This window comes from Lepidochelys kempii, chromosome 2 (assembly GCF_965140265.1).
Source record: "Lepidochelys kempii isolate rLepKem1 chromosome 2, rLepKem1.hap2, whole genome shotgun sequence".
NCBI classification, from domain to species: domain Eukaryota; kingdom Metazoa; phylum Chordata; order Testudines; family Cheloniidae; genus Lepidochelys; species Lepidochelys kempii.
Window position 1 is genome coordinate 234,164,762 of NC_133257.1, and position 133,419 is coordinate 234,298,180.

At 42.7% G+C, this 133,419-nt stretch overlaps 1 protein-coding gene across 7 annotated transcripts; it reads left to right on the top strand.

Annotated features, from left to right (window-relative positions):
• The first annotated feature begins 1,451 nt into the window (after window positions 1-1,451).
• On the top strand, window positions 1,452-114,604 carry ARMC3 (armadillo repeat containing 3). 7 transcript variants are annotated; one of them, XM_073334231.1, is made up of 22 exons: window positions 1,458-1,542; window positions 4,464-4,565; window positions 4,646-4,695; window positions 5,512-5,556; window positions 9,438-9,486; window positions 14,828-14,945; window positions 18,371-18,496; window positions 30,370-30,438; window positions 30,765-30,940; window positions 32,403-32,597; window positions 36,925-37,108; window positions 45,185-45,337; window positions 45,462-45,567; window positions 76,679-76,928; window positions 79,318-79,454; window positions 88,570-88,738; window positions 90,073-90,173; window positions 91,527-91,622; window positions 94,060-94,155; window positions 103,104-103,307; window positions 109,870-110,032; window positions 114,186-114,604. In XM_073334231.1, exons 5-22 carry the CDS (start codon window positions 9,439-9,441, stop codon window positions 114,393-114,395), a joined length of 2,601 nt encoding a protein of 866 aa, XP_073190332.1. In that variant the 5' UTR covers window positions 1,458-1,542; window positions 4,464-4,565; window positions 4,646-4,695; window positions 5,512-5,556; window position 9,438; the 3' UTR covers window positions 114,396-114,604. The 7 variants fall into 7 exon arrangements, with proteins under 7 accessions (XP_073190330.1, XP_073190332.1, XP_073190331.1 ...); XM_073334229.1 differs by lacking the exon at window positions 4,464-4,565 and having other exon boundaries at window positions 1,452-1,542; XM_073334230.1 differs by lacking the exons at window positions 4,464-4,565; window positions 4,646-4,695 and having other exon boundaries at window positions 5,362-5,556.
• Window positions 114,605-133,419: the final 18,815 nt, after the last annotated feature.

The following is a 133,419-nucleotide window of genomic DNA, read 5'->3' on the forward strand; positions in this document are numbered from 1 at the left end:
CATAAACCAGTCGGAGAACACTTCAATCTCTCTGGTCACGCAATCACAGACATGAAGGTCGCTATCTTAAAACAAAAAAACTTCAAATCCAGACTCCAGCGAGAAACTGCTGAATTGGAATTCATTTGCAAATTGGATACTATTAATTTAGGCTTAAATAGAGACTGGGAGTGGCTAAGTCATTATGCAAGGTAGCCTATTTCCTCTTGTTTTTTCCTACCCCCCCCCCCCACATGTTCTGGTTTAACTTGGATTTAAACTTGGAGAGTGGTCAGTTTGGATGAGCTATTACCAGCAGGAGAGTGAGTTTGTGTGCGTATGGGGGTGGGGGGGATGTGAGAAAACCTGGATTTGTGCTGGAAATGGCCCACCTTAATTATGCACATTGTAGGGAGAATGGTCACTTTGGATGAGCTATTACCAGCAGGATAGTGAGTTTGTGTGTGTGGTTTTTGGGAGGGGGGTGAGGGGGTGAGAGAACCTGGATTTGTGCAGGAAATGGCCCAACTTTATTATCATGCACATTGTGTAAAGAGTTGTCACTTTGGATGGGCTATCACCAGCAGGAGAGTGAATTTGTGTGGGGGGGGGGGGGTGGAGGGTGAGAAAACCTGGATTTGTGCTGGAAATGGCCCATCTATACTTTAGATAAGCTATTACCAGCTGCACAATGGGGTGGGAGGAGGTATTTTTTCATATTCTCTGTGTATATATAAAGTCTGCTGCAGTTTCCACGGGCATGCATCTGATGAAGTGAGCTGTAGCTCACGAAAGCTTATGCTCTAATAAATTGGTTAGTCTCTAAGGTGCCACAAGTACTCCTTTTCTTTCTGCGAAGCTTCCCTTAGCAGCTCAATACATCCTATCAGAGAGGGAGGGACGAGCTGCCGGGCAGGCGGCGCGCCTTGCAGCACAGCCCTGGGCCGTGGGCGCGCAGCTGCGCCGTCCTGTGGAGGGGGAAGCGGCTGGCTCACCGCATCTGGGTCACTTTCACCCGCTCGCCCCCCACCTCCCTGGCAGGGGATTTCCCCTCTGCCCTCGTCTCAGCCCCGGCTCCTACCCCCAGCCCTGGTTTTACCGCTCAGCCCCGCTCCCTCCCCTTCCCTGCGCAGCCCCAGCTTCGGGAGCAGCGTCGCTGGGCGGCCCCAGGGCCCGCGCTTTGAAACCTCCCAGCGGCTGGGGCAGGGAGCCGGGCCTCCTCCCAAAGGGGCTGCATATGGGGGGAGCGATCGCTCCCCCCCGCCACTTAATGCACCGGACTCAGACCCGTCCTCGTGCGCCGCTAACCGCAGCATCAGCTGCCAGCCCCAGGCAACCCGACCCGCGACGCGAGATACGACCCCGCGACACGGTCGCGTGCGCATGCGCCACAAGCCTCGGCGCTGCCTCCTCCCTCCCTCTGTCGCCAGAGGGAGCCCCGGGAGCGTGCGCCGCGGGCACGTTCGGCGTTCCCTAGCAACCGGCAAACAACAGCGAGGCGGGGGAGAGCGCTGGCGATAGGCCCCGGCGGCACCCCTGGGCAGTGGGCACCCCTCGCCGCGGGTGAGTGGCACGTTCCCCGCGGGGCTGGGCGAGCCGGCGTGGTGGGGAGAGGGGGGTGTCTGTCTGTCTGTCTGTCTGTCTGTCGGGGTGGGGGAGAGTGGCCGACACCGCTCGTGTGTGTCATGTGTGGGGGAGGTGTAATGTCTGTCTGTCTGCCCGCCTCAGTCCTGCCCTTGCCGTGTCTCTGCCTGCATTGCTGTCCCTTAAGCGAATAATTTTCCAGTCTTCATTAGTAGTTCTCAACAAGTGGTCTATCATGTTAGCAGCTGGCACTTCAGGCTTCTGGGACTGGTACTCTAAATTGCCTCTTTCTGGATCCAGTCCAAATCCTGCTGAAGTCAATAGGAGTTCTTTCTGTTCTCTTGTCTTTAAGGGGAGCTAGATCAGACCCTTAATGGTGAACTCTAGTAACCTGTTTCAGAGTCGCAGCTGTTAGTCTGTATCCGCAAAAAGAAAAGGAGGACTTGTGGCACCTTAGAGACTAACCAATTTATTAGAGCATAAGCTTTCGTGAGCTACAGCATTCGATGAAGTGAGCTGTAGCTAATGAAAGCTTATGCTCAAATAAATTGGGAGTCTCTAAGGTGCCACAAGTACTCCTTTTCTTTTTTTTTAGTAACCTGGAGTCTCTGCCTGCTTCCCATTCATTTGTGGCTACTCTGTTCTCTTGGGTGGCTTGTGGTCATGTGTGAACTCCAGGCATTCAAAAATCAAGGGTCAAAGTCGCCTAAAAATGAGTCTTTAAAATATTAATTTTACATTATTTTTATTTTCCTTCTGGCTTTTGAACTTTTAGAGTTCCCATTTTCAAGCTTTTCTCCACAACCACGAGGGATAGAAATTACTTTAAAAATAAAATAAAAGCTGAGATTCTCAGATACTCACATGACTCCAGTAGAAAGGGCTTTAAGAAAAACACCAAATGTTGCAATACTTGTGATAAAATCTTAAGAGTTGGCAACTTTGTGAAAAACTGTGAGAACGTACACAACTGAAATGGGAACCAAGAGGCACTGTTTGTTACCATCAGGATCATAGTTTAGTAAACTGGCACAGCTGCCTGAAAAGTTAGGAACCTCTGATTTATATGACCCTTTAAAATGGCTTGCTTGTGAGGTAGTGGCAGACACTCCTTGACTTGAGTATTAAAAATATCCTGCTGCTAATGTACAGAAAGTGATTGCATAACTGCCACGTCTCATTTATTTTAGATTCATATTAAAGCAGGTCTTCTTCAAGTCTCTCTCTCTTGGGATGAGGGATTTTGCTGTGTGTCTCAACGTGACATTTAAAATCTCACACGTAATTTTTAAAAATCTCCCTCATTCAAATTGTCACAGCTTGGATTCTCCAAGGATATATACTAGGTCTGGTGTTATGTAATATGTTAGTTAATTATTTGGAAAAGGGAGAGAACAGTGAGATGGCAAAATTTGGAGATGAGACAAAATTATTTAGTTTTATCAAGATTTAAGAAGATTGTGAGGAACTCCTGAGTGACATAACAAAGCTAGGTGAAGGGCTGCTCTATGGCAGGTGGAAGTCATTGTTGATAAATGCAAGGTAATGCACACTGGAAGAAATAGTTTGAACTTTGCAGTCACATTAATGTGTTCTAAATTATCTGTAACCACTCGGGGAAACGACTTATTAACGTTGTGGACAGCTCGATGAAAACTTCCGCTCAAGGAACTTGGTAGAACCTAAAATTTTATGATGCCATGTTAGAAGCCATTAGTACAAAGGAAACTGGAATGCTGTATTCATTTCTGGTCATCATATCTGAAAAAGATATAACAGACATTGAAGGAGGTGAAAGACAGCCAACAAATATGATTAGAGGCTTGGAAAGACTGCTAAATGAAGAGATTTGGGGTGGGGTGGGGAAGGCCTGTTTTGAGAGGTGACAGTTCAGAGAGAACAATAAAGAAGGATATAAATAAAATGAATAGTGTATAGAAAAGATAAATCAAGTACATATATTTACTCAGCCTTAAAATACAAGAAAAAGGGAATGGTCTATGAAATTGAAAAGCAACAAATTTAAAACTAATGAAATCATGTTTACATAATACATACTTGACTTGTGGAACTCGTTGCCACAACATATCATGGAGGCTCAGAATAGAATAGAATGAAAAAAGGGAATAAACATTTCTATAGCTAATAAGAACATCCACAATTGTGTTAGATTAAAAAAACTGTTAGAGATAGAAACCCTCATGCTTCAAGGAATTAGCAAACCACTAACAGTTGCAAGTTCGGAAGACTGATCTGAGGGCAGGTTTCATGCAACTTCATCTGAAGTATTTGGTACATGCCACTGTGAGAGGCAGGATACTAGACTCCATGGACCTGTTGTGATCCAGTATGGAAATTTTTCTGTGCCTAACAAACCCTGTTGCTGTTTTCTTTTTCTCTCATTTCTACCCATTAATTCAATTTCTTCATTTATTAATCACATATTATGCTTTATACTATACAAAACAGAGAAAGACACCATTTTTGCCTCAAATAGCCTACAGTCTTAATAGGACATGACTTGAATGTTTTCAGCTGCACATGGACAGGGTTTGAGTGACTCACCTACTAGTCTCTGTGTCCTCGTGATAAACATTTTATTTTGAGTTTTTCTGAAAATAAAATGTAATAGTTCAGTACTTTTTTAATATACTATTTTTGTCACAGGATGAGTGGCATAGAAGGTTGCTAAAGGGCATACAGATCCTTGTGCATCTAGGATGCCTGCTCAGATTTGAGCCCAATGTGTGGTTTCTGAGGCCAAGGCCCAGATTGGTGTCATTGGCTGTTTTGTTGATTTATCTGAAACGAATTGGTAGACAAGATTCATTCTTAGTGAAAAAATGTCACAATAGAAAATCCTTGCAATTGGTACCCAATTGATGGTTTCAAAATCCAAGGGTTCAGTGAGGATGAAGACTGAAATACCCTCTCACCAAGTGCTTTGAGGGGCTCTCTTCAGAAGAGGTCTAAAGTATGTTTGGGGAGCAACATGGAAAAAGGTAACCCTACCAATCACTGTTAGTATTGCCAACTCCTGTGATTTTTATCACAAGTCTTATGATATTTGTGTATTTTTAAGACCCCAGATCCTGGAGTCATGTGAGAATCTCAGCTTCCATGAAAAAATAAGTAAGTTTCTAGCCCTTATGGTTGTGATGAAAAGCTTGAAAATATTATTCAAGTGGACACTAAAGGTTCAAAAATCAGAAGGCAAATAAAAAGAACTGTGTGGTAGGATTTACAGATGATCCCACACAGAGATTAAGGAAGGGAAGGAGCAGTACTGTCTCAAGAGGGCCCCCATCCCCAGAACCTACAGCAACATGCTTTCAATTGGAGCAGAGTGAAGGAGTTGCTGTCTGAAGGGAGGAAGCCAGTTTGAATGAAGAGAGAGTGAGGGCCTGGTGTACTGGGTTTGGGAGGTTTGTTCATACATAGGGGACAGGATGTAAGAAAGTTCAATGATGGGAGTTGGAGAAGGAAAGAAAGGGAGTTGCAGGGTGGGCATTACTGTTGGAGCAGTATGAAATGAGACCTGAGATGTAGGCTGGGCACAGTTATACAGTGCCTTGGTGGTAAAGATGAGAAGTTTAAACTTGTTTTGGTAGGCTAGGCTGTAGTAATCAAGGCAGGAGATGACAAGCATTTTAGCTGTTGGGACAGAAAGAAAGGGTTGGATTTCTATAATGGAGAAGAAATACCTAGACTTTATCTAGTCTAATTAGTTTTCATTTTAATTAAGTCAAACTAATTAACATTTTGAAGAAAAATAATACATTTCTGGGTCCTTCTTAGGAAAAACTTGAAGCTGGTGGCAAAGGTTGCAGTAACACAGCCACAAGCTCTCCTAGAGAAGGGCACTGTCAGCTCCAGAAGTGGATCAAGTGATAAATAACTGCTCAGAAGTTATCCTTACATTCTTCTCTCTCTACCCCATCTCCACAGGAAGTAATTGCCCCCAGAACTGACCTCTGATTTCTTGACAAAGAGGTAAGTTCCACATCTGGCAGTGCTTTTTTCTTATTCCTTTGCTTTGTCTCACAGCTCACTGCTGCTCAGGGCTTGCAGGGTCTTAGGCTGTTCCTTCTGTCATTTGAGTTTTAGATAATGGGTGAAGGGAAGCACTGGAGCCAGTTAGTAGCTTTGTAAGTGCAAATATCTGATCCCACCATGGTGTAAGTTTTTGTTTGTGGATACAAACTGACGTGTTTGGGTTTGGGAGTAGAAGTAGACATCTGGTACTGTATAGGAACAGTTAGGATTTGAGAGTGTGTTTGAACACTGCAAATTTCAATGGATCTTTTCACATTTTTCAGAGCAAGTTTTACAGACTATTTTCCTTACAGTTCACTTGTCATCCATCACTCTGCTATGAATTAGTGGAAAGGAAAACTATTTCTTCACACTCATTTAATCCTCAAATTTATTGGGGAATGATGCATTGAAAATTCACTTGTACTATGTGTTACTCCTCAGTATAAAAAAGCCAGTTGTCATAGAATATTAATTTTATACTTGACTAAGTTATTAAAAGCCCTTTTTATGCCCTTAATTCTTTGATCTCAAGTAATTTAGGAAAAGTGTAGGACTTGTGATGGTAACAGCTTTTAGAATGAGAGAGCAATTTTCTGCATCACTGTGGTTAAAAGATCCTTTACTAGGTTCTCAAATTCAAATTGGTGATACTGCTTTTTTATTAATATAGAGTTCCATCTTTAAAAGGGACATATTGACAAGTAGTTTAGACCCAAAATTTGGCCACAATTAAAGTTATAATCTCACGGGAAGGGTGTCTGTATTCTAAATATTTAATTGAATAATTAAATTAATTAATAAAATAATTAAAATACATTCATTTTCAAGCTTTTAAAATAACATTAGAAACAATGGAGAATAAAAAATAGTAAGACTGTTAAAGAACAGGAGTGTATTCTCTTTCAGTTAGATGTGTTGCATTTTCCTTTCATTCTAACCTTAAAAGGACCTTACTACATAAACCAGTTAGGCAAACTACTTTACAGACTATAAAAAGCTACTGAGTAAGCACATGAGAACAAGGCACTGTATTTTCAGCTGGGGAAAGTTTGTTGAATTTTGCATATACTTAAAACTGGAATACAGTTTTTTTAGTCCAGGGGCTGAGCAGTGGAAATTGGCAGAAACTGCACTTCTCACTATTACTTGTTTTTTGGTGTAGCTACTTCCCTTAGCTAACAGTTGACTAAAATGTAAAATCCCTCATTTGTCTTTATGAAGCCGTGATATCACAGGTATGGTGATGAGAGAATGAAACAAAGGTTGGTTGAGTGGGTGCAAGGGTTAGTCAGAATGCAAAGAAAAGCAAAGGGGAAAATAGCTGACAGTTATAGCAACAGGAATGGAAAACAACCTCTGAAATAAATTCACACTACAGCATTTTGTGTGGAAAATCCTGTGCCTTAAGACTGCTCTACTTTATGCCAGCTGCCTGCAGTCCCCAGGACTTGTTCTGGAAGGCAGGGGATCACCAGGACATAAGATATCCCAGCCTTGCGACCTTTCCTCCATCCATGCTTCCTTCATTCCAACAACGCTACACCACCGGAGGACTCTCCACAGTATGGGGAGTCCTTCTGAAACCAAATCTGCCTGGTTTAGGTTGATATACCCTACCAGAGAATCTGTCTGCAAATATCATCAGAAACAATTTAAAAAACATTCAAAATAAGGTAAAGTGTTAGACTGTAATCTCATATGATAGGAATCTATCTATGTGTGTGGAATTCTTAGCCTTTATCAGGAGCAAGAAGGTACAGGAGGGAAAGTTGAAAGGGGTCAGGAAGAATGAGGATCAGAAGCAGACAGTTGTGTTGTGGACATATATGGCTGAGGGCATTAGGAAGTCAGAGCCCAAGAATATGCATGCTATGTTATTATTGAGAAATAGCCATATGGTCAATATGCAGATTGACCATCCAGTCAGCAAGCAACAGGGATCTGCATTACTGAGGAATAGCCATTAGAACTGGCTGGGAAATTGAAAATTGTCATGGGGCAGGAAAACATGCTGTTGAAAAACTTCCTTTGTTCTGCAGCAGGATGAGCCTGAGACCTCTTGAAATTTATTGTGGAGAGTAACATTCCCGCCCCCAGAATAGCCTGGTGGTTATGGTACCCAAAGGGCATGCAAGAGACATGGGGGATTTAGGCTCAGCTCCCTGCTTTGCCTGATTGAATGCTCTACCCAACAAGCTATTATAGCGTGGGTCTCTCAGGTGCTGGAGCTGCTCCCCTTTTTATAAATTATTAAATATTCATTGGGCCAGAATAAAAGCAATAGACTCTGTGGCCCTATAGTTAGGGAATACACCTGTGGCTTGGGAGGCTTGGGTTCAAGTCTCTGCTCTAAATCAGGCAGAGTAAGGACTTAAACTTAGTTCTCCCAATTTTTTGTATCCCAGGTGAGTGCCATAACCGCCAGGCTCTTGGTGATGGGCTCACTGTTAGCAGGAATTCCATCCTGGATCTGAGAAACCTTCCTGAAAAAGGATTTTGTCATTACTCCCCCTTTAACTGGAAGAGTTTGAAGTTTTGACAAATTGGCACTTTTAGATGAAAAGCTGTCTTGTCTGAAAATTCCTGACCAGCTCTAAAAATTGTGGGTCGATATCTTTTCCACCTCTATTCACCCCAATTGACTGAGACAATTCAATATAAAATTCACATTTTTTTAATTAGCAGAAAGTGGCCACTAAACAAAGGGAGCTTTTTGGTAACTAAACTGATGATACTATTTGATGACAGAATGTACTGAAACCCAGGATAGTCACTGTAGTGGTGAAGTAACTGTCTGTGTAGGGTAATTAAGCTCCTGAAGTGAGGCCAAAGGCTGTTAGCCCACTGAATATACGATTCCTTCATACTAAAGCTCATTCATATGGATCATACTGCTTTTTAACATTATCAAGGACCCAAAAACTCTCTGAATAGTGTAGGGAAGTGCAGCATTACTTGCATATTCATCTGCATTCTGAGTAAAATCCCATGATAAAATTATAAGTACTTGATTCTTCACTGCCTTGAACCTTGTGTAATTATCGATCTCTGTATAAAGTGAATGAAAACACTGTCAAGTCAGAATTGAAGTATGTTACACTCACTTTTCACAGATGCATATGACTACACAAGGTAGAAGGCAGCGGAGAAACAGGCTCTGGAGTTTTATTAAATAATTTGTTCTGTCGTCTTTTCCCTTTCTGCTTCCAGGGGCTAATCTGCCCTTATCAACAGTCAAAGAGTGTTGTTATTCCACTGCTTGTAAATGCCAGAGTGTCTTCATAGAGTTGTCTGTCTATATTTGTATGGGTAATTACTGCAACCATCCATGGAAAAATACATTTATGCAACTAAACGCCCATTTTCATGTACAGTTGTAATAAATGGGTGCACAGTTTTGTGCATGCTTGTGAACCTAAACCTACAGAAAAGTTAATCCTTAATATATTTCCTATATGGAAACAACAACTACCACTACAACCTGACCTTGTAGTATCACATTGCCTTCCAATCTCGTATCTCTTTCTTCATCACTTTTCAGAGGTATATTGAGTTGGCATTTAAGCTTCTCCAGGTGTGATCAAGTGTTAAGAAGTTTGTTCTGTGGCACAAATATAATATTGCTGCCTTTGAGGGATGACTTTCAGCCAAAGAAATTACTATTGCTCCGTGCAAAAGAGTCCTCTAAGATTTGTCTAGACTGGCTAGGTAGGTCAAACAGGTGGGAGAGCCTGTCTTAAAAGCTTCTGTACAACATCCCTGGTGAACTAGGTCCTAAGACACACAACATCACTTGTTTGTTTATTAACTGCTTTTGTTTTTTTGTTTGTTTTTAGAATGGGTAAAAAAGTAAAGAAGGAAGTGGAGCCTCCTCCCAAGGATGTGGTAAGTTTATAAAATGCTATGTGCTGTGAAATGAACATATTACACAATTATAGGCTCCAATCATACCCTTCTTGCATAGTCCCTTACTCCCACTAACTTCCGCATGCATTCTAAAAATGTCTCATAAAGATGATCCCATTTATGCTTTCTTTGGACAGTATGCAAAACAGTGAACAGGCATGTGTTGTTTTTATGAAGAATGTTATCTTTGGCGGGGTTTATAAACAGTAATGTATGAAACAATCCAAGCTTCATTTTTCTCTAAAGTCTATATGCTCTCCTCCCACTGTAAACATCAGAGGAAGGGGGAAAGAACCAAAAACTCCATGGCGTTCAAACTGTCGAGCTGGCACATTCTCATCTCAATGGGGTTAGTTGTGTAGCAGCGTGGATGGCTCTGTTACTGGACACACCTCAATGATTTACAGATGTTTCAAGCTCTAGCACTGTGGATTCTGTGTTATCAACTCCCCCCATGAGAAACAGCTCAGTTTTCTTCATTCAAGATTCATCCAAAATTCAAGAAAAATATTGATAAGTTGGAGAGGGTTTTGAGAAGAACCATGAGAATGATTAAAGGATTAGAAAACATGCCTTATACTGATAGATTCAAGGAGCTGAGTTTATTTAGCATAACAAAGAGAAGGTTATGAGGCGACTTGATCACAGGTTATAAGACTCTAAATGGGAAACAAATATTTGATAATGGTTTCTTCAGTCTAGCAGACAAAGGTATAACATGATCCAATGGCTAGAAGTTCAAGCTAGAGACATTCAGACTGGAAATAAAGTGTACATTTTTGAAATAGTGAGGGTAATTAACTGGTGGAACAATTTGCCAAGGGTTTTGGTAAATTCTCCATCACTGGCCATTTTAAAATCAGGACTGAATTTTTTAAAATAAATATTTATTTATGGGTCAGACTTGATGAGCACAATTCTCCCTTCTGGCCTCAGAATCTATAATTCTATATCTACCACTTCATCACCACAGCTAAATATTTGGACCAGATTCATCCCTTTTATAGACAGGCCCAACTCTGGAAGTCAGTGGAGTTTCTCTAGCTTTCACCAGGGCTGAAAGTGACCCTCCCTCTTCAATAGGTGGCTCATTAGAATGTTAACTGTAAATCACCCTTCCGTTCAAAGCCTAATATCATTGCAAGGTCTGCAATTGCCTATGACAATTTCAAGAAGCCTAAGTTTCTGAAGTTCTGAAGTTTCAGAAAAAAGTGAGGTTATGATTTATTCCAGTATTGTTTATATCTTTACCTTCTAGCCAAATGTTTATAGAAGCACACAACCTAAAGCTATAGAGAAATCGCTCAAGGCTATGTCTAATGCAGTTGCACAGGGGTGAGGGAAGGGAGCAAAAATTCCTCCTTTATGTAGCCTGGATCAGGGAAGCCCAAATCACAGCCACAGCTCCTGAGGGAGCGCAGAGGCTGTGCCACAGATGCATCCTCCAGGCACAGCTGGGTGGAAAGGGACAAGGAGTATTCTTTTAGGTTTTTATTTATTTCCTTTCAAGTTAAAATAAAAAGTGCTCAGACAGACTTTTAGCACCTGCCCACTTATTTAAAATTACAAAACTAAAATCCAAGAAAAATCGGTTCAGAGCTATGGTTTTGCCTCCCACCCTCTCATGTGTTGGCCAGCAGAGCTAGCTGTGCACCTGAGGAATTATGATGGCTGTGTCCCATGAAGAAGTGTCACAGATGATTTCCTACCTCCCTCCAAGCTCCGCACTGCTCCTTCCTACGGGCTGTTTGCTAAAAGTCCCAGCTAGACTTCAGATAGCAGAATATTTTGGAGGGTGGTGTATATATATCTGTTATTGGTTATCAGCTCAATTTGTCATATCTGCTTAGTATAGATGTAGTATAATAATAGTAATGCATACATTTTTAACAGTTGGGAACAAGTTACCAAGAGTTGGGGTGGATTCTCCATTACTTACAATGTTTAAATCAAGATTGGATGTTTTCCTAAAAGATATGCTGTAGGAATTATTTTGTGGTATTCTATGGCCAGGAGATCAGACTAGATCATCACAATGGTCCCTTCTGGCCTTAGAATCTATCAATAGTTTACATTTACAATATATAGAGCCCTTCACCCTAAAGGCTCCCAAACCTTTACAAGCTGAAATATAAATGTAGAAGTTCGGGTGACCAGATGTCCCGATTTTATAGGGACAGATGCAATATTTAGGGCTCTTTCTTATATAGGCACCTATTACCCCCCACCCCATCCCGATTTTTCACACTTGCTATGTAGTCACCTTAGTAGAAGTAGAAATGAGGGATATGACATTAATCTCTTAAATCTCCACTGCATCAAAGGGCCCTGATCCAGCAATTGGAAAGGGGTGGGACGGGACAGGATTGTCTGACTCTCAGAATGGTTATATCCTGTGTTTACCACATAGCTCTTCTCTATAGGGGTTTCCTATGTCCCAGCACACAGAGAGATTTTTTGGTTGGGACAGGAGAAGAGTGAAGGTGTGGCAAGAGATCCTCAACTGCCCTGTGGCCATTTGCCATGCAGGGAGAGTGAACCAACCACATAGGCTGTTGCAGCTGTGAGGCTGTTGTAGAGGCCATGGAATGGCTGTATTGCCTCTCTACAGCCTAGGGAAAAGATTCCCGTATAGATCCCCAGCATATAGAGCTGTCCTTTGGGCTGCACATTGGGATCAGAATTTGGCTCACTATGCTCATACCTCATAGAGCTGCTGTGAGGATTAACTAATTGCACTACTTCCCATGCCCGATGCCGATCACAGCATGAACTATGTGGGGGTTGCTGGGCCATATTGTCAAGCCAGCTGACAACATCGCTTGATGGGCATAAGCACAGACAGGTGCCTTAGCCAAGCAATCCCCTCATAGCATTCAAGGGAGTTCTAGGGGGCCAGTCCTGCAGACTTTTACTCATGTGAGTTGCCCCATTGAAGTCAATGGAATTAATGACATGGTAAGGACTAGTTTTGCGAGGAGGAGTTTGTAGGATTGGGTCCTAGGAGCATATTTTGTCTTACTTCTGCACATGTACACTGAGGATAGGGGACAAAAAGCTTCCTGTACCCTCATCTGCCCTCTTCTAGCACATCCTGCAGTTCAGGGCAAGATCTGAGTGATCTACCTGGTCCTAAGTGATATCCTTGACTGATGAGCTATGTATATACATTTCGGTGACCTCAATGTTCAGGATTATTTAGCAACATGGACCTCTGATGTATTAGTAATATGAAAAGGCACTAAAGAGTAGTATAGCAACACAAATAATAAATGGTTTAAAGTGTGTAATTATATGGTATAGATATATTTAATAGAATGCTAGTACTAATACAATATATAACTTGTATATTAGATATGCCATGATTTGTATTTTAAATGCTTTAATTTACTAAATTTTAAATAAAAATACATTTGTGGATTAGGAAATCTTCCTGACTTTAGCAGTCTGCTATATATTAGCCCCTTTAACACAGATACTCTGACACAGTCATTGAATGTGATATGGCCGGGACAGAAGACTGTTTTCCCAAAGTCACAAAAATTGTATGTTAAAGCCAAAAAAAAAAGCTTATTTTTTGTTCGTGGTTGAATTTTAAAGTCTTCAAAAATGCTTCAGTCTAAATAAAGAACAAAAGGCTTTTTAAAAAATTGCCCTTTCTCAAACTATGTCAGTTTCAAAGAGTCTGTTAAGAGAGTCAGAGCAGCTGGATTTGATAGAAGGTTTCTTTCTATATAAGAGAGGTCAGAAATGGAAATGAACACTTGTACCACTTCCAGCTATCTGAATAGAGACCGCGTCAGGGTAATGCTCCAACTAGCATAAGATCATGAAGAGCAGGTGTTTAACAAGGGATCTTGGGAAAAGATAGCACAGGAAGGATCATTTTATTTTTAAAAAACTACCACAATGTAGGAGTGCAGGAGCATGTGCACCAGGGCAAAACCTATTCCCCATGCAACATGTGAGTACATGGGTTCCTTACACGGGTGTGCTCTTCAGAGAATTCTCCCCACATGCTGCTTAGTGGCTGCTATTGCAGCATCAGAGTTGCAGAAATCGCTGTCAAAATTTTCACCTCTTCTGCATGATGAAATCACATAGTTACTGCTGTCTTCAGGACTTTCTGATTATACAAGGAAGTGTGAAGATTTTCCCAGAGTTTTCACATATGATGTAGTCTTGGTCTCATTTAAGTCAATGACTTCAGTGGAGCCAGGATTTCACACATTTTATCAGATGGGTATTTGCCAAACACACTGTGACTGTTATTGCAACCACCTATAATCTCTTTGGGGAACATATTGTACTAAGGTTATGTATCACTGTGGGTCAGGGATTGTGTACAATTCCAGAGGGGAGAGTTATCACAGCTCCTCTAGGAGTCAAAAACAGTGGGGCATGACTAAGATGAATCACTCAGGTTGTAAACCTCTCCAGGGAGGTACCCTCTCCCCAAGGAGGCTTGCACGGACTGGTTCAAACACGGTTTTCCAGAGACCAACAGACAAAGGGCTTTTGATATAAAAAGGCTGGGTTTGAACTGACTTAGGGCCTTCTTTCTGATCCAGCAAATGGACAGAACCTTTTGTCCAATGGGGGCCCCAGTCCTTAGGGGAGGATTGGAAAGACTGTGGCCTACTCGAGCCCGATAAATCTGATGGGTGACTCCTGGTATGTTTAGTGTGTTTAAATCTGATTATTGTTTTTATTATGTTTTTGCTATAATCCTTTTACTTTTAGAATACGTGTGCTTGCTTAGAAGGAGCTTTGTGGTAACTTGAAACTGCTGGCAATATACTGTTCATAGTCTTTGGAGAGAAAGCAAAGCACAGGTGCTGCTGGCTTTTGGGCAGAATGGCTTGCTGCCCAGAGATCTGAGATCTGGCTGGGTGGGATATAGGTGCAGGTGGTGTGGGAATATAGGTGTCAAATCAAAAACCACTGACCTCCTTCAGAGATCAGCAGAGTGAGTGAGTAAGTACTCTTGTTGGTAAGTAATTTAATAAAACTTTGTGTGTGTCATCTGTATAATTAGTTTCACTGAATTTATAATTTTGTGTTAAATTAGCAATTTTAAAGGTGAGTTTTTGCCCTCTTATCTTTCAGCAGAAGCTCAAGCTGTTATTAGGAAAGATGAAAAAATATCCCTGAATCCTATTGAGTATATGGAAAACCCATTTAAACATATTTAGCTGGCCTATAAATCTCAGACTGGATCAAGTCTGATTTAAATATATATATATATATAGTGGGCTGCTGCATTGAACAGTAAGGCTTAGTATGACTGAGAAAATTCTCTTCTCTTTTGTATTTGTAGTTTGACCCTTTATCGATTGAAAGCAAAAAAGCAGCAACAGTGGTGCTGATGCTTAATTCTCCAGAAGAGGAAGTTTTGGCTAAAGCGTGTGATGCTATATATAAATTTGCATCAAAAGGTTTGTCTTTTCATGATCAGTCTCTCTCCACATTTCCTACGTTTCCTAGACTAGTTGTCCGGCATTTTTTTAGTTTCCATACTTTAACTATCCTGCTTGGCAGTAAATGCTCCTATTGGAATTTTGTAAAATATTTCTCATGTATTATTTACAGTTATAAGGAAGTCCTGTGTTCTGCATGAAGTCAATTTTTTTGTATCTTTTAATAATAAAACTTACCCTGAATGTAGGATAGTCTAAATCTGTTTTATCTTGAGCATGAGATTGTGGCATCTTGGAAAACAAGAAATTCTTTCTTTGCATATGACAATTTGCTATAGCGGTACATAATTTAAATTGGAGAAATAGTTATTTCAAGCTTTTTGTGTGTGTGTCTCTGGGAATTTGTTTGTTTCCTTGTTTTTTTATTTTGCATTTAATCTTTTTTTTTCTTTACTTTTCTTTTTTTCAAGAACAGTACTTCCATAGTAGAAGATCCTCATGAGAACAACCAGCCTCAATCATTGCTACATGTTTGGGAATCAAACAAGTGTCTAATATTTCAAATCCCCTAAATGTTTTTGTTTAAATTATATATGTAATAAAGGCACTATGTGTGTGGCACATCAAACATAAATCGGGGCAGGGCCATGTTTTTGTTCTGGGTTTTTACAGAACCGAAAAAATGGCCTAACAAAATGAGGTCCTGGTTTTTGACTGGGGCTCCTAGGTCTTATGGTAATAATAATAATAATAATAATAATGAATAAAGGAACCCACAATTATGTGACCCTGCCTTTCCCAAATTCTCTCCCACTCACTCCACTCCACCCAGTCTAGTCTAATTAGTGTACTGTAGTGGCATCTTTAGTTTAATTTATTTTTATATGATATTCCATCTATTTTATGTTGCCCTAAATTGTAAGGTTTCTGTGGGCTGCAGATTTTTGTATTGACAGACATTGATGACATTGTTAAAGTTGTTAGAGAAAAGCTGAAGCTTTTGACTGCTGGCTAGGGAGCATTTGGGGTTTCTGGAATGCTGGAAGGTATGCAGGCTGGGCTTGGTAAACAATATGCAGTTGAGGCTTTAGGTTCTGAGGAGGAGATGCAGCAATATTTTGTGCAGGGCAGAGATTACTGTAAATTTGAGGAGAGGGGGTTGAATTCCTTGTTCCCCACCCCAACAGCTCTTGACAGCTATCCCTTTGCTCACTGCAACAATACTGTATCTGCCATCATGTCCAAAAATAACAAATATATTAGTTTGTTGTTTCTGCTAAATTAACTATTTAACAGATTATTGATGTGAATGTTCTTCTGACCCCACAGTGGTGTTAGGATATAGATATTCAGGTCTGTCTGCAAAGGCCTATACTTTAAGAATTTAGGTGTATTCTTATCACTTAGCTAGTTATAGAGATTTAAAGAAAGAATCAAAATTACTGCCTTAAGGCCCTTACACTGGCAGACAGTGATTTTGATTCTTTCTTTTATACCTCTATAACTAGCTAAGTGATAAGAATACACCTAAATTCTTAAAGTATAAGCCTTTGCAGACAGACCTGAATATCTATATCCTAACAAGCAGGCTAGAGTGTACTTTTGCAATCAGCCCTGAATAGGGGTGTGTCTGCACTGCAGTTGGAGATGTCATTGCAGTTCAGGTAGGCATATTTGTGCGAGCTTTAATCTAGCCAGCACAGCTAAAAATAGCAGTGAAGATTCAGCACAGGTTATACAAGCCCACCCAGAAACCTAGGTACATGCTCACTTTTCTAGCCCACATCATGGTCCATGCCATTGCATCTGCACTATTTTTAGCTGCACTAGCTAGATTAAAGCTAGTGCATGTATGCTTACCTGAGCTGCAGTCATGCCCCCGATTGCAGTGGCGACATATTCTAGGTAGTTGGGCTTGTCTTCACTGCAAAGTTAACTCAGGTAATAACCTGAGTCCCATCCACATACAAAAAAAGGTTCACTGGTGCAGTTAATTTGAATTGGCTAGCCCAAGAGGGAGTATAGGCTAAAACCTGAGTGAGCGCAACTCATCAGCTGCTAACATGACAACTCTGCAGTGTGGACACAGGCTAGCTCCACTGAAGTGCTGCTAGTCCTCCAGTGCCTTCCCATAGTCGTCCCCCCACCCCCACCCCATGTGCCCTGAAGGGACAGACAAGTTCTTCCACAATTCACTGGGAAATAATTGATGGAGCAACTCCGCTTACTGCAGTGCTAAGAACCACAGGCTGTGCCCCCAGTAGTCTTAGCACCACACATGAGAGAGTACAGCACCAGTGCAAATACAGCAGCTTGAGTGTTACTTTACAGTGTAGCTGCTCTCACTTAAGCTAGGCTAACTTGAGATGGGTAACTTGAGTGCTGATAACATGAGTTACTTCTTGAGTGAATACACCCCTGGTGTGTAGCTGCGCTGCCACAAGAACAATTTCTTCTCTGCTCCCACTTGCATGCAGTAGAGTAAGTTATTTCACCCCTTTTAATGGAGCAGCTGTCTCCTCATTGTGTGCCTGGTCAGCTACTTTGGCCAGCACATAGTAGGGACAGAGCACTCTCCACTCCATTCCCTCCACTCCCTCCCTACCCATTTCTATGTACGGTGCGTGCAAGGTCATGATGCATGGAGGACACCATTTTGCTGTACAAAATGGTGTCCTCTGCACAGTGTGACTTCGTATGTATGGAGTGTGTGAGGTCAGACCGTGCAGAGAACGTCAGTTTGCTCTTCAAAATGGTGTCCTTCATGCTGTCTGGGGTTCCCGTAGGGGTCATACCAGCAAAACTTTGGGAACCCTTGGGTTAATGGCATGGATCTTGCTTTTTCCTTGCTCCTTTGTTAGGTTGGTGTTGGTGGTATCCCTCCAGCCTAGTGGGCCTTCGATCAACACCCAATTGAGATGCATAGGGCAGTGCACAACTTTCAGAGCTGTTGTTTCAGCCTCTCTGAAGACAAGCAGTTACACTTGGTTCACATTTTCAAACCTTTCTTCACGATCATATGGGCTAGAAACTTACTTTATATTTTCATGAGGAGTCTGAGGTGATCATATGACTCCAAGAGCTGGGGTCTTAGACCTGGGCCTTTAGTGCCTATGCTTTAATCCAGCTTTGGATGTGACATCGCATCCTTGTGAACCACACATTTTTTTATTTACATGTGGTGTATTGTGTTTAATACTGCAGTGTTTAAGGCTATAATTCCATCAAAGAATTTTAATGACTGTGTTATGTTAGACTGCTTTATTTTAGATCATTTTGGTACTATTTGAAATATATTCTGTAATCCAATAAAGAGATTGATATCAATAATACCTTATATTAATATGTATGTATATTGCATTAGTATTAGTGTTTTTTGTTGCATTCTGGTGTAAGGTATTTTCAATAATTCATATCAGAATTTAAACCTAATTACTGTTTAGGTGATGAAAACAAAGTGACACTCCTTGGTCTTGGAGCTGTGGAACCTTTATTTAAACTAGTCTCACATGAAGACCCACTTGTGCGCAGAAATGCCACCATGGTATTTGGGATCATGGCTTCTAATAGTAAGTCTTCCGTTTTTAATTTTTTTCATTAAATTGTATTTTGTAGGAATACAGTTAATGCAGATATAGGTGGCATGTGAAATGAAACTTTGATACAAATTAAAACATCCTACTAATGTTTGTTTCTTTGCTAATATGAAAAATATCTAATTTAAAAAACAACAATAAAGGGCCAACTTTATCTCTGGTGTAACTCAATTTTCTGTGATATACCACCCCAGAAATACACTTCACCACAAACAATTTAATATTGATGTGATAATTAGGTCTAAATTCCAATGGCTAGCTACTGGAATTCTAGTATGTCTAGAAAGGCTTGATCACTCCCCTTTTATAGAAAATAGAGGAAAAAGAATTTGCTACTGCTTACCATCCCCACCAAAAGCTATGGTTAAATAAGTTATCTAAGAAAATAAGAAGATATAAGTAAATAGTATTTTTACAGTCACTTATAAGTTTCCACCCTGCTAGTATCACAGACGATGTCACTTTTTTGTAAGTAACCTGACCAATTTTTTTTCCTGTCATGCCCTATTTAAATCTTTTCACTGTGCCCTCTGCCTTCCATACCAAGTTCTAGCTTCTGGTTCTGACCTTCAAGGCACTGCACAGTTCCCCACCTGTTTTCTTCCTACTCTTCCTCTTGCCCCTTTTGCTCCGCACCAAGCCTCTTTCTCACTGACTCCATTGTAAGTTTTCCCATTTTCATCATCATGCCTTCTTCCATACTGCCCCTTATTTTTGGAACACACTCCCAACTAACAGTGGCCTCAAGGTCAGGTCTGAAGGATCTTCCCCATAAACATCTAGGTCCTTTCCTTTTATGTATGTTCACCTCTAACTGTTTCTCCTCCAGTACAAACATGAACATTGTGTGACATGTTGATAGGCTGCAACACAGCATCATAATATTATGATATCAACTGTTTCAAAAGTAGGTGTCTCAAGTCAGCTCCTGAACCTGTGTCTCCTGTTGTCTGTGTTTATGCTAAGCAAATGGTCAACAATAATACTATCTTTTAAAAGTCTCTCTCAAAATGTCTTTGTCATAGTTTTTACAAAATCCATAAAAATTACATTTTTTGATAATCAGATATGAAATTTGCTATGTGTGCTGTGTCATCAGGAAATTAGAAAATGATTACTTTGAAAAACAAATTCTTCAAAGATTATTTTAGGGCAATAAAAAAAACCCTTCATCCTTGCCAAACAACAAATTGTTGTTTATTCCCAAGGTTAGGTTTGGGTGTTTGCTGCCTAAATTTTTATAATAACTAGTAAGTTAAATAACTTGTCAGAAGCAAGTATTCTTTGATTAGTGTGCCTGTGGATGCTCCACATTAAGTATGCATGTATCCCTGCACCTTTGATTGGAGATTTTTGATAGCAGTGCCTGATTGGCCCGCTCATGCACCCTACATATCCTCTTGCCCTGTACTGAGGCTGTATAATACTCCTAAGGGAATTCTGCTTAAAAAAAAAAATCTGCCCACAATATTTTAAAATTCTGAATATTTTATTTGTCACTAATAAATGTGGAGGCTCCAGCATGGCAGTGGGGAACACAGGCCACTGGCTGCCTGGAGATGGAAGATCACCCTGCAGCGCTCCTCGGGATATGGAATTGGTGGTGAGGCTGCACCCGACCCTGACATAGCACAAGGGCCAGGCCTGCCCCAGAAATGCCCCAGTGTCATGCCCCTCCAACCAGGTGCACCAAGATAGCAAGTGAGAGGGACAGAATCTCTCATGCACACCCAGCCTTAGCCCTGATCCAGGTGTGGGGCAAGCAGGCTCAGCTCAGCAGGATCCAAGAATGGAGGGGCTTAGTGTGGGGGGATCCAGGTGTGGGGTAAGAGGATTCTGTATGGGACACTCTGGGTGCAGGCAGCTTAATGGGGGGAGGGGTCTTGCTGCACAGGGGAGGGGTTCAGCGGGGGTCTGGATGCAGGGGGAGGCTCAGCAGGGTGGGGAATATAGGTGTGGAGGGGTGAGGCTCAGCACTGGGGCTTGGGTATGGGAGGTCCAGATGCATGGGGGTTGGGTGGATGGGGAGCAGCTCCTCATACAGTTACCTCGCCCCCTGTGACGGACGAGTGATGGGGACAGTAAGCAGGGGGCTATGCAGAGCTTCCTGCAGCTGGGGAAGGTTTCTGGAGGTGGGTCCGACCTGGCCCTGGACATTTCTTAAAGGGGAAGAGGAACTGAGTCTGGTGCAGGGTAGGAGCCACCGGCTGGAGCATCCCCAGCCCACTCTCCTTCCTCCCCCGCAGTGATTTCTCTCTCTACTGGCTGCTCTGGGTGCCCAAAATGACATGCCCACACTGCCGGGGAGGAGTGTGTGACCGCTGTTGCGGCTTCCCTTTGCTTCCCCATCAGAAAGTCATTTTTCTGCAAGGAAGCCTGCGGGAGGCATGAATTCTGCATGTGCGCATAGTATAGGGCTGCACGGATTAACTGCCCTTAGTTCCTTCTCAACTACCTTTGGCCAGAGATGGAGTCTAGCATGTGTCAATTTACTGTGCACCTCTTCCATCTTGTATTAGTGTTTTGGCTTCTATAATTAGTCATTGTAGTAGCAGGTTTAGTACCTTATAGTTGTAGGAACACTTGTTCTCCCTTGTTCTTTTCTTAAAAAAAATGTGTTTTTTCTTTTTACCTTATGGAGGGGCTTGAACAAATTTTCTCCTTTCAGGGATATCAGGCTCCTCAGACTTTTGAAAGGTGCCTCTCTTGTCAAGAAGCAATTCCTTTTAGCGACAGGCACTCCCAATTCATTCGTTGTTTGGAAGACTCTGATATTCCCAACAAGTGTAAGGTCTGCTCTTCTTTTAAAGGAAGATCTCAGAAGAACAGGGAAATAAAGTATAGGGAAACTGTTAATGATGGAGCAAGCCTGGAGACCGGCTGCTGACCAAGGGGCAGAGAACCCTCCAGTATAGGGATCCTCCACTTCTGTCAGTTCCCGTCATCAAGATCGTGGTCATCGAGAGCTTCCAAGGGGAAGAAGGCATCCAACACTCTTTATGAGAGAGGTGTCTATAACTGTGACACTGAGAGCTTCCCACTCAAAGTATAAGGAAGAGAGAAGAGGAGGAGAACAGAGTTCTGCATCAAAGAAGATCCAGTCACTGGAAACCTCAGACCCCCAGAGGAGTGCTAGTGAGGCTCCAAGTACTTCAGGTACTGTGAAGGATTCTAAGAATTCAACTAAGTTCCATTCCTCAGGTCTAAAGGGCTCAGTACCAAAGATTGTTACTACCAAGAGACTGGCTTCAATGGAATCCTCAACCGCCTTGGTACAGATGTCAGTGCCTCGCACAACAGCTTCTGCAGCATCATTGGTGTTGGTATTGAGTTCTGTTGTGCTGCCAGTAGTGCAGGAATTCCAGTACCTGAAAGATCTTTTGGTACCGAATGAACCCGAATCTCCACTCCTTGCAACCTCTGGACATCTCTCAGTAGCAAGGTTGATTGGGTCACGGCCTGCTCGTGTTTCCATGAGATCTACCTCTTTTTCATCTTCCACTACCCATGAGGAGAGGATGTCACCACAGATACGATATGTGGAGGGGCATTCTGACTCACATTTTGAACTTTCTGTTCAAGGCTCTCCAATTTATTCCAGGAGACATTATTCTCTGTTACAGATGTAACAGAGGCAGGACACCAGACCCCTGCCTTACAACATTTGGGATGACCAATGTTGGATGCCTCCCCCCATGCCTTATGGTCTCCCTTATTGGCCTTACTGGGATCCCCTTGCAATTTTGAGGGATCTAAACTCAGTTTCACAGGGAACACAGAAGACTTTTTCGCTGGTACCATCCATTCCTCCTCCCTTCTCTGAGCCCAGGAATAACTTTGAGGAGCAAGAGGCAAGGGCAGACAAGGAGGTTACCCCCTATCATCACCATATGAGGCAGTAATGCCACCACCACCACCATTATTAGCTGATGAGACAATTCCAGGATCTGATGAAGTGGGTTGCTGACACCTTGCAAATTCCCCTGGAAGAAGTCCTGGATTCCCATCACAAGCTTCTGAACATATCACACACTTCTATCTATGTATGGACTGGATGAATGGACTCTAAGGTGGATAGAAAGCTGGCTAGATTGTCGGGCTCAACGGGTAGTGATCAACCGTTCGATGTCTAGTTGGCAGTCGGTATCAAGCGGAGTGCCCCAGGGGTCAGTCCTGGGGCCAGTTTTGTTCAACATCTTTATTAATTATCTGAATGATGGGATTAATTGCACCCTCAGCAAGTTCGCAGATGACACTAAGCTGCGGGGAGAGGTAGATACGATGCAGGGTAGGGATAGGGTCCAGAGTGACCTAGACAAATTGGAGGATTGGGCCAAAAGAAATCTGATGAGGTTCAACAAGGACAAGTGCAGAGTTCTGCACTTAGGAAGGAAGAATCCCATGCACCGCTACAGGCTGGGGACTGACTGGCTAAGCAGCAGCTTTGCAGAAAAGGACCTGGGGATTACAATGGACGAGAAGCTGGATATGAGTCAGCAGTGTGCCCTTGTTGCCAAGAAAGCCAATGGCATATTGGGATGTATTAGCAGGAGCATTGTCGGCAGATCGAGGGAAGTGATCATTCCCCTCTATTGGGCACTGGTGAGGCCACACCTGGAGTATTGCATCCAGTTTTAGTCCCCTCACTACAGAAGTGATGTGGACAAATTGGAGAGAGTCCAGCGGAGAGCAATGACAATGATTAGGGGGCTGGAGCACATAGATTCATAGATACTAAGGTCAGAAGGGACCATTATGATCATCTAGTCCGACCTCCTGCACAACGCAGGCCACAGAATCTCACCCACCCACTCCCGCGAAAAACCTCTCACCTATGTCTGAGCTATTGAAGTCCTCAAATCGTGGTTTAAAGAGTTCAAGGAGCAGAGAATCCTCCAGCAAGCGACCCGTGCCCCATGCTACAGAGGAAGGCGAAAAACTTCCAGGGCCTCTTCCAATCTGCCGTGGAGGAAGATTCCTTCCCGACCCCAAATATGGCAATCAGCTAAACCCTGAGCATATGGGCAAGATTCACCAGCCAGATACCCAGGAAAGAATTTTCTGTAGTAACTCAGATCTCGCCCCATCTAACATTCCATCACAGGCCATTGGGCCTATTTACCATGAATATTTAAAGATCAATTAATTACCCAAATCATGTTATCCCATCATACTATCTCCTCCATAAACTTATCGAGCTTAATCTTGAAGCCAGATAGGTCTTTTGCCCCCACTGCTTCCCTTGGAAGGCTATTCCAAAACTTCACTCCTCTGACAATTAGAAACCTTCATCTAATTTGAAGTCTAAACTTCCCAATGACCAGTTTATATCCATTTGTTCTTGTGTCCACATTGGTACTGAGCTTAAATAATTCCTCTCCCTCTCTGGTATTTATCCCTCTGATATATTTATAGAGAGCAATCATATCTCCCCTCAACCTTCTTTTAGTTAGGCTAAACAAGCCAAGCTCCTTGAGTCTCCTTTCATAAGACAGGTTTTCCATTCCTCGGCTCATCCTAGTAGCCCTTCTGTGTATCTGTTCCAGTTTGAATTCATCCTTCTTAAACATGGGAGACCAGAACTGCACACAGTATTCCAGGTGAGGTCTCACCAGTGCCTTGTATAAAGGTACTAACACCTCCTTATCTCTACTGGAAATACCTCGCCTGATGCATCCCAAGACCGCATTAGCTTTTTTCACAGCCATATCACATTGTCGGCTCATAGTTATCCTATGATCAACCAATACTCCAAGGTCCTTTTCCTCCTCCATTACTTCTAATTAATGCATCCCCAGCTTATAACTAAAATTCTTGTTATTAATCCCTAAATGCATGACCTTACACTTCTCACTATTAAATTTCATCGTATTACTGTTACTCCAGTTTACAAGGTCATCCAAATCTTCCTGTATGATTTCCTGGTCCTTCTCTAAATTGGCAATACCTCCCAGCTTTGTATCATCCGCAAACTTTATTAGCACACTCCCACTTTTTGTGCCGAGGTCAGTAATAAAAAGATTGGTCCCAAAACTGAAGGGCAACAAAGGTGTGACAAGATTATGACTATCAACAGATGGCTTAGGCAGTGGTGCTATAAGGAGGGCTTTGGGATGTATGGCCACTGGGAGGCATTCATGGACAGAGGACAGTTCTCTCAGAATGGACTTCATCTAAGTAGGGAAGGAAATAGACTGGACTACAGGTATTGAAGGGTATGTGCTGTTTAGGAAAGACAGAAATAAAGGGAAAGATGGTGGAGTAGAATTGTATATCAATGATGAGGTAGAATGTAAAGAAATAAGAAGTGATGGAATGGATAAGACAGAGTCCGTCTGGGCAAAAATTACATTGGGGAAGAAAACTATTAGAGCCTCCCCTGGGATAGTGCTTGGGGTGTGCTATAGACCGCCAGGATCTAATTTGGATATGGATAGGGCCCTCTTTAATGTTTTTAATGACGTAAATACTAATGGAAACTGCGTGATCATGGGAGACTTTAACTTCCCAGATATAGACTGGAGGACGAGTGCTAGTAATAATAATAGGGCTCAGATTTTCCTAGATGCAATAGCTGATGGATTCCTTCAGCAAGTAGTTGCTGAACCAACTAGAGGGGTTGCCATTTTAGATTTGGTTTTGCTGAGTAGTGAGGACCTCATAGAAGAAATGTTTGTAGGGGACAATCTTGGTTCAAGTGATCATGAGCTAATTCAGTTCAAACTGAACGGAAGGATTAACAAAAATAAATTTGCAACTAGGGTTTTTGATTTCAAAAGGGCTGACTTTCAAAAATTAAGGAAATTAGTTAGGGAAGTGGATTGGACTGAAGCACTTATGGATCTAAAGGCAGAGGAGGCCTGGGATTACTTTAAATCAAAGCTGCAGAAGCTATCGGAAGCCTGCATCCCAAGAAAGGGGAAAAAATTCATAGGCAGTAGTTGTAGACCATGACTTATGAGGAGAAGCTGTGGGAACTGGGATTGTGTAGTCTGCAGAAGAGAAGAATGAAGAGGGATTTGATAGCAGCCTTCAATTACCTGAAGGGGGGGTTCCAAAGAGGATGGACCTAGGCTGTTCTCAGTGGTGGCAGATGACAGAACAAGCAGCAAGGGTCTCAAGTTGCAGTGGGGGAGGTCTAGATTGGATATTAGGAAACACTATTTCACTAGGAGGGTGGTGAAGCACTGGAATGGGTTACCTAGGGAGGTGGTGGAATCTCCATCCTTAGAGGTTTTTAAGGCCCGGCTTGACAAAGCCCTGGCTGGGATGATTTAGTTGGTGTTGGTCCTGCTTTGAGCAGGGACTTGGACTAGATGCCCTCCTGAGGTTTCTTCCAACCCTAATATTCTGTGATTCTATGATCTCAGCATGGATGGTATGCCAATTAATGAAGCACTCCTTGAGCTAGCCAGGTTCATCTGGCAAATTACAACAACACCTCCCACCCATGCAAGAGGGGTGATAAAAAAATATTATGTCTTGGCCAGAGATTGTGAGTTTTTATTTTCTTATCCAGCACCAAATTCTTTAGTCATGAATCCAGTCAATGAAAGGGGAAGGCAACATACCCAAAACGCTACCTCTTATGATAAGGACCAGAAATGTTCAGTATGGGATAGCTAACCACCAGGCACTGATGTCAAAATATGTCTACCTGAACTACAGAAGCTTAATGCTTCTATTCACCATTTACCCCAGGAACATCAAGAACAATTCAGAGCCATAATAAAGGAGGATCAGCTTAGCAAAAACTTCACTGAAGTCTTCACTCAATGTAGTGTATACTGCAGCCAGGTCTATTTCCACCTCAGCAGCAATGGTGTGAGTTTCTGGCTTCAGTTGTCTGAGTTGTCAGAAAAGCAGACTTTGACTCCCTCAGGGAACTGATGGGCAGGATCCCCTGGGAGAATAACATGAGGGGGAAGGAGTCCAGGAGAACTGGCTGTATTTTAAAGAATCCTTATTGAGGTTGCAGGAAGAAACCATCCCAATGTGTAGAAAGAATAGTAAATATGTCAGCTTGCTTAACAGTGAAATCCTTGCTGATCTTAAACACAGAAAAGAAGCTTACAAGAACTAGAAGACTGGACAAATGACCAGGGAGGAGTATAAAAATATTGCTCAGGCATGCAGGAGTGAAATCAGGAAGGCCAAATCACACTTGGAATTGCAGCTAGCAAGAGATGTTAAGAGTAACAAGAAGGATTTCTTCAGGTATGTTAGCAACAAGAAGAAAGTCAAGGAAAGTGTGGGCCCCTTACTGAATGAGGGAGGCAACGTAGTGACAGAGGATGTGCAGTGCATCCAAGGGTGCTAAAGGAGTTGGTGTATGTGATTGCAGAACCATTGTCCATTATCTTTGAAAACTCATGGCGATCAGGGGAGGCCCCGGAAGACTGGAAAAAGGCTAATGTAGTGCCCATCTTTAGAAAAGGGAAGGAGGAGGATCCAGGGAACTACAGGCCAGTCAGCCTCACCTCAGTCCCTAGAAAAATTATGGAGCAGGTCCTCAAGAAATCAATTCTGAAGCACTTAGAGGAGAGGAAAGTGATCAGGAACAGTCAGCATGGATTCACCAAGGGCAAGTCATGCCTGACTAACCTAATTGCCTTCTATGATGACTTAACTGGCTCTGTGGATGAGGGGAAAGCAGTGGATGTGCTATTTCTTGACTTTAGCAAAGCTTTTGGTACGGTCTCCCACAGTATTCTTACAAGCAAGTTAAAGAAGTATGGGCTGGATGAATGGACTATAAGGTGGATAGAAAGCTGGCTAGATTGTTGGGCTCAACGGGTAATGATCAATGTCTCCATATCTAGTTGACAGCCGGTATCAAGCGGAGTGCCTCAAGGGTCGGTCCTGGGGCTGGTTTTGTTCAATATCTTCATTAATGATCTGGAGGATGGCGTGGACTGCACCCTCAGCAAGTTTGAGGTTGACACTAAACTGGGAGGAGGGGTAGATACTCTGGAAGGTAGGGATAGGATACAAAGGGACCTAGACAAATTGGAGGATTGGGCCAAAAGAAATATGATGCGGTTCAACAAGGAGAAGTGCAGAGTCCTGCATTAGGACGGAAGAATCCCATGCACTGCTACAGACTAGGGACCAAGCAGCTAGGCAGCAGTTCTGCAGAAAAGGACCTAGGGGTTACAGTGGACGAGAAGCTGTATATGAGTCAACAGTGTGCCCTTGTTGCCAAGAAGACTAACGGCATTTTGGGCTGTATAGGTAGGGGCATGGCCAGCAGATTGAGGGACATGATCATTCCCCTCTATTTGACATTGGTGAGGCCTCATCTGGAGTACTGTGTCCAGTTTTGGGCCCTACACTACAAGAAGGATGTGGAAAAATTTGATAGGGATTTGATAGTTCCTTTCAACTACCTGAAAGGGGGTTCCAAAGAGGCTGGATCTAGACTGTTCTCAGTGGTACCAGCTGACAGAACAAGGAGTAATGGTCTCAAGTTGCAGTGGGGGAGGTTTAGGTTGCATGTTAGGAAAAACTTTTTCATTAGGAGGCTGGTGAAGCACTGGAATGGGTTACCTAGGGAGGTGGTGGAATCTCCTTCCTTAGAGGTTTTCAAGGTCAGGCTTGACAAAGTCCTGGCTGGGATGATTTAGTTGGGGATTGGTCCTGCTTTGAGCAGGGGGTTGGACTAGATGACCTCCTGAGGTCCCTTCCAACCCTGATAGTCTATGATTCTGTTAGTTTCCACAAGAGGTTCAATTGAGCATGGAAGATTTATCTTTCGATGGCCATAAGCTTTTTGCAGACTTCGCGAATGACTCGCTTCATATCCTAAAGAACTCTAGAGCAGCTTGCAAATGAGAGGACATTTAGCAGGTCTCAGTTAGCACAAACATCCCACCCTGCTCAACTTTTTGCTTTCTGTAGGCCACCAGTACCACTGGTAAGAGGTTGAGGTTTTGAAAGAAAAAGCCTAGAACTATCTTGACTGCTTCATGCCAATCTTCAACATTGTCCAAACACCAGTTTAGATGGTTTGGTTGAGAGTCCAAACCACCAAATGACCAGGTTTTTCCCAGCTGCGTGACACAACCCCAGTCCTCAATTTGGACACCTCCTCTGTCTTTTTCAGGAAGCATGAGGGACTATAACATCAGACAAATGGGTGTTAGAGGCCATAACTTTGGGCTATACTATCCAAATTACCTCCATCATGCCCTTCCAACCCCCATCCCTCTTCAGGGACTGCCTCTCACTGTCAATTGCTGACACAGAAGATCTCATTGCTTCTAGGAGCCATAGAACCAGTCCCACCTCAATACAGAGGAAAAGGGTTCTATTCAAGATATTTTCTGATACCCAAGAAATAATGGGGGTTGGAGGCCGCTATTAGATGACAGACAATTGAACAAGCATGTTGACATCTGAAATTCAGGATGGCATCCCTAGCAGTTATAATTTCCTTCCTGGAATTAGGGAACTGGTTTGCAAGCCTTGATCTCAAAGATGCCTATTTTCTAATAGGATTTCATCCCACAAAAGATTTCTTCATTTCACATTCAATCACAATCATTACCAGTACAATGTCCTACCCTTTGGCTTGTCATCTGCCCAGGGAGCTTTCTTAAAAATCATAGTGGTCATACCATGTTGTTTAGGAATAACTGTTTTTTCCTACCTCGACAACTGGCTCCTCAAGGGTCAATCATATCAGGAGGTTTGGTCAGCAGCTCAAACAACAACTTCACTATTCCAAAGTCTAGGTCTGCAGATAAATCTTAAGAAATCAATATTGACCCCCTACACAACAATTGTTTTTGGAATGTTTCCGGATTCAGTAACAGGCAGGGCTTATCTCCCTCTTGACAGGCTCTTTGCTTTGAAGGACCTTATCCAAAAAGTGCAGCTCAGCCCTCAAGTTCCAGCAAAGATATGTCTGCAACTACTGGGATGCAGGGCAACTTGAGTTTTTGTGACAAAAAACACCATGTTGCATCTTTCATGTCTCCGGGGGTGGCTCAGGATAGTTTATGTACCCAACAAATACCGCTTGAACAAGAAGGTGTCTGTATCCAGCCAGGTCCTACAGTCACTCACCTGGTGCTCATCTTAATTAATTAGTCTCTTAGAGTTGGTACGGCAGCTTCCACCTTTTCATGTTCTCTGTATGTATATATATCTTCTTCTTATATGTTCCATTCTATGCACCTGATAAAGTGGGCAGTAGCCCATGAAAGCTTATGCTCAAATAAATTTGTTAGTCTCTAAGGTGCCACAAGTACTCCTGTTCTTTTCGCAGATACAGATTAACACGGCTGCTACTCTGAAACCTATCATTAGCAAGTATCATTAGTATCAAAGTATCAAGGTATCATTAGTGCGTCCACACTACCCCAAATTCGACCCACCGAGGTCTATTTAAGCACTAAACCCCCGGGAGGAGTACAGAAATCTATTTTAGGAGCCCTTTAAGTCAACAAAACAGGCTTGGTCGTGTGGACGGGTGCAGGGTTAAATCGACCGAATGCTGCTAAATTCGACCTAAACTCGTAGTGTAGACCAGGGCTAAGAGATGGTAGTTAAGTCAGCAGAAGAAGTCTTCTGTTGACCTAGCTCCATCTATACCAGGGGTTAGCATGACCTGACTATGGTGCTCAGGGCACAAAAATTTTCACAGTCCTAAGCAACATAGCTAGGTCAATCTAATTTTTTAGTGTAGATCAGGCATAAGTCAGTTTCTCAGGATCAGGGAGTAGTATTAAGCAACCTCATTGAGTTTTCACTTTGCTTTTCATTCTGTGCATCAGCTGTATCTCTGCATTATTTCCATCTAACCACACAAAATCTTCATATTTATTTTTCTGTCATTGTAGATGACGTCAGAAAATTATTAAGAGAGCTAGATGTCACAAATTCAGTCATAGCTCGGCTGGCACCAGAAGGTAACCTGCAATGCTCCTTTGTGTAAAAATACTGTCAAAAGTAATTTACTTTCACTATCTGATCAGGCAATTTAATAAAAAGCTTTCTTGTAAGTTATGATTTGTCATAACACATTAGATAAGTGATTGACCTAGTGCTTTTATAGCCACAATTCAGTAATTTACTGAGTATTATGATATGTTATATAGATTGAACAGTATGTTTATAGCAAAGTAAGGTAAGATTAACAGCTAATGTTTATTGACTTTCAAATAATATTTTAACTCAATGGATGAATGAGCATATATTCTATTGAACAAAACCTAATTTTATTTTCACCCTGTAGAAGATATAGTTGTCCATGAGTTTGCCAGTCTTTGCCTAGCACATATGGCAGTCGAATATACCAGTAAAGTGCAAATATTTGAGCAAGGTGGACTAGAACCACTTATCAGATTGCTAAGTAGCCCTGACCCTGACGTTAAGAAGAACTCTGTTGAATGCATCTATCACCTCGTACAGGTAATTACAGAAACAGATCAGCATTGTATTTTTATTTCTTTTCTAGAGATTAATCACTTTAAAATATCTATTTCTATTCCTGTAATATCTAGAATTTATCAATTTATTGAAAAATCTCTTAATCTCAAAGGGCATGAGTCTCATCTCAGTTTCAGCTATAGTTTTACCTTACTATAGCTCTTTTAACTTCAACTCAGGTACTCTTGATTTACCCCAGTGTGAGCAAGATCAAAATCAGACCCAAAAACGTTTGTTTAAATAAAAATCTTGTTTTTTCATTTGACAAGTCTTTATCCCCATAGTAAGGGTTACAGAAATGTCTGTTTATCCAAAACTGCACAAATAGAGTGATTAAAATTGCATCTTGCCTTATTCTTGCAAACAAGTCCACAACAATAATTTTGAACTTATTCCTAAATATAGGTGAAAACTGTTGGCAGTTTTTTTTCCATATGGGAGGAAGGTATTGTAATTGACTACTTTCACAATCAGCACTAATGTCACCCATAAGCTGCTTAGCAAAAGAATGGTACAGTTGTATAGCAGTTCTTTTCACAGGCTGGGCAAATCAGTTCAGTAATGAATTCAATTCGTGGTTCTCTTTTTTGGGTGCATCAGAACAAGTCTTTATTCTGAATCACATTTTGCTGTATCTCCTCTCTTGCTATCTTGCTGACTTTGTTGCAGGGTGTATCTGGATAATTGCACCAGGTGCTTGCTTAAATTGATAAGGAAAATTACACACTGTACAGGTGCAATATGCTATTATAAACAGATTATATCTACTTTATTCCTTTACTATTTTAATATGGTATAGTATACATTCTTCATTGAGTGATATAGCTAGAGATTAGATATATATGCAAAGGTTGAAATATTAAACAAAACCAGGTTTCAGAGTAACAGCCGTGTTAGTCTGTATTCGCAAAAAAAAAAGGAGGACTTGTGGCACCTTAGAGACTAACCAATTTATTTGAGCATAAGCTTCCGTGAGCTACAGCTCACTTCATTGGATGCAACCAAAACCAGTTTTTTAGTTATGGAAGCCTAAGAGAGGAAACCAGGCAAGTGCCTCAAAGTGTGAAAAAGTCTCTTTTTTGTCACTGAGATAACTTGAAATGAGCAAACTAAATTTCACCAAACTTTTCCAAAAAAATCCACATATGGACTGAGATAAGCATCAACATTTTCGGCCTCCTCAACCATAACTAGGCATTATAATTAATACTTTAGTAATGCAAAATTCTTTGAACTGTTTTGAATATTGTTTTGTGGAATACTTATTTCAATTTCCATTTTCAGTCCAAATGTAAAGAAACCTTCAGAATTAAAAGTTGCAAAATATTAGCTTATTAATATGTTTGAAATCAGAATTTCTTTGTTCTTTATGTAAAGCCAGGAGTCAACATGCTATTATATTGTGCTATCAGTTACACTTACTCAGTTTGGTATTTCACTGCAGGATTTTCAAAGCCGTGCTGCAGTTCGTGAACTAAATGCTATTCCTGCCTTACTGGAACTGCTGAAATCTGAATATCCAGTTGTTCAATTGTTAGCTCTCAAAACCTTTGGTGTAATTAGCAATGACAGAGAAACCAGGATAATACTGAGAGAAAACCAAGGATTAGATCATCTTTTTAAGATACTGGAAACTAAGGTACAGTTTATTTGAAATATGAACTATAAATGTAAACTTGAAAAAGTGTGTTTCAGATATTCTGTATCCAGTCTTCATCCATGCATCCTACTAAAGAAATGAACTTCATTATTTTAAATTTGTTGTTGTGGGGAGTAAGATTCTTTTTGTCAGATTCTGTTAGTATGTGTGTGTTGTTTTATTGCTGTTTGATTATACCAATGAGCTGACAAGTTGACAGAGTAAACCAAATCCAGAGAAATGTTCATTTGTGCTGTTTCTTTGAAAAGTATAAACAAAATAAATTTTTTGCCCCTTTTTTGTGTAACCAAAGTAATAATAATTCATTCCAAGGAACTTTGCTTTTTACTTGAAAAGACTGAATGTAGTATGTGTAATCAATGGGTCACTCATGAATGAGGTACTCAACATAAGGATTCATAGATTCATAGATATTTAGGTCAGAAGGGACCATTATGATCATCTAGTCTGACTTCCTGTACAATGCAGGCCACAGAATTTCACCCACCACTTCTACAAAAAAAACCTCACACCTATATCTGTGCTATTGAAGTCCTCAAATAGTAGTTTAAAGACTTCAAGGAGCAGAGAATCCTCCAGCAAGTGACCTGTGCCCCATGCTACAGAGGAAGGCGAAAAGCCTCCAGGGCCTCTTCCAATCTGCCCTAGAGGAAAATTTCTTCCCGACCCCAAATATGGCGATCAGCTAAACCCTGAGCATATGGGCAAGATTCATCAGCCAGATACTACAGAAAATTCTTTCCTGGGTAACTCAGATCTCACCCCATCTAATAGCCCATCACAGGCCATTGGGCCTATTTATGAATATTTAATTATCAAAACCATGTTATCCCATCATACCATCTCCTCCATAAACTTATCGAGTTTAATCTTAAAGCCAGATAGATCTTTTGCCCCCACTGCTTCCCTTGGAAGGTTATTCCAAAACTTCACTCCTCTGATGGTTAAAAACCTTCATCTAATTTCTAGTCTAAATTTCTTAGTGGCCAGTTTATATCCATTTGTTCTTGTGTCCACATTGGTACTGAGCTTAAATAATTCCTCTCCCTCTCTGGTATTTATCCCTCTGATATATTTATAGAGAGCAATCATATCTCCCCTCAACCTTCTTTTAGTTAGGCTAAACAAGCCGAGCTCCCTGAGTCTCCTTTCATAAGACAAGTTTTCCATTCCTCGGATCATCCTAGTAGCCCTTCTGTGTACCTGTTCCAGTTTGAATTCATCCTTCTTAAACATGGGAGACCAGAACTGCACACAGTATTCCAGGTGAGGTCTCACCAGTGCCTTGTAGAACGGTACTAAAACCTCCTTTCCCTACTGGAAATACCTCACCTGATGCATCCCAAGACCGCATTAGCTTTTTTCACAGCCATATCACATTGGCAGCTCATAGTCATCCTATGATCAACCAATACTCCAAGGTCCTTTTCCTCCTCTGTTACTTCTAATTGATGCATCCCTCGCTTATAACGAAAATTCTTGTTATTAATCCCTAAATGCATGACCTTACACTTCTCACTATTAAATTTCATCGTATTACTATTACTCCAGTTTACAAGGTCATCCAGATCCTCCTGTAGGGTATCCCTGTCCTTCTCTAAATTGGCAATACCTCCCAGCTTTGTATCATCCGCAAACTTTATTAGCACATTCCCACTTTTTGTGCCAAGGTCAGTAATAAAAAGATTAAATAAGATTGGTCCCAAAAACGATCCTTGAGGAACTCCACTGGTAACCTCCCTCCAGCCTGATAGTTCACCTTTCAGTAGGACCCATTGTAGTCTCCCCTTTAACCAATTCCTTATCCACCTTTCAATTTTCCTATTGATCCCTGTCTTATCCAATTTAACTAATAATTCCCCATGTGGCACGGTATCAAATGCCTTACTAAAATCTAGGTAAATTAGATCCACTTCGTTTCCTTTGTCTAAAAATCTCAAAGAAGGAGATCAGGTTGGTTTGGCACGATCTACCTTTTGTAAAACCATGTTGTATTTTGTCCCATTTACCATTGACTTCAATGTCCTTAACTACCTTCTCCTTCAAAATTTTTTCCAAAACCTTGCATACTACAGATGTCAAACTAACAGGCCTATAATTACCCGGATCACTTTTTTTCCCTTTCTTAAAAATAGGAACTATGTTAGCAATTCTCCAATCATACGGTACAACCCCTGAGTTTACAGATTCATTAAAAATTCTTGCTAATGGGCTTGCAATTTCTTGTGCCAATTCCTTTAATATTCTTAGATGAAGATTATCTGGGCCCCCCGATTTAGTCCCATTAAGCTGTTTGAGTTTCGCTTCTACCTCAAATATGGTGATATCTACATCCATATCCTCATTCCCATTTGTCATGCTACCATTATCCCTAAGATCCTCTTTAGTCTCATTAAAGACTGAGGCAAAGTATTTGTTTAGATATTGGGCCATGCCTAGATTATCCTTGACCTCCACTCCATCCTCAGTGTTTAGCGGTCCCACTTCTTCTTTCTTTGTTTTCTTCTTATTTATATGACTATAGAACCTTTTACTATTGGTTTTAATTCCCTTTGCAAGTCCAACTCTACTTTACTTTTAGCCTGTCTCACTTTATCCCTACATGTTCTGACCTCAATAAGGTAGCTTTCCTTGCTGATCCCTCCCTTCTTCCACTCCCTATACGCTTTCTGCTTTTTCTTAATCACCTCTCTGAGATGCTTGCTCATCCAGCTTGGTCTACAACTCCTGCCTATGATTTTTTTCCCCTTACTTGGGATGCAGTCTTCCGATAGCATCTGCAGCTTTGATTTAAAATAATCCCAGGCCTCCTCTACCTTTAGATCCTTAAATTCTTCAGTCCAATCCACTTCCCTAACTAATTTCCTTAATTTTTGAAAGTCAGCCCTTTTGAAATCAAAAACCCTAGCTTCAGATTTATTTTTATTAATCCTTCCGTTCAGTTTGATCTCATGATCACTTGAGCCAAGATTGTCCCCTACAACCATTTCTTCTATGAGGTCCTCATTACTCAGCAAAACCAAATCTAAAATGGCATCCCCTCTAGTTGGTTCAGCAACTACTTGCTGAAGGAATCCATCAGCTATCGCATCTAGGAAAATCTGAGCCCTATTATTATTACCAGCACTCGTCCTCCAGTCTATATCTGGGAAGTTAAAGTCTCCCATGATCACACAGTTTCCATTAGTATTTACTTTATTAAAAACATTAAAAAGGGCTCTATCCATATCCAATGGCAGAATGGGGCCGAAGAGCAGCAGCCTAGGTAGTTTTTGTCATTGCTGTGGTACTGATCAGTAATATGCGAAGAGATGATAAAGTAAAGGAAGGGTTTCTCTCATATTAACCATCATCTGGGAAGCACATTTGGTTTTGTTTTTCAGCCTGTCAGCTTATTCAGATAAAAATAAGATCTCACCACATCTAAATGGTAGTTGGAAAATCTTTTTTCTTTTTTTCTTTTTTTTTACAGCTATACCTGGTGAGTGAGTGGGAGAATCACTAGTTTTCATGCTGTGTTTATTGTTTTATCATTTTGGTTCTGTTAACACTCTTTTTATAATGACATTACTGTAACATTTTTCAAAGGATTTTAAATAGTGGAAGAATTCACATGGCTTAATTTTATGTGACTTTTCCATTTTCTATATTTTGTCCAGTGCTAGTGCAGTTTCAGAGCCAATCTTGTTCCCTTAATTTAGTCTAAACACCAGTGATTCCAGGTTCCATTCCTGACTTGGATACTCCACTGCTCCAGGCAGAGGTGATGCTGTCCCACTGGGGGCACTAAGCAGGAATGATTGTCCCCCCACCCCCATCACATAATAAAAAAGCGAATGCGGGCCCCCTTGAGCTGCTTGGGATCCTAAGTAATTGCTTAGTCTGCTTATGCCTAGAAGCGGCTCTGGCTCTGAGATCTGGAACAAGTCACGTGAGCACCTCCTGCCTCAGTTTTAACCATCTGTAAAATGAGTATAATGATACTTATTTCCCTTGTGGGAGTATCATGAGGCTTAATATATAGTAAAGCTCTTTGAAGTCTTAAGATATCAGGTTCTCTCTAAGGACCTGATCCAAAGCCCATTGAACTCAATGGGAGTCTTTCCATTTTTTTCATAATTATAACCAAGCTTGACTCCATGTTAACACAGGTTGTGGAGTCTGTCAGCATAGTTTTAAAAGATGCATAATGGATTTCATTGTGTACCAGAATGTGCAATAATTAATTATGGTAATTATCTTAGAAGCTAGAAAAGTTAAAGATATTTTAATCTTCATTAGAAGACTTTTTATTTTTTCTTACTAGGAATTTAATGATCTTCATGTGGAAGCTCTTGCAGTAGTGGCAAATTGTCTTGAGGATGTGGATACTATGCAACTAATTCAGCAGACAGGGGGCCTTAAAAAGCTACTTTCATTTGCAGAAATGTCTACCATTCCTGATATTCAGAAGAATGCAGCAAAGGCAATTACTAAAGCAGCTTATGATCGTATGTTACTTTTTAAAGTTCTATGTTAATTTCTTATGGAAATCCTGTGGGGGTGAATTTTCAGCCAGCCTGAGGGTCACTTCCCAGCATAAGACTACTAATCATGCCGGGAAGAAATAATTCCATAAATGAATTGCAGTTGCAAATCTTAGTGGTCAAAATAGCAAACAGGTACTAAATTAGATATAGAAACTGCTAATATGTGGGTATAAAATGCTTCCAAAAAGGGAATCTTGGCCACTGAAAATTTGGGCCTTTATCTTTTATTTAATGATTTTAGATACCTGATATCTCAAGCGTTGTTTGCCAGAAAATATTCCTCATTGGCAGTGGATAAACCTGAATAGCAATAATTGGGCTAGTCCCCTCTCTTAAACCTACAACTGCTCATCTAAATGTCAGGCAAGTTAGGGTATAAATTCCTGTTGCAGGGACATAATAGACTTTAAATGGCCTGCAGATTAATAAATCCCTGTGGAATTAGATAGCTTTTTTTCTGCTCTTTTAATAATTATTCATAGCATGGTTCCTATTTTTGCAGCCAGGTTTTTTTAATTCACCATTGAGTTGAGAATTATGCAGAACAAACTCATCACTTTTGCCCATGAGGATGCTGTTTAAATAAGTCTATACATGAAAATACCTCTGGTGAGAAGAGTGGAGAGTTACTGCAGCTCCTCTAGGAATGAAAAATAGTGTGGGGTGAGTAAGGTCAATCCCTCATGTTGTAATCACCTCCAGAGTGGTACCACCCCCACTAGGGAGGCTGGCATATGCTAATTCAAACTGAGTCTCCAGAGACCAAGAGACAAAGAAAAGATTTTCAGTATAAAAGGCTGAGTTTAAAATAACAGGGCTTTCTTTCTGACCCAGTAAACAGACAGGACCTTCTGTCCAGCAGCGGTTTCAACCTATGAAGAAGGGTCCTATCTGTCTGCTGAAACAAAATGAAGGCCTTGAGTCAGTTCAAGTTCATACTTTTATACCAAAAGCCCTTTCTTTGTCTCGTAGTTTCTGGAAAACCCAGCTTGAACTAGTATACACAAACCACCTCGGGGTGGAACTTCTCTGGAGTTGTTCACAATCTCAGAAGTAATCGCCCCCTACAGTTTCAGTTCCTATAGGATAACACAATCCTATGTAAACCATTCATAAATGTAATACAAAGGTCCCCAAAGATACTGCATGGGCTTGCAATATCTGTCAAATCTCCTCCATAAAGAAGTGGGTATAATTAGGGTGCTTGTCTAGCATCCTAGGGGAACCCACAAGTTTGTTCCCTGGCTGGCATGTCTGCCAATACCTTTTATAACTTGAGACTTCAATAATGCACATAATAAACATTCTCTCCCCCTAGCCAAATTTCTTTGTCTATCCCACCTCTTTGGAGGTCAGGCCTCGGAACCCAGATGGCCTAAACTCAGCTTTGTTGAGGGGAGGAGGAAGATTATTGCTTTTGTTCCCCGCAGTTGAGTTGAGATGAGCAGCAGTTCCTCTCCCCTTTGCTCAGGGTCCTTTATATTTTCATAGACCACCAGGCAGTCACAGACTGGAGGGGGCAGGGAAGCTCCCCCTTCTTTGTTGCTATCTCAAGTATCAGTTTCTTTGTTACCTGCAAGGGATACCCAACCCTACTTATCTCTGTCACCTGCTCCATTTTGCATTTTGGCTGACATGGTCCCTTGCAGCTGGGAGCTAACTGAGGGGTCCAGTTAACCCATTCTGCCTTAAAAGCCATAATATCCTTCCCCAACAGCAAAGAAAATGGAATGTCTGCTAGCACATCTACAACCAATACTCCTGACCTTCCTGGGTCTATATGGAAGTCTGTGCTGTAGATAGAGTGAAGGCTTTTACACTGGGAACTTTAACCCAGGTTTCACACCCTGGGAGCATTTGATGGGGTTTCACTACATGGAGTTTAACTATGTGGAGTTCTAGCAATCCCAGTATCTCTCCATACAATTATTGTTTCCCCGTTAACTATCGCCTGCTCCCACTGGTGATCAGATGAATGTGCACCCCAGAGAGTGTAGCATGACATGTGGGCAGTAGCTTTGTGTGTGAATGGTTCAGCATGAAAATTACATGCCATTGATGAACTGGCTCCACCTCCAAAGGTTTGGTCGCACAGTGTATTCTGAAGTTGCGGTGAAGCTGGCCTTCCCAGCACTGCACTGGGCCTCAATGGTTGGATTGGGAAATCCCAGGCAAAATGACCCAGCTGGCCACAGATGGGACATCATATTTCCACATCCATCCCAGGGCTTCTCAGAGGAGGCTTCCCACCCCTCCTCCCCCAATTTCCCAGCTACGGTTACATCTCTAGGATCTTTTCTCATTGCCGCATCCTCTGCTCTACCCTTTGTGGCACCATCTCCATGATCCCGTGCATGTCCTGTTGGAGAAAAAGGAAGCTCTTCTGGCTCCTTGTCTGTAGGGGATACCCCAACCTGCCTCAGATTGTCTGAATGCAGCATTGTTTACCCTCTCCAATTTCTTCAGATCACAGGGCAGCATTATACATTTAATTTATGTACATTTTGTAAACATATTATCTAATTTAATATACAGTTAGAAAAAACTCTCCTTCCCCTCCCCTGCCTCTCAGGTCTCCTTTCTTGTGTCCTCATCTAATTCTTCTCATAACCTCCCTAGATTGACCAGTTGAATATTTACAATTATTTTTATTGCAAATGCTATATGAAAAGAGCAACTCTGCCCCTCCAGTCCACACTATGGATCTCTATTCATTTTCTCCACTTGTCAATGGAAGTTCCACAGGTGTAATGTCAGTGAGAGTTCTGTACATTGATGATTGACACCGTAGATTGGAGAGGAGGAGATTGTGTCAAGACTTTCATGATGTATTTTTCCAGTGTTGCTATTTTATTTTGACATTCTGGGAAAAAATGAACAATAAGAATGTAAACACCATTTTTCATAGTCCTATGACAGATTTCCATGTACTGCATTCCAGGTAGATTACTTATGTTCCTACTACTACAATATATTTTTATTTCTTCTTTCAGATTTACTTCTTGCATATAAACACATACCTCTCTTCCCCCTTTGCTCACCTTTTTTTGCATTTTGGTGTCCTACTGTTTTAACATCTACAGTACGACATTCCTAAAGCACATGCTGACAAGCACTACTCATAATTATTACTGTATCATACAATCTTATGTCCTTGGATATAACTGCCAGTGATGATGCATCTTCTTGTTACCTTTCTTTACAAACGCAATCAATGGTCTCAGTATAAAGGCTTGGTCTCTTCTTCAGACTACGATATATGGCGTAGATCAGTGGTCTCCAACCTTTTTATGCCCAAAATCATTTTTTGAATTTAAGGGCAACCCAGGATCTGCCCCTCCCCTTCCCCAAAGCTCCTCCCTACTCACTCCATCCCCACCTCTCTCCGTCATTTGCTCTCCCCCACCCTCACTCATTTTCACCAGACTGGCGTAGGGGGCTGGGGTTCGGGAGCGGCTGCAGGCTCTGGGCTGGGGCCGAGGAGTTTGCAGTGTAGGAGGGGGCTCTGGGCTGAGCCTGGGACAGGGGGTTGAGGTGCAGGAGGGGGTAAGGGGTGCAAGCCTTGGGAGGGAGTTTGGGTGCAGGAGGGGGCTCTGGACTGGGGCAGACTGTAAGAGTGCAGGAGGGGATATGAGGTGCTGGCTCTAGGAGAGGGCTCGGGGCTGGCTCTGCGAGGGGGCTTGGGGCTTGAGCTTGGGATGCAGGAGGGAGTTTGGGGGGCAGGAGGCGGTATGGGGTGCTGGCTCTGGGAGAGGACTCAGGGCTGGTTTAGGGTGCTGGCTCTGGGAGGGGGGTTTAGGGCTGGGGCTTGGGGTGCGGCCTTCCGCCGGGCAGCACTTACCTCCGGTGGCTCCCGGTCAGTGGTGTACATGGCTGCCGCTAAGGCAGGCTCCCTGCATACCCTGGCCCCACACTGCTCATGGAAAGGGCCAACACGCCCCTGCAGCCCTGGGGGTGGGGAGGTGGCATGTAGCTCCACGCACTGGCCCTCTCTGCAAGCACCACCCCCACAGCTCCCATTGGCCACAGCTCCCCGTTCCCAGCCAATGGGAGCTGCAGGGATGGTGCTTACAGGCAGGAGCAGTGTGTGGAGGGAGACCCCTGCCCCTCTGCCCCGGGGCTCCGGGGCCGGACTGGCCGCTTCCGGGAGTGGCATGGGGCCCAGGCAGGCAGGGAGCCTGTCTTAGCGGCAACTCCGCTGCACTGCTGGAGATCGCAATCGACTGGGAGATCCTCTACGTACACACTGTAACGAGTGTGATCAGGTAAGGTGAGCTATTATCAGGTAAGGTGAGCTATTACCAGCTATTACCCTGCTGTCCTGCTGGTAATAGCTCACCTTACCTGATCACTCTCCTTACAGTGTGTATGGTAACTCCCATTGTTTCATGTTCTCTGTGTATATAAATCTCCCCATTGTATTTTCCACTGCATGCACCCAATGAAGTGAGCTGTAGCTCACGAAAGCTTATGCTCAAATAAATTGGTTAGTCTCTAAGGTGCCACAAGTCCTCCTTTTCTTTTTGTCCAATATATTAGCTCCTAGACATGGCACCAGGGAGAGAGGGAGATGTTAAATACGTTGCTGCTAGCCAGGTTCATGATCTAAAGTTAACTTCTCAGCTGAAGAAAAGGTGGAACAGTAGCAATGACCAGGAACAGTGTAGGGGCAAATCAGAATCAACAGTATGCAATTGTGTTTTGGGAATTTTTTGTACTGTAAATGTACTAAACATGCAACATTTGTAAATTCATTGCATTAGTAGTATGCCTAGTGTGTGGTATAGTACTCGATTATTACTCTGATTAAAATGTAAGTGCATGACTTCTTGGGCAGAAATCCAATATAGTGCATTATAGTTCTGAGTCAGCATGTGATTTCATCATTAAAATCTGTTATAACTATACAGTAATCTGCCCTTTGCAGGTTTGGTGAACACAGCTGGATTTTGAGAACATTTCCAGCAGGGTAGAGAAAAAGAATTATGGTCTTGCATTAAAATGGAAAATTGTACCTCTGTTATGATGGTACATGTATCTATTTTCTGACGGCAACAGTTAGCTATAAACCAGTGCCAGTTTCTGAAATAAATAGTGTTGGCAGCTGTAGCTGAAGTTGCTTTTTTCCTGATGGATGTGATGCTAGTAAACACATTTTTTTGCATGTCATCCTTCAAAAAAGTATTTGCCTTAGCTTTTCTTTGTTGGGAAAGATGTCACAAAAGGGTTACACTGTATGAACAAAGCAACTTAGGTGGGATAAATATTTTATTAAATTTTGGACACCATCTTTAGTTCAGTGTTCTGTTTATATAAGGCCAAACTGGCAGTTTAATCACTGTGCTTTGTTGTGCCACAAAATTATGTATTTAATACAGTTCCTTTGCAGGGCTTTTATTTTGTACATCCAGAGTTATGGATTGCAAGCTTTGACCCTGATTCACTGTTGTCTCACAAATAATGCAGTCATTTACATGAGTGCAAAGTGAGAACAAAATGTATTTAAAATTCTGTAATTGTAATTTAGTAGTATTTTTCATCCACTTTGTCCTAACTTTGCTTTGGTATAAATTATTACAGAAGGTGCAGGGCAATAGTGTATTGGGCTCTTTGTTCCTAGTTTTGGGGTAAAAATGAGTAGTAGTAAAAAAAAAACAACCTAAACAAGAGTTAGTTCATGATGGGCTCAGTGCTCAAAAACAGGATGAGGTGTTGGTCCTCCAGACTCTGCTGGCTGCCTGTGTCTGATTGCTCTGTGTACTATTAGATCAATATATTCAAATAATTCCAGGGTCAAGAGATTTATCACTACAAATATGGTGTTATCATCTGAACATGAGAAGTGCTTTGGTGCAAAATGATGCTGCTTTATTGTACATAAAAGGCCCATAATAAAACCCAAATGGACAAGCTCATGCAAATAGAGATGGGGTCAGCCAGAAATATTTGTCCTTAGAATACAATTGGAAAATGAAACTTAAAATGTTAATAATTTTCTTTATATGTACACTGTAATAGTATACAATAAAGTCGAATCAAAATCTGCTGTTCTAGATTATTTCTAATACATTTGAAATGGCTATATTTACTAGTTTAAAGGAACTACTGCAGAGTATTAATGTTCTTAATTTGCCTTCATGTAGGCAGTAAATATATTTTTTACCTATATTTGAAAAAAATGTTCATCCTTAATCACACATGGCATTTGGAAAAATAAGAATAGCATTTTAAAAAAATACAAAAATTTCATATAGCAATGATGAATTTGCCATATCAAAACAAATTACTGAAGCAAGAAGACTCCCCTAGAGAGCGTTATTAGGGATTACAGACTAGTTTGGCAAGCAACAGGTCGGAAGCAAAGTCTATTACTTGTCAAATCAGTCTGTAATCCCATTTAATGCCCTCTTGAGAGAGTTGGCTGTTACACATCAATGCTGTGCCAAGTTTCTTTCTGCTGTTGCTTAAAATTCTCCCAACACTTGAGTTTTTGTGTATTATACTTTGTGATGTAGATTATGTAGCTTTGATGAGTATAAAATATGTAGAAACTGTCTGGAAAAGAGAAAACGATAGCCTTGTGATATGTATGCATTGAGCCATTTCTGCAGTAATAGGGCTTGATTGAAAATCTAGTTTTCATTAGCTTTATGGTCAAACTGAGAATTTTTTTAAGCCAAACCAAAACTATCACAGAAGTTCCGTTTTCATTTGAGAAGAACGATTTTAAATAACATAAAATAATAAATTTATAAAATGAATGTAAATGTTTTAGATAATATTAAAATTATCTTCTTTTTTTCAGTTAGACCACAGATTGCGGGCTGCATCTTGCCCTAGGCTCTGATTCAGCAAAGGATTTAAATAGTTGTGGCAAAAATGTCAAAAGTGGCTAAGTGATTTATATATCTGTCTCATTGAAAGTCAATGGAATTTGAGCTCTTGAATCACTGATGAACTTTTGAAAATTTTACCCCATATGCATAACTTTAAGCACATAAGTAGCCCTATTGCTGTCAATGGGACTACTCACAAGCATGGGTTATGCACATGCTTGAGTGTTTTGTTGGCTCTCGGCCCTAGTGATTACAGTGATGAAGAGCAGCAGATATGCTATCCAGTGCTTCCTTTGCTACAGACTCCTGCCAGTCAGGGAGGATGCACTCTGGTGTGCACTTTATTGTTACCCTGAACAGGATTGCTGACAGCAACATGTAGCCTTGCTGGGTGAAGGGAGGGAGCTGGACATGCCCTCTAAACTTCAGACCACACCTATTTTGAGGTAGGTGAGTTCTCCAAGCTTATTGGCCAGCCCTCCTTTGAGTGCTGTGGAAAGATCTTGTGCTCCTGCTTGTATAGTAGGAGGAGACTTCCTGTGCACTCTTCCTTGCCCTGGCACATCAGTGCAGCATAGGGCAAGATTGAGCCCCAAGTCTTTTAACATTTTCTTTAAACTGCATTTTAATGAAGAACTATGAGTTGCACGTTTTTTATCTGCCCTTGCCTTTTGTTTGGTCCATATAATACTGTGACTGATATGGGAACCATCAAGTACACAGCTTAATTGTTCTTTTACTTGTATATTTGCCTTTAAATTTCATGTACATGACTCCTATTAGCATGAACTGAGGGAAGAATATATCCCTTAAAGAGTATGACTGTAGTAAACAGAAAATGTGAAAGCTGAATCACTGAGTCTGCACAACCAGGAAACAAACTCTCGACTGAATTTGGTTATTTGTGTTTAAAGCTGGTTATTAAAATGCATCCTTTTTATCTCCCTTGCCTTTTAATGCGGGTCTCTGCCCAGGAGAGGTGACAGCTGAGGAACCGGGAGCTAGAGTGAGTGCCCTTGGTGGACCAGGAGGGAGGAATATAGGTGCAATTGCCTTGAACTGTGATGCCACACACTGGGCTTTAGTCTCTCCTTTGTATCAAAAGCAAGGAACAAATGTGTGAGATCAAATAGATGTCGTTCTCATTTGCAATCCTATTTCTATGAAGATTAATGCTATTTTTTGTTTGTTTTGTGTAAAGCTGAAAATAGAAGAATTTTGCACGAAGAAGAGATTGAAAAGTGCCTTGTAACCCTTTTGGGAACTGACAATGATGGTGCTAAAGCTGCTGCTTCTCAAGCTATTTCTGCTATGTGTGAGAGTTTAGCAAGCAAAGATGCTTTTGGAATCCAAGGTGAGTAAATTGGGGAGGAGATGGAATTAGCTCCATTAAGCTCCATTTTGTAAGGACCATATTATCATTTTACAGTTTCCCATGGGTTATTTAAAGCAGCATATGTACAATTATTTTTTTAAAGGGATTCCCCAGCTAGTTCAGTTGCTAAGCAGTGAGAATGAAGAAGTAAAAGAAGGTGCTGCCATAGCTCTGGCTAATCTGACAACAGCCAGTCCTAGCAATGCAAGGTAAGTGTGCAATTTGTAAATAACTATGTAAAATACTAATCTGGACATACTTTGATTTTTAAAAAATTCTCCAGTCAATGTCCTAGATCTCTAGTCAATGTCAGTGGGAGTTACACATACATAAAAGAGAGCACAGCATAGTAGCCAAGAGGCCAGACTTTAACCTGCTGCAGCTGCCAGGGGAAATCTCTTGATGATGATGAGCTGGTGTGGCAGTTCTATGCCACCCCCGTTAGTCCTCAATGTAAGGGATGTGGTCAGGACATCCCTACACTATGGTAGTGTCCAGCTGCAAACTGTTCATTGAGGCTCTGGGCAGCCGATGTAAATTACAGCAGCCTTTGGCTGAGCTGATCTATGCACAGATCAAGGATCAGGGGAATGTAAAGCTGGCTTAAATTTACTTTTCTGTTATCACACAGTCCTGCACCAACCTTAGATGGACTGGTGAATCTGATCTTAGGTCTGCTATGTAGATCAGAAAGCAATAACTTACATTAAATGGGTATGCAGGATGAATGCTGTGTGACTATAATTACTTGCTAACTTCACTTGTAAATGAAACTCTTTTCTGAGTCATAGATGAGCCAAAGAGTAACTTTGGACTCATGAATGATAAGGCCAAACCCTTTGCTGATACAAATCAGCATAGCTCCAGCTCACCAGCTGAGAATCTGGCCCCTATTTGTTTTATATTCATATAACTAAAAAAAATACTAACCCTTTTTTTAATTTGGGAAAAAAAATCCAGCCTGAGATACTATAATCCATATTCATCCTAGAACTGGGTTTGTTTATTGTTTGTTTTTGTTTTTGGTTTTGTTTTTTGTCTCACTTGTAAACCACTGAAAGTAAATACATTTAATGGGAATGCAGATATATCTTTAAATTATGTGAATTTGCTGTGTAATGATGTTGAGGATATTCTAGTCACAAATGGGACTAATGAGAATAGAATCATTTTATTAGTTATGTATTAGTTCCTTCTTATAAGCCCCCAGAATGTTAAATCATAAAGCCAACAGCAACATATACATTTTGATGTGATAAGAACAGCATAGTGGCTAACTTAAAGAGGGGTAGCCACTGGGGAAGAAGCACTGCGTCCCTGACTGAGGGAGACTGCTGAGGAGACCAAGGAGCAGTGAGCGAATGGTGTGACTGAACTATAGAGACATTTTGAAGTTAGGCCCCTCCAATTTTATGTCTGCCTTGCCCAGAGGCATAGGCGCCGACTCCATGGGTGCTCCGGGGCTGGAGCACTCACGGGGAAAAATTGGTGGATGCTCTGCACTCACTGGCAGCTCCCAGCCCTCCCCGGCCCCAGCTCATCTCCACTCCGCCTCCTCCCCTGAGTGCACTGCCGCTCCACTTCTCCCCCTAGCTCCCACCGCTTGCTGCACGAAAGAGCTGTTTCGCGTCGCGAAGCGCTGGGGGGAGGAGGGGGAACGAGGTGCACTCTGGGAAGAGGCAGAGCTGGGGCGGGGATTTGGGGAAGGGGTCCAATAGGGGCAGGGAGTGGGCAGAGTTGGGGTGGGGACTTTGGGGAAGGGGTTGTGATGGGGGTGGGGCAGGGGCGGGGGAGAGCACCCACTGGCACCTGGAAAAGTTGGCGCCTAGGCCCAGAGGGACCTAAGGTTGTGGCAAGATGCTGCAAAAGGTCCACAATGGGATGCTACTTGAGCTGTTATGCTTATAGAAAGCACACACAATTTTTTTATAGGGGAAAAGGCAACACGCTGCATTTATTGAGAATACAGCAGTTAGCATATGCTTTTTAGTTACACACATACACCATGCACACAGTTTTGCCAGTCGATGTTTATAGTTGTTAGTTTAGAGTTTGGATTGATTTAGTGGCCAGCCAGATTGGTTCCAGAGGGGAGCTGGGCTTTGTTGGTTGCGATTTGATGCTTTTGGAGCTGTTGGCTAGACGAACCCAAAGCTCTGTGGCAATGCATTTTGTTTTTATAGTTTTTTGTTGTTGTTGAAGTTTATAGATTTTGCTGTGTTACTTTATAATTGATTATTTTTTTAGTGGGTGTTATTTTTTGATGGCTTAAAACACCTTTGGGAGGGTTATTTTGTTTGGTTTTGATTTAATTAATTAGTTTGTGTTTTAAGACTGCTAGCCTTTACTTTAGGGTTGTTAATTTGCCCCTTTTTAACCATGGGTGCGCATTGATTTTTTTTGGCGTTTTGGTGGGGTTGTTTGGCCATTTGGCTTTAAAAATGGCCTTTATATATATATATATATATGATAGATGCATACATTTTTTTATTTATGCAAATAGTTTTTTGCAGAGACCTTTAAAAGGTAACAAATAGCAGTGTTTTATGTTGAATAAGAAAGGCATTGTAAATTAGACCTTACCAAATTTTGTAATTATTTTTTTTCATACTGGGGCTTGGGCTTTTGAAATTTTTAAAATTTAATTAACATAGACACAGACACAACTTTGTTTGTTGCTTACAAGGCATAAAAAGAAAATGGTTAATATTAGTATTTACTATTTTATTTATTTATTTTAATATTTTAATTTTTATTATAAAACATACAATGTATACAGCCAAAACATAATTAATTATATAGCACGGTACCCATGGTACAACATAATTTCCCTTTTGACCCTTTGAGAACAATTTTTGAGTGGGTCATATTTTATATAATTGTTTTATAGCAATGTATTGGGAGGTAATTTGAGCTTGTGGTTGCAAGTTGATAAACATTTTTTTTATTTAGCAACACATACAGAACATTTTAATTGGGCAGACACAGGATAGTACCAATACAATTAACAATGGATGAAGCATGATTGACAATATACCTTTGGAAGTGGGAGACCAGCTTGTAAAAACATTATACCAATGATATGCAGTGAGGTTTTTTTAGAATTAGCGATTTTAATTATGTTTTTATTTGCATGTGTTATTTGGAGAATTTGTTTTTTTTATATTTTTGGGGGTTTTTTTATTTGTTTTTTTTCCCCAAAAACTGAGTTATTTTTGCTTTTAGAAGCAGATGATTAGCTAATTTTTGCCAATTTAAACCAAGGGAGACGGAGAAGTTAATCAAGGGGGTGATTACGGTACTTTGGGCTTTTTTTAGCTTGCAGAGGTAATAAGTGTGGTTATTGGTGTATAAAGAGCTAGCATTGCATTTACACTTATTTACTGGTGGCTGGCTAATACTTTTAGTTTTTTAAAATATTGTTTTTTAGGATATAACACATATACATTGTTCCTTATATAAAACACGTGTTACATTTTTAAGTTTATTTTAAATGTATGTTCTTAACAATGTAGTTTTATTGCATGGTTTTATGGTGGCAGGCAGAGAGAGGCATACCCATTTATGAGGGTCCCACTTTGTACACTGTTATGTATTTAGTAGGTTTTTGGGTGGGGGGTTGGCCCATTGATCCATAATGCGAGGTAACTAGAAAGATCCCATGGTCAATTTTGATAGTGGCCTGGCTTTTCATAGCTTTGCCTTTACAGATTGTTGATGGGCAATTTTGATAATAATTTTTTTTAGTAGCAGTTTAGACTTAATTATGCTGAAGGCATATTCTATTTATTTATGCTTATAGGCATTAAATAAAGATTTTTGTTGTGGTTGTTTTAAAAGGTGTTTTAGTACTTTAATGTTTTTTGATATTACCCAGAACATTTTATGTTCAAGTGATGCTAAATGGAGAATTTGCATTTTAGTGCATTTTATGGCTAAGGCAGTTTTATTTTTTAATTTTAGCTGTTTTTTCTATGTTTATAAGGTGAACTTTAAGTTCCACTTCCCCGTTCCAGGCATAAATATTGGTATTTTTTAGTGGCCTTAGGATTTGATTTGTATTTTTATTGTATTATTTTAAGAGGATTTTTGGTTTTTTGATGGGGATTTATGTTTGATTAGTTAGGAGGGAATTATTTTTGACCAGGGAAGAGATTGTGGTGGGCTTTCCCAAGATATTTTTAAATATCTGGGACATACAGGCCCCCAAGAACATACAGGGACTGCTAAACCTTATACTGGGGTTTTATGGATTTGGAGGGTAGTAGTGGTTGAGCCAGCGCTTTATGTTTTGAATTTTAGGAGGGTTTTTTTGTAAAAAGTTTGACATTATTATTTATGCAAAAAATTTAATTTGTGAGACATGTACCCATTTTAATTTTTTTTTATACAGTAAACTAGTGGGCTGAGGCGGTCCACTATGGAATAGGGTTTTGTTTGTTTTGATTTTAGTGCGTGGCCCCCCTTTTTTAATTTGAGATATATGGTTTGATTTTTTTGTTTTTTATAGGGCTGTTTTAGTATGCTTTTGTGCATGGATTTTTTTATTTATTTGTTTGATAGCTTGATTAACCCTATATTGGAGAGTGGTTTTGTTTTTTTGCAGCTGCTTAAGCCACTGTAAATATTTACGCTGTGTTACATGAGGGATTTTTTTTTTATTTTGTGTTAGATGGCTAATGTTAATTATAAGGCGCATTGATTCTCCAAACGTAATTTGAAAAGGCTGGATTTTGGTTTTTAGCCTGTTGCTGCTGCGAATAGCTGCTAGAATTAGAGGCAGCTTGTCTGGTGAATTTTTTTGGTATGACTTACTATTTTATTAATGCTTTTTTAATGCCTAGAGGTGTTGGCTTGATATTGCCAGAGATGTGGGTATACCCGATCCCCCTGCTGACCCCTATTCCCTCGTCCTTGGGAATGACCTCTAGCATATTCCCATTGATCCCTTTTGTACCACTTTTGTTTGTATAGATAACTGCTGGTTTTATTGCCACCACATAAGAGACCTTTTTTGTATATATATATATATATTCTATATTATATATATTTGTATATTACATCTACCTATCTGTTCCCCAAATGTTGCCATTAGACCCAGGAAACCAACGTTGTCGGTGACTACCAACCTATTCAAAGTGGCTTTAATTTCCGAGGCTGCACATACCCACATGAGTTGATAGACTTCCAGGGTAGTTAGCCCTTCCCTTTTTGCAAGTAAAACTGCATTGGTACACCATCTAGAAAAGATGTCTCGGTTCAGGGTCCCCAAATGTCAGCTATTGTCTTTAAGCTGGTGGCCGATACTGGAACTGTGGTAACGGTTGTGCTACCTCCACTCACTACGGGAGTTGTTAGAGCGCTACTGGGGCCATGGGAGTGCACCCATTGTGTGTACATTTTTGCGGACTATTTCATATATTTTCCTCCCAGGTTTCCCTGGGGTCCCATATTTCTTCCTCCCAGTCAGGGTTTACCCTGGACAGTGTTTGATCCCATTCTTTTGCTGTGACTGCTGCAACTTGGTGGGTTGCGAAGCCTAGCTTCTAGTTAAGCTGCTTGATAATCAATTTGCAGCGATTATGACTTGCAGGAGCTCTGCCTTGCTTTAATATTAGTTTCTTTACTATGCCCTGTAGGACTTGGGATTTTTTTTTATTTTATTTTATTCTTTTATTTGTTTTAGTAATTCTTTTTCCCTTGCTTTTAGTTTTTGTACAGCGTCCTTAAGCATGTCCAATTGGCCGTGAACCCCTGTAGTCAATACTTTCCATTTATTGGTGTTTTGCTTACTCGCACTGAGCTTTTCATGCAGTGTAGTGTTTTTTGCTTGGCAATTGACCAGCCGGAGGAACACCTCATTACAGGCTTTCCACAATAGCCAGAGTGCAGCCGAATCCCTTTTTATTAGGGTTGAAAGGTTTATAAATTTGAGATTTGTTTAAAAGGGGTAATCTTTTGCACACACGGCAGCTTTTTTGGCTCTACCTGAGCATTTTCCTTAGGGGACTCCTTTCATAAGAATGGCCATACTGGTCCATACTGGCCAAAGGTCCATCCAGTCCAGTGTCCAGTCTACTGACAGTGGCCAATGCCAGGTGCCCCAGAGGGAGTGAACCTAACAGGTAATGATCAAGTGATCTCTCTGCTGCCATCCATCTCCACCCTCTGATAAACAGAGGCTAGGGACACCATTCCTTACCCATTCTGGCTAATAGCCATTAATGGACTTAACCTCCATGAATTTATCCAGTTCTCTTTTAAACCCTGTTATAATCCGAGCCTTCATAACCTCCTCAAGCAAGGAGTTCCACAGGTTGACTGTGCGCTGAGTGAAGAAGAACTTCCTTTTATTTGTTTTAAACCTACTACCCATTAATTTCATTTGATGGACTCTAGTTCTTATATTATGGGAACAAGTAAATAACTTTTTCTTATTCACTTTCTCCACACCACTCATGATTTTGTATACCTCTATCATGCCCCCCCTTAGTCTCCTCTTTTCCAAGCTGGAAAGTCCTAGCCTCTTTAATCTCTCCTTGTATGGGACCTGTTCCAAACCCCTAATAATTTTAGTTGCCCTTTTCTGAACCTTTTCTAATGCCAGTATATCTTTTTTGAAATGAGGGGACCACATCTGTACACAGTATTCAAGATGCGGGTGTACCATGGATTTATATAAGGGCAATAATTCTCCGTCTTATTCTCTATCCCTTTTTTAATGATTCCTAACATCCCATTTGCTTTTTCGACTGCCGCTGCACACTGCGTGGACGTCTTCAGAGAACTGTCCACAATGTCTCCAAGATCTTTCTCCTGATTAGTTGTAGCTAAATTAGCCCCCATCATATTATATGTATAGTTAGGGTTATTTTTTCCAATGTGCATTACTTTACATTTATCCACATTAAATTTCATTTGCCATTTTGTTGCCCAATCACTTAGTTTTGAGAGATCTTTTTGAAGTTCTTCACAGTCTGCTTTGGTCTTCACTATCTTGAGCAGTTTAGTATCATCTGCAAACTTTGCCACTTCACTGTTAACTCCTTTCTCCAGATCATTTATGAATAAGTTGAATAGAATTGGTCCTAGGACTGACCCTTGGGGAACACCACTAGTTACCCCTCTCCATTCTGAAAATTTACCATTTATTCCTACCCTTTGTTCCCTGTCTTTTAACCAGTTCTCAGTCCATGAAAGGATCTTCCCTCTTATCCCATGACAACTTAATTTACATAAGAGCCTTTGGTGAGGGACCTTGTCAAAGGCTTTCTGGAAATCTAAGTATACTATGTCCACTGGATCCCCCTTGTTCACATGTTTGTTAACCACCTCAAAGAACTCTAATAGATTAGTAAGACATGACCTCCCTTTACAGAAACCATGTTGACTTTTGCGCAACAATTTATGTTCTTCTATGTGTCTGACAATTTTATTCTTTACTATCATTTCAACTAATTTGGCTGGTACTGACATTGGACTTACCAGTCTGTAATTGCCAGGATCAACTCTAGAGTCCTTTTTAAATATTGGCGTTACATTAGCTATCTTCCAGTCATTGGGTACAGTAGCTGATTTAAAGGACAGGTTACAAACCATAGTTAATAGTTCCACAATTTCACATTTGAGTTCTTTCAGAACTCTTGGGTGAATGCCATCTTGTCCCAGTGACTTATTACTGTTAAGTTTCTTAATTAATTCCAAAACCTCCTTCAGTCTGTGACAATTCCTTAGATTTGTCTACAAAAGACGGCTCAGGTTTGGGACTCTCCGTAACATCCTCAGCTGTCAAGATTGAAGCAAAGAATTCATTTAGTTTCTCTGCGATGACTTTATCGTCTTTAAGTGCTCCTTTTGTATCTCGATCGTCCAGGGGCCCCACTGGTTGTTTAGCAGGCATCCTGCTTCTGATGTACTTAAAAAACGTTTTGTTATTACGTTTTGAGTTTTTGGCTAGCTGTTCTTCACACTCCTTTTTGGCTTTTCTTACTACATTTTTACATTTAATTTGGCTGTGTTTATGCTCCTTTTTATTTACCTCACTAGGATTTGACTTCCACTTTTTAAAAGATGCCTTTTTATCTCTCACTGCTTCTTTTACATCGTTGTTAAGCCACGGAGGGTCTTTTTTAGTTCTTTTACTGTGTTTTTTAATTTGTGGTATACATTTAAGTTGAGCCTCTGTTATGGTGTCTTTGAAAAGTGTCCATGCAGTTTGCAGGGATTTCACTCTAGTCACTGTACCTTTAAATTTCTGTTTAACTAATCTCCTCATTTTTGCATAGTTCCCCTTTCTGAAATTAAATGCCACAGTGTTGGGCTGTTGAGGTGTTCTTCCCACCACAGGAATGTTAAATGTTATGATATTATGGTCACTATTTCCAAGTGGTCCTGTTACCTCTTGGACCAGATCCTGCGCTCCCCTCAGGACTAGATCGAGAGTTGCCTCTCCCCTTGTGGGTTCCTGTACCAGCTGCTCCAAGAAGCAGTCATTTAAAGTATCGAGAAATTTTGGCCCTGCATTTTGTCCTGAGGTGACATGTACCCAGTCAATATGGGGATAATTGAAATCCCCCATTATTATTGAGTTTTTTATTTTGATAGCCTTTCATTTGAATATTTTGTATTTAAGGTCTTTGGTTGGTATTTTTAATTACTTTTAAGATTTTGTGTTGCCCACACCAGTGCCGAGGCTTACAAATTCCTTTTTTCACCCCTGTTGACCGTGCCAGTGCCGGGGCTTACAAATGTAACCTGTTCCGGGCCAGAGGGAGAAATGCTAAGCCTCCCTCTGTATCACTTGGACTACTACCACCAAGGGTTCATACACCAAACATAAAAATCCCTCCCAGGATCAGAGCAAGAAACACTAAGTTCTCCTCTTGTGCTCAGTTTTGCTACAGCTGAGGGTGTATGCACCTAGGATTTTTCAGTTTGGAGCGAGGATCTCTAAGTCCTCCTCCTACTGCCCGACCTTACTACGATTAGGGGTATACCCACCTCCAATTATTTTCCCCCCAGCAACCCGGGGTGGAGAGAGGACTGCTAAACCTTTCTTCTGTTTCTTAGCCCTGCTATGACTGAGTGTGTGTATACCTTTTAACCATCAAAATTCTCAATTCATAGGGTACCAACAGTGAAGACAATATTAACCACAAATGGTTCCCTCTTTACTGCCCGGTATCTCTATGATTGGGGGTGCGCACACCTGAATGATTGATCACTTTTAAGTGTGTGATATACCTTCTTAGCAGTATTTACAACTATTACAGCACATATTCTTCCCCTTTTGCATTCTCCACCAAAAATGTTATGCTTATACAAAGCACATGAGATTTTTTTATAGGGGAAAAGACAACAAGCTGTATTTATTGAGAATACAGCATTTAGCTTATGCTTTTTAGTCACACACATCACATGCACACAGTCCCGCTGGTCGATGTTTATAGTTACCAGTTCAGAGTCTGGATTAATGTAGTGGCCAGCCAAATTGGTCACAGAGGGGAGCCGGGCTCTGTTGGTCGCGATCCGATGCTTCTGGAGTTGTTGGCAAGACAAACCCAAAGCCCCAAGGTAAAGCACTCTGTTCTTATAGTCCTTTTTCTCTGTTGAAGTCTATGGATTTTGCTGTGTCAGTTTATGACCAGTTAATTTTCAGTGGATGTTATTTTTTTATGGCCCAAAACACCTCCGGCAGGGTCATTCTGTCTGTTTTTTATTTAATTAATTATTTTATGTTTTAAGGATGCCAGCCTTTACATCAGGGCCATTAATTTGACCCTTCTCAACCATGGATGCTCATTGATGGTTCTCTGATGTTTTTTCAGTCTCTTCATTTTTTTTTCCTTGGCCATCTGGCTTCAAAAATGGCTTTCACACCTTATTTTTCCCTGATGCATACATTCCTCATTCACACAAACAGTTTTTTGCAGAGACCTTCAAAAGGTAACAAATAGCAGTGTTTTATGTTGAACAAGAAAGGCATTGTAAATTAGACCTTACTAAATTTTGTAACTATTTTTTCCCCACATTGTGGCCTGGCCTTCCGAAATTTCTCTAATTCAATTAACATAGACACAGATAAAACCCTATCTGTTACTTACAAGACATAAAAAGAAAATGGCTAATACTAGTATTCACTATTCTGTATTCAGTATTCACTGTTCATTTATTTTAATACCTTAATTTTTACTATAAAACATGGATATAGCCAAAACATAATTAATTATATAGCACAGTACCCATGGTACAACAGAGTTGAGCCTCTCCAGACTGTTTGGACTACAGGGGCCACACCCCAAATTGAAGGGACAGGGGTGGGAAGTAGCCCAGGGCAGTGGACTTAGACTCTTTGCTGGGAAGCGTTGCTTCCGTAGGGTCCCTTCTTAAGGACTGAAGTGCCTCTGCTAGGGGAGCAAGAGGCCAGAAGTCAGGTGTTCCAATCACTAGGCCACTGGCCCTGCATGCATCCTATTACAAAACTGGTAGAGAATGAAGGCAGATGCCCTAGTCCCTGCATAAGGAAGTCTGGGCACAGGCGGAAACACCCTCAAGAAAACGCCTCCTCCCATAGCTTAATGGAGATGGATCAGCTGCTAAAATAAATGGCCAATCAGAATGCGCATCATCATCATCAGCAACAAGTGATCAGCAACAAATGGCCAACCAGCAGCAGCTGTTGGTCCACAATTTAGCAGCCCAACAGCAGCAGCAGCTGGTACAGCAGGTGGTTGTGTTACTACAGTTAGTACAGCAGTGCCAGTGAGCCTCAAGCTAGCCATGGCCACTGCCTGTCAGGCTTACCAAGATGCCGCCTGATGACAATCCTGAAGCCTTCCTTGAAATCTTTGAGCAAGTGGCTACGGTGGCCAGATGGCCCCTAAACCAAAGAGCTGTTTTGCTGGCTCCATGCCTAACTGGGGTGGCACAACTGTATCATGCTTTAGAGATCTTGTTGTGGCACGAGAGTATGGTCAGGTCAAGGCAGCCATTCTTGATGCCTGGGACATTGTGGAAGAGACGTGCTGGCAACACTTCCACAATGAGCGGTGCCCTCTGGGACCAAGGCCCCACTTGGTTACCCAGAAGCAATGAGATGAGGATGGGTGCTCTGGTTGCCAAGCTTGTCCTATTCGAATAGTTCACCCACTGGAGGAAAACAATGAGTGATGTGACATCATTCCAAAACCCTGACTGACATTGCTCATCTAGTGGAAAATTGTCTGGTGGCCAAGACTCGATACTAACAGTCCACCAGGGACCTGCTGGGACCAAAGGTCCCACACTGCCAAATGATAGAGCAGGCCATGGAAGCCAACATCTTGAGGGGCTTCAACCTACTCCCCCCTCACCTGGACTCAGAAGTGGCCTCATGATCAAGAGGCCCATGGATACCCTGGACCAAATGTGCAGAGCCTTTGACCCACACCTCAGACTGAGAAACTGATAACCCACCAGAGTTTAAGAAGGGAATATCACTGGTCCCTGAACTAGGGGGATCCCATGCAGAGGGACGTCCCAGATACTCAGAGGAAGGCCCAAACATAACAGCAAACACCAAGACAGGTGTTTTGCTTGTGGTCTTCCAGGGCACTGGTTTCAAGATTGCCTCTACATGGAGTGCAGCTTTGAGAAGTTTTGGACCCAAGGGGCCTGAGCTTGACAAGGAAACCCTGCAATGTTGACCAGACCCATAAGATATTGGTAGATGTGGTGGGGCTTGTGGACTCAGGGTGTGCTCAGACCCTGCTGCGGAGCTCGGTGGTCCCAAACCCAGAGTTGACCCAAGGCACCATTCTGTTATAATGTGTGCATGGTGATGTAAAATCTTATCCCCACATTCAAGTGGCTCAAACAATGGGTGAGCATACAAAGTCCCTAATGGACTGCAGTCCCTCTTACAGATCTCCTTAAAAAGGGTGTCCTCTTCCCCCATCCAGCATGACTTCTCCCGCACCATACATCCAAGGTCACACTGGCGGAGGTGGGGGTCACACCAGCAGGGGCAGGTGTGTTCTCTCTAAGCTGTGCGCGTGTGCGCATGCACACAGATCCTAAACCCTGTGGACACGGCGAAACACTGCGTGCACAAAAAATGAAATACTACATTGGAGCCAGGCCGAAATATCATTTATGGGCGACTTTTGACATTGTTCACCTGCCATCTATCAACACAGCCAGATTCTACTAGCTGGCAAGGGGGGAAAGGGAAAGGAGGGCAATGAATCGTACCCCTCCCCACCAGCATTTCAAACGTGGAAAGTTGATCACATCTGGACTGTCGGGACCCACACATCTCCATTTTCCCGTGTTTTTTTGCCGCAGATGCCTGGATGTGATCAGAGCTATGCACAAACTTCCAGTATCCTGATCTGAATGATCTCCTGTTTGCCCTTTTGTCGAGTCATGCTGTTAAGCGCATTGAAATAGTAGCCATATAATAAAAGTATTAATTTTAAATAAACCAATGTGGTAAAAAATCAATCCCAAAATGTCACTGTCTAGAGGTCTAAAGCGTAAAAGAACAGCGACTTCATTTAAATCTGGATGGTAGGATGAGGCTATAGAGACGGTTACACTGAAGTCAGATAGTGTAAAGCTTGTTAAACTTTGTGAAATATTCAAGTATGATGAGGACAATGGAGTGGTTTGTGTATATTGTCAAGATGCCAGAGCTTCGGGAGAATTTTCAACAGGAAGAATGTGGAACTATGTTTGGAAGTTGGATTTCTTAAAGCGTCATCTGTCAAATCCCTATGTTCAAAATACAAAGACTTTCTTGCTGAAGAGATTGTTATAGTCAGTCAGTACAATGACTTCAAGTTTGCAGTAGCCGAAAGACTCAAAAGCCAATTGGTTTTAAGTTTCCCGGATATGGTGACATTTGCTCACCAGAACAAACAATTTCAGAATCTTGCAAAGTTGATGGATATTGGAGGAACATTCCTAGCATCAAGTGCAGACTGTGAGCATGGCTTTAGCTTAATGAACACTCTAAAAAGCAAACTATGGGATTGTTTACAAGTAAAGTAGATAATTTTGACATGCTGGTGTGTATTAAGAGTTATCAACTGGATGGAGGACTGATAGATCTGGATAGAGTTTGTATTGAATGGGCAAATGAAAAAGATCACAGGGAAAACCAGTAAGGTTAGTTCAGCAGTCTTTGACATTTCGACCAATAAGGAAATTAAAATACATTTGTAATTACAGACCTTATTCTTGGTTGATAATCATTTATTGATATTTTTAGGAACATTTTGAATTTAAAACACAAACGCTTGTTTTTCTTTTTTTACTTATGACGTCTCTATCTGAAAACCCATATAAAATGACATAATGGCATACTTATTAAATTGTCTTTATTATATGTTTATCAAAATCTTTTCGGACATGTGTATAGAATGATAGGTGAAAGTGGACACAACGGGCAGAAATTCTGGACTGATAAAGATCATGATTAATATGCTTGATATATGCTCGTGATTGTCTATAAAAAAGATCATAAAGCATAATGCTTAAAACTAACTTTTGCTTCATGAAGAATAGTTAAATTTCCTTTTTTCTAAGTATTTAAAAATGACATTTATAAAATAACACGGTGTAAAACTATTTTTATCTCAAATTGCAAATTAAAACTTTTTAAATGTATAAGCATTTTACTCGCTTAGGCGCATTTGCCTCACGGCTCACAAATTTGAACTCTGCTTCAAAAATTTGCACAGAAGAAATTTTTTTGCGCACACGACCTGTCAAAAATTAGAAGGAACATTGGGCAGGTCCACGCTGTTCTTGGAAGTACCGGAAGTACCTAATAAGGGGAGATATACTTGGTAAAGCCAAGAAACATGACACCAGAACGAAAAGGGTTAAAGAAAACCTAAGAGACTAGCTAGCCCTGTCCTGTTATAACTGCAGCCAGTGCTAGGCTTGGAGGAAGAAAAGGCAAGAACCTGGCTCGGTTCAGGGCTGACTGGCAAAGAGGCAGAAGCTAGCTGCCTCCCTACAGGGGAGCATTACTAGAAGCCTGGCAGCTGGGGCAGCCATGGGGGAAGACGCACAGCAACTCTGACTAAAGGAGACTGCTAAGGAGACCAAGAAACACAGAGGCGCCATGTCAGATATTGATGGTAGGGTGCAACATTAATCATGATTCCAGAGGCTACTTAGGCACTGAAAACACTAGGTTTTTTTGCAGATAACTTAGAAATTAGCTGACACGGGAGCACTGTATCTAATTCCTAAATAAAGAAAGGAAAAATATATAGAAACACCAATTAAAGCCATATTTTAAGTTTATATGTAAATTTAGAACAATCAAGTGATATTACAGCAAGATATTCCCAATCCCAAGCTTTGAGGTATCAGTTTTGGAACCTTAACATAGATATCTGAAACATAGGTTTGATACTTTGTACACTATCTTTGTACAATAACTTATTTAAAAATAAATAAAATCGGCTTAAAATCTGCTTGCTTTCTCTGTTACTGCCATTATCTACTCTATTTTAGTCAATTGTTTTTCACTCCACTAAAAATGTATTACTTAATTCTAACATACGTGATTAAGTTTTTTTCTCTTTTATTAAGAATGGGAATTCATTCTTCTAATTATTTTGGAATTTATGTTTACCAGTTACAATCATGTGATAATACTTAATCCTGCCATGAGTGCAGGGAACTGGACTAGATGAGGTCGCTTCCAGTCCTATGATTGTATGATTCTGTGTACGTGACTCACTAATGTTTGACACCATTATTACCATTAGTATCAGACTTGTAACCACATTTATTTTCATACGAATTTTAAGTTATTTTACAGCTATAATTAAAATACAGTTTGAAAATAAGTGATCTTCATCTGCCTGGTGTCTAAAGTTATATGTTAGCTAATTTTTTTTAAATTTCCACTGCTAAGGTGAGTACAAGCTAAATTTACATTCTAGAAGGATACTATTATTTGATTGTATCACTTTAAATAATAAATGACAAAGCATAATCTGGTAATAAAAGTAATAATGATAATTACTCCAGCCAGGACTGGCTAGGCATTTTAGACCTCACTACTCAAAGAATTAAATTTAAGCATAAAAGAGAAATAAAATTATGAAAGGCACAGAGCAGTCAAAAAACTAAAAATAACAGTACTGTAATAATTAATGAACTTTGAAAGAATAAAATTAGAGAATATATATATGTGCATTGCACATTTTGACAGGAAGTACCAAGAAGTAACAACAACAATAATAATACAACTGTGTGAGAGAGAGAGAGAGATTGTGTGGGGGGGGGGGGGAGTGTGTAAGGGAGACTGTGTGTAAATGTGTGTCTGTTGGGGAGTCTGAGAGAGAGTGTGTGTGTGTATTGAGGGAGACTGTGTGAGAGGGTGAGTGTTGGGGGCAGTGTGTGTGTCTGTGTGTGCGCAAGAGTGTGTGTTGGGGGAGTGTGTGAGAGAGAGCATGTGGGGTAGGGGTGTGTTTGGGAGACTGTGTGTGTGCCTGAGTGTGTCAGCGCGCTGTCTCTTTAAGCTGAGCATTCAGGAGCCTGAACACTCTGCAGCTCCCACTCCTGAGCCAGAAGCACCAGCCCAGACAAGCTCCCTGTCACCCCACCCCAGCTCAGCAGAGACCCACTCGGGCATGGCCACCTCTAACATCAGGTGAGCTCCTCAAGCACCCTCCAGCCATGGATCAGCTTCCCAAAAAAGAGGATACTGCAGTGGTGGCTGGAGCAGGGCTGCTGGAGAGCAGCTGGCTGGGCACCCAGCTCTGGGATGGGTGGCTATGGGAGAGCTAAAGCAAATTTTGGGGTGGCTATAGCCCCTGCAAACAGGGCCAGCTCCAGCGTTTTTGCCGCCCCAAGCAGCAAAGAAAAACCCAACAACTTGCCACTGAATGGGGAGGCGGAATCTTACCCACCAAACATGGAGGCATAGTGATGGTGCAACCGCCGAATTGCCGCCAGCGACTGAAGAAGAGTCGCGTCTCTGCCGCCGAATCGCCGCAGAGCGCTAAACATGCTGAGACGGAGCAGCCGCCGAATTCCTGCCGCCGCCAGGGCAGATTGCCGCTGCAGAGCCCGACGTCCTGCTGCCCCTTTACATTTGCTTTCCCAGGCACTTGCTTGGTTTGCTGGTGTCTGGAGCCGGCCCTGCCTGCAAGATCCACCCCCAGCATCGCCCGTTTGTTAAATTGTAATGTGGTATGAAACTCCGGGGAGGGCAGGTGCTCCTTTAGGGGGAGCCCTCCCTGAGTGGCACCCCTGAAGGAACTCCAAGCCATGAGAGAACTGTGTGATTGAACTATAAAGACATTTTGGGATTAGGCCCCTTTAATCTTACGTCCAGGCTGGGCAATGGACCTGAGACTATGGCAGGAAGCCGGAAGAGGTCCACAAGAGTTGAGCCACTATAGACTGTTCAGACTATGGGGCCACTCTTGAACTGAAGGGACAGAGGTAGGAAGTAGCCCAGAGCAGTAGATTAGACTTTGTGTTGGGAGAGTCCTGCTGGCATTTAGTCACACAGGGTCCTGGACTGGGACCCAGTGGAGAGGGAGGGCCTGGGTCCCCCTACCACACCTTCTTAAGGACTGAGGCACCTCTGCTAGGGAAGCAAGGGGCCAGAAGTCAGGTGCTCCAACCAGTAGGCCCCCTGGCCCTCCAAGCACCCTGTTACAATATGCAATACTGGTTTGCATAACTCTGAAGTTCCATACAGTCACTTGAACACCAAAATGCCATTGTCAAACAAATTGCACAAAAGAGCCTATGAAATTTGTCTATAGTGTGCCAGCTCCATGAAATCCATAACACCTCAATAATATAAATTATGCAAAAATCTCAAAATATACTAGTGCTAGTAGAACTAGCTCTTAGTTCACAGGGTTTTTTTAGGCCTTATATTTCAGCAAAGTTTTACTATTAATTTATAACATCACTGCCATCTATTGGACACAAAAAGAAATTATTCCATGCTGGACAACTCATTTTAGAACCTGCATTTTATATGGCTCTATTCCTATATTAACCTTTTAAAATAGATCTCTATCTTATTGCCTTTCATTTTTATAGGATAACCTAGTCATACTGTAGACAATTATTAAAAGTAAAATGAAACTAGTTAGATACACTCTGAGGTAATGTGGGCTTAAACATGTTAAATATGCAAGCTGGTAAGGCATAAACTGATCTGACTCTCTCTCCTATCTTGAGTGTTGTTTCAGTATGTATATCATTTTATAGTTGTCTTAGTAATGCTGGTTACATTTGAATTTTAGGCATCTACTAGAGTTATCAAGGAAGAAATAAGCTCTTAAATAGATTTAAGATTTAACAGCTGTGTTAAATCATTCACACTATCCATAAAAATGAGGATATTATTATCATCTAAAATATATATTTTTGATTGTTGTAAGTGCAAAATACAGGGTTTTCAGCTAAAGATTTATTTGAGGGAGGAGGGAGAAAAACAGGTTATTGAGGGTGCATCAAGGGCTGAAGAGAGTTGTAGTACATACATGATTTCTTGTGTGATAGAACACAAATCCAGGTGACCACTACTGACTTGCCAGGGATCTTCTAAATAATACATCAGGATTCTGGGGATCACAGAACATCATCCCAAGAAGAGCAAGGTTACAGACTAGAGGGTTTAAATTTTTTCATTTGCATTTTAATTTTTAATTGAACTCAGGAGGGCTACTCATTTTGGTAAAATTCTATCCATCTAGGTAACTGTATGGTCTCTATAACTGTAGTATCTAAGCACCTTTTTACTTACATGTATAAGTGTTTGCAGGATCTGGACCTTAGGCTGTAAGGTCCAGGTCAGGAACTTGCTGCTTGTCGAAAAGGCTCATCTAGAGTGTGATCCAGTGTCCTCTGAAGTCAAGGGGAGTTCCACCATTAATTTCAGTGGGCATTGGATCAAGCCTCTGTTGAAATTCATTTGTCTGCTGACCCAGCTCAACTACTGGTCCATTGTATCTGGACAATGCTTTATAAATAATAACAAAATGGACCTTTCCTGTGCTGAGAACCCAACCACTGTTTTTAGAGAAGTGCTTTCAATATCCAGTGAAGATACAGACGAGTGCTTAAAAATGCGTAGCTGTCAAGGGAAGAAACGTTAAGTAACCTGTTTGTTTACATTTGGAATGTATGTCTTCATCAGTAGCCCAGCTAGCGCCCTGCCCCGCATCCCCATTAAATGGTAAAAGCATAAAACTATATTGTACAGATATTTTAATTTTTAATATGTTGCATTTTATTTGGTGTTCTGTTAAAAGTGTGCTAGGGAGTGCCTGATGATGGAAGCTATGAGAGAAGGGAAAGTTTAAACAAAGCCCTTGTCTCTCTCAAGTCATAGATTGGGTCTGACTCACACAAGTTAGATTAACATGAAAGAATTATTACCATACAAAATAATCTTTTAGAATTAACATAGAAGTATCAATGTACAAAAATACTTGATCTATTATTGAGTATGCATACAAATTGCAAGATCTCTTCTGAGTGCTAAATTTTAAAACAGTGGTGTGTGATAATTTATAATATTACAGATTTTATCATTTTTTCTAGTTTAAATGTCTCTCTTATAACTGAAGTTTGTACTCCTGAAAGAGGAATCTACAGCAGAATTTTACTAGCTGTATTGTATGAAGGTAATATGTCTTAATACTGACCCCTAGTGAAAATCAGAGTGAATTATTTCTTGTGGTACTATTAGCTTTAAAAGGAGACAGATTTTTGTTTGGTTTAGCTGTTAAATATTATTATTATTTTTACACTTTCACCCAAAGACTCTATTCTGCTAGGCACTGTACAAAACACACACAGTTAGTCCTTGCCCTGAACATCTTATTGTTTTAGTTTGGGTTTATTGTTCTCTTAGGTGCTTTGCAGAGAGGAAAGAAAGAATAGTCTCTACTCAAAGCAGTTCAGTCTGTGTATAACCACATTGTGACGGAATGTGACTAAAATTGATTTGGTTTTGACCAATAAAATCTGTAAAATTGCACTAATAAAGTAGAACTGAAGCAGTAACTTCCATTCAAAACTGGAAAATGCATCACTCTAAAAAATACTCAATTGAAATCTAATGCCATAATAGCTTTCAGAAATGGGTAATCATCTGCAGCCTTAAGATAATGCCCAGTGACAGACACAAAGACCCCATAGCTATAAGTTCAAATTGCCTTCCCTTGTGCAATATAAGAGGTATTACCTCAGCCAAATGCTGTTTTTTGTTTTTTTTTTTCACTTGACACACAAATGCCTGGCTATATGGAGGAATCCTTCCTCTTAGATAGGGTTACTGTAGGTGCTTTGCTAACCAGCACTGCTTGCTGCAACATTCTTTGATGGTACAGAGGAGTTACCCTTTGTTGGTGACTTTTCTGTTTTTGACTTGGTGTTGCTAATCTTTTGATGACAATTCAGCTCTGAAACAATTTAGGGACACATTGGTGACAGAGAACTCTTCTATGCCACAGAAAATTTGTTCATCTCCCTCCATCCCACAGAAACCATAGAATCATAGAAATGTAGGGCTGGAATGGACCTCAAGAAGTCCTCAAGTCCAGCCGCCTGTGCAGAGGCATGACCAAATAAATTTAGACCATCCCTGACAGGTGTTTGTCCAACCTGTTCTTAAACCCTCCAATGATGGGGATTCCACAACATCTCTTGGAAGTCTATTCCAGTGCTTAACTACCCTTATAGTTAGAAAGTTTTTCCTAAAATATAACCTAAATCTCCATTGCTGCAGGCACATTACTTCTTGTCCTACTTTCAGTGGACATGGAGAATGATTGATCACCATCCTCTTTATAACAACTTTTAACACATTTGAAGACTGTTAATAGGTCTCCCCTCAGTCTTCTTTTCTCAAGAATGAACATACCTAGTTTTTTAACCTTTCATCATAGGTCAGGTTTTCTAAATGTTCTATCATTTTTGATGCCATACCACCTTGAGATAAAGACCCCCTGAGTACCTAATCTGGAGGAGGCATTTGTGTAGTAGTTATACATGTCAAAAATGATTCCAAACAGGAAAGAGAGTGACTTTAAATTGGAAGGATAATGATTACGTACAGACCCTATCTAATGGAAGGTGGCAGTATCTGTTGGACCATAACACCCTCTTTCCCTCAAGCCCTTGCAATGTGATCACTGTCCTTGTTAGCTGCAGAGGACTGGGACTACCTTCAGAGCTGATAGACAGCAATCCTTAACTGACCACATTGAGTTCCCACTGAATGACAAGAAGCTGTCTCTTTCTAGGTTGGAGACTATTAGAGTTGGGAGTCAAATTTGTTTTTCATATAGCAGTGCAGGGTATATCTACCCTCTTCTTACTGCATGCCATTGATAGGGTATTCAGTAATATACATTGAGATACAATTTCTCATTGTGGTGAATTTTTTTAATGAATTAAAGATGCCAGGGCTTTCTGAATATTACGTTTAAATGTTAGTAAATAATCTGATGAGGCAGATTTTTTGATGCTCTTGTATATTTCTTACATAGGTATTTATACATTGAAAAAAATGTATTAAAAGAACTTTATTTAGGTTGCAGAGCCAAACAGTGACAATTAGGATATGGCAGATTTACAGTTGTCCATGCAATCTTAATTCAGCCCTCTTGTGAATCCATCATGTGCACTGAGTGTTGCAGGGGTCCTGCAGGAAAAAAGAGTATGTGATCATGTAATTAAAGGTTTCATCATAATGCATGTGCTCAAGGGCTTAGAACTAAGGTTGCACAGGCAGCCTTAATTCTGGCATTTCCTAATTACTGAGTGCTTGACTGCCAATTTAATAATGTTCTTTAACCATAGTATTTTATATGTAATTTCTTAGTTATTTTAAAGGGAAAAACAAATTCTGTAACAGTCCCTCCGTCACATGACAACAGCAGGTTTTGAACCTTCTGTGTAGCAACACAGACTACTACCATTTGAGTTACATTAACTGTTGGAAGGATAAGGCTGTGATCCCAGAAGGGAGGATGGGCTGCTAAGGCCAGGTGCTGGATGTCCGGAAGACTGGCCTGGCATAACTCTGTTTCCTTGCCACGGATCTGGGGAAGCTCCTATCTTATTTGGTGCCCCCAAAGGAGGAGATGGGCCACCCAGATGCTGGGTCCAGGAACTGGTTGTGGGGAGCCGGTTGTGGCTTTGTCCTCTTTTCTCCTGACCTGCAATGCTGCAGCTGCTCTGGCAGCTCCCAGACATTCCGATTTCAGAGTTTGTTGCTTTTGCTTCGAATGTTCATGCTACTATAATTTTCCTGAGCAACACAGGCAAGCTAAACATAAATGGAATTTCAAGGGACAAAGAAAAAGGCCGTTTTCTAACCAAAGGGCTTTCTCTCTGCTGCATTCGAAGCCCTTCTGCAAATAATGGAGGTGTTAGAGCTCCTCCAAAAAAAGATTGCAAAATCTTTTATTATGTAAAGAGTGAGGCAGTCTAAATAGGGGATTCACTACCATTTCCTCATGTAATATGGATTTGAATTTCAGTATACTATGGTGTTATAATTGAGCTCTTTGTAACTATTTCAGGTAAATTTAATGACAGATATTAGAATGCATCAATGGGCTTCTAAATGGGTCAGCTGTTCCAGTCCCTGCCAACCAAGGGAGCTTAAGACCTGGTTGCCTCAGGACTGCTAGGTTTATTGTCTTTTTAACCAGGTACCTGTCACTAACAAAAACAGGAACAGAGTTTTTGGGCCTGAACCAGTGAATGAATATTTCTTGTTTACTGATATCAAAATTGTAAACTTATTATTTATTATTTCCATTGTGGTAGCATATAGTGGCCCCAATCAGGGAGCACGGTACACGCATAATAAATAAATCAGCATTAATCTCTCTTGTACATAACTGAAAACAATGAGAGCTATTTAAGTGATACTGTACATGGTAAACTAATTAATATTAAGCAATAAGTTGCTTTTGGAAATTATTATAGGTCAAAGCAAAGGTGAAGATTTTGATAACCATAAGAGACATGTATTGCATGTATATTCCTGTGATTCATTATTCTGATTATATGACAAGACAAATAAAGATTCAACAAAGCACAACATTAAAAAGGAGGAAAAAAGAATATCCTTTGTGAGGGTTTCAGAGTTCTGCATTGCTGCTGTTTTCTTGGGCTTTAAAGTTGTTTTAGAGTCAGAAATTATGTAATTGAGCTGGATCTGAAATGCCTAGTGTGGAAATGAAGTTATATGATTTGACATATATAGGCCTAATTTTAAAAAATGTGTTTGTGTAATAAGATGCACATAAATTATGCATAAAATTAGGCAATTATGCACGAAAATTAGGTATATGCATGCATAAATGGCCAGCTAAGCATCTCACACACAATCACGGTAATTTTGCACACAAATTGCAAACATTTTGAAAATGAAGTCCATAAGGAGTTCAGTGTCCCTGTGTGAGAAGATAGTATTTGATTTTTCTGAGCTGTAATTGAGTGAAATGCCACTCTTGATGGAGTGCAGCATAAGAACCTATGAAAAGAATAGAATAGATGTAGGGTAGTGGTGGAAGTGGCACAAAATAAAATTATTTTATAATTTATCTCATGAGTGCCCTGTGTAACCAGTGATGTGGAGCTTCGCCCCCTAGATGTAGTTCAGGGACAGATTTTGTGAGACACAATTTGTCTCCAAGCTTACAGTGCACAAGGGGCAAGCACAGTCTCCACCCATACTTTTGAACAGTGCTACCTACTTGCCCCATTGTTCTGGGCCTTCTCTGCAAGGTGGCCTGGACACAGGAGGCAGGGCTATGAGGCCACCTCCTTGCTGTCCTGTTTGGGGAGATATGTGTTGCATTGCAGTTGCTCAGTCATGCTTGGGGCTGCAATTGTCCCTGACCCTTCCCTTCAGGGCAAGGAAAGGAGAACATCTCCTTGGACCCTTCCTTTCACACATACTCACCAGGAACTGTCCAGCCTCAAGCTTGGAGAACTCCTGTGCATTCACTTAATTCACTTATTCTCAAAATAAGTGTAAAGGATTCATAGCTCTGTATTTCGTGCCTTTCCTAGCCCGTGGTGATTCATAGATTCTAAGACCAGAAGGGACCATTATGATAATCTAGTCTGACCTCATGAATAACACAGACCATAGAACTTCCCTGATATAATTCCTAGAGCATATCTTTTAGGAAAACATCCAATTTTGATTTAAAAATTGTCATTGATGAAGAATCCACCACAACCCTTGCTGATTCTCACGGTCAAAAATTTACAACTTATTTCCAGGTTAAATTTCTTTAGCTTCAGCCTCCAGCCATTGGACCGTGCTATACTTTTCTCTGCAAGATTGAAAAGCCCATTATTAAATATTTGTTCCCCAGGTAGATACTTGTAGACTATTCAAGTCACCCCTTAACTTCTCTTTGTTAAGCTAAATAGATTGAGCTCATTGAGCCTGTCACTATAGGGCATGTTTTCTAATCCTTTAACCATTCTTGTGGCTTTTCTCTGAACCCTCTCCAATTTATCAACATCCTTCTTGATTGTGGGCACCAGAACTGGACACAATATTCCAGCAGCAATCGCACCAATGCCAAATGCAGAGGTAAAATAACCATTCTACTCCTACTCAAGAGTCCCTGTTTATGCATCCCAGAATTTCATTAGTTCTTTAGCCACAGTATAGCATTGGGAGCTCATGTTCAGCTGACTATCCACCACAACCCCTACATCTTCTTCGGAGTCACTGCTTCCCAGGATAGAGTCCCCCATTCTGTAAGTGTGGCCTACGTTCTTTGTTTCTAGATTTATACATTTACATTTAACTGTATTAAAATACATATTGTTTGCTTGTGTCCTTTTTACCAAGCGATCCTGATCGCTCTAAATCAGTGACTTGTCCTCTTCATTATTTACCACTCCCCCGATTTTTATGTCATGTGAAAATGTTATCAGTGATGATTTTATGTTTTCTTCCAGGTCATTGATAAAAATGTTAAATAGCATAAGGCCAAGAACCAGTCCCTGCAGGATCCCACTGAAAACACACCCACTTGATGACAGTTCCCCATTTACAATTACATTATGAGACCTGTAATTTAGCCAGTTTTTAATCTGTCATTTAGCCAGTTTTTCATTTCGTGCTTGCCATGTTAATTTTATATTGTTCTAGTTTGTGGCCTCAATACTGTGGCTAGCATCGACTTACAGAGCAGTGCACTCTGGGTAGCTATCCCACAGTTCCTGCAGTCTCTGCTGCCCATTGGAAGTCTGGGTTAAGCTCCCAATACCTGATGGGGCAAAAACATTGTCAAGGGTGGTTTTGGGTACATGGCGTTATTCGCCTCTCACTCCCTTCCTCCCTCCGTGAAAGCAACGGAAGACAATCGTTTCACGCCTTTTTTCCTGGGTTACCCATGCAGACACCATACCACGGCAAGCATGGAGCCGGCTCAGCTCACCGCTGCTGTGGTGAGCATTGTAAACACCTCACACATTATCCTGGAGTATGTACAGAACCGGGTGAAGAGATGCCAGCACGAGGACGATTGTGATGAGGACATGGACACAGACATTCCTGAAAGCATGGACTGTGGCAATTGGGACATCATGGCAGTAGTGGGGCTGGTTGATACAGTGGAATGCCGATTCTGGGCCCGGCAAACAAGCACAGGCTGGTGGGACTGCATAGTGTTGCAGGTAGGGATGATTCACAATGGCTGCAAAACTTTCGCATGCGTAAGGCCACTTTCCTTGAACTTTGTGAGTTGCTTTCCCCCTCCATGAAGCACAGGAATACCAAGATGAGAGCTGCCCTGGCAGTTGAGAAGTGAGTGGTGATAGCCCTGTGGAAGCTTGCAACGCCTGACTGCTACCGGTCACTCAGGAATCAATTTGGAATGGGCAAGTCTACTGTGGGGACTGCTGTGATCCAAGTAGCCAATGCAATTACTCATCAAGTATCAGAGGGGTAGCCTTGTTAGTCTGGATCTGTAAAAGCAGCAGAGAGTCCTGTGGCACCTTATAGACTAACAGACATATTGGAGCATGAGCTTTCGTGGGTTAATACCCACTTAGTCAGATGCATGTGACATTCTGCTATCAAGGGTAGTGACTCTGGGAAATGTGCAGATCATACTGGATGGCTTTGCTGCAATGGGGTTCCCTAACTGTGGTGGGGCGATAGACGGAACACATATCCCTATCTTGGCACCGGACCACTTTGCCAACCAGTACGTAAACCGCATGGGGTACGTCTCAATGGTGATGCAAGCACTGGTGGATCACAAGGGACGTTTCACCAACATCAGCGTGGGATGGCCGGGAACGGTGCATGACCCGTGCATCTTCAGAAACTCTGGTCTGTTTGAACAGCTGCAGGAAGGAACTTACTTCCCAGACCAGAAAATTACTGTTGGGGAAGTTGAAATGCCAATAGTTATCCTTGGGGACCCAGCCTACTCCTTGCTCCCATGGCTCATGAAGCCGTACACAGATAGGAACCCTGGACAGTAGTCAGGAGCTGTTCAACTATAGGCTGAGCAAGTGCAGAATGGTGGTAGAATGTGCCTTTGGATGTTTAAAAGCTCGCTGGTGCTGTTTGCTGACTAGATTAGACCTCAGCACAACCAACAATCCCATTGTTATTGCTGCTTGCTGTGTGCTCCATAATATCTCTGAGAGTAAGGGGGAGATGTTTATGGAGGGGTGGGAGGTTTAGGTAAATCTCCTAGCGGCCGATTTTGAGCAGCCAAACATTAGAAGAGCACAGCTAGGTGTGCTGCGCATCAGAGAGGCTTTGAAAACCAGTTTCATGACTGGCCAGGCTATGGTGTGACAGCTGTGTGTGTTTCTCCTTGCTGCAAACCCGCCCTCTTTGTTGATTTTAATTCCCTGTAAGCCAGCCACCCTCCCACCTTCGATCACAGCTGGCAAAGGAAATAAAGTAACTATTGTTTTGAAACCATGCATTTTTTCTTTATTAATTAAAAAAAGAAGTGAGATAACTGACAAGTTATCAGTTGGGGTGGGGTGCAGGAGAAGGGAAAGACAAGGCCACATTGCTTATTGTAGCCATTCTACAAATCAAAACCATTTGAATGACATCCTTTTGTTGCTTGGGCCATCCTGTGGAGTGGAGTTTCTGGGTGCCCGGAGCCTCCCCCTGTGTTCTTGGGCATCTGGGTGAGGAGGATATGGAACGTGGGGAGGAGGGCAGGCAGTTATACAACAGATGCAGTAGGGGTCTGTGCTCTTGTTGGCTTTCCTGCAGCTCCAACAGATGCTTCATCATGTCCGTTTGCTCCCCCATTAGCCTCAGCATCGCCTCCTGCCTCTTCTCTTTGCACTCACTTAATGCTTTCCTGGCCTCTGCCACTGAATGCCTCCATGCATTAAGCTGTGCCCTATCAGTGCGGGAGTACTGCGTGAGCTCAGAAAACATGTCATGGCAAGTGCGTTTTTTTCGCCTTCTAATCTGCAATAACCTCAGGGATGGAGATGATAGGGGGAGCATAGAAACATCTGCACCTGGGGGGAGATAAAAAGGGAGAGTAAAATTTAAGAGGATACATTTCTGAGAACAGACTCTTTCACAGTGAATCATGCAATTCACAGCACACAGCACATGTGCTTTAGGTACAAGGTCGCATTTTGCCTTTTATATCGAGCGCCTGCCAGGGTGGTGACACATCACACACTGCTGGGCAACAGAATTCAGTTTCCAGGCAGCCATGGTAAGCCTTTTGGTACGCGGGGTTGGCTTCTTCCGCCTTCATAACATGTGGGAATGGTTTCAAACTGCAGCGCCATTCTTTCCCATAGCAAGCAATGCCAGTTGGGTTTCACCACAGGGGCTGCGGTTTTCGGGTGGATGTGCAGCACACACCTCCCCCTACCCCACCGCATGGCTATTCTCTGGGATGATCCCTTCACCTCTCCCCCCGCCACGTGGCTATTGTCTGGGATGATCCCTTTTAGCCAAGTGCAAACAACCCAGCATGAACGGGGTCCTTTTACTGTTCCCTTACAAAAATTCCCCTATTTCAACCAGGTGACCATGAATGATATCACTCTCCTGACACAGAAAGATAAAGACCGAATGTTGCTTGAATGTGACCAAAACCCAGGACCATTCGCTGCCATGCTTTGTGCTGCAATAATTCCAGACTACTTGCTACTGGCTTGGCATGGTAAAGTGTCCTAGCATGGAGGACGAAATAAGACAACCCTCCCCAGAAACCTTCTGCAAAGGCTTTCAGAGTACCTCCAGGAGAGCTTCATGGAGATGTCCCTGGAGGATTCCTGCTTCATCCCCAGACACATTAACAGACTTTTCCAGTAGCTGTACCTGGCCATGAATGCATCCCAATTCTTCAGGGAAAATCAAACATTAAACACTATTGCTTTTAAACCCTGTTCTGTCATTACAAATGTGCATTCACCAGAGATCCTCCGGCTTCAGGGTCGGGGATCCCACCTTGGGAGGGTATTGGCTCCAGGGTGGTGAAAAGGTCCTGGCTGCCGGGGAGAACAGATTCACCACTTGCCTGCTGCGCATTCTTCTCCTCCTCCTCTTCCTCATCTGCAAAATCCTCCTCCCTGTTGTGTGAGATTCCCCCCTTGCAGGTGTCTGCAGACAGTGGTGGGGTAGTGGTAGGGTCCCCGCCTAGTATGCCATGCGGCTGATCATAGAAGGCTTTTACTGTGTACCTGGGTAGTGCATTGGTGTTCAAAGTGCTGTCCAGAGCGGTCACGTTGGAGCACTCTGGGATAGCTCCCGGAAGCCAATACCGAATTGCGTCGAATTGCGTCTGCACTACCCCAAATTTGTCCCAGCAAGGTCGATTTTTAGCACTACTCCCCTTGCCGGGGAGGAGTACAGAAGTCGATTTGAAGAGCCCTTTAGGTCGACGGAACGGGGTTGGTTGTGTAGACGCATTCATTTTAAAATCGACGTAATGTGGCTAAATTCGACCTAACCCCATAGTGTAGACCAGGGCTTAGAAAGGTGTTCTTAAATGATTCTTCCTCACAGCTCCAGGTCGAATCGCAACTTCAAAGTACTGTCTATATAGCTATTTTTAGAGCACTAGTGCGAGCCCTGCTAGCCCAAATTTGTTGACCCAGGTGTGAGGCTTGCTCCCGCTCACTCCAAAATGCTGTTCAGACATATCCGAAGAGATAACAGAAGAAACAGGCTATTGAGAAATCCAGGCAAAAAGTCCTTGAGTCTAGATTGTAAGCTGTTTGGGTCGTGGACTGTCTTTTTGTTCTGTATTTCTACAGCACCCAGCATAATGGGGTCCTGGTCCATGAGTAGGGCTCCCAGGTCCTGTGGTAATACAAATAATTAAATAATGAACTAATTTGTTAGATAACACCCTTGTCCTAACAGATAAAGAACTGATTACAGATTTGGTTTCATTTTAATCAAATAAAAATTAATGGTAATTTAGGTACAAGTGATCATCGCTTGATCCGCCCCACCCAACTCTATAGGCTTTGGAGCCTGAGCTCCAGCCCAAGCCACAACTTCAAAGCTCTATCTACAGAACTATTTTTAGAGCACAAGTGTGAGCCTTGCTAGCCTGAGTCTGTCAAGCCGGGATAGGAGGCTTGCTCTCACGTACTCCAAAATACTGTGTAGACATATCCTTTCTTTTGCACCATCAGGATGCCAATAGTACGAATCAGATTTTCATCTGATCCACACAAAGCATTGTGTTTCTTCCCTCCATGCATCTTGGAAAACCTGTTCTCATTATGGAAGTGTAGCCTATGGTTTTATTGTTAAGTTTGGTTTAAGTTTTGAACTAATAGCAAACCTTTTCATTATGTATGCAGAATACAGCGGTATCTTGTCCAAATTTATAGCACTTACTCTTTGAGTACAGAAGGAATTGCTGAGAATTTTCAAGTAAATCTGTCTTTTTATTTTTTTTTACATTTAGGAGAGCTACCTGAGAGATTGGTATGGATTTTTGACAAGATCCATTCACCGGATTCTTGTTATGGTTAAAAGGAGAGTAGCACATCCAGATTTCTGTTATTAATATGTTGACAGCAAGTTACCGAAGCTAATAAAAAACTGTAAACTTTTCTCAAAAAATAAAGGAGTACTTGTGGCACTTTAGAGACTAACAAATTTATCTGAGCATAAGCTTCGTGAGCTACAGCTCACTTCATTGGATGCACGAAAACTTATGCTCAAATAAATTTGTTAGTCTCTAAGGTGCCACAAGTACTCCTTTTCTTTTTGCGAATACAGACTAACACGGCTGCTACTCTGAAACCTGTAAACTTTTCTGTTGCAGTAGCAATGTAGATAAGATCCTGTAATAGGGAGTTGACAGTTTTGAAAGAATATGTACTGCAGTAAAGATCTAAAAATAAGAAAGCACAAGGAAAATTCAGATTGCCATCTGCATATTTCCTGTGTTAACAGCATTGCCAACTTTTGTTTAACAAACAGATCATCCCAATGTAAAATTACTAAGAAAAAATAGTAAATTGGGCATATGCCTGAAGTCATTTGATCAAACAGCATATACAAACTTATAAGAAAAAGAATTCAAGTCTTACAGTGATTTCTACTACTGTGTACTACTGCAAGAACCAGTAACATTGATATTAACAATAAGAAAAAAGGAGAATGCACATTAGGACAGGAGAAATTAGAAATCCATCCACAGTTTAGCTGGGGGTGGGGATCCCAGGGAACAAGGGGAATAAACCTGAAGCTATAGAAAGAATAACCATCCAAACGTATTTGAAGGAAGTAAGATATAGTCCTATCAATCCTCTTTTTTTTTGTCTAGGACACTTAGGGAAGTAGACACATTTTTCCCAAAAGGCGCTATGGTGAGTTGGCAGCCCAGAAAATGTACACATTTTCAACATGAGCAACTCAGAGCTTTGCTGGGAATCACAGCATTTCCGTCCCATCCAATCCAACTTCTCTTTTGAGGGCTTGGATCAGGAAAAATCAGGATTTTAGAACCTTTATAGGTAAAGTCAGCTGCTGCTTTCAGGATTTTTTTTCTCCCAGATGTTAGACAGGGAAATGATAATGATGGCATTCCCTATATTGTCCTTATTTTATGGTTAGCGCATAGGTCCTTTTGTTAGACATGGCTTCCTAGAAGATTAGATAGTTCTTTTACAACTTGGGCTTCAGGCTCAAAGTTATTTAGGAATCCTACAAGTCAATATTCTGAGTGTTCACCTGTTTTTCTAGTATTTCCAACCTTCTTTCCATTGCAGACTTATGATTAACAACAAATTTTTCAAGTCTGGATGATTCTTCTGCTGCTTTTACCCTCTTAGTGCCTGATTCTGATCTCATTTATGCTAGTATCAATCAGGAGCAATGCCATTGACATCCACAGGGTTACATTAGTGTAAAATTGGTGTAAGAGAGAGCACAATCAGGTGCTCTCAATCTGCACATGGATCAACCATGTTCACCTGTTCCATGGTTCAGTGGTTATCACTTTTTCTGTGTGCTACACCCTAAGATGTCTCAGTATCAGGGATTCCCTGGGTGGCATAAAGCCAGCACAGCAGCCCTCTTCCATTCCCTCTCAGTTCCCCCACCCCTGGGGCAGATGATGATTGAGTTGGCTCACAATGTAGTTTTGAGCTGCTACATTTTAAAGTATGTCTCCGCTGCAATGGCCTCCCAAGGGTCCCTTCACCTGCCAGAGATTTCTGGAGCTCAGCCTGTTTTGACCATGTTTCCCACCTGCCCCCAACATACAATGAGCACTGAGAGGGGATGGAAGAGGGCTGCTGTGTTGGCTTAATGCCATCCAGGGAAGTCTACCAGAAAAAATATATCAGTTATCGCTTTATGCACTATAGTCCACATTTTACAGAGCTAGAGTGTTAAGGACTTGATTTTTCAGAGGTGCTGAGCATCTGCAGATCTTCTTGACTGGAAATGGAGTTGCAGATGTTCAGCATCTTTAAAAATCAGGCCATAAGTCTTTTGCTCTAGGCCTCAGAAGGAATCCATGTCTGAGCTGTCATGAGAACTCAGGAGTGTCTGGCTCTTTGTCATCTGTTCATGCTGTGCCTTCCTCAACTCCACCCAATGAATGAAATGTATTACTGGTATCAGAGTATTTTTCAGGTTAGGTGCATTTATATACTGTAATTCAGAGTTGTACAAACAATCACTGTTGTGTTTTCTAACATTTTATTCACGTACTTTTTGAGCTAAAATATTGATTTGGTTTGTAAATACCTTAAGTTTAAAAAATATATATTTGGCTTTAAAGTAATAGAGATTTTCCCCCACCCCAATTTAACTAGTGCTGTTGCTGAAGCTGAAGGAATCGAGCCATTAATAAACGTCCTGAGTGCTAAGAGAGATGGGACTGTTGCTAATGCAGCTACAGTACTAACAAATATGGCCACGCAAGAGCCATTACGTTTCAGCATCCAGAGTCGTGGTGTTATGAATGCAATTGTAGAACCACTACAGTCTACCAACAGCCTGGTACAAAGCAAAGCAGCACTCACTGTGGCTGCCCTTGGTTGTGACGCTGATGCAAGAACTGAGGTAAGTCTTACGTTACCTTGTATCTGCTCTGTGGATATTTATTATATTTACTTTTTTAAAATAAAACTGATGTTTGTGTTTTGCTGACTCTGGGACCAATACAATTTAATATGTGTGTCTGAAAAAAATCCTTTATTTTATATAGAGTAAATCAACTTGTGTCTCCTTAATAGATAAATTCTCATTCAGATACAATCATAGAATCATAGAATATCAGGGTTGGAAGGGACCCCAGGAGGTCATCTAGTCCAACCCCCTGCTCAAAAGCAGGACCAATCCCCAATTAAATCATCCCAGTCAGGGCTTTGTCAAGCCTGACCTTAAAAACTTCTAAGGCAGGAGATTCCACCACCTCCCTAGGCAACGCATTCCACTGTTTCACCACCCTCCTAGTGAAAAAGTTTTTCCTAATATCCAACCTAAACCTCCCCCACTGCAACTTGAGACCATTACTCCTTGTCCTGTCCTCTTCTACCACTGAGAATAGTCTAGAACCATCCTCTCTGGAACCACCTCTCAGGTAGTTGAAAGCAGCTATCAAATCCCCCCTCATTCTTCTCTTCTGCAGACTAAACAATCCCAGTTCCCTCAGCCTCTCCTCATAAGTCATGTGTTCCAGACCCCTAATCATTTTTGTTGCCCTTCGCTGGACTCTTTCCAATTTATCCACATCCTTCTTGTAGTGTGGGGCCCAAAACTGGACACAGTACTCCAGATGAGGCCTCACCAATGTTGAATAGAGGGGGACGATCACGTCCCTCGATCTGCTCGCTATGCCCCTACTTATACATCCCAAAATGCCATTGGCCTTCTTGGCAACAAGGGCACACTGCTGACTCATATCCAGCTTCTCGTCCACTGTAACCCGTAGGTCCTTTTCCACAGAACTGCTGCCTAGCCATTCGGTCCCTAGTCTGTAGCTGTGCATTGGGTTCTTCCGTCCTAAGTGCAGGACCCTGCACTTATCCTTATTGAACCTCATCAGATTTCTTTTGGCCCAATCCTCCAATTTGTCTAGGTCCCTCTGTATCCTATCCCTGCCCTCCAGCGTATCTACCACTCCTCCTAGTTTAGTATCATCCGCAAATTTGCTGAGAGTGCAATCCACACCATCCTCCAGATCATTTATGAAGATATTGAACAAAACCGGCCCCAGGACCGACCCCTGGGGCACTCCACTTGACACCGGCTGCCAACTAGACATGGAGCCATTGATCACTACCCGTTGAGCCCAACAATCTAGCCAACTTTCTACCCACCTTATAGTGCATTCATCCAGCCCGTACTTCTTTAACTTGCTGACAACAATACTGTGGGAGACCGTGTCAAAAGCTTTGCTAAAGTCAAGAAACAATACATCCACTTAGTTAAATAATAGTTAGATAAACTTAGTTCAGTTTGGCATGAGCACTCGGAAAAACTGAAATATAGAGGACCCTCTGTAATCTTCATTTCATTGCTGTAGATATATATAAACGGAATGGGCCAAGTTCATCTCTGGTGAAGCTCCAATTATTTCAGTGAGCTTTCACGCCCTATGAAACTTCAGAAACATTTAAAATTAATTTATCCCCGCAAAAGGACCTTTTTGAAGCTCAGAAGCTTCCCTTATTGTTCTTTTACTATCCGCCTTCAGGCCCTTGTGGCACAGTGATTAACCCTCTATTAGGAGAGTTGGACATGACTCTTGTAAACATAATTCATGGAGAAGATCATTAATCCTTTGGTCAATGGAACCCAGTAAGTGAACCTGTGTCTACTTATTTATCAATGGCTGTGTTTTGACTCTTCTTGCACATACACACCCCATAAATAGAAAACCTTCTCAAGGGTCAAGACAGCTGGTCAGGTCAGGAAATATGGGGCATGGGCTTATCCATTTATCCGTATCTACATACTGAGAACATATTTACCCCTGAAAATTGGAATGACAGATATTTCCATGAGTATTTGGAAAAAGTACTGGAGCACCCCAGGAGAAAGGGTGTTAATGAGACTATGGCATACGTACAAGGCAACACAAATTCATATATATTGTGATGTAAATTAGTTGCCAGGATGCATCAGAACTCTGAGAATGTTTTACAACTCTCCATGGCAACCTTGGGATGTACATTCTGTACAATTTTTAGAATGTAATCTAATAGTTGACAAAGACACCGCCAATAGAATGGGTATGTGTATTTTTCCAGCCCACCCTTAAGCTTCTTTTTCTATTTGGAGTGTGCAATAGATGCAGAAAGCTTGTATGTGGACATTCTGCCAGTCCGTTCCATCCACCTGCATAGCTTCTCTTCAGGACTTGAGAGTTTCAGAGGGGTTTGCACAGACCTTCCTCAGTGGGTTGAATGTAACTCTACATGAGTAATGTTTTTATATTTGTTTTTAGTTAAGAAATGCAGGTGGACTTGAACCACTCGTTAAACTGCTACATTCTAAGAATGATGAAGTCAGAAGAAATGCCTGTTGGGCTGTTATGGTTTGTGCAAGCGATGAACTAACAGCAGTTGAACTTTGCAAGCTAGGGTGAGTAGAAGTAGTATCAGGGCTTAGCGGGCATGGTTTGGATGAAGATGCTAACAAAGCTGTTGTTTGTATATTTTTGATTTTATACCAAAGTTAATTGTGCATTTCTTAAAATTAAATTAGTTTCACGATGTGACATTTATTTCAGAAGGAAAGTTATAGATTCTACATGTCAACTATACTAGAAGAAAATAGCTTGAAATGGGGCCTGCCTGCCTGAATTTACGGAAGCATTCTCAGTATTGTTACTATGATGGAACTTAACAAAACTATGTTTAACGTTAAAGGTGAACTTATAGCAACAAAATTTAGGGGCCACCATGTAAAGGCCATATACAATTGAGATTAACACTATGGGCCAAATTTAGCCTAGATGTGAGGAAGTGCAATCCCATTGGGGTCAACAGGATTTTTATATATTGAGATGTGTACAAAAAAAGTGCCTATCCAGGGTTCTGAGTGCCTTTGTCATACATAAAATACAATCAAGCAAATACCAACAAAATAAATGTAACAGTCTCCCCAGACCTAGGAAGGGAAAAATACCCACCCCAACTACAAACCAAATGATGAAAACCAAACCCTAAAACTCCACCCAGAAACCAACAGGCAGCCATTGCCTCTCACATGGAACACTACTGTAATGTGCTTCTGATGAGAAACTCCACCTAACCAATGAGATACAACATTCTGCGTGAGCTGCAGTTCCAGGTTGATTTAAGGTGTAACCCCACATAGAGTGTACCAGGGTAAATTTAATCTCAAAGGGACAATGGTACAGATCACAGCAATAAGGTTGCATTTAAATGGCTTCAATTGCCTGATGGACATAGATGAAAAATACTGTTCTGATCACTTCAGGTATATATTCTTCTAATAGCAGCTGCAGTAATCCCAGACTTCAAATTCTGGCAATGAATGAAGGGCAGATATTGTTTTTGTTATATCTTCCTACTACATGTCCCGTATTACCAGCAGAATTGCTTCTGTCTTACTTGGACTGAGCATCAGCCAGTTAGCCCTCATCTTTGTCCCATTCTCAGCCAAATGCGTGGTAAGGAAGTTGATAGTACTGACTGGGTCAGATGAAATAGACATATAAGGCCTTATCCAAAGCCCATTGAAGTCAATGAAAATACTTCCATTGACCAAATAGGCTTTGGATCAGGCACATTAAACTGAGTGTCATCAGTATACAATACTGTAGGCAAACCTCCTTAAATCTCCTAATATATCCACATTGAAGAGGAAAGTGGGGCAAGAATTCCCCATCAGAAAATCAATGGGGCAGAAAAACAATTTCCCACAGTTAACACCTTGAACCTCCCTGATACGTGGGAATGAAGCTACTGAAGAGCAGCTGTGTTTACTCCTGCTAGGTGAGTGAACAACAGGCGAGGGAACAACAACTCATGGTCAACAATATTGAAAGTCTGTGCACAGATTGGTAAAGGCCAGGGCAATATGAAGTGTCTAATTACTCAGAGAGCTGTCTTTCTGTGACCTTCATGATAATTTTTACAAAAAATGGAAGATTACTGGACAGTAGTTGGACAGCTTGTCAGCTCAAGTGCCATTAACAAGTAATGGTTGACAACAGCTTTCCATATAAAAGCCAGCAACCTGCCTTTCCTAAGGGAGGCATTGATCATCTCAATCAACAATGTATCCAGTTCTTCCCTGGTGTTCAGCAGGCAGGAAGGACATAGGTCTGAAGCACAGGTTGTGGCTTGAAGAATTCCCAGTACTTCTAGTACCTCAGTGAGCATCACAGGCCTAAATTTAACCTGAGACGTTTGTACCTACTAGATATCATCCTGCACCCAGAAAGCAGGCAGTTCAGTCTGAATATGTTTGATTTTTCTCTGCAAAGACACTTGCAATTTCTTCAGTGGTTGTCACTTGTACCAGACACTGTGCAAAACCAGCCTGGATTGGTCAGGTAGTATGCTGCTTAGGTCAAATCTGCTGATAAAACATAGCAGACTCTGTGGTAGAAACAGAGAAACTCCTCTTTCACACACCATAAAATTTCAAAAATCCTTTATTGCACAATTGGTGAGATTCAGCACAAGGCTTTCCCCATCAGCACGCTGACCATTTTCCATCTCATTTTAGTGGTCACAAGTCATCTGTAAAGAATGGATTTGCACAGATTACAGATGTAAGCAGAGACAGGGTGGGCTCCACCCTGACATCTGGTGGTGAGGTGTGGCAAGTTGTGGAAAAGAACTTCAGGGGCTGATCTCATTTGCATAGGCACAACCACCCCGCCTAGAATGAGGCCATAACTGCCCAAATCGTCACTTTGGCTGCTGTGGGATCCCCAGTGTCTCTGTTATTGGGGCGGGAAGAATAAATTGTTAGTACCCTGATTATGGGAACTGTGCTTGGAACTGTACTTGGCCTTTTTGTTATGATGGAGGACTCACCATCAACTGAGTAGCACTCACTAGGCAAGGGACATGGGTTCCAAAACTCTGTGAATTGAGAGAGACTTGAGACAGGTATTAGTGCCTGGTGGTGTAGGCCCCTTTTGTGAGGGCCTGAAGCACCAATTGCACCTCTGTCTCTCTCCACTGTGGAATGTCAGAGCTAATTTTGGGTCTATTAAGAGTTTTGTTACAGGTATTGTGCTGAATTCACTTCAGCCTTATAGTGCACCAGCACTAAGGCTCCCACTACTATGAGCTGAAATCACTGAGAGCTGAAATCACTGAGCACTGTGTCAAGTAGGGGGGGAGCCGGAAGTTCTAGTGTGCAGTGGAGCCGGTCGTGAGACAGCAGTGTGTTCGTGAGACGGCGAGCTGAGCGGAGCCGGTCGTGAGACAGCAGTGTGTTCGTGAGACGGCGAGCTGAGCGGAGCCGGTCGTGAGACAGCGGTGTGTTCGTGAGACGGCGAGCTGAGCGGAGCCGGTCGTGAGACAGCGGTGTGTTCGTGAGACGGCGAGCTGTCTGGAGCCGGTCGTGAGACAGCGGTGTGTTCGTGAGACGGCGAGCTGAGCGGAGCCGGTCGTGAGACGGTGAGCTGTGCAGAGCGGAGCCGGTCGTGGTGGAGCGGAGCAGAGCCCTGTGGGGCAGTCAGCTTCAGGACACGTAAGGTGCCCCTTACCTCTTTCCCCCACACCCAGGCACATTTTAGCCAGATTGGGGAGTAACACTCTGCAGGTGAACTTTTGAACTCCGGGGCTGGACTTTTTTTGGACTTTGGGCGATTTGTGGATTGCTGGACTCAAGAGACGTTTGGGTTCTGGGACTCAAGAGCCTGAGGGAAAGGATGTGGCCCAAATTTTCTGGGGTGGGTCAGTGTTCATGGTTTGGTTAATGAACACTAGTTGTGGTGTTTCCCCAATTTAATGCTGATGTTGTTTGCCTCATGTTATTAAAGATTCTCTACTACACCAAGACTCTGTGCTTGCGAGAGGGGAAGTATTGCCTCCTTGAGGCGCCCAGGGGGTGTGTAAGATTTTCCCAGGTCACTGGGTGGGGGCTCGAGCCAGTTTTGCATTTGCTTTAATGAGAGGGAACCCCTGTGTATTGAACCCGGCCCTTGCTGCTATCAACTTGGCCTGGCAGAAGGGTTACACACAAAGGCTGAATTTTGCTTCCAGGTACTGAGGCCTGGTCTACACTACGAGTTTATGTTGGATTTAGCAGCGTTAAATCTGAATTAACCCTGCACCCGTCGACACAACGAAGCCATTTTTCGTCATAAAGGGCTCTTAAAACCGATTTCTGTAGCGCTGGGGATTAGCGCTGAAATTGACATCGCCGTTTCGAATTAGGGTTAGTGTGGATGCAATTCAAAGGTATTGGCTTCCGAGAGCTCTCCCACAGTGTACCATTGTGACCGCTCTGGACAGCACTCTGAACTTGGATGCACTGGCCAGGTGTATAGGAAAAGCCCCGGGAACTTTTGAATCTCATTTCCTGTTTGGCCATGCGAGCTCATCAGCACAGGTGACCATGCAGTCCCAGAATCAAAAAAGAGCTCCAGCATGGACCGAACGGGAGGTACTGGATCTGATCGCTGTATGGGGAGAGGAATCCGTGCTATCAGAACTATGTTCCAAAAGATGAAATGCCAAAACATTTCAAAAAATCTCAGAGGCCATGAGGGACAGAGGCTACATCAGAGATGCAACACAGTGCCGTGTGAAACTTAAGGAGCTCAGACAAGCATACCAGAAAACCAAAGAATCAAAAGGATGTTCCGGGACAGAGCCCCAGACATACCGCTTCTATGCTGAGCTGCATACAATGCTAGGGGGGGGCGCCACCACTACCCCACCCCTGTCCGTGGACTCTGATGATGGGGTACTCTCCGCCATGGGTGAGGATTTTGCAGATGAGGAGGAGGAAGACGAGCTTGGGCAGAGCACACAGCACACCGTTCTCCCCGACAGCCAGGATCTTTTTATCACCCTGACTGAAATACCCTCCCAACCCAACAAAGCCAGAGAAGGGACCTCTGGTGAGTGTACCTTTTTAAATATAATACATGTTATAAAAGCAAGCGTTTTTTAATGATTAAGTAGCCCTGAGATCTTGGGATGCATTCGTGGCCAGTACTGCTACTGGAAAAGTCTGTTAACGTGTCTGGGGATGGAGCGGAAATCCTCCAGGGACATCTCCGTGAAGCTCTCCTGGAGGTACTCTAAAAGCCTTTGCAGAAGGTTTCTGGGGAGAGCAGCCTTATTCCGTCCTCCATGGTAGGACACTTTACCACGCCATGCTAGTAGCAAGTAATCTGGTATCACTGCATGACAAAGCCTGGCAGCGTCTGGTCTCGGTGTTTTCTGGCATTCAAGCAACATCCTTTCTTTATCTCTATGTGTTATCCTCAGGAGAGTGATATCGTTCATGGTAACCTGGTTGAAATAGGGGAATTTGATTAAGGGGACATTCAGAGGTGCCCGTTCCTACTGGGCTGTTTGCCTGTGGCTGAAAAGAAATCCTCCCTGCAGTTAGCCATGCGGTGGGTGGGCCATTGGCGCTGAGCTGTTCGCGTTTGGCTAGCAGGGATCTTCCCTGATACCAGCCAGGCGGTGGGGGGAGAGGAAAAGCGATCATCCCAGAGAATTGGATGGGGGTGGGGGGTTAGTTTGGTTTCTGCTGCTGCACGTTAACAGGAAAACTGCAGCACTACATGGTGAACTCAACGGGCTTTCCTTGTATGGGAAAGGAGGGGGCTGCTGTTATGAAGGTTATAGAAGCCGAAAGACTATGGCTTACCATGGCCGCCTGCAAGCCGAATTCTGTTGCCCAGTCCTGTGTGTGTGATCTCTAGCACCAGAGCCGCAGGCACTCAGTATAAGATGCAAAATGCAACCTTGTACCAAAATCACATGTGCTTTGTAACGTGAATAGTGTTGTTCACCGTGAAAGAGTATAGCCATTGTTCTGTAAAATGTATCTTTTTAAATACTTCACTCCCTTTTTTTTCTCCAGCAGCTGCAAATGTTTCAAGCCTCCCTCCTCTGTCCCAAAGGCTATCTCAGATAAGGCAGCCAAAAAAACGCACGCGCAATGAAATGTTCTCTGAGCACATGCCATCGTCCGGCACTGACAGAGCTGTGTGGAGGGACACAATAGCAGAGTACAGGACGGTGACCGATGAACGTGAGGAGAGGTGGCGGCAGGAAGATCAGAGGAGGCATGAGGAAATGCTGGGGCTACTGCGGGATCAAACGGACATGCTTCAGCGTCTGGTGGAGGTTCATGAACAGAAGCAGGATCACAGACTGCTGCTGCAGCCCCTGCTTAACCACCCTCCGTCCTCCCCAAGTTCCATAGCCTCCTCACCCAGATGCCCAAGAACGCAGGGGTGGGAGGCTCCAGGCACCCAACCACTCCACCCCAGTGGACAGCCCAAGCAACAGAAAGCTGGCATTCAACAAGTTTTAAAGTGGCCTTTTCCTTCCCTCCTACCCTCCTCCCACACCTCACCTGGGCTACCTTGTGAGTTATCTCCCTATTTTTATAATCAATTAATAAAGAATACATGTTTTTTAAATGATAGTGACTTTACTTCCTTTGCAAGCAAACTGTGATCGAAGGCGGGAGGGTGGGTGGCTTACAGGGAATTAGAGTCAACCAAGGGGGTGGGTTTTCATCAAGGAGAAACAAACAGAAGTGTCACACAGTACCCTGGCCAGTCATGAAACTGGTATTCAAAGCTTCTCTGATGTGCACCGCTTCCTGCTGTGCTCTTCTAACTGCCCTGGTGTCTGGCTGCGTGTATTCAGCAGCCAGGCGATTTACATCAACCTCCCACCCCACCATAAACGTCCCCCCTTACTCTCACAGAGATTGTGGAGCACACAACAAGCAGCAATAACAATGGGAATATTGGTTTCGCTGAGCGATTCAGTAAACTGCGCCAGTGACCCTTTAAACGTCCAAATGCACACGCTTCCACCATTCTGCACTTGCTCAGCCTATAGTTGAACAGCTCCTGACTACTGTCCAGGCTGCCTGTGTACGGCTTCATGAGCCAGGGCATTAAGGGGTAGGCTGGGTCCCCAAGGATAACTATAGGCATTTCAACATCCCCAACAGTTATTTTCTGGTCAGGGAAGTAAATCCCTTCCTGCAGCCATTTAAACAGACCAGAGTTCCTGAAGACGCGAGCGTCATGAACCTTTCCCGGCCATCCCACGTTGATATTGGTGAAAAGTCCCTTATGATCCACCAGTGCTTGCAGCACCATTGAAAATTACCCCTTGCGGTTTATGTACTGGCTGCCTTGGTGCTCCGGTGCCAAGATAGGGATATGGGTTCCGTCTATAGCCCCACCACAGTTAGGGAATCCCATTGCAGCAAAGCCATGTATGACCTGTATATTTCCCAGAGTCACTACCTTTGATAGCAGCAGCTCAATGATTGTGTTGGCTACTTGCATCACAGCAACCCCCAGAGTAGATTTGCCCACTCCAAACTGATTACCGACTGACTGGTAGCTGTCTGGCGTTGCAAGCTTCCACAGGGCTATTGCCACTCGCTTGTGAGCTGTAAGGGCGGCTCTCATCTTGGTATTCTTGCGCTTCAGGGCAGGGGAAAGCAAGTCACAAAGTTCCATGAAAGTGACCTTAGGCATGTGAAAGCTTCGGAGCCACTGGGAATCATCCCAGACTTGCAACACTATGTGGTCCCACCACTCTGTGCTTGTTTCCCGGGCCCAGAATTGGCGTTCCACAGCATGAGCCTGCCCCATTAACACCATGATCTCCAAATTGCGGGGGAATGCGGTTTTAGAGAAAAGTGTGTTCAAGTCCTCATCACTGCGCTGCCGTTGCCTCCTTGCCTGGTTTTTCAGGTGCTGGTTCTGCATACACTGCATGATAATGCGCGAGGTGTTTACAATGGTCATGACTCCTGCGGTGAGCTGAACGGGCTCCATGCTTGCTGTGCTCTGGCATCTACTCCTGCTCGGGCAATCATGAGAAAAGGGCGCGAAACGATTGTTTGCCGTTGCTCTGGCGGAGGGAGGGGCGACTGACAACATGGCTTACAGGGTTGGCTTACAGGGAATTAAAATCAACAAAGGGGATGGCTGTGTGAGAAACAGAATGGCCCCCTCAAGGATAGAACTCAAAACCTCAAGGATAGAACTCAAAACTGGATTTAGCAGGCTGTTGATTTCACAGAGGGAGGGAGGACAAAATGAACACAAAACAAATCTGTTCTATTTCTTGTTTTGATCCACTTTGTCTATCTTTATACATCTTGCTGGCAGCAGACTGTGCAGTATGATCACTAGCTATCGTCATCTCCTGGGTGCTCGGCAGAAGACGGTGCAGTATTACTGCTGGCCATTGTCTTCTGCTGGCAGCAGATTAAAAGTGCACTGCTGGTAGGACTGAATCGCCATGAGATGAAACTTAAAAGGGAAGTGACCTGGGTGAGTCACTCCCATGTTCGCCCAGGCGCCCCGACCTCATCGAGGTCGGTTAAAAGAGCACCCTGGACTACGTCGACAATGGCTACCAGTCATACTGCACTGTCTGCTGCCAAAAGGCAATAAACTGCTGCTGTGTAGCAATGCAGTACCGCGTCTGCCAGCACCCAGGAGATATATGGTGCCCAGGAGATATATGGTGACGGTTAGCTGTGCAGGCTCCATGCTTGCCGTGGTATGGAGTCTGCACAGGTAACTCAAGAAAAAAGGCGCAAAACGATTGTCTGCCCTTGCTTTCACGAGGCAGGGAGGGAAGGGGGGCCTGACGAAATGTACCCAGAACCACCCGCGACAATGTTTTAGCCCCATCAGGCACTGGGATTTCTACCCAGAATTCAAATGGGCGGCGGAGACTGCGGGAACTGTGGGGTAGCGACCCACAGTGCAACACTCCGGAAGTCGACGGTTGCCTCAGTACTGTGGACACACTCCGCCGACTACATGCACTCGGAGCATTTGTGTGGGGACACGCACAATCGACTGTATAAAAATGCTTTCTACAAAACCAACTTCTATAAATTCGACCTAATTTCTTAGTGTAGACAAGGACTAAGTCAACATAGTTGTGCTGAAACATCACAAAAATTAATGCCGTGCAAGATAATTACTCTTTTCTTCCTCTACATGGACTCTACAATCTCTATACATCAGCACCTGAGTTAGCTGTGTTAGCCTGCGAGGCTTATGGAAGAACCGTAACTCTTCTGTGGAATTGTACATTTGGTTATTTTGTACTATAAAATATACATAATACATAGTTAACTCACCAGGTTCTTATATGAGGTCAGATTATTCTTCTGTTTTCTCTACTTTTACACTCCCCTTATCTTCAAGATCTCTGACACAGTCAACATCTTTCTGACTGAGAACTAACTAGAACACCCCTTCATCTTAATGCTCATACTTAACTGGCTAGAGGAATGGCTTTTGCTTCTGAGTAATATGAAGGATCTTTTTTCCTACAGAGACAGAATGCTGCACCCCATTCACAGCCTCCTGCTGGCCCAAGGGACGGGAGGCTAGGATTGAAAATAAACGTGTCTCCGGAATAGCAGTGCAGAGTACTATCTCTGCACTTTGTAGTAATTAATTAATTAGTACTTAATGATGGATTAGTCACATTAATTGAATAATTTTTTCTATTTTGTTGAACAGTGCTTTAGACATCCTGGAAGAAATTAACTTGTCAACAGGGCGCAAAAATAACTTCAGTGAAGGAGCTCTGGACAAGCTACTTGATAACAACCTTTCCCAAAAATACAGCCAGATGGGGTACTTATCATCCAGTAACATAATTACTGATGGGTTCTATGATTATGGTCAGGTAAATTACTTTAAGTATTATTTAAAAGTCTATGCAGGGCCTGACTTTTCACTCCTTCAGACAAAGTATTGGGTTTATGGCCCCATTATGCCACCACAATACAAAAGAGTCATAGCAGGGACCAGGATCTGGTCCCTTGAATCACCTTGCTCCCTTCTCCTGTCCTATGCTGTGCCAGCTTGGTGCACTTTGTCACTCTTTTGATCAGCTTCCCTGGCAAATGAATCCACATCTTTTCTCCTGCTGTCCCCATATCTGGAATCTTCCCACTGACCATAAGTGTTTTGCAACCACGGTCTCCTTTTTCAGATTCCTCCTGAGATACTTGGCTCCTCTCCTGCTCTTTATCTCTACAATCTGTATAATAAAATGTCCTTCTCTCTGAAGCCTAGTGTCTGCTGAGTCAGTGTGAAGCAATGGAAACAGCAACAAGCACGGTTAAGAGCTCTTCTTGTTCAAAATATCACCAGGTTCTGTCATCCCTGTGATTCATGGTCTGCTACTATACAGTTTTGACGTTCACAGCCATTTTTACTTTACTAATTATACCTGTGAAATATTCAGCCACAGTAAGGCATGTATCTATGCCATGCCAAGAGTCCTCGACCATTGAGATATCAGAGGTAACTCAACCAGTCACCTCCCTTACTCTACAGTTAATTTGCATGGAACAATTCACTGATTGTGGGGGAAACTGCACAAATAGTGTATTACTTGACCCAACTGCCATATCCAAACACAGGCTTTTAGCTACTAGTATAATATATTAATCTGCCATCTAAATAACTATGTTGTTTTTTCACAAGAGGAACAAACATGATGTGAATATAACAGAGACCAAAATGTGCTTCGTTACAGCCCTCTTTCCCATAAAATGGCCTTTCTAGAATGGCCACTCCATACTTTGTCATCTGTTGCTCTCTTAATTGTGGGTGGAATCCTCAAAAATATCCAAGTATGTTACGAGCACAAGTCCTATTGAAAGTCAGTGGGGTTTGTGCTCCTAAATCACTTGGGTGCTTTTAAAAATCCCACCCTGGATTGTATGAACCTGTCTTTATTCTGAACTCGTTTTGGATTATATACTAGTAGTAACAACAATTTCAAATGAAATTATTTGTAAAGCAGCTTTTCAATGGCAGGTAAGTGAAGAAGCAATTGATTTTTATGTATTTTATTTTTAAAAGTGTTTGTAATTTTAAGTTCTCAGCTACATTCTGTTAAAGATTCGGAATCTTAAATGATTCTTTTTAACCTTACTTTTTCAAAATAAGCTTTTTTATTCACCTTTAATAGAATAAAATTTCTTTTCTGTTATTCTAATTTTCCTGTAGGTAAAGCCTGGAGTGAAACTTTTGTCTTTGGAGGAACTGAATTTACAAGAACTTAATGATCATCGTGCTATAATTTTAGTTAATGCTAAACTACCAGATGCGTGAGTCAGATTTGCTTTGGAAAGATTACATTTCATTAAAATAACTTGCCTTTTCCCCCTCTGCATTCTCATAGCCCAATAGTACTGCAACTTTGACCTTCTATTGTGAGTGAGATCTTTCTAGGTTAACCTTAACATTGTGATTCCTTTTTCAGGAGCCAAAGGTTTTACATTTTATAAACTCCGAGTTTTGATATATTTTTCTTTAAACGGCACAGAACTGTTCAGTTGAGTTGGTTACATTTAGAAAAGTGAGCCAGGAAAAATTTTCAATTTAGCTCCAACTCTCGATGGAGGGGCTCCCAAGGATTTAGGAGAGCATGCCATCTGCATTGATTACCGGGCTCTCAAAGCTTAGTACCTGTCTCAGAATTGCAATGAGTCCCATGAATTTGCTGAACTTCTTCCCCAACCAAATTCATGAGATTTAAAGCAGTATATTCCCAAAAACAAGAAACAGCCAAGCTTCATACTCTTTAGTGGCTTTCTACATTTGTGGTGCAGTACTATCAAGAACTGATGTCTACCTCTTTCCTACTTAAATTTAAGACCACCTAACAAACCCTGTTACCTTTGAACGCAGGAAATTGGTACTCTGGAAATCATTTAATCTATACAGTCTCCCAGATTAGAGAAGGCGCTGTAAATATTTTGTAAATCCCAAACCCTCCTTTCTGCTGTCATCAAGTTGATCTCTGTTATCATGTTTCCCTTTTTAACTTGTACATGATATAAAGATCTCTGAGATCACCTGTTACAACCTAAACCTCAGTGCTCTTTGCAGGTCCCTAATTCTTTCAAATATTCTTTATTTGCCATTCTTGTCACAACCCCGTGCCCTGGTAGCATCCTGAAGGCAATATACTGTCCAGTTTTCTTTATGTGGGTCACAGGATTTTTCACTATTTAGTAATTAATCAAGATCACTAATTACAGGTTGAACCTCTCTAGTCTGGCACCCTCGGGACCTGACCGGTGCCGAACCAGAGAATTTGCCGAACCACAGGAGGTCAATATTGTAGCAAGTGGGTCTCTTCTTATTTTTATCTCGCCAAGGCAAATAAACAGAACAGCGATTTTAACACCGCCTAGCCAAGGCTTTCTGGCTTGCTTCATAACAAAGTGTTATGTTGTTAGTGTTGTTACACAATTTTACTGTATTGACATAAGGAAATAAGTAGATAAAGCATAAAAAGCATAAAATAAAATCATGCTGGACCACAGATGTCGCTGGACTAGAGAGGTTCAACCTGTAATATTTTATTTCTCATAAAATATACTTGCTGTGCTTTGAAGGTGGCACAACTCTCTTGGCCTGTTCTAACAGAATAAAAATATCTTGTATCATTTCAGTTCCTTCAGTGCAGAGGACAAATCACAAGATCGATATGATGGAAGAACCACATCTTCTTCTTCTTCTATTAGAAAAAGTAGTAAAGAAAGAGCAAGGTATGACCTTTGGTTTAATTAACAGTCATTGCACTGTGATTGAGCAAACAGTCACAGTTTCAGGGTAACTGCACCTGTATCCCTCCATCCGTGACAGTGCCCAGTCAGGTCTCAGGTTTTCACCCATCGCCTATCCCACTCGCCTCTGACTGGGTGTTTTAAGTTTGCACTGCACTCTGCCTTACACTGTGATATCCCCAGCAAGCCAGTCCACCGAATGGCCAGCAGCACTTGTGCTTTGATTTTTCTCTGAGGGCTGTGAACTGTGTATTTTTAGCAGTTACAAGTTACCACAAAACTCTTTCTAGGAAAGCACATTTATTCTTAAGGTAAAAGCCTTACAGAGAAAATGTAATGAAAACAATAAACAGATTAAAACCCTCTAAATGTGCAAGGAATCACCCATCAGTCTTATAGGGCCCTAGTAAGCCAAAGTCTTTTCAATGGTTCTGCAAGGGTTGGGGCCTGCTGTCCATTTGCTGGATCAGAAAGAAGACTCTGAATCAGTTTAAACCCAGCTTTTTTATATCAAAAGCCCTTTGTCTGTTGATCTCTGGAAATCCCAGTTTGAACCAGTAGATGCAAGCCTCTCCAGGGGATGGTACCTCTCTGGAGGTGTTTACAACCTGAGTGATTCACCTGAATTACCTCACCCCCCACACACTGTTCTTTGTTCCTGGAGGCAACCCTCCCCACCCCACAGAGTTGCATACAATCCCTGGCCCACACTGACACACAAACCATTCATAAACCTAATACAATCTGCTTCCCCAAAGATACAGCATGTGGTTGCAATATCCATCACACAAGCATCTAAATTCAGACAAGGCTTACATACTGACTGACTTTTAAACAAAACTATTTTTAATGGAATGGAAACAATCTCTAAATATATAGGAATGTTTTAAGACACTTTGTCTATTAAAAAATATAATTTCAATTGAAATGGGTGAGGGACAGTTTCCTAAGAGAATAAAAATGATTAAATGTAATTTTAAGTTTTTGTTTCCAATTTCTTTTTCACCTCATAATTACAGAAATATCTACCTATCTGTCTGTCTAGCTGAGAGACAAGGTAAGTGAGATAATGTCTTTTATTGGGCCAACTTCTGTTTGTGAGAGAGGCACTTTCAGATTAATCAGAGCTCTTCTTCACGTCTTGCATATACCTGAAAAAGAGCTTGGTGTAATCTTGAAAGCTTGTCTCTCTCACCAACAGAAGGTGGTCCAATAAAAGATATCATCTCACTCACCTTGTCTAGCTAATATCCTGGGATCAACCTGGCTACAACACTGCATATCTGTCTATCTAATCTATCATACTTATCTGTCCCCCAATACCATTGTATCCAAACATCTTATAATCTTTAATGTATTTATCCTCACAATACCCTGGTAAGTAGGGAAGTGCTATTATGCCAGATAGGGGATTGAGGTACAGAGAGACTAAGAGTAAAATTTTCAAAAGTGACTTCAGTACTTAGGATTCAAGACCCACTGACTTTCAGTTGTTCCTGAATTACTTTTGAAAATGGGACTTTAAAAATTGGGACACAATTTTTAAAAAACACTCAAGTGTCTTAGAAGTCTAAGTGACTTGCCAAAGGACACACAAGACATCTGTGGCAGAGAAGGAAATTCTCTGTCTCCTTTTCTTTATCTTTTACATAAATCCCATCCCTGCTGGGGTTGGGGCCCAGTCAATTCCCCGTGGAGTTGCAAGGCTGGTGTGGGGAGGGATTCTAAAAGTGTAGCACAGACTCTGTGTCAGCCAGGAGTAGCAACTGCCTACTGACTTCCCCACTCTGACTCCCCACTCTGACTTTGAATGGAGTGGGAGAGAAAAATAACTTTGCTGCCTCCCCTCCCTGGTTTCTAGGAAAGGTAGAGGTTTCTACAACACCGACTAGGAACAGAGATATCCCTTCTGGTTCCTCTTTGCTGTGAGGAAGGAGAGAGAGGAACCATAGTCCCAACTCAGGGATTAGGAGCTTCAATTTGTCAGCTGAAGTTCCCTACTTCCCAGAGACTAGGAAGATGCACCTGCATCCTGCTTGCCTGCTAAAGTTGAGGTGCCTTATGGATATGTGGGAGGTGCCTTTTCTATTTATGTGCAGGGGTTCAGAATAGCTGAGGCACCTTTGTACAGATGACTTCCTGCAGCACTGCATGGATTGTGGGAACAGAGAGAAATAGATTTTGGTGGGGGATACATGGAATGAGAAGACATTGGAAAGGAGTAGAGGTTGTGGAGGAATATTTCCAGTTTTTTCTTGGGGATCATCCACAAATCATGGCACCCCTACACTCCATGTAAGAATTTTATTGCTAGAAATGGTGATTCTTAATGTTGCCTATGTGCTGCTTTGTGTGTGTGTAAATTGAAATTTACTGTAAGGAAGTAAAAAGGATTTGGGAAACTACTTTGTAATTTCAGTAGTGCAGTGGTATCTCCTGTGGAGGAAAAACAAGAATCTTCTGGACGATCTCCTTCTTCTCTCAGCAAAAGCAGCACTAGAGAGAAAGGCTCAAGGTATTATAATTTGGATGGAGTATTTTTATTTTAATTTAGAGTTAAAATGCAAGCTATTGATAGATAGTAAGTATTAACTGTTGAAAGCTAAGGACTTGATTCTCAGGTCTGGCTGAGCTCTGCTTGGTGCAGAACCCAAAGTAGGGCTCAAAGGTGACTGTACCTCCATGAAGAAAAAAAGTCTATTAGTATATAGCTCTTTATCTAGTAGACAAAGATATAACAAGATCCAAGGGCCGGGAGCTGAAGCTAGACAAAACCAGACTAAAAATAAGGCAGACATTTTTAACAGTGGGGGTAATTAACCATTGAGACAGCTTAATTAGAGAGGTGGTGAATTTTCCAGCACTTGAATGATTGTGTTTCTAAAAGATGTGTTCTAGCTCACCCAGAAGTTATGGGCTTGATGCAGGAACTACTGAGTGAAAATGTATGGTCTGTGCTGTACAAAAGGTCAGACTAAGTTATCAGAATGGTCCCTTCTGGCCTTAATATTTATGAGGAGGGCTACCAGGTAATACCATAATCCTTAATAAGGCAAAAGAAAAGTATTCAAACCTTTCTGGAGAGAGGAGTCCTTGAATAAGGCTACTGGTACATGGCTGATTATACTGTACAGTGCATTCTATCCCAAGAATGCAGAAATGTGTTAATTTTCACAACTTCATTAATAATTCTAAAAGTATAAAATAATTAGGGTCTGTCCTGAGTCCATATTGTCTGGTGGTTTTTTCATTGTTTCTGTTTTTTCTACAAAAGTCCCTGGGATATTGGGAATTTAAAAAGTAAGCCAGAATTGCTCACTCGCTGGAGTTATTAGAGATAGGGAAAATTAATATGTTTGGCTGGATTTCAGAGTTGTTTGCTTCTCATTAAGTTGAATTATGAGAAACTTGCCTTTGAGATGGAAATTCAAGTTATGCATCTCTCAGGTCTCAAACTCTTTGAAGAAAGGCTTGATGGTTACAAGATGTGGGGTCTTTTGTATTTTTGTAAGTAAAGAAAGTGTTGTTCTTCAAGTGCTGTCCCTGTGGGTGCTCCACTCCAGATGACGATGCGTCCCAGCACCGTTGATCGGAGATCTTCAGTAGCAATGCCTGGTCGGGACGCACGTGCTCAGCTGCTGTCTCGCGATCTCATTAGAGTCTTCCTGAGCATGCGTGTCCCACACCCCCCTCAGTTCCTTCTCAACTGTCCTCAGCTGAAGACAGGACTCAGGGCAGTGCTGAACCTCTTCTCTTCACTTCCTGTCACTGAAGGAAACAAGTACAAAGACATAGAAACAGTTAGTTAGAAACATCCCAGTTATTTCCCTTCCTTTAGAATAGTTACCTAGTTTAAAAAAAAAAAACCTTCTTTTTCCTCCAGTTCCTCTCCCGTTGAGACACTCTCCCCTGGCATTCCTAGTGGAATAATGTCAGGGTCTTCAGGATTTAAGAAATGTGCCTCCTGTCAAGGAACTTCGCTGTGTGAAGTGCCTCGGCGAGAGACACATCCCTGCCAAGTGTGTTCATTGTACCAGCCTGAAAACCAGGGCTCTTTGTGACAGGGATCTGCAACTGAAAATGCTCCTGATGGAGAAATCCCTACAGCCACCTATGGAGACGGGCAATAGCAAACCCTTTCCCTCATGCTCCCCTGCCAGGTCGGAACCGATTGGGAGCACGGCTTCACCCTCTCAAGCGAAGAGGAAGGAAGCCCAACTGTCTCTGTCCAGAGACTCTCAAAACGGTAAAGGATCTCCTGCAAGATCCTTACCCTCAGTGCTGATAGCGCCGAAGGCAGGTGCCTCCAACCATCCCAGCACCTCAGCTATGGCTCCCACAGAACACAGAGGCAGGGACCCGACTTCCCATAGCGGGAAGGTCTCCATGGCATCGGTCCCCACAGCACTGAAAATAGACCTGGTGCCGACAGCGCGTTCTGCTCCTGTGCCGACAAGAATGTCGGCACCAAGCCTGCCTACCACTCCAGCAGCAGGAGCGGACCTCCCACAGGGTGCCTAAAAACAGCCTGTGGCACCGGCGAAAGCAAAACAGAAGTCAATACAGGCTTCTGAGCACATATCACGCTTAGCAGGGTCACAGCCCAGGGAGCAGCAGCAATTCTTAAATCAGGACGACATCTCAGTGGCCCCAAGCCTGATTCCCCACTCCCTGACACACAGTGCTCACTCTTTGACCAGCCGCTCACCCCACCTGACCTGGCTACCTTCACTGACAGTGAGCCCGATGTGCAGCAGCAGGCAGAGTTCTCCCCACCTGCCTCTCCTCCTCTACCGGAACCATTTACACTTCAGGTCACGGCTCACAAGCACCAGCCTCAGTTTCCCTACTTTGCTCCCCCGTGGGCAGGACTTCACTTCTCTTATCCCATGCCTTGGCCTCAGTGGTACCCTTGGCCGGTTCCTGCTGCCACTCATCCTCATGATTCTTCCACCAGTCCACAAGCATGTTCTGCCCCCTATCTCCAGCTCCACCTTCTTCTAGAGCGCCTGAACCCCCTCCCTGAAGAGGTGGACTATGAACCATACCCAGATTCACCGACTCCTAACTCTCCATCAGCTCCAGACAGAGCCCTCATGCCTCCACCTCCACAGAATATGGATGACTTTAAGCAATTCCAGGAACTTTTCAAGAAGGTGGCACTCAACCTGGACATCCCTTTAGAGGAGGTCCAGGAGACACAACACAGACTCCTCAAAATCCTCTAACCCTCTGTGCCCTCAAAGATTGTGCTCCCCGTAAATGAAGCACTCCTAGAACTAGCTGACACCCTTTGGCACACCCCAGCCTCTATCCCACCAACTTGCAAAAAGGCTGAACGTAAATATTATGTTCCTGTTAAGGACATAGACTTCTTATTTTCCCATCCACAACCAAATTCTCTTGTAGTGGATGCGGTGACACACGGGACGAAACAGCCGCAATACCAGCCCACCCCACAAGACAAGGACCTCAAACACCTTGACCTCTTGGGCCGCAAGATTTATACCTCTTCCACTTTGCAATTCAGAATTGCAAACTATTCTGCCCTACTTGCAAGCTACGACTTTGACAATTACAATAAGCTCTTTGTTTTTACCTCCCATATCCTGGAGGACAGGAGAGCAGACTTTAAGTCAGTCCTTGTTGAGGGCTAATTGGTCTCCAGGATGGCCCTACAAAGCATCTCTGGACATGGCAGACACAGCAGCCCACACTACCGCAACTGCAGTGTTTATATGCAGATCTTCCTGGATGTCTGCATACGGTATCCCCAAAGACCTGCAAACCAAAGTGGAGGACCTCACCTTTGATAAAGATAAACTTTTTTTAAAAAAAAATGATGAAGTTCTTCACACTATGAAAGACTCTAGAGCAACCCTGCACACCCTGGGCATCTACGTGTCCCTTCCCAGGAGACAATGGTATCAACCTTATCAGAGGCCACACACACAACAATATCACCAGCCCCAGCCCAGACCATACAATATAACCAGGAATCGCACTAGACCTCCTAGACGCAGACAAAACCAGGCACAACCAGCTACCTCCCACCCATCGGGAAACAAAAAACAATTTTGAAGTGTTGGTTGAGGGTCTGCGCGACCACCCTTTGACTCCAATGCCTGTTTGGCCACCGCCTGCAGGTTTTCCACCATGCCTGGCAGCAGATCACACAGGATCGTTGAGTCCTGGAAATAATTCAGTCAGGTTACTCCATCCCTTTTATATCCTACCCTCCTACCCTTCCCTGTCCCTCTTCAGGGACCCCTCTCACGAGCACCTACTTCGCGTAGAAGTGGCTCATCTTCTACATCTCACAGGAATCTGTGCCAAGATAACATCAAGGAAAAGGGTTCTATTTCCACTACTTTCTGACCCAAAAGAAGAGCGGGGGATGGAGACCTATGCTAGATCTACGCTAACTGAACAAATTTATACGTGTACAGAAATTTAAGATGGTCACACTGGGCACAATAATACCTGCGGTGGATCAAGAGGACTGGTTCACAGTCCTCAACCTACAGGATGCCTATTTTCACATATCCATTCATCCAGCACACAGACATTTCCTGCGATTCACACTCAGACACGACCATTTTCAATATAGGGTACTCCATTTCGGACTTTCCACAGCACCGAGAATATTCTCCAAGACCCTAACGAGACATTATGAGCTACCCGTTTCGCCATCTCCCTCTTCCACAGCTTAGGTCTGTAAATAAACTTTCAAAAATCCACCCTGACACCCACACAGTGAATTGAGTTCATCAGAGCTCACCTGGACTCAATTCAAATCAGAGCCTCACTCCCACACAACAGATTCCTCGCTATTACACTTCTCATACGCATGCTATCCTTTCGTCCCAGGTTACAGGCAAGAATTTGCCCACAGGTCCTTGGCCACACGGCAGCCACCACCTTGGTGGTCAAGTACACCAGGCTGCACATGAGATGTCTTCAGGATTGGCTCAACTCCAACTACAAACCCAGCAGACACAGCTTCTGCATGATGCTAAGTCCTCCAGCGAACATATTAGCCTCCCTACAATTGTGGACAAGACCAGAGAACCTCTGCGTGGGCGTTACCTTGCGACTCCACCCTAAATTTCTCTCTAAGGTGATGTCCACCTTCCACCTTAACTTACCTGCATTCTATCCCAAACCTCATAAGACTCCGCACGAAGCAGCTCTACATACCCTTGACATCAGACCGGGCAATCACTTTTTATCTAGACAGAACTAAACCATTTCGTAAATCCCCTCGGCTATTTGTCTACACTACAGAGAGATCGAAGGGTGTGGCTATCTCTAAGCAACGACTTTCCAAGTGGATCTCTGACTGCATTAAATCCTGTTACCGAACTCAGAATGCCCAACCACCCGAGGGCGTCAGAACTCATTCTACTAGGGCGATGTCAACATCCGTTGCCTTCCTCCATAACGTACCTATTACTGATATCTGCAAGGTGGCCACATGGACATCCGACCACACATTTACAAACATTATGCTATCACACAGGATACCACGGCAGACACCATAGTAGGCCACGCTGTACTGTTTACTGTCGTCACTGACGCAACTCCGAAGTCTCAGCAGCCATAGTGGGTACTGCTTCACATTCACCTGGAGCGGAGCACCCACAGGGACAGCACTCGAAGAAGAAGAGAAGGTTACTCACCTTGCAGTAACTGAGGTTCTTCGAGATGTGTGTCCCTGTGGGTGCTCCACTCCCCGCCCTCCTCCCCTCTACTTTGGAGTACTATTCTGACATCTCCACTGTAGAGAAGGAACTGAGGGGGGTGTGGGACACACGTGCTCAAGCAAACTCTAATGAGACTGCAAGACAGCAGCTGAGCACATGCGTCCCGACCAGGCACTGCTGGGACGCACTGTCACCTGGAGTGGAGACCCACAAGGACACACATCTCGAAGAACCTCAGTTACTGCAAGGTGAGTAACTGTCTCTTCTACAATATCTAGTAGTGCCTTTTAAAACTATATGTGTAAAGTTTGGAATTTTGTAATCTGGAATTTTGTACAGCTGACACGTCAGGTTATTTTATTGTCCTCTTGATGATTTAGCAGGCTTCTGATGTACCGTTTTGTCTAAAAGTGCTCAAACTGCCTGTAAAGGTATTAAATTTATGTTTGTGACACTTTTGGAAATATGTTTGGATGACATATCCAGTAATATATAGATTTTTATAGTTACCACATAAAAAAGTATATAAATTTCACAAGTTTATCTGGTCTAACCTAATGTTTAGTTTACATTTTTGCTAGACTCTTGTGATTGCCATTCATGATCATATGCATTTCTCAAATCATAAGCTCCAGGGAAGAATGCAGAATGTGCAATGAATAATCAATAAATACATAGACTTCTTATGAAATCTTAATAGGACATGTCATCTAGTAGTTGAGGTTTGTAGCAGCTTGTTTTGTATTACCTGCTCAACCATTTTGTTGAGTCCCTGTTTGTTTGTTTGAAGTCACAGTGAAAAACTTTACAGGACTCATAGGAGTTGTTTTGTTTGTAAACTACCAACATTGTATGGAACCAAATTCTGTTTAATTACAAAAATGCTTCAAAAATGGGTTTACATGTATGTTAAAGACAGGACCGGCCTTAGGAAAAATGGCACCCTGGGCGAACTTGTATTTTGGTGTCCCCTGCCCCATCACTCCTGGCCCCCATGGGCTCCCCCCCCCCATCACCTCTGTATCCTGCTGCCTCCGCCAGTGTTTAATTTGTATTGAAAGAGATGCCAGAGGCTTGAGCTCAGCCCTGGCACTAATTAAGCACTGGCAGGTCAGCCTGATACTGGCGGGTGCTGGCTGGGCACCCAGCTCTGAAGGCAATGCCACCACCTAAATCAGCGCAGAAGTAAAGGTGGCATGGTATATGGTGTATTGCCACCTTTCTGCGCTGCTGTTGTGGCTCGTGGTGCCTGATGCTCAACATGTGGCTCAAGGCAGGCTTCATGCTGTCACATGGGGGCTGCATCTTGCCAGAGCCCATGGCCCTCCTGGCTCACCCAGGGTGCCATTTCAGATTTAAGGGGGGCCGGGGAAGGAAAATTTAACCATGATTCCAGGGACTACTTAGGCACCTGAAAACTCTAAGGTTTTTGCAGATAATAACTTAGGAATTAGCTGACAGGAGCACTGTATCTAATTGTTATATAAAGAAAGAAAAAATATATACAAACTCCAATTAAAGCCACTTTTAAAGTTTATATGTAAATTTAGAACAATCAGGAGATAATACAGCAAGATATTCCCAATCCCAAACCTTGAGGTATCAGTTCTAGAGCTTTAACACAGATATCAGAAACACATTTGATACTTTGTACACTATCTTTATTAGCGAAACATAAAGATAAATAAAATCTGCTTAAAATCTGTGTTACTGCCATTATCTACTCTATTTTAGTCAATTGTTTTTCACTAAAAACATAATTTTAACATATGTGATTAAGGGTTTTTTCCCTCTTTTATTAAGAAAGGGAATTTATTTTTCTAATTATTTTGGCATTTATGTTTACCAATCATAATCTTGTATGTGACTCACTAATATTTGACTCAATCATTCCTATTGGTATCATAGTTGGAACTGCATTTATTTTCATGCAAATTTTAAGTTATTTTACATCTATAACTAAAAATACAGTCTGAAAATAAGCAGCCTTCATCTGCCCAGTGTCTAAAGTTATGTATTTAGCTAATGTTTTTTAAACTGGCACTGCTAAGGTTAATACAAGCTAAAGTTACATTCTAGAACAGAGGTGGGCAAACTACCGCCCGCGGGTCATATCCGGCCCACAGGACCATCCTGCCAGCTCCTGAGCTCCTGGCCAGGGAGGCTGACCCCTGGCCCCTCCCCCACTGTTCCCCCTCTCCTGCAGCCACGCCGTCGCATGGGCAGAGGGGCTGCAAGCTCCTGCTGCTCTGAGCAGCATGGTAAGGGGGCAGCAGCGGCATGCGTTGTGGTGGTGGGGGGTTGGGTAGGGAGTCCCAGGGAGCGGTCAGGGGAATGGGGGGGTTGGATATGGCATGGGAGTCCCAGGGGGCCTGTCAGGGGGTGGGGGGTGGATAGGGGATGGGGGGCAGTCAGGGGACAGGCAGCAGGGAAGGTTGGATAGGGGGTGGGATGGCGGGGGTGGTTTGGGGGGGTCCTGGGAGGGGATGGTCAGGCGTCAAGGAGAAGGTAGGGTTGGATGGGTCAGGGGTTCTGAGGGAGGCAGTCAACGGGGCGGGAAGTGGGAGGGGGCGGATAGGGGGTAGGGGTGCAGACTGTTTGGGGGCACAGCCTTCCCTACTCGGCCCTCTATACAGTTTCGTACCCCGATGTGGCCTTTGGGCCAAAAAGTTTGCCCACTCCTGTTCTAGAAGGATACTATTGTTTGATCGTACCACTTTAAATAATGAATGACAAAGCACAATATGATAATACAAGTAATAATGATAATTATTCCAGCCAGGACAGGTTAGGCATTTTAGAACTCACTACTTAAAGAATTAAATGTAAGCATAAGAGAGAAATAAAATTATGAAATGCACAGACCAGTCAAAAAACTAAAATAATAGCACTTTGAAATAATAAAATTACAGAGAACATATATGCATTGCAGGAAGTACCAGCAAGTAATAACAACAACAAAAGTATGTACTGGGGGGGTGAGTGTGAAAGAGAGAGCGTATGTGAGCTGGGGGAGTGTGTGAGTGACTGCGCACTGCCCCTTTAAGAAAGTGACACTCAGCAGCCTGAAGGAAAGCAGCTCTGTCCCTCTGTCAGTGAGCCCTGTCCTCACACACACACACACACACACACCTTGCTCTGTGGAAATGGGATACATGGGCCGAGGGGGGGCAGCATCCCCCGCCCCCGTACACCAAACAGGAAGCTCCCAGGAGCAGTTGGCCAGGGGCAGCTCCAAGGCAGGGGGCAGAGCCGCGGGGCTGCAGACACCAGTAGGGGGCGGGGCACTCCTGCTTCTGGAGGCGCACCATTTATAACGGAGCCCTGAGCTTTCGCCCAGTTCGCCTCTATGTAAGGCTGGCCCTGGTTATAGAAACCTCTTATTATTATGTGCCTATATTCAGATTGGTAGTGCTTACCACTGCAGATCCAGTAGTACAAACAGTCCTTATAGGGAGAGGTATGCTTGGTGTCATTGTAGCTGTCTGGTCAAGGGTTATGTGAGCACAGACATGCAGACAATGTTACTTGGTACCTAAGCCCCTCCTCAGAACATCTTCCACAACTAGTGTTCACAGGTCCTGTGAAATAGCCTCTTTGTGGATTTGGAGGCGTTCAGAATCAGAAGAGAAAACTTTCCAGGCTCCTCCCCCAAAATTGGGTTTCCTGCTGTGTCCCTACACAGAGCCATGCAGCTGGAATTTGGCTCTGAGAGATTACATCATTCTAAATAAACATCCATTATTTTCTATTTAAGAAAAGGGAAAGGAAAAAAAGAAGAAGAAAAACCAAAAGATGAAGAAGAGTTGCAAACAATGTCTAAAATCCAGCAGGAAGTAATTCTTGAAAAGGTACCATGGCTGCCACCATTTGACTGCATTTTACTGGATTACATTATGGATGCTTCCAAAACAATCCTACCATTAACTACTACCAAGGAACAGGTTGTGGCACTTGCACAGTGAGTAGTGTACTGTGTCTGAAACAAAATACAAATAAGTAGAGTTGAGTGGGAAACACTTTTTCCACTCCAGGAAAATGTTTGAGCATTTGAAAAGTTTTCCCGTCCCAAACTGGGACAAAAAGTCAAAATGTCAAATACTTTTTTTGTGAACCTGCGATGTGAAAAAAAAATTCAGTTGGGGTCAATCGAAATGTTTAGGGTCCGCGATGTCAAGGTGTTTCTTTTAGATTTTGCTCTTTTTTATTTAAAACTTTTTTTACTATAATTAGCTTAAATTTATGGATATAATGTTGTATCAAGCCAAAGAAATGGAATTTTTCATTTTGAAAATGTCAAAATGAGGTCCCGCCAGGACCTTACCCCTCTGTAGAGCCCCCACAACCCAAAATGGTGCAGGGGAGCCCCCCCGCCCCCACAGTCTGGGGAAACTGGAACCCAGGTGGTGCTTGCCCTCCCCCACCATGTGGCCTGGGTATGTCTACACTTAGGCCTGGTCCACACTAAAAGGTTAGGTTGACCCAACTATGTCTCTCAGGGATATGAAAAATCCACACCCATGAGCAATGTAGTTAAACCATCCCAACCCCATTGTGTAGACAGCACTAGGTCAATAGAAGAATTCTTCCATCATCTCAGCTGCTGCCTCTTGGGGAGTTGGATTACACAGAAACGCTATAGCAGCACAGCTGCAGCACTGCGGCTGTGATTCTGTAGCCGATTAAGTGTAGATATACCCTCAGGCAGTAAGGACTCTGACCAGACATGGGGAATTTGGGCTGTACCCAGCTGAAGGCTGGAGAGAAGACTTTTGTGTTTAGTTTTGAACTTTAAGTTAAGAAATCTGACCCTAAAGATGGCTGTTGTGAATGGACTGGAAAAACCCTGTGTAGAGTTTTTTGGGTGATCCATAAAAGGAAATTGAGATGAAGGGTTGCATGCAGGGCTGCCCTGAGACCCCCAGAGGGTGCTGTGAGGTAGCCGCTCATCTACACTGACATTTGCCACCATCACATAATCCACTCTGCTTGTGTGTTAGACCCCTTCCCTCAACCTGTGTGTGTCTTAGGCCAGGTCTACTCTACAGACCTATATCAGTATAACTACATCGCTTAAGGGTGTGAAAAATCCACACTCCTGAGTGACGTAGCTATACAACCTAATCCCCGGTGTAGACAGTGCTATGGTGACGGGAGAGCTTCATAGCTATTGCCTCTTGGGTACGTGAATTAATTACACTGACGGAAGAAGCTTTCCCGTCAGCATAGTAGAGCTGTAAATGAAGATAAGTCCTTATTTATTTATATTGTAAACCTTTTGGGGACGAGACTGTCTGCTACTCTGTGTGTGTACATAGCTTAGCACAGTGGGGCCCTATTCTTGATCGGTCCTTGGGCACTGCCATAATAAACATGATGATGTTTGAAGATACTATTATTATTAATACCAGTACATCACATTGCATTGCATGTTACAGGATATCAATATCAACGTGTGGCTCAATAGTTATATTGATTGCAGTGTTGTGTTTGACTGATATTAACAAGTCCAGGCTGTAATCACGGCCACACTAGGTTGAATCCTCACCTCTGAACAGTCTGCTTGCTTTTGTCTTCTTCCCAGCTTACCCTTTAGTATTTTACCAGGTCCATGGCTGGTTTCTGAGGCTAGCTATCTTGGTACCAGACCCTCCTTAGTCTTGCAAGTGACCCCTCCCTTTTAATGTTGTGATATACAGTGGTCTGAGAAATGATTCTCCAGATGCTTGCAAAGTTTGACAAGACACGTATTCATCTCTGTTTATTCAGCTATGTATAAACCAGGCTCCAGCCTGAGCCCAAACATCTACACTGCAATTTTAGAGCCCTATAGCCCAAGCCCCGCAAGTCAGAGTCAGCTGACTTGGGTGTTTAATTTCAATGTAGATATATCCTATGTATGATTCTTCCTGATTGCAGTGCTCAGGGATGTCTCTGGAGGGGCAACAGACAATTGAAGACCTCCCCTTTGAGGGTCATGCTTGTTTTAGTCTAAAACACATGAGGCTTTGTATACTCTGAATGATGCAAGAGTGGTTCTGAAGCCCATGGGCCTCTGTACTCCAGTGATGAAGAGGACAAACTATCGTCCTCAATGCCAGCCTAGACAGCAGTATTACCCCTTCCATCAGGTTGACAAATCCAAGAGGAGCAAAGGTTGCAGAGGAGAAAGCTGATGGCTTCTCCTTCCTTGGTCTCTTCATCTACACATCCCCAGGCCTCAGAGCAGCCAATTTGACACATATGTCAAGGACAGCATATTACTCGACCTGGTTCTCACTTGCTCTTTCTCTCCTTTCTGGGAAAGGTTATCCCATTTCTCATATGCCTAGGAGTCCATCACCTCAGACAAATGGGTGCTAAGCATGGTGAAATTGGGATATACCCTGCATTGCCTTTCTGTCCTTTCCTCCCATGCCCGTACCTGGTCCCTCTTCTGGGAACCCTCTCCCAAGTCTGTACTAAGACAACAAGTGCAAACCCTATGGTCTTTGAGAGCCATAGAGGAGGAGCCTCTGTCTCACAGAGCCATCTGCATCAGGGCAGTGGGGATTATTCTTATTATATTCTAATACCCAAAGCCAAAGGGGATCTCAGACCCATCCTAGACTTTTGGAAGCTGACCAAATACATCAAGAAGATAATATTCTGGATGGTGTCCCTAGCTATGATTATCACCCCCTTAGATCCAGTTTTCCAGTAAATGGATATAAGACTCTCTTAATGGATGGAGGAGGGAGACTGAGGTTCCAAAGAGTTGACTTACATGGCTAACGTTATTGTAAAAGTATCTCCTTTTATGCTCTTGTTCCATTGTTTTGGGACAAGGTGGGGCTGTGCTGAGCTAACAGCAATGCTGTCCTTAACTTACAGGATGCCTAATTCCATGTGGTGATCCATCCTGGCCACAGGAAATTTCTGAGGTTCATGGTAGGAAATTATCAATTCACCATCCTGCCATTCAAACCCTCATTGTCACAGAGGGTTTTAACAAGTCCATGGCAGTAGTGGTGGCCTGCCTCCATGAAAGAGACATCCACATGTATCCTTACTTGCCTCAGCCATGGGGTGGGAAGCACATCTGGGTGACCTACAGGCTCTGGACTGCCCACGAGGCCAGCTTACACATAAACATACTCGATATGTGCATAATATTCTCTTTGTGTTAATGGTTCTTGCCTCACATTCAGGGCAAGACTATCCAGATACTCAGCGACAACAGGACAGTGATGTTTTATGTGAACAAGTAGGGGGCGCCAGGTCAGGCATCCTTTGTCAGTAGGCTGTCACATTGTGAAATTGGTTCATTCGGAGCTTGGTCACTCTCCGGGCATCTCATCTGAGCAGATGCTTCAACCACAAATGGTATCTCAACACAAACATTTTAGCTCGGATGTTCTGCATAGGAGGCTTCCCATTAGTGTATCTGTTCACAACTTGGCAGTACAGGAAGTGTCCCTGATTCAGTTCCAGGGCAGGTCACAGTTCCAGATCAATATCAGGCATTTTCCAAGGGACATGGACCTGCTCTATGCATACCACCAGTACCCTTGATTCCCAGGGTCTTTATCAAGCTCAAGCAAGATCATGGCAGAATGATCCTTATAGCTCCAACCTGTGCAATCGAGACAGATTTGGTAATCAGACCTCCACAAATTGCCGCCTCAAAAACTTTTGCTGTTACTGATAACAGAAGACCTCATCTAGTGCTGCACCTCACAGCACGGTTCAATGGTTAAATGCAAAAGGGATCCAGAATGTTCTCTTTAATAGTAGAAAACCTTCCCACAAAAGCTACTTACCAGACCAGTTGGAAGCATTTCGCCATCTGAACAGCCCCCCACAATGTGTTCCCAGCTCAAACTAAAATTCAAACAATTCTGGACTACTTTTTGCACCTTAAGGAGTCCATCCCATAGCTCCATTAGAGTGCATCTGCAATCTCAGCATTTCACCCTTGCATAAAGGGTAAGACTGTTTTCACTCATCCTGTGACGACCAGATTCTTGGAAGGTCGAGATAAATTGTTTCCACCTATCAGAGTCCCAAAACTTTCTTGGGATTTGAATCTGGTGTGTTCACTTTTGACCCTCCTTTTGAGCTTTTAGCATTGTGCTTGCTTCTACACCAATCAGCGAAAGTAGCCTTCTTAGTGACCATCACCTTCGGAAGGAGGAGGAGAGGACAGAATGCATTGGTCACTGATCTGCCATACAGTTTTCTACAAGGACAAGGTTCAGCTTAGACCACACCCTAAGTGTCTCTTAAAGATGGTATCTGATTTTCGCTTGAATCAGTCTATCTTCCTGCCAGTTTTCTTCCCAAAGCCACCTATTCACAAGGATGAGAGAGGGCTCCCCACCTTCAGTTTTCACTGAGTATTTTCAAAGCCCTTTCAAATTTCTTCACAGCTCTTTGTTTCTTATGCAGAGCATATGAGAGGACAACCAATCACAACTCAGAGACTCTTGAAAGATAACACATTGTTATGCAGCTGGTGATCTGCTGCCAAAGGGATAATGCCTCCTGACAAACTCACAGCACACTTGACTAGAGCATGTTCAATCTCAGCAGTATTTGTGGCACATGGCCCCATTATGGACACCTGCAGGACAGCAGCGTGGTCTTCCATTCATACATTCACCAGACGTTATGGACTGTCTGCTATATCAAAGAAAGATGCAAATGGAGACAAAGCAGTCCTACCAATGAGGCTCTGAGCCCCATCGCCTGGGATGACAGCTTGGAAGTCACCTACAGTGTAATGGACACAGAACAAGAAGAAAAAATAGTTACTCACTTTCTTGTAAATGAATTTCTTTGAGATGTGTTGCACATGGCCATTATGTGACCCACCCTCCTTTCCCAACACATCAGAGTCTCCCATCAGCTTCCAGTGGGGCAGCTCCACTCCTTATACCCTCTCTTTGGAGCATGAGGAGCTCACCGAGGGGTGCCCCCCTCCCGTATGTGTACTGCTAGGGAAGACTTTCTGGCACTAGTGCACCAGATGCACTCACATCTACCGTGCAATGGACATATACAACACATCTCAAAGAACATCAGTTATGCGAAGATGAGTAACTGGTTTTCTCATCCTTGTCCTCACTTTTTCCCTTTGAAAAGCTGGTGCAAGAAATTTCCAGATCTTGTGTTCACAGAAGGTACCTGCTCATAAACACCCTCCAGCCACTGTCTGGCACTTAGCAAAACTTTGGTTGCATGGAGTCACTTTAAAGCAAGATGCATCATTATGATATCAGAGTAATCTTTCTGTGGCTATGATAGAGAGAATTCCATTCTGAACTTTTATTCTCGGGTGCCTGTAAGTTTAGAAAAATACCTTCTGCCTGAAATTTCTCATGATTGGTTTCATACCAGAAATGAATGGTTGTGGAAAATTTTATTAAAATCTGTTCAGTTATTTTTGAAATAACTGGATATGAAGGAGGCAAAGGTAAGAGAAGGGAAGTGTTTTTCTGTTGTTAATATAACTTATTGTTTTAATTTTGTGCTTGGAAACTCAAAAAAAGATTCAATTTTCTCCATTTGAAAATTTCTCTGTTTCTATGTGTAAAATGTTTTAGTCCACAGCTTATTGTATTTTTGTTTATATCACATTTGAATGAGCAACCAATGAAATTGCAGATTTTTTTAGCAGATTTCTCCTATGTACCCTCTGTGCATGGAAGAAGTATTCCATAAAAAATTATAAAGCCACTATCTTATCCTATCCGCTACCTTTAAATTCTTCCTTAAAACTCACCTCTGCTGTGTCTTCAATGTACCATTGAAGTTAATAGGACTTAAGGACATGCCTAAAGTAAAACGTGTACCTAAGTGCTTTGATGAACAGGGGTGGACTTGCTGAATCAGGGCTTAATGCTTTGGTATGTGCAGTTGTCTGATAGTAGTGCACTATCACAGTAATTGCATAGGCATTTTTGACCTTGGGTTTCCTTGGTTTGGCCATTCATTTTTATACATAAATTATAAAATACAAATCAATACAATTACAAATGTTTGCCTTGGTTCAAGAAAGCAAATAAACACATGCATAACTTTAAATTTAATTGGATTGCTTTCATAAATCAATGGTCTTTAGCTGTGACCTTATTTTTCTCATTTGATATTCTAATGCCTTTGATATTGGTTACTTAAAACAAATGGTAGGGCTGAGAATTATAGTAAATAGCGCAAATGATTCTACTAACTTCAAAGATGAATCCTAGCTTCTGAATTACTTTATCATTAATTTTATGTCATTTTTGCTGGTTCTCTCTTGATAATTGGCATTATGTTGCTCACCTCCAATGATCTGCATATCATTTTAATTTATTTAATGGTGACTTCTAGTACCAGAAACTGAACAATAAAACTAAAGCATAGATAACAAAAGTAATACACTTTTATATGTCATACAGGTATTGTTTGTATTTACGCAGCTTTGTCATTATACCATTCAGCATGATAAGTATGATAGAAATGACAGATTTAATTGATTTTGGTGTACCTTAAAACAGGTTTGTTGCAGATAAGATGGGTGGCCCAATTGAAAGAGACAAATTACATGAATTCAGCTGGGAACTTCATATAAGTGAAATTGAATTTGAACTGAAATGCAATGTTGTACCTATTGGGAAAATCAAGAAAGGGACTTTCTACCACAGGGCTTTGCTTTTCAAGGTATATTAGCATTTACTTTACCACTTAACTGATCTAAAAAAACTGATGGAATTATAATTCTTTATTTTTGTTAAAGGGATAGCACAAACTACAGTATATTAGAACCTTGTTGAGTTATATTGATGTTTATTTGTGTATATATTTAAGTCATTTTTCATTTGGCAAATATTTGATTTCCTTTTGAATGAAAGCCATTATAGCTTCTTTCTGTAAACATCCTTGTCATTATAAGCATCGTTGAACTTGTCTTAAGTGATGTCAGCAGAATCCTTGATATAAGGCAAAAAGCCAAAATGTTTGATTGTGAGTCAAAATACGTTCCCTTTTCTGTAAACTGTAAAGCACTAAATTATGCAGTGCTCATTATTTTTCATGCTGCAAATGTAAAATTGTTGCAACAATAGCTTCTAAATGGTGCTCATGTGTAATACATTATGATAGGACATAGGGTCTTTCCTTACACCAGAGGTGGGCAAACTATGGCCCGCGGGCCACATCCGGCCCGCAAGACCGTCCTGCCTGACCCCTGAGCTCTGGGCCGGGGAGGCTAGCCCCCGGCCCCTCCCCCGCTGTTCCCCCTCCCTTGCAGCTACGCCGCCGCGCAGGCAGTGTGGCTTGCACCCGCCCACCTCCCAGGCTTTCCAATAAGCCTGTCCTGCCGCCAGCATGAAGGAGGCGGGGTTGGATAAGGGGCAAGAGGTCTCAGGGGGCAGTCAGGGGACAGGGAACGGTTGGATGGGGCAGAGATTTGGGGGGGCAGTCAGGAGACAGGGAGCAGGGGGGGTTGGATGGGGTTGGAATCCTGGGGGGGCAGTTAAGGACGGAGGTCCCAGGAGGGGGCGGTCAGGTGACAAGGAGTGGGGGGGGTGGATGGGTTTGGGGTTTTGAGGGAGGCAGTCAGGGGGTGGGAAGTGGGAGGGGGTGCATAGGGGGCGGGGGCCAGGCTGTTTGTGGAGGCACAGCCTTTGCTACCCGGCCCGCCATACCGTTTCGCATCCCCGACATGGTCCTCGGGCTGAAAAGTTTGCCCAGCCCACCTTATACAGTCACAGAACACTTTACAATGTCATGTGCTGTTGGGCAAATACTCATTTTTCCATTATGAGCTAAGTGAGTGTGCACATAAATATTTCCTACATTAACTGTAATAAAATATCTAATTGAGCAGATAAATTGTCCTGTGGAAAGTACTCTGTCATTAAATAGCAGTATCATTTATATTTAATAATTGATGTTGTATCTTACAGTGTAGAAAAGTTTAGGCTCAAATTCTGATAGCAGTGAATAGCTTGTGAGTTGCACAGTTCCTTGGGGGAACAATGGGCTGGAGTAGCCTCAACATCCCCTGCCATTGGCTCCTTCTGTTATTACTACCACCCTCCCACTGAGGGAATGGCTCGTGGAATCAAACAGCCCCCCTAAGAAACCTCCACCGCCTAGCCACATAATGGGTATGTCTACACTGCAACTGGGAGCGTGCCTCCCAGTCCAGGAGACAGATATGCACTAGCTTGAAGCGAGCTAGTGTGCTGAAAATAGCACTGTAGACATTGCGGAAGAGGTAGTGGCACGGACTAGCCACCCAAGTACAAGCCCACCTGACCCCCTGGGTCCGAACTCGGGTGGCTAACCTGTGCTGCGACCTATTCTACAACGTCCACACTGCTATTTTTTAGCATGCTAGCTCAAGCACAGCTAGTGTGCATCTGTTTACCGAAGCTAGGAGCACACTCCTAGCTGCAGTGTAGATATATCCACAGAATTGGGCTCTGTGGCATTCAGGATATACACCACCTGTGTGTGCCCCCCAAATTTTACTCCTTCCTGCATAGTTAGAAATGGGAACTTTATCCTATTGCAAAAAGGAATTTCCCGGCTTTTCAGTGGATCCTATAATGTGTGCTTTGGGACCTGAAATACTTGATATTTTGGACTTCAAAAATTACCCAAAGTAGGTTTTTCATACATAATAATGTGATTTTAAAGGGTTCTACATTTTATTTTTTATATTTTTCTTTTCCCTGTGCAGTCTGTATGTGCATTTATGGTCCCAAGAGAGCCTGGCTTTACTTAATGAGGGATATGAAAAATAGTCCCAGTACAATTTTTTAAATACTTTGAAACTAGTTCTCAACCTCTTCCACACGGGACTCCCTCTCCCATATAACCAGGACCTCTCTCATTCAACAATATGGGAAGGATAAAATGTCCCCCGGGTTGAGAACACCTCTAAATGAGTACTTTTGTTTATATTTTGGCTCTTTTAAAAATATGTAGCCTAAACGAACTAAATAATGGCATGTTGTAAAGACTGTACTAGCACTTGTTTGATGGGATAATTCATGAGCAACCTGCCGGGTATACTACATTATATGTGCGTCCCACAGTAGAGCAGCTTCTGCCTCCCTTCTGCTGCACCACATACATATGTGGCAGGCCACAAGATCAGAGCAACAGCTGGCTAGCGAGGGTTCAGAAAGGAGAAAGAGAGTCTCCTCGGGTAGCACTGGGCTCCCTGGTCCTTTCTCTCTTTCTCCACTTCCCTCCAAGTTGCAGAGCAAGTGTCCCAGGAAGGGAACCCAGAAGCAATATTTTTGAGGAGGAAAATGGAGGAATGAGGTAGAATAAACTAAAGCAGGCTGAGCTGCTGTGTTTTTCACAGGATTGAGGGAGGAGGAAGTGAAGCAGACAATGAGTTGCTGGTCTCTTCACAGGCTGGTAGGCTCTAATCCGTCTTCCTCCCTGCTCCATATGGAAAATGATGTGGCGCAGCCTCCCTCTTCCTCTCCTGCAAAAACTAAGGCTCTGGGGTAGCCAGGCTCCCTCTCTGTGCTCGTTGGAGGAAAGGGTCAGAGAGGAGCAGGGGCCCAGAGCAGCTTGACTGCCGACCCAGGTTCAAGACGCGCAGGTCATGAGAATCCCACTGCCATCTGGAACAAATTACAAAACTGATTTATTTCATTCACACAACGAGGAAACATCCTTTGGAAGAATTTTTATACTTAAAAAAATTATAATTAGGCTTGGCAGAATTCAATTTTTATTTATAATTTCGACAAATAATATGAATGTTAATTTTGAATATTTTTTTTCAATTTTTATCAGTTTAAATATTCAGAGCTGTATGAATTTTGGATGGGGGGTTGTCCGATAATAATTACTTAAAGTAGACATTCTTAACATTAACTTGTGGTATGAAGCACGGGGGAGGAGGGGGACTGCTCCCAATGGCCTACCTAAATGGCAGCCCTACTCCTGCTCCACTTATGCTGGCATAACAATGTGTTTTATACCCATTAAGGTGCGACTCTGATAAGTTCTCAAGCAGCATTTTTCTTTCTTTTCCTATCCACATATTTAGATTATTATCAGTGGAAATACTTTTTCATTCGTTTGTGTGTGTGTGTGGTGATATTGATGTTTGCCGACAATTACCAATGAAAATTTAATCCTCCAAGCCTAATTACAATATGTCATTATAGTGTAACGTGCAACAAAACTCAGGTGTTCCACATTTCAGTCATCTGTCACACATTGCAATGGTTTGTATCATACACTGGCCAGTCTGAATGTTGAGAGATAAGCTTATGAATGATGTTGCAATCACAAACCCATGCTGGTTAAACCTTTGTATCAAACATCATCATATGTTCCATGTTGTATACATATGCAGAGCAAACATATATATCTTTATTTGTATTGGTAAATTATCTTAGGCTGCTGTAATTCAAAAACAACTCCTCCAATATTTTCTAAATTTGTTGAAAAGACTCTGTCTTGGGACCACATGTGCCCTGTTCAGTTTGATGCCTGGAGGAGTGACTTATATAACACAAAATGAGTTAGTTCTTGAAAAGACTTATAATAACTGTATATCACTGCTCCTCCACTAGAATATGGTGGAAATCACATTTTAAAAACGCAGTTTCCCTCCAGGACCTACAGTGAAAACTTACTGTTTGCAGAACCCTGCAGGGAATCCAGAAAAATCTCCATTACCAAATCTCCTTTAGGAAGGCTCTACACCTTTCAGCTGTTCTCTTGTTTAAGCATTTCCGTGGCCCAGTGGTGCATTTCACAAACTAAATGTATTGTGATACCTTTCAGAAACTAGTAATGACTTTCATTAACTCCTTTTTGTTTTCTTTCATAGGTTATAGCAGACAGAATTGGCATTGGCTGTAGTTTAGTTCGTGGAGAATACGGCAGAGCTTGGAATGAAGTTAAATTAGTTGACGATTCTCCTCAAGGAATAACTGGGCTTCTGCTTCCTCCTCAAGTGTATATTTTAGATCTAATGTACCAGCCAGGCTGCTTAATGAAGCAAGGAAGTGCAGAGGCAGACCATTACCAACATATTTAATTCTAATGTCAGATCTCTTTCAAAAAGAAAATATTTTTAAAGAGATTTCATTAATAAATTTGTATGAAACATAAAGATTTGTGGGCCAAACTTTCAAACTTTGATGCTGAAATTAAAGCACCTATTCCCACATTAAGTTGTCTAAAGAGGCAATTCGGTTTCTAAATATCCATTTTAGGTGTCTACTCTAAATCCTTGTTTGTGATCCAGAATGTGAATTTAAGCATCTCATTTTAGGTATCCGAATTTGACATCTTAGACATTTTATTTATTTTATTTGAAGCTTTATTATAGAATAAAAAGTAGAAATCCGGACTGTCAATATTGGTGAGCATAATACTTGACTGTGCATTATCATTTCTCCCAGTAAATGTGTTTAAAGTATTTAAGAACTTTTTCTTTGGCTCTCTCATCTTCCATTGATGTTAATGGGAGTATACGAGGTGAGGAGAATACAAAGCCAATGAAATAATTAGACATGGTTAAACCAATTTATAATATATTTTTTGTTAAAATAAGCAGAGTACTAGGAATTGTCTTAGTCTTTGTCTACACCAGCAGTTTTGTCGGCAAAAATTTGCTGACATAAGTTTCACTGACAAAAGCTATGTCGGCGGGAGCGTGTCTGTGGGAGGCTTGGCTGATTGTCAACAAAGTGCTTCCATCAATAACCAGGGTCATCAGCATGCTGAATGCATGATTTGGAGAGATATGATGAGAGGTTGTATTTGCATTCATGACTACTGATGAAACGAGACACTACCATTCCTCCCGCACCCTCTGCCCCAACTCTACAGACATGTGGTGTGATTTCCTGGTGGGCTGTTTGGTAACGTTTTCTCTTCTTTGGTTGTAAACAGAAACAAAATGCAAGTCATTTGAAGTAAAAAATGAAAAATACTTTTCTAGACACGTAGCAAACACATTTGACAAGTAGACACTATTTGACAAGTAAACCCTCAGCAAAACAAACAATTTTGTACACTGCAGACTTTGACAAGATTTCTATCAAAAATGTCATTTGTGTGCAGTTGTTTTGGAGGCAGATTTTCTGTCGTGCGTTTAGTTTTATATGAACTGAATTCTGTTGCTTGAAAACTATAAATCACCAGGAAGAAATGCCCTTGGCTAGCAAAAATTGACAACAAATCACGTGCAAGTTCAAAGTTGACTCAACATCAACAGGGTACATGAAGTTCCATAGAAGCATTCAAGGTGAATTTTACATTGAGCTTTTCCTTTACAGTGTTTAATTAAATATAACTCTCTGGATATTTGAAAAAATAAATCATTGCTTTCTCTTGACTATGTAGGCATTCTTCCACCTAGGTCGTCAAGCCAGTCAGTCATCGACTGCCTTGGCTGCTGGAATCCGTACAATTCACAAATGCAGGTTCAGTGATGTAGCCTTCATATATAGAGTCCATAGATAGTATGTGGAATAGAAATGAGATATGAATGGAAAAAATAATCCAAAATTCAGAAGGTGGAGAGTAGTCCACGGTACTTAGTATCTTGGGGGTGTCAGAGACACACAAGCTATAGAACTCCTCCTTCAGCTTGTGCAGAGTGAAGAAGAGGCCATGGCTAACGCTATGATTTTTTCACGGAAGTCATGGAATACATGACTTCCAACGACCTCCGTGCATTCAGCCCTGTTGGTTGGGAGCTGCAGGGTCCCCCTGCTGCAGAAGGGGGACCCCACAGCTCCCCATGGCTGTGCTTGCTGGGGAACCCCTGGAGTTCCCCGCCACCACGGGCAGTGGGACTGCAGCTCCTGGCCACCACGGGCACCAGGGGCCCCCCACAGCTCCCAGTGGACACGAAGCCACCATAGGTGGCTGGGGCCCCCACAGCTCCCATCCACTGCAGGGGGCAGGGGACCCGGGAGCTCCAAGCTGGGGTACCCTGGAGGTCCAAGCCCCCACTGGTGGTGGGGTCCCCAGAGCTCGGAGTGGCCCCTACAGCTGCCCAACCTCTGCAGGCAGTGTGGGGGGACCCCACAGCTGGGCTCCCCATTTTGTCACGGATATCTTTAGTAAAATTCAGTGACAGGTCACAAGCTTCCATTAATTTTTCTTTATTGCTTGTGACCTGTCCCTAACTTTTACTAAAAATATCCATGACAAAATCTTATCCTTAGCCATGGCTAATGGCTGGGCCACTATTGAAATAGAAGACAAAGCTTTTGCTAAAGCCATGTCCCTCTGTGACACCAGTCAAACATTTGCAAGTCAACAAATATCCTGGCCAATCAAAATGTCAGTAAATTTAATAGGAGATATTAACCTCCTTTCCTAAATTAAAGGGCCCGTTTTGGCCTCTTGAAAAATTTCTGTTGAGAAGGATGATTTTAACAACTCAAGTAATTAACAAAAATCTGTCTCCAGCCCTGATTTTCATCCGAATAAACATTTTACTTTGTTTGTAGCAAAGTGGAAATAAATCGGGATTGGGACCATGAGAAAGAAGTGTCATTCTGGGACACAACACAAAGTCACACACACACAAATCTTCTATTCATTTTTACTGTAAGGAATTTTGTTTTAGATTTAGATGTGGAAAATATATGTTCAATATGGAATACAGCCACATATGGTGAGAAATTAGACTGTACTGATAGGAGCTGGGATGTGATTCCACAACTCTAACTGATTCGAGTAGTCAAAGTAGTACACTGAAGTCCATGGCTGCACATGTTCGTATGGGTTGCAGTGGTGCTGTTTGACTGTAAATTGTGAAATGTTGCTCCATGCTTACAAGTTCTTATGCTAGTGGAAAGGCCCATTAAAGTCAATGGTGTTCTCTGTGGGTAGTTCAAGGTTTTTCAGCTGTGGGATTGTGGCTCAGAGCCAGCTCTGGATTAGTTAACATTGTAATAATGCATTGGCATGGGAAATGCAGTCTTGGTAGCTCCTCATCACTGGATGCGGAACATTTGCACTTTGGATAGGCTGGCTTTTGGTGATGAATGTGATGTCTTTTGAAAGGTAATATGGCAATTGAATCCTCTGGTTTTTCCCTAGAGCAGGTGCAGAGAATGTACAATTTACTCCCAGCAGCAGTGCAAACAGGCCCACATGGGCCCACTGATATCTTTCACCCAGATCTGGAGAAACATTCAGGATAACTGATGTGTGTTTTATCTTTGTGTGACCAGGGAACAGCTGCTATACAAATGATAGAGTTAACACTTTTCAAGTAGTCTCTAATTCAGGGGTGGGCAAACTTTTTGGGCTGAGGGCCACATCTGGGTAGGAAAATTGTATGCAGGGCTGGGGCAGGGAGTTGGGGTGCGGGAGGGAGGGAGTGCAGGGTGTGGTGTGCAGGAACGGGCTCAGGGCAAGGGATTGGGGCAGAGGAGGGGTGCGGGGTTTATGAGGGGGCTCAGGGAAGGGGGTTGGGGTGCAGGAGAGGTGCAGAGTGCAGCAGGGGGCTCAGGGCAGGGAGTTGGGGTGCAGGAGAGGTGCAAGGGTTCAGGCAGGGAGTTGGCGGGCGGGGTGCAGGAGGGGTTCGGGCTCCAGGGTGGCAGCGGCATGCATGGGGCCAGGGCAGGCTTCCTGCCTGCCTGCCTGCCCTGGCCCCACTCTACGCTGCTCTGGGAAGCAGCTGGCACCACGTCCCTGCGCTGCCCCTGGGGGCGGGGGGGCACAGGGCTCTACGCGCTGCCCTTGCCACACCTCCAGGTACCTCCCCCAGAGCTCCCATTGGCCACGGTTCCCCGTTCCCGGCCAATGGGAGCTGGGGGCGGAGGCGGTGCCTGGAGGCAAGGGCAATGCACAGAGCCCTCTGCCCACCCTCCTCCCGGGGCCCCAGGGACATGGTGCCAGCTGCTTCTGAGAGCGGTGCGGGGCCTGTGGCACCACGGGGGGCAATCCCGCGGGCCAGATCCAAAGCCCTGAGGGGCCAGATCTGGCCCGCAGGCCATAGTTTGCCCACCTCTGCTCTAATCATAGGAGTAATAACATACTATGGCAATGACTGAAGTGTGACAATATGGCACTCTCCCAAGTTGTGTATTCACTTGCATCTCTTTATATTGCTGGTTATTGATACACCTAAAGAAGTCTCAGGCTTAAGATATTCCAGTTAATTTTATGTTCTTTTCCTTTTATTGCTCTAGTCCCTGTTCCCTCTACCCCGAAGAGATCTTTCTGAGTCTCTCTCAGACAGTAGCATATGTTTCAACATGAGTGAATTCATCTAATCACAGTTCTCCACTCAGTCAGTACAGCAGGCATTCCATGTACCATACAAACACACTTGCACCGTTTTTATTTTTCTGATTTGTGACTCTAGCTCTTGACACTTCCAGGATTTCATCTCTTCTTGCTGTTTTTATTGATGATGTAAGCTGAGTCAGGATGAGCTCCACCCTGACATCCGGTGGTGAGTTGTGGCAAGTTGTGGAAAAGAACTTCAGGGGCTGATCTCATTGGCATAGGCACACCCACCCCGCCTAGCATGAGCCCATAGCTGCCCAAATGGTTACTTTGGCTGCTGTGGGATCCCCAGTTTCTCTGTTATTGTGGCAGGAAGAATTAATTGTTTTTATCCTGATTATGTGAATCAAGGACCATGGAACTGTACTTGGCCTTTTGTTATGATGGAGGGACTTGCCATCAACTAAGTAGCACTCGCTAGGCAAGGGACATGGGTTCTAAAACACAGTGAATTGAGAGTGGTTGGGGATAGGTATTACTATGTGGTGGTGGTGGTATGGACCTTTGGTGAGGGCCTTATATGCTAATTGCACCTCCTTCTTCCTCCACTGTAGAATGTCAGAGCTAATTTTGATTCCATTAGGAGTTTATTTACAGGCTGCTGAGCTGAATTCACTTTAGGCCAATGGTGCACCAGCACTGAGGCTCCCCTATTACAAGCTGAACTCACAAAAGAGCTGGAAATCACTGAGTGCTGTGTTAGGTAGTGGGGGAGCCTGAAGATATATTGCAGTGCAGTTTGTGGGATGGCTGGAGCAGCTCATGCGTGGGGGCTGGTAGAGCAGAGCAATTTGTGGGACGGCTGGTAGAGTGGAGCGGAGCCCCATTGAGAGCTGGAGCAATCGGCTTTGGACCACATAAGGTGCCCCTTAACCCTCCCATTTCCACCCAAGTTGGGAGGTAAAACACTGCAGATAAATTTTCGAACTCTGGGGCTGCACTGACCAGGGACAGAGACTTTGGGTTGTTGGATTTTTGGAACTTTGTGTGACTTTTGGGTTGCTGGACTCAAGAACCAAAGGGAAAGGACATGGCCCAATTTGCTTGGGATGGGTTTTGCTCATGGGTTGTGGTATGAATCCTTTTGGTGGTGTTTCCCCAACATAATGCCACATTGTTTCTCTCTGTTATTAAAAGGCTTTTGCTACACTCAGACTCCCTGCTTGCGAGAGGGGAAGTATTGCCTCTTAGAGGCGCCCAGCAGGGTGGTATATAGTTGTCCCAGGTCACTGGGTGGGGGCTTGAGCCAGTTTTGCATTGTATTATTGGAATGGAACCCCTAGATACTGAACCTGGCCCTTGTTGCTGCTAGCTCGGATGGGCAGAAGGGTTACAATACAAATACTCCAGGCATTATCAGCTCCCTCTGTTCCACTTTCTACACCCCTTGGATGGAGGTTAGGGAGCAGCTGCAAGGGAAGAGAGCCAAGGGATGCATGTCTCACACAGTAGCTGTGCTCCTAGTTGCGGGGGGAGGTGATCAGGAAGCACTGCAAAGGGTCTGTTTTATGCACAATTGCCTATAACCAAGAAAAATTGAAGTAGTTTCTCCCTTTGGGCTCTGTGGCATCTACAAGCTGTGTGCCCAGAACTCCCTCGTCTTGTGGGGTGAATAAGGAGGCAACTTAGGGAGATGAACCAAATGGATTTCCCAGCATACTTTGATCCCTCCTATCACAGATTTTTCTGCAGGAAGATTATGCCCTGCCTGAGTAAGGAGTGTGTGGTGTTTGAATGGTGACGTGAACTCTCTCAGACTTGAAGGTCTTTCAAGTCGTACCATGTGTTATTGGACCATTAATTTTCCTAGGATTGCCCCTTAGATCCTGATTTGACCTACTGGTATAACCTCAGTGTTACTTAACTTGCCCATCTCAGCATACCCATGCCTTAGATGGGTACTTCTAGTAGCGCTGGGTATGAACTTTCTAGGATGGGTAGATAAATCTTTACCTTGACAAATAAAAGAAAAAAATTAGGGGGAATAAATGGTCCCCATAGAGGATCTTTGATCTCTCGAAGTCCCTGTTCATTCATACTCACTGTTAGTACATTTCTGAATAAGGGTTTGTCTCTCTAGAACAGGGGTTCTCAAACTTCATTGCACCGCGACCCCCTTCTGACAGCAAAAATTATTCTATTAAAATTATTCCTAGGAGGGGGAACAGAAGCCTGAGCCCGCCCAAGTCCCGCTGCTTGGGGGGGAGAGGCAAAGGGCTTCAGCTCCAGGCAGGGGGCCTGTAACCTGAGCCCTGCCATCCAGGGCTTCAGTTTTGGCCACATGCAGTAGAGCTTGGGCTTGGGCTTCAGCCCTGGGCCCCAGCGAGTCTAAGCCAGCCTTGGAGATCCCATTAAAATGGGGTTGCGACCCAGTTTGAGAAGAGCTGCTCTATAGAACATGTTATTGTGTTTGACACCATTGCAATGAATTGAGTTGGCTGACACCATCCTGACTGGACAGCATAGACCAGGACAAATCACATTCAGCATTATATCTGCTAACTTGACTCTTCACAACTGTGTTCAGACATGATAATAGTTTCTAATGGAGCCAAGCCCTCTGAGAAAGAAGGCAGAATGTAAAGGCTGTTCCGATGGTCTCTTTTTTATAATTCCCTCAAGTAGACAAGGGGTGTGTGTGTTCTCCCCGTGTGCAGACCCTAAATGTCTTTTCTCACCAACTAAGGGCTAGGTCCCATAATGAAGTCTGTTGCAAGCAGGTTCTTGAATCTATGACAAGTTCCTACATTCTGCAGCATTTTGCTGCAGTGGAGTGGAAATTTGGTGGCAACCTCATTTAAATGTAAAGAAGGAAGGATTTTATTTAAATGTGAATATTCACAGTCAATACAGTAGGCCCTGTGTTATTTCTTTTGCTATCAGTACAAGTTATCTTACGTTGAGACATATTTTTATTTTTCAATATGCCACTGATTTTTCTTTATTGACCATGCTATCTGCATTGTAGAAGTTTCTAGCAGGGTCATGAAGTCTGGCAGCTGGGTAGGGGACAGTTGGGGATTTTGACACCTGTGGGAGGCAGTTTGGGGATAGTGGGGGTAAAACATTGGCTGAATGTTTCTGATAAAATGTTCAGCAGAGAAACAGAGCTGGTAATAGGAAACAGAGCTGACATTTAAAATGGTCACCTTTCATCCTTAACAGCCCATGGAGGTTAATGGGCAGCTCGATCATAGAATATCAGGGTTGGACAGGACCTCATCTAGTCCAACCCTCTGCTCATAGCAGGACCAATCCCCAATTTTTGCCCCAGATCCCTAAATGGCCCCCTCAAGGATTGAGCTCACAACCCTGGGTTTAGCAGGCTAATGCTCAAACCACTGAGCTATCCCTCCCCGCAAATTCTACACCCCTGGGAGGTGGGGGGTCAGTTCACAGCTTCAGAGCTATTTTTCAGGCTGTCTGCAGTTTGTGAAAAAACACTGCACTCCTTTTAATTGGCTTATGATTTCAAGGGTATCTTCATAATCACGAGGACTGGAAACAGTTTCTTTATTGAAAGATTTGATACTGGAGCACAGTTGTGCTGCAAGAAGGGGGATTCTGTGGCAAATTCCACAGCTGCAGCACTGGAGATGACATAAGGCCCTGCAAGCAATGGATTAGAAACAGGTAACAGGCATTTCACATTCAGTAACAGCTGTCACAAAAGAGTAGGGAACCAGACCAAAGTGACAGCCGCTGCTGAAGGTGAAATGTCACTGGTTTCTAGCCATGGGTAGTGGCAAAAAGGCAGTCTCAGACATAGTGTATGTACCCGTTAGAATTGCCCCTGAAAATGTGGGCAGTGAGACCTGATGTAATGTTTTTTGACAACTCGATTGAACTAGTAAAAAGATTCAATATTTTTCATTTTTTAAAAAAATCATTGTTAATCCCTCACTGCCAGGTGCTGAGATATCTTGGCATGAAATGCCACGCAGCTCCCCCATGCATTTCACCTAATGCAGCATGAAGTAAGTGTCACTGACACAAGCAATATGACAAACCTGAGCAAACCAAAACGTCAGAGGGAATGGAAAAGGGACAGGGTGCTGAAAACCACCGTTCCAAGACAACAGTTTTCAAGGAAGGATTTAAAAAATAAAAGTGATAACCATTAAGTTTTGCACATAGCTGGACTATGTCACTAGATAATCTTACTGCCTCACTTGTCCACTCGCTCACTTTCCCTCCTATTGTTTATTTTGTTCTTTTGTTGCATGTTGTCTCCAGGGCCTCGGGTACTACTACTACCACTAATTATTATTATTAATAATAATATTAATAACGACATACTTTTATATAATGCTTTTCATCTTTAGATCTCGAAGTACTTTACGAAGGAGGTCAGGATCATCATCCCCATTGTACAGATGGCGAAACTGTTACCAGGTGACCTGCACTTTTAACCCCTCCTGGTCTTTTGATGTGCACCCTTTTCTAGGCCTCAGGTCTCAGGCTGTCCTTTCTCTTTCTGGGTGGAACCATGTGATTCTCCCACTCTCAGACCAAGCCCTGGGCTGCAGTCCCCTGTGATCACCTGTGGTTACTTAAGCAGGTCTGACTTAGGTGCAGCCCCTGCAATTCTAGGCAAAGACCCTGGTAATAAGTGACCCAATAGCCTCCTTAAAGCAATGTATTATTTATTTAGAACAAAAACATTACAGAGAGAACGTATTTTAAAAACAATAAAACAGACTGTACAGGTATGTAGCTTTTCCCTAACGTTTACCATTCCCTGGATCTGTGAAGGCCCAATTTATTTAGTCTCCCCTGGCAGAGTCTCTCACTCTCTCTGTCAGTCTGTCTCCCTAGAGAGCTTCTCACAGGTGAGCCCCACGCTCGCTCTGAGAAGCTCTTTTTAACTCTTTAGTGTACTTTTGATCTCCAGGCTCTTACCTTTAGCAAACCCAAGCTTGTATGTTTCTTGGAGACAGGATCCTTGAAGCTAACAGTTTGTCCCATTGCCTTTCAACTGTGTGCTGGAGTGTCCTTATCTAGATCTATTGTGTTGCTTTTCTGTTTGTTTTTCCCACAACCCCCCATTAATTTAGATCAGATTTACCTCACTGACCTGGTCACATACAATATTCATAAAATAATTATACATCAGTATCCATAGATAAATACATAGCAATCCCACATCTTGGTTACTTGCAAAAGTTGCACTAATATAGTTATTAAACTGAGAGCACTGTACCAGCGTTGTGTGTTCACACTCCTATGGTTGCATCGGTTTAAACTGCTTCCCAGTTGAAGCCATGTTGTGTCCACACAGCCCAGTGCTGTATCAACTGAAGCAAGCTGCACTGTGGCTACGTATCCCAGAGTGCCTAGTGCTGCTTCTAGGCTCATGGCATTCTGGGCAGTTTTCATGGCTGATTATTGGATACCACCTAGAGCCTGGAGGAATTGTGGGAATAAGGATCAAACTTCCATGTCCTCACCCCACAGAATGCCTGAATTCATTTTATGTCCTTTTGCCCATGCCATTTGAAAACTGCCTTCTGCCAGCACTGTCAGCATGGAGGAATTCCAGGAGACTGCTGCAATCTTGTCTATAACTGAGATTACTAGGATGACTGTATGGTTGAGATTAGAAGAGAGCGGGATGCTTCTGGTCCAGATGACCCTCGAACAGTAAAGTGCAGAAAATTAAAAGGCCAGTCACGTCTGAAGTGACAGATGCAGTGTGGGATAGGAGTGGGAGGACCAGCTGAACTGGTTTAGTTCAACTGGAAGGGGAACATGTCCACACTGGCAGTAAACTGATTTAACTGTGTCTGAGCTGTAGTTAATCCTAAAGTGTACTGCCTTGTGTCCACACACACATTGATTGAAGAGAAGAAATATATCAAAATAAAACAATACGTGTGTGGACACAAGGCAGTACTCACCAGTATGTCTTTGCCAGTAAAAAGCATAGACAAGGCCAAATAATACTGTAAGCTTTTTGAGGCTGTGTCTCAAGGGGTTTCTCCACTCTGGGAAAAGGTGAAGGCTTCTACAATGGGTTTAAGTCACAGATTTCTAACTAACACATTTGAAGTGTCAATTAGCACATAATGTGGACAAAGACATGTAGTGCAGTGTAGACACAAACATTTAAACACATCAGCTAGCCATGGTTTGCCCTAAGGACTTTAGGATTAACCACAATCAGCAAACATATTTTGCCATGACCAGTTAACTTGTTTTTAAATGTCTTTATCTACACTAGATGCTGTTGTGTTTAGACGTGTGTTAATTAAAACAATGTGCTCCCTCTCTACCGTTGCCCTTCTGCACTCTACCCCCTCTTTGCTATACTTTCTTCATTGCCCAAATATGCTGGGCTTCTTTATTTCACCTTCACCTTTATTAAACATAAGCAGCAGAGGATTTTTTTTAAAATATGACAAGTCAACTTTAATAACTGTAGCTGAGCATAACCCCAAATATAAGTTTTAGGCTTTAATGACGATGTTTACTTTTACTTTATTATTGCTATATTTGCAAATCTGTAAAGCTTCCCCTTGGTTATGGACTTTTTTTCTTCTGTGAGCAGATGTCCCATGGGTTTTGTTGGTAACATTAAAACCACACTACTCAGTGCTGGAGCCTGCAATCAGCTAAGTGGGTCAGGTATGCACATCTCCAAAATATAAGAATACTGAAAAATAAACCCTTCCGTAAGTGCAGAATTTGGAGTGGGGAACATATTGGTCCATTGTTAGTGCTAGTTGCTGAGAGCCCAAATAAATTGGCTTAGAAGCATTTCATCAGTTATTTGCTTTTAAATCAGTTAGCTGGGATGGTAGTGGTGTTTTTATAAGTGTTCAAAGAACAGCTGTGGATTTCTGGATCTTCTCAGACATCCTACTTGCATCCTACTTGCACTGTTACATTGCCAGAGATTAGGTTTCAACACATAATGGTAACATCTCATTCACCATAGACTGCCCTGGATTCTGCCGTATGTTCACACTGCAATCAAACACCATGGCTGGCCATTGTCAGCTGACTTGGGTTCACAGGGCTTGAGCTGAGGAGATATAAAATTGCAGTGTAGACAGTCAGGTTCGGCCTGGAGCCCAAAGCCTTGGACCACAAGGGATGGGAGGGTCCCAGAGCTTGAGTTCCAGCATGAGCCCGAATGCCTATACTGCAGTTTTACAGCCCCACAGCCCAAGCCCTGCAAGGCTGAGTCAGGTGACATGGGCCAGCTCTGGGTGTTTTAGTGTAAAGTAAACATACCCTGAGGGTACATCTACACTGCGGGGGGCGGAAATCCAGCAGCGAATCTCAGAGCTGTGGGCTTGTGGGGCTTGTGCTATGGGACTAAAATTAGCAGTGTAGACGTTCCTGTTTGGGCTGTCACCTGAAACCTGGCAAGGACGGTGAGTCTTAGAGCCCAGGCTCTGGGCTGAGTGGAAATGCCTACACTGCTATTTTAGCCCACTACCATGAGCCCTAGTCAGTTGACCCGGGATCTGAGACTCACTGTCAGGGGTTTTTTGTTGCAGTGAACACATACTCTAAGTTACCACCAGTAGGCATGTGCAAAGCTGCCTACGTCCTGATGCCTCCTCACAGCTAACAGAGCCACTAAGCATCTATGTGCCTCTTTAAGGACCTAAATATCTGTAAAAATCTGGCCCTTAGTGCCTTTGTTGCCTTTTCCAGAGGCTGATCTGTCCCCGATTTTGTTTCAAGTATTATCTGTCTGCTAAACTTGATACATTAGCATGGCAATAGTTGTGTGGCTACTTCAAACCTGACCACAAATTGAATATGAGGTAGCAATTCTCAGCCCTGTGCGCAGCTAAAGTACAAATAACACTAAATGCAGCCTAGTCAAAGCTGAAATATTGTGAGGAGAAATTTCCAGTAATAGCTGCTTTGTTGGTGAAGCTGATCCCTTCAGAGCCAAATTTCAAAGTCATAAAATTGCAGTGATTTGCTCAGAGAATGCTCGAAGCTTGCTGCTTTTGTTACATACATTAAACATCACAAATCTGGGGCAGTTTATTATCAGTTTAGAACTTTTACTGTTCCCAAGTTGTGAGCAGACTCTGTCTGTGTCTATTCTGATGTCTGGTACGACAATGTTATTGAACTTACCGAAGAACTTACCGAAGAACATAAGAATGGCCATACTAGGTCAAACCAATGGTCCATCTAGTCTAGTAGCCTGTCTTCCAACAGTGGCTGATACCAGATACTTCAGAGGAAATGAACAGAACAGGGCAATTATCGAGTGATTCATCCCCTGTCATCCAGTCCCAGCTTCTGGCAGTCAGAGGCTTAGGGACACTCAGAGCATGGGGATGCGTCACTGACCACCTTGGCCAATAGCCATTGATAGACCTATCCTTCATGAACTTATCTAATTCATTTTTGAACCCAGTTATATTTTTGGCCTTCACAACATCCCCTGGCAATGAATTCCACAAGTTGACTGTACGCTGTGTGAATAAGTACTTCCTTATGTTTGTTTTAAACCTGCTGCCTACTAATTTCATTGGGTGACCCCTAGTTCATGTGTTATGTAAAGGGATAAATAACACTTCCTTATTAACCATTCATGATTTTATAGACCTCTATCATATCTCCTCTCAGTCGTCTCTTTTCCAAACCGAACAGTCCCAGTCTTTTTAATCCCTCCTCTTATGGAAACTCTTCCATACCCCTCATCATTTTTGTTGCTCTTCTCTGTACTTTTTCCAATTCTAATATATTGTTTTTGAAAGGGGCAACCAGAACTGCACACAGTATTCAAGGTGTGGGCATACCATGGATTTAAATAGTGGCATTATGATATTTTCTGTTTTATTATCTATCTCTTTCCTAACGGTTCCTAATATTCTTTTAGCTTTTTTTTTTCTTGACTGCTGGTGCACATTGAGCAGGTGTTTTCCAAGAACTATCCACAATGATTCCAAGATCTCTTTCTTGAGTGGTAACAACTAATTTACACCCCATAATTTTTTATGTATAATTGGAATTATGTTTTCCAATGTGCATTACTTTGCTTTTATCAACATTGAATTGTGTCTGCTGTTTTGTTGCTTAGTCACCCAATTTTGTGAGGTACTTTTGTAATTCTTTGCAGTCTGCTTTGTACTTAACTATCTTGAGTAGTTTTGTATCATCTGCAAACTTTCCCACCTCACTGTTTACCCCTTATTCCAGATCATTTATTAATATGTTGAACAGCACAGGTCCCCATACATATCCTTGGGGATCTTGCTATTTACCTCTCTCTATTATGAAAACTGATAATTTATTCCTAACCTTTGTTTCCTATCTTTTACCCACTTACTGATCCATGAGAGGGCTGTCCCTCTTAGCGCATGACTGCCTACTTTTCTTGAGAGCCTCTGTTAAGGAACCTTGTCAAAGGCTTTCTGAAAGTCCAAGTACACTATATCCACTGAATCACCCTTGTCCGCATGTTTGTTGACCTCCCCTTAAAGCATTCTAATAGATTGGTGAGGTATGATTTCCCTTTACAAAAGCCGTGTTCACTCTTCCCCAACAAATCTTGTTCATATATGTGTGTGATAATTTTGTTCTTTAGTATAGTTTCAACTATTTTACCTGGTACTGAAGTTAGACTTACCAGCCTGTAATTCCCAGGATCGCCTCTGGAGTCTTTTTACAAAATCCGCATCACATTAGCTATCCACCAGTCATCTGGTACAGAGGCTGATTTAAGTGATAGGTTACATGCCACAGTTAGTAACTTAACACTGGGTAGGCTGGACCATGCCTTTGTTTTACACTATTGATACATCTATACTGCAAAAAAGAAACAAAAAACCAACTATGGCAGCAAGCCTCAGAGCCCAGGTCACTTGACTCAGGCTCATGGGGCTTGTGCTATGGGGCTAAAAATAGCAGTGTAGATGTTTGGACTTGGGCTGGAGCCTGGGCTCTGAAACTGGTGACGTGGGTGGGCTCAGAGCTGGGCTCCCACCGGAGCCCAAATGTCTATATTGTTATTTTTAGCTCCATAGTACAAGCTTAAGTCAGGTGACCTAGGCTCTGAGACTCGTTGCTGTGGGTCTTTTTTTGCAGTCCAGACGTAACAACTCTTTTTCTGATGTGCCATAATGAACAACGTAGCAATATATGTTGTTATTTTTCTCTCCAGCAGCTGTTCTATTAATAACTGTATGGCTTTGAAGAATAAGTTCTGTGCTAATGGCATGCCACTGTTTTAAGCCCTGATCCTGCAAACACTTTCTGCCCTTCCTTTATACAGCAAACATTTATGAAACCAATGCTGATATGCAAACTCTTCTTTGAAAAGGCTTCAAAAGTGAAACCTACACATATGACTTGACCCTGCAACCCTTCATATGAGGAGTCCCTACATGTATAACTAACCCCACAGTGTTTAGAGGGAGTGCTTGCATGGAGCTGGATTGAAAGTTTACGCACAGCCCTGCACTTCCCCAGGACTGTGTCTGGAAAGGAACTGTAACTCAGAAACACACTTCTGGAGCTCCAGATTACCTGGGATGAGGGTGAGGAGTCTGCTGTATTAGATGCAGCATACTCCCCCCATCATATTAGCCAGTTCTTTTGTCTGGGGTAGGGTGATGGAGTGCTCAGAGCCATGGCTCTGTCTTTGCCTCACTTCTCCTGGACTCCACCCTGCCTACTTGATTGTGGGGTATCAGGCATGCAACCCCTACTTTTCCCTACACTGTGCCCAGCCTCAAGCTCCAAGTCAGTCCTGTGTGACCCCAGAAGGGGACTTCATCTCCCCTTATTCCCCTGTACAGCAGCATAGACTGCAATCACAGCTCATGATGAGCAAGGGTGAGCTTTGAAAAATCAAGCCCTTAAAGTACCACACACTATCAATGTATGGTATTTGAGTGGGGAAGTGCCCTGTCCTTTATGGCATCAGGGAACCAAACATTCTGAGGTGTTTATAGTCCATCTGGTTTTCATAATGGTAACTAGATCTGAGGAAATGTAACAAAAAAAATCTACAAATATTTATTAGAACCTTAACATGAATTCTCTTTGGTTGCATTTACTTTTCTATTTGTTTGTATGAACTTTACAGGCAGGAATGTTCACAGACTCATCATGGATATTAGAGAATATTTGTGGAAGGCAAATTTCAAATTTGTAATCATAAGAATTTGCACCCAAAACCTGAGTCTAACGGTAACATTCATCCAGTCATGGAACAGAAACCACGCGACCTTGCTGCCCAGTTAAAACAGCTGACATTTTGAATATAGAATGCTGATACTCTCAAGAAATTGCTTGTGAGTGACCTAAGCACCAAGAATTATAGTGAAAGCTGAAACCACTACTCCAGGAACCAACAAAAACCAGATTTGCCTGTGGACAATTTGTAAACAGAAAAAGAGAAATTAAATAAATAAATGATTCATTAGGAATCATTCATTATTTCCCCAGCTTTAATAGTTACTATCCAACTATCTAACTTACCAAGTATCCTATTCAAAACGCCTGAATTCTTACTCAGGCAAAACCCCCATTAAATTCAATATGCAAAATCCTGCCCAAGTCCACACGAGAGCTTCATAGTGTGACTGCTGTGCAAGAGAGGAAAAAAGGATTTTTTGAGTATGTGTGGGGAATCTGCAGGATGCTGGGGTACAGACTCCAGCAACATGGGGGCTCCCCCATGGCCCAGTCTAAGGGGGCAGACCCAGAAGATCTGTCACTACTGCAGACCCAGAGGAGGATTCTTGTCTCCAGTGCTGGTGGTGAGAGGACTGAGGCTGTAAGGAATTTGGAATGCTGAATCAAGCCCTTAAGTGTTACTTTTTACTCTTGTAGCTTAACCTCTTCAGCTGTATCAGCTTTTTAATAAGGGAATCCCCCATGGATAGTAAGGACAAACAATTAGATTAAATATTCATATAAATCTTAATGCACTCACAGCTATTAAAATATCAAATGCAAATCAGAAGCGGAAATCATTACTAAAACATTATAACTGCTGTTTGATCAAGTATTGCCAGTACCAAGTGATTTAAAATTACCCTTTCAAATGTCACTGTGGGCTTGAGCAATAAATGCCCCTCTCAACTTTCTACCCACCTCCCAAATCAGAACATACCAGTGCAAACCAAATACCAGAGTAACATTAATGGATAGCTTTGAACACGGATAATAAATCAGCAGCAAGATGCATGTGCCTGTTTTAGTGGGATGGGGCTTTTTTTTTTTTTATTGTGGGAGGAGGCCCAGAGGTTTGGAGGGTTTGAGAACAGCAGGATTTTTGTCCTGCCTGCCTGGAAATGCTCCACAAAAATGCCATCCTCCATCTCTTGGACCCATTGTACAGAGAAAGGGAATATTACATCAGTCATATGGCAGTATATGTGATTAGCAATTAACTAGTTATACATATAGAAACAAAGAGCAGCAGTGGTAGGACTGCCCGGGGCGGCACAAAAGGGGCAGTTGGCCCCAGGCCTCCTATTTGTGAAAGCCCCCAAATTGAGTGGCATTGCTACCTGGCGTACGGGTCTGCAGTGTCACTCAGATTTGGCCTGCAGGTGCATCTGGACCAAACCTGAGAGGCACAGTGATCCCATGCGCCAGAACCCAATGTCCAGAGCAGGGAACCAGGCCCACTAGCATGGGACAAGAGCTGCCCCTCTGGAGTGAGTGTGGGGTAGGCTCACTCAGCGGCCTCCCCTCAGTGGTAATTTTTTTGTAAGAGCCGGAGGCCTCAGGTTCAGATTTTGCCCCAGGCCCCTCAAACCTCTGTGCACCCCTAAGCAGTAGAGCCCGCTATGTGGAGCCCTGCTTCTGAGGAATTCCTGCCAGCCAGAAAAGAGAGGTTCTATAATCATGGAAATCAGTCTATCAATGGGAGAACAATTTTCCTCTGACTGGTGTGTGAAACATGACATATACCAGCTCCTAAATCATTTATATTTTACTTGTTTATGGTGCAATTGTGAATTAGCTCTTTCTGCATTTGTAATTAGAGACTGGAACAGATGGCCATGGCTCAGTTCAGGGTGATAAAGCCATTAAAATAACTTACAGGAAGCTATGGCTTCCACCACTGCTGCTGAGGGATTGTTCATTCAAACACGTTGTTCAGGGGTTGTGTTTTGGTGGTAGGAGGCCTTTCAAAACGGCTCACTACAATAGCGTACAAGGAACAGACTTATACAGTGTACGAAAGGAGTTGCACAGACATTTTGGAAACTCATTACCTATCGTCAGCGTTGTTTATCTGACCTACATTGAGTAATGTGTGTGGTAGTGTTTTATCACAATGGGACAAACTCTGGCCTCAGATCCTGGTGCAGGGCAGCACTACTCACGTTAATGCACAGATCTGACAATCTGGCCCAATGTCTTTTTTTAAAATGGTGGTTAGGCTGAGATTGGTTTGTGCTGTTTATGATTAGCAAAAAGGGCTATTAAGCCACTAGTCATCTATTTTTTTCACTAATCTTTTTCTTAAATAAAGACAGAGCAAAACCAAAACAAAACAGAGTACCTCCTTCACTTGAATGGATGTCTTTGGCTAAGCCAAACCGACCTATTGCACAAGTTAACCTCAAAACATTTGGTGGGTCAGTTTCTGTTTGTTTCTGAACTGCCTAAAGCTCCTGATGCTACAGAGCTAGAATTGGTAATCTGGTGAGAATAGGCTTTGTTGGGATTTCTGCCAGGCCCTTTGTCATGATGTTTCAGCACTTTTACTTCTCATCCCAGCTAAAACCCAGGACAAAGATGCATAAAAATGATTTCAACAGCCGGCTGAAGCCACTTCCAGCAGTGGCATTCAATGAGTCAATGTGGCCATGTATCATTTTTATACCAGACCATTGTTACCTGTCATCATACAGCCAATTATCAGGTGATCGCGTTATCTTGACACTGTTCCAGGGTCTGGAATCCAAATAGAGCTGAGTTCTATGGGTGGCAAGGGAAGGTTTCTAGCTGAAGATGACATGGAGGTCCTAAGGAGGTCTTGCATATGGATACCATGGATTTCTGAGAGAGCAGTGGAGCTCCATGCCAGAGTCAGATACATCCAGCAAAGTGTGTATATTTGTGCCCCTTTCCTCAGGCACCTGGGACAAACCAAAATTGCAGTTACATATGACAGGCCCAATTCTGCAAGCGAACTCCCCACATGGAGGACTTACAGAAATGGGATGCCTCATATTTTAGTCACAGGTATTTTTAGTAAAAGTCATGGACAGGTCATGGGCAGTAAACAAAAATTCACAGCCTGTGACCTGTCTATGACTTGTATTATACCCCTGACTAAATCTTGGCAGGGGGACAGCCCAGGGGCACCACAGGTGCTGGGGAGGGGCAGCTTGGGACCCCTTCTGGTGCTGGGGGGGGGGCAGCACCCGGCCCAGGACCCCCGTTGGCACTGGGGGGGCAGGTTCCCTACCTGGCTCCACGCCTCCCCAGAAGTGGCAACATCCCCCTCCCTCAGCTCCTAGGTGGAGGCACAGTCAGGCATCTCTGCATGCTGCCTCTGCCCTGAGCACCAGCTCCGCAGCTCCCATTGTCCAGGAACCACAGTGAATGGGAGCACTGGGGGCGGTGTCTGCAGGTGGAAGCAGTGTGCAGAGCTGCCTGGCCATGCCTCCACCTAGGAGCTGAGGGAGGGGGATGTCGCCACTTCTGGGGAGGCCCCCTGAGGTAAGCACCTCCCAAAGCGCTCATCCCCTCCCGTGCCCCAACCCCCAGCCCTGAGCACCGTCCCTCACCCAAACTCCTGCTGCTGCTGCAGGAGTGGGGCGCAGAGGCCCAAAACCACCCCAGCAGCGGCT

Coding starts and splice junctions, on each gene's coding strand:
- ARMC3 (XM_073334229.1), top strand. CDS start 9,439: ATGGGTAAAAAAGTAAAGAAGGAAGTGGAGCCTCCTCCCAAGGATGTG. Junction 14,946..18,370: donor ATATAAATTTGCATCAAAAG/GTTTGTCTTTTC, acceptor ATTACTGTTTAG/GTGATGAAAACAAAGTGACA. Junction 79,455..88,569: donor GTTGAACTTTGCAAGCTAGG/GTGAGTAGAAGT, acceptor TTTGTTGAACAG/TGCTTTAGACATCCTGGAAG.